Genomic DNA, 144,179 nt, shown 5'->3' with positions numbered 1-144,179 from the left:
TTTCTGCAAATAGGTCCTTTATTTCTTTGGTTAAGATTATTTTTAGGTACCTTAAATTTTTTCCCGCGATGGTAAATGGGATTGTTTTTTTAATTTCTCTTTCTGTGAGTTCATCATTGGTGTATAAGAACGTAATTGATTTCTTGATGTTAATTTTGTATACTGCTACTTTGCCAAATTTATTTATTACTTCTAGTAAATTGTTGATGGAGTCTTTGAGGTTTTCTACATATAGATCATATCATTTGTGAATAATGACAGTTTCACTTTCTCCCTTCCAATTTTGATCCCTTATATTTTTCTTCCTATCTGATTAATGTGACTAAGATTTCCAGTACTATATTAAACAAGAGTGGCGAAAGTGGGCATCCTCATTTTCTTGTTTTTGTTAAGGGAAATGCTTTTAGTTTTTGCCCATTGAGTATGATGTTGGCTGTAGGTCTTTCATATATGGCCTTTATTATATCTAGATATGATCCCTCTATTCCCAGATTGCTGAGCGTTTTTATCAGAAATGGGTGTTGTATTGTGTCGAATGCTTTTTCAGTGTCTATTGATATGATCATATAATTTTTGTCTTTCATTTTGTTTATGTGGTGTATCACATTTATTCATTTGTGAATACTGTACCATTATTGCATTTCTGGGATGAATCCCACTTGGTCATGGTGAATAATATTTTTGATGTATTGCTGGATTCTATTTGCTAGTATTTTGTTCAGGATTTTGGCATCTATGTTCATCAGGGATATTGGCCTACAGTTTTCTTTCTTTGTAGTGTCTTTTTCTGGTTCTGGAATTAGAATTATGCTGGCCTCATAAAATGAGTTTGGAAGTCTTCCTTCTTGAACTTTTGGAAATAGTTCAAGGACAATGGGTATTAGTTCTTCTTTAAATGTTCAGTAAAATTCCCCCATAAAGCCATCCGTGTCTGGCTTTTGTTTGGTGGAAGAGTCTTGATTACATCTTCAATTTATTTTGTTGTTATTGGTCTGTTCAAGTTTTCTATCTCTTTCCAGTTCAGTTTTTGGAGATTGTGTGTTTCTAGGAATTTGTTCATTTCACTAAGATTGTTGAATTTTTTTGCCATATAATTGTTCATAATGTTTGTTAACAATCCTTTTTATTTCTGTGGTGTCAGTTATTATTTCTCCTTTTTCATTTCTGATTTTGTGTATTTGGTTCTTTTTCTTTGTTTCTTGGTGAGTCCCCCTAAGGGTCCATCAATCTTGTTTATCTTTTCAAAGAACTGGCTCTTTGTTTCATTGATTCTTTGAATTGTTTTTTGGTCTTCATGTCATTTATTTCTTCTCTGATCTTCACTATTTCCTTTCTTCTACTTGCTCTGGGGTTTTCCTTTTCTTTGCCTTCTAGTTCTTTAAGTTGTGAGGTTAGATAGCCTATTAGAAATTTTTCTTGTTTCTTGAAGTAGGCCTGTAGTGCTATGAACTTCCCTCTCAGAACTGCTTTTGCTGCATCTCATAGATTTTATGTTGTTGGGTGTTCATTTTCTTTGGTTTCTAGGAAGTTTTTAATTCCCTCCTTGATCTCCATGGTAACCGATTTATAGTTCAATAACATGTTATTTAGCCTCCATGTTTTCCAATGTCTTTGCATGTTCTTGTTGCAATTGATTTCTAGTTCATTCTACTGTGATCTGAGAATATGCTATATATGATTTTGATCTTTTTGAACTTGCAGAGACAGTTTGTGCCCTAACCTGTGGTCTATCTTTGAGAATGTCCCATGTGCACTTGAGAAGAATGTAAATTCTGTAGTTTTGGGGTGTAATTCTCTGTAGATATCTATTAAATCCATTTGATCTAACTGTTCATTTAGAGTCTGTGTTTCTTTGTTAATTATTTGCCTAGAAGATCTATCCAGTGATGTGTGCGGGGTATTGAAATTCCCTACTATGATTGTATTGCTGTTGATTTCTCCTTTGAAGTCCTCCAAAAGATTTTTAATATATGTTGGTGCTCCTATATTGGGTGCATATATGATTACCAAGGTTATATCTTCCTGTTGGATAGATCCTTTCAATATTATGTAATGGCCTTCTTTGGCTCTAGTTATGTCCTTAATTTTGAAATCTACTCTATCAGATATGAGTATTGTTACCACAGTTTTGTGGGGTTTTTTGTTTTCCATTTGCTTGAAAGATTTTTTTCCATCCCTTCACTTTCAACCTATGTGAGTCTTTTGTTGTGAGGTGGTTCTTTTGTAAACAACATATATGTGAGTTATGCTTTCTTACCCAGTCAGCTACTCTTTGTCTTTTTATCAGAGCATTCAAACCATTCTCATTAAGGTGATAATTGATATGTACTTCTTTATTGCCATTTTTGTTTAATGTGGTTCTATTTTTCCTTCCTATTTCTTTTACTAATTACAGCAATTCTTTTACCATATCTTGCAGCGCTGGATTGATGTTAATATATTCCCTTAGCTTTTTTTTTTTTTTTTTTTTTTTTTGGTCTGGGAAGCTCTTTATTTGACCTTCTATTTTGAATGACAGCTTTGCTGGGTAGAGTAGTCTTGGATTGAGATCCTTGTTTTTTCATCACCTTGATTACCTCATGCCATTCCCTGCTGGCCTCTAGTGTTTCTGTTGAGAAGTCAGCTGAGAGCCTTATGGGGTTTCCTTTGTAGGTAACCTGTTGTTTATCTCTTGCTGCCTTTAGGATTCTCTCTTTGTCTTTAAATTTTGTCATTGTAATTACTATGTGTTTTGGTGTGAACCTGTTTGGGTTCTTCTTACGTGGGGCTCTCTGTACTTCTTGAACCTGAATTCCTTCTTCCTTTACCAAGTTATGAAAGTTTTCTGTCACTAGTTCTTCAAATATATTCTCTAACCTTTGGCAATTTTCTTCTTCTTAGGAGACTCCTATGATGTGAATGTTATTTCCAGTTGTCCCACAGTTCTCTTAAGCTGTCTTTCTGATTTTTAATTGTTTTTTCCTTTTTGTTTGCTGATTGGTTAATTTTTTTCTACCCTGTCTTCTAATTCACTGATCCTGTCCTCAGCTTCCTCTGTTCTGCTGATTAGTCCTTCCAATGTGTTCTTAATTTCTGCTATATCATTCTTTATTTTCATTTGGTTTGTTTTTAATGTTTCTATATCTTTACTCGGTGCTAATATCCTTATTCATGCTGTTAAGCTTCCTCAAGATCATGGTTCTGAACTCTACCTCTGATAATTTGCTTAGCTGTATTTTATTGATCTCATCTTTGTTAGAGTTATCTTGTTCTTTCATTTGGGATTTGTTTTATGTTTCACCATTTTGGCTAACTCAGTGGGTTTTGGAGCCTGTCAAATTTTCTCTGTGGGTATTGATGTTCTGCTGTTTGTGGCTCCTTCTACTTGATTTGGATGAGCCTGGTTGGGCCCACATTAAACACCACTGTCAGGTCTTACTTTCCTGGGTAGGTTTTCAAGCCCAGAAAATGTTCACTTATCTTCTAGCTTTTTCCTGGTGGCTAATAGTCTCAGTTACTCACTGCCTTGGAATGTAGCCCTGGTGTTCTGCATAGGAGGATTTCCAGAAGGTGGGATAGATACTGGTTGTTAATGAGCCTTAATTTGAATTTTTTTGCCTCGCCTTGTGAAGGCTGAATCTCCGAGGGGGTTTTCTGCTTTTACCCACAGCTCGGGGAAGGAACATACTGGCCACCATCCTTTGTGACCACAACTCAGCCAAGATTTTGAGTGCCCTCCATCTCCCCACTAAGTTACATCCCAGTCTGCCCTCCCTCTGCCATAGCCTCCAGGTGAGTGGCTGTGTCTATTTTAGTGTTCTGTCCAGGGTCTCTGTGCTGTGCAGAAGGCTTGGTCTTTATTCCCCAAGGGTGCTGCACACAGCTAAGTCTGCTGCTGTTCGTGAGCTACCAGCCCACCACCTTCTCGCACTTCTGCAGATCCTATCAGTGTCCCTGGTTATATGGTCCTATCCTGCTGCTTTTCTGTTGCTTTATTTTGAGGATTTGTCTTTATTTCCGTTGTAATTCTCATTTGGACCTGGGAGATCTTCTGTGTAACTTCTATTCACTCCTCCTTCATTTTCACATCTTCTATGCCTATCTTTTGTGCAGCTGTGTGGCACAGGCCTTTCTGATTCCCCGCACCCTTCAGGTCCCATGGGTAACTGGATCACACAGTCTCCTGGGGACCCGGCTCTATGCCTATGTTATGGGCTGCTGGGTCGCACAGGCCTCTCTGGTGCTTCAGCACTCTGCAGGTCCCGTGGGTAACTAGATTGCACTGTCCCTGCTAGGTCGCACAGGCCTCTCTGGTGCTTCAGCACCCCACAATTCCTGCTGGGTCGCACAGCCCTCTCTGGTGTGTCAGCATCCTAGAGGTCCCAGGGGTGACTAGATCGCACATTCTCTGCTCTGTCACACAGGCCTTTCTGGTGCTTCAGCACCCCACAGGTCCCATGAGTAACTGATTGTACAGTCCCTGCTGGGTTGAACAGGCCTCTGATGCCCCTGCACCCTGCAGTTCCCACAGGTGTGCAGCTGTATGGCACCTGTCTCTCTCGGGCTCCAGTTTCTCACTGCTCTTGTGGGCTACTGGATAGCACAAGCCTCTGTGGAGCCCCAGGTCTCACCACTGGCTCAGATCATGTTTAAAATCACCCTTTACCAAATTCTATAAGTATGGTGTGTCACACCTCTCTTTAGAATATGAAATCTTTTCATTTTGAGCTTTGGTTTCTTATCCAATACTGAAGCTGAAAATGTCCCCTTTTAATATCTGTTGCATAGGACTGCAGGCACTACTACACTATGAGCTTCTTGACACCAGGAAATAAGTTTTATTCATTTTTAATCTTGCGACACCTAGCTTGGTATCTCACACAAGGAAGGTGCTCAAAACTATTTGTTTACACCAGTTCAAGATGTTAGACTAGGTACAAGCATCACACACAATCCTTTCTAGAGTCCATTAAAATAAAAAGTACATCAGTACATAAAAGAATAAATCTTTAACAGGAAAAATAATGAGATGAAGGTGATGGATTGCCAACCACAGACCCCAACACATTTCTGAATGAAGTAAAGTAGATATGAGTGAGTTGGCAGGTGAAACAAATGGATGAAACTACAGTTTAGAATATGTTATGAAGAAGCGACAGAAGAGATAGGAGCCAGCCTGTCTGGCAGAACACTTGAGATACTCTGGGCTCTGAGTCAGCAAGTACAGAAGGGAGCAGGTGTGAGAAATTGGAATTTAAACTAAGGAATTAATTGGCAATTTTTAAAACAGAACAACTACATTAGTTTCCACCACCATATTTGACCCCAAATCCTTTGTCCAGAATACCAGTTAATGGCATTTGCCAACAAGCAAAATAAAAAATAAAACCCAAACTAGAAAGCTTTTCTCTGAAAAATGAAATCTTGTGGAGAAAGTTAAGACTTCTAGTTTGAATATCAGCTGCTCAGAGAAATACCTGTCTCACTGGGCATTTAAAAATTTTTTTAATCCTCACCTAAAGATATTTTTGTTTTTGCATTTATTTTCAGATAGAGTGGGGGGAGGGGGAGTAAGAGAGGGAGAAACATCAATGTGAGAGAGACACATTGACTGGTTGCCACCCACATGACCCCACCCAGGGCCGGGGATAAACTGCAGCCGAGGTATGTGCCCTTAGTGGGGACCGAACCCAGGCCTCTGTGGTCTTCAGGCCAATGCTCTAACCACTGAGAAAAATTGGCCAGGGCCTCACTGGGCATTTAGAGTACTCATAGCCAGATAGACAATTCCCAGCCTACCCACCTTAAACCAATGCTTGCCAAGCAAGCAGCCCTTCCTGCCGTACCTCATAAAGGCCTTTTTTTCAGAATTTCCAGTAAGCCATTAGAGGACAGAACCACCTGGAAAACATACCAGCTTTACCTGGAAAACAGTCCAGTTTTCCAAAACAGCAAAGGGAAAACCCACCTCAGCTACACAGTAACTTTTCCTTAAAAATAAATGAACAGGATATTTCTGGTCAAGAGGGAGGCACAGGTAAATGTGGTATTTGCATCCTCCCACAACCACATCTAAATTACAACTAAACTACAGAATAAGCATCATTCAGATGATCTGAAACCTAGGTGGACAGAAGTCTTATAACTAGAGATATAAAGAAGAAGCCATGTTGAGACTGGTAGGAGAAGTGGAGACGATGAACAGATTGGTGCCACGCCCATGTGTATCAGTTAAAATTTGAGAGGGATAGCTTGGCTTTAGAGGTTCCCCCCTGAAGAGTGAGAGGTCCCAGTCACACAACAGGTCCCCCAGCCCAGGATTCCAGTGCCAACAGAAAAAGTCCCCATAATTTCTGAACACAAAAACCAGCAGGGATTGTGGTTGAGTGAGACAAAGGGCTACTGGAGTCCCAGGTGTTCCTTTTAAAAGACTAACTTACAAATTTACTCATACTCACTCACTCTGAGCTCCAGTGCTGGGTCAGCAGCTTGAAAGGCACCAGAGACTTATGCCGGTATTAGGGAAAGAGCTAGAAGAGCAGCTTTCTTCCAGACAGAAGTGCTGGCAGAAGCCATTGTTTCTATGCTGAGTCCTCCCCACACAGAGCCAGCAGGCTGACATCATATCTGAGTCTCCATGAACCTAGCTAATACTGTTTGCCCTGCCCTGGTGATTCCCTGAGACCCCACCTCACCCAACTTGTAGGCCCATCCAAATCCTTTCCAGTGGCTTTTCCATACAAATAGCCTGTCCTGATTCATGCAGCAGTCTTTCCTAAAATATCTCAAAGGTTCACAAACCCCAAACAATTACCAACTGACCTCAGTGTGCCTTGCACCTTTTGCCAAGTGGCCCCAGCCCTGACATTAGCAGCCACTGGCCTCAGTTTGTAGGTTGGCTTCTCCTGGGCACCTCCAAGCCTATCACAAATATCAGCCATCTTCAGATCTCTTTGTAGCTTGTCCTGGGAGGCCCCAGAGGTAGCACACCTGGTAAACAGCTTCAGACCATGGTGGAACACCACCCAACCATATCCATGTGCAACACATTCAAGAGACAGACTCATCAGACTTACTCAGAGTCTGCCCCACTAAAGTGAGTCCTGCTCTGTGGGGTAAACCCCTACATAGTAGCTCTACAACTATGGTGGCAGCCAGTCCTCATAGCCAATCAGACTGGGGGTAAATCCCTCCCATTGTTGTGCCAACAGCAATCAAGGCTCAACTACAACAGGAGAGTGCACACAGTCCAAGTGTATGGGAGGAAGAAGGGTACACACTTGGATGGCCCAGCTTGGGTGACCAGGGAGGCTGGGTCACTGGGTCATACAGGACACTTACTACATAAGGCCACTCTATCAAGACCAGGAGATGTAGCAGCTCTACCTAATATATAGAAACAAACACAGGGAGGCAGACAAATTGAGGAGACAAAGAAACATATCCCAAATGAAAGAACAGAACAAAACTCCAGAAAAAGAACTAAACAAAATGGAAACCAGCAATCTACCAGATGCAAAGTTCAAAATATCAGTTATAAGAATGCTCAATGAACTTAGGAGAAGAGTAGAGGATCTTTGTGAGAACTTCAACAAAGAGACAGGAAACATAAAAATGAAGATTAAAAAAAACATTTAAAAAAAGCAGTGAGAAATAAAGAATATAATAATTGAAATGAAGAATACATTATAGGGACTCAACAGTGGGTAGATGAAGCAGAGGATCCAATCAGCAATGTGGAAGACAAGGTAGCAGAAAACACCCAATCAGAACAGCAAAAAGAAAAAAAAAACCCAAGTGGAGGCCAAGATGGCATCAGTCAGGATTAGAGTGAGAGTGAGTATGTGAGAGTGTGAGCAAGTGTGTGAGTGGATAAGAGTGTGGACGAGCAACCTTGAGCAGTGCAGAAACTTGGGGCAAAGGGTTCCTGTGCTGTGGATGAGGAGCAGCTGGCTACTGGGGTAAGTGGCTTGTCAGGATGCTTCTCCCTGCACAGCCAGAAGGCCCCACCATTTTGGAAGATCCCTGGTCTTCCCTGGGAGGAGGCAGCTGGGAATGGCTAAGGCTAAGCTACCTGAGCAACCAGAGTACCTTGAACAATCAAACCAGTGGACCTCACTGTGTCAACGTGGACTAGTGCATAGTAGCAGCACTATCAAGGTGCCTGCTGCAGTAGCTAAAACCAGGCAAGAGCTGAGCATGGTCCCCCACAGCAGAAGCCTGATCAGAGCCCAGCACCTTTCCACACAGCAGCAGTGAGAGAGCAGGAGTGAAGCCCCACCCCCAACAGCAGTTGAGGCTTGGGAGCTGAGACACACCCCCAGCAGCAGAGGCTCCAGAGAAGACATCCATACCCAGGCATCAGCAGCACAGATTAGCAGCTAAGACCCATCCCCAGTGGCATCAGCAGAGGCTAATAAGAAGTGGTGCCCAGCCCAAGCAGCAGCAAGACTCGGGCAGCTGGGACCTGCACCTGACATTTGCAACAGCAGATTTGGAGTGGAGCCCTTCCCTCAGCGGCAGCAAAGTCCCAGAAGCTGAGCATTCTCAGCCCCCAACAGCAACAGAAGATTGGGAGCTGAGAGCACTGATTGGCAACAGCAGCAGCAAACCAGGAGCTGACACTCGCCCCCAGCAGTGACTGATCAGGAGCTGAGCCCCACCAGGCAGCAGTTTACCCCAGTATCACACCAGCATGACCCATGCATTCATGGAGCACACCAGCAAGACCCACATACCTCAGCAGAACACTAGCGGGACCCATGCACCCTAGGAGTACACCAATGGGACCCATGTACACCAGTAGTACATCAGCATGACCCATGCACCACAGGAGAACACCAGAGGGACCCACATACCCCAGCAGCACACCAGCAAGACTCACACACTCCAGCAGTACACCAATGGGACCCAAACACCACAGGAGTGCACCAGCTGAACCCATGCACTCTAAGGGTCCCTAACATAACAGACCAATACCAGCCACAACTTGTCAATCCTCCAGGACCCACAGCAGGCAAGAGGTGCCACACACCAAAACAGTCTGGGGGGTACAGCAGCCTTATTTGACACACACCAACCTGCCTACACATTCCAACATCCCTCACTGGGCATAGAAATACCAGACTGCTAAAATGGTGAGACAAAGAAGCAACACCCAAATGAAGGAAAGGGAGGAATCACCACAAAAGGAACTACATGAAATGGAAGAAAGCAATTTGTCAGATAATGAATTCAAAGCAATGATTTTAAGGGTGATCAAACAATTTAGTGAGAACTACAATCAACTTAATAAGAATTATGAAGAGCTCAGTGGGAACTATATCAGCTTAAAAAGTGAGATAGAAATTAAGAGGAAATAAAGAATGGCATAGCTGTTGTGAAAAATACCTTAGAAGGATTCAATAGTAGATTAGAAGCTGAACACCGAAGTAGCAAGTTAGAACACAAAGTAGAAACAAAACACGCACACAGAGCAGCAAATGGGGAAAAAAATTAAAAAGCAGAAAAAGAGTTTAAAGGAGATTTGGGACAAAACGAAATGCAACAACATTCACATCATAAGGGTACTGGAAGGAGAAGAATCAGAGGAAGGGATAAAAAAATATATTTGAAGAAATAATGACAGAAAACTTTCCTAAATTGGTGAAGAAAAAAGTCACACAAGTCCATGAAACACAGAGAGTCCCTCCCAATCAAGATCAACCCAAAGAGACCCACAGCTAGAAACATCATCATAAAAATGGCAAACATTAAAGACAAAAAAAGAATCTTAAAGGAAGCAAGAGAGAGACAGAAAGTTACCTACAACGGAGCTCCCATTAGACTGTCAGCTGATTTCTCAATAGAAACACTGCAGGCCAGAAGGGAGTGGCATGACGTAAAATAAGTACTGAAAGGCAAGTGACTGAATCCAAGACTACTCTATCCAGCAAAGCTATCATTCAAAATTGAAGGAGAAATAAGGAGCTTCACAGACAAAAAAAAAAAAAAAAAGCGAAAGGAATTTGCCACCACCAAACCAGCACTGCAAGAAATGCTGAAGGAACTGTTGTATGAATAAGAAAAAACAAAGAGAGAAAGAGAAACACAGGCATAAAATAAAAATGGCAACTAGTAAGTATCTATCAATAATAACCTTAAATGTAAATGACTTAAATGTTCCAACCAAAAGACATAGGATAGCTGATTGGATAAAAAAAAAAAAAAACATGTCCCATATATATGCTGTCTGTAAGAGACCCACCTCACAACAAAAGACTCACACAGGATCAAAGTGAAAAAAATGAAAAAAAATTTTCCAAGCAAATAGAAGTGAAGGGGGAAAAAAAAAAAAGCTGGGGTAGCAATATTTACATCTGATAAGATAGACTTCAAAACGAGGGCCATAATAAGAGACAAAAAAGGTCAATGCATAACATTAAAGGGATCAATCCAACAAGAGGTTATAACACTGATAAACATATATGCATCGAATACAGGAGCACCAAAAAATTTATTTAAATTTCTGGAGGACTTGGAGGGAGACATCAATAGCAATACAATCATAGTGGGTGACTTTAACACCCCACTAACACCATTGGAAAGATCTTCTAGACAAAAAATTAACAAGGACACAGATTCCTTAAATGACAAACCAGATCAGTTGAATTTAATTGATATTTACAGAACCTTTCACCCTAAAGCTGCAGAATATACATTCTTGTCAAGTGCACATGGGACATTCTCGAACATAGAGCACATGTTAGGACACAAAGTAAGTCTCTACAAATTCAAGAAGATTAATATCATATCAAGCATCTTCTCAGGTCACGATGGCATGAAACTAGAAATCAATTACAACAAAAACACACAAAACATTCAGACACATGGAAACAAATAGCATGTTATTAAACAACAAATGGGTTACCAAAGAGATTAGGGAAGAAATTTACAAATTCCTGGAAACTTCCCAGCCAGTGTGGCTCAGTGTTTGAGCAATGATTCATGCACCAAGAGGTCACCAGTTCGATTCCTGGTCAGGGCACATGCCCAGGACAAGGGCCTGATCCACAGGGGGGTGCATGCAGAAGGCGGCCAATCCACGTTCTCTCTCTTCGATGTTTCTATCGCTCTCTCCCTTTCCCTTCCTGACACTCTAAAATAAATACAGAAAAATATTTTTAAAAAATTCCTGGAAACCAATGAAAATGAATATACAACAACACAAAGTCTATGGGATGCAGCAAAAGCAGTCCAGAAAGGGAAGTTCATAGCACTACAGGCCTATATCAAGAACCAAGAAAAATTCTTAATTGAATTTCTAACCCCACAACTTAAAGAACTAGACAGTAAACAAAAAGAAAAACCCAGAACAAGTAGAAGATAGGAAACAGTAAAGGTCAAAGCAGAAATAAACGACTTAGAAACTAAAACAAACAAACAAAAAATGTAAAAGATCAATGAAACCAAGAGTTGATTCTTTGAAAAGATAAACAAGATTGATGGACCCTTAGCCAGACTTACCAAGAAACCAAAAGAGAGGACACAGATAAACAAAATCAGAAACAAAAGAGAAGTAACAACTGACATCACAGAAATACAAAGGATTATTAAAACATATTATGAACAATTATACACCAACAAATTGAACAATCTAGGTGAAATGGACAAATTTCTATTATAACACAGTCTTCCAAAACTGAACCAGGAAGAGATAGAAAACTTGAACAGACCAATAACAACAAAGAAAATTGAAGATGTAATCAAGAAACTCCCTGAAAACAAAAGCCCAGGCCCGGATGACTTCATGGGGGAGTTTTACCAACCATTCAGAGAAGACCAGTCTCCTCAAACTATTCCAAAAAAATCTAAGAATATGGAAAACTCCCGAACTCATTTTATGAGGCCAGCATAATCCTAATTCCAAAATTGGATAAAGACACTACAAAGAAAGAAAACTACAGGTCAATATCCCTGATGAACAAAGAGGCCAAAATCCTTAACAAACTATGACCAAATCGGATTCAGCAATACATCAAAAACATTATTCATGATCAACTGGAATTCATCCCAGGGATGCAAGGATGGTACAATATTCTCAAATCAATAAATGTGATACACCACATAAACAAAATGAAAAGTAAAACCATATGATCTTACCAATAGACGCTGAAAAAGCATTCAACAAAAATCGAGCACCAAATTCTGATAAAAATGCTCAGCCATGTGGAAACAGAGGACTCATATTTTGAAGTAATAAAGGCCACATATGAAAAACCTACAGCCAATATCATGCTCAATGAGCAAAAACTAAAAGCATTTCCCTTAAGAATGGAACAAGACAGGGATGCCCACTTTCGCCACTCTTTTTTAACACACTACTGGAAGCCTCAGCCACAGCAGTTAGAAATGAAGAAAGAATAAAAGGGATCTAAATTGGAAAGGAAGAAGTGAAACTGTCATTATTTGCAGATGATATGATATTGTACATAGAAAAACCTAAAGACTCTATCTAAATCTACTACATTTCATAAATGAGCCTGTTGGGGAAGGGCTCACCAAAGGAACAAGGGCCTCTGCCAGCAAGTCTGACTGGGAGAAAGCTGCCTCTCCAACTCTCACACCAATGCCAAACAACACAGCTTTTGTTGTTGTTTTTTTTTTACTGATTTCACTGGTGCCTTTCAAGCCCATAAGGAATGAGTCCGAAGAATCTCTTGTTGTCAACCTAATGAAGCATTCAAAGAAGATATATGACTCTTTTCAGGGTGAACTTGAAGATTATATCAAAATGCAGAAAGCCAGAGGCTTAGAACCAAAGACATGTTCTAGACAGATGAGAGAAGACTATTTGGAAACCTGTAGGTATAAAGAAGAGGTTGATTTCAGACCCAGGTATAGAATGTTTGATCAAAGAATCCCATCTGAAAGCATCCGGATCCATCCAAGGTCATGCGGTATTTCACAAACAGTGGAAAACCAGTTACTACCGGCTACCGGCTCATGACAGCAGGCTGAGACTAGACATCCTGAGCTACTGTCAATTCACCAGGGACTGTTTCTCAGAAAAACCAGTACCTGTGAACCTTAGTCAGCAGGAGTATAATTATATCCCAAACAGTGTAGAATCTAGAGTTTACAAGCACCTCTTAGAAAACAGTACCAGTGCCCATAAAGCCGGTCATAAACATATACATCAAAAGAGAAAAAGGCACCCAGAATAAGGCAGAGGAAAATCAGAGGAGAAGCAGCCCAACCATAAGAGGAAAAAAAGGTTGTAAGGAAATAGATGTAGACAAGAGCATCCAAAAGAAAACAGAGGTAGAAACAGTCGGGATCAGCATAGAGAAGCTTAAGAATCAATGAGAGAAAAAGAGCCGAGATGTAACCTCTAATAAAGAGGATCATAAGCATAAAAAAGAGAAAAATGAACAAGGCAAAGAAAGGACAGGAGGAAATCCTTGGATTTTGAAGCTTTGAGGTTAAACTGAAAAATCACTGGGGAGATTGGTTTTATGATGTTTATGTTCATAGCACTTTTCTCATGTAAACAAGTACTTTAACTTCTAACAAAGGCCAAATGAACAGAAAGTATTTAGGCCCTGGCTGGGTAGCTTAGTTGGTTGGAACGTCATCCCAATATGCCAAGCTTTCAGGTTCAATCCCCATTCAGGGCACATATAAGAAGCAATCAATGAGTGCAGAAATAAATGAAACAACAAATTGATGTTTTTCTCTCTCTTTCTCTTTCCCTCCTGCTTCCTCTCTCTAAAATCAATCAATAAGAAAAATTTTGAAAAAGTATTTAATATGCTTGATCTCCAACATGAAAATTACTTCTCTTCATTTTTCTAAAAGCATTATTACATTTTTCTTATATATAATGTAATTTCCGTAATGAGAGTAGCTTTGCTTTTATTCATCAAATTGCTATAATGATGGAAGTATTTTTCCCTTGGGAATTAATTTATTTTAAATTGGAGGATTAATAGGCTTTGTAGAATCTATTTCTTGATTGGGTTTGTTTTTGTTTGGGATGGGATATTTTTATATTCAATAGTTCCCTCGAAGTAATTTAGATTTTTTTTCCTCTGTCAGATATATGTTTTGGTTTTTTTGAAGCACTGTATTTTCTAAATTGAAAAGTAGAGAATAAAATACATTAAAATAATAAGCTTAGGTCACATGTAGTTTTAAAAGTTTCAAAGGGTCTTGATACAAACTCAGTTTATAACAAATGTTTATAATAAAGTGTTTTATTTCTATAAAAAATTAATGAATTTGCCAAAGAAGCAGCATACAAAATTAATGTCAAGAAATTGATGCATTCTTATACACCAAGAATAAACTCACAAAAAGAGTAACTAAAAAAAAATTCCATTTACCATTGTGACAAAAAAAAAATTAAGATACATAGGAATAAACTTAACCAAAGAAGTAAAGGACCTCTTCACAGAAAACTACAGGCCATGAAAAAAGAAATACAGGAAGATATAAAAAGTGGAAGCATATACCTTGTTCATGGAATGGAACAATTAACATCATTAAAATGTCCATACATCCCAAAGCAATCTATAGATTCAATGCAATCCCCATCAAAATACCAATGACATATTTCACAGAACTAGAACAAATATTGCAAAAGTTTCTATTGAACCAAAAAAAGATCCCAAATAGAAAGAGAAACCTTGAAAAAATAATAAAAAAAGAACAAAGTAGGAGGGATCACAATACAAGAGATCAGATTTTACTACAAAGCTATTGTAATCAAAACAGCCTGGTACTGGCACAAGAACAGGCATATAGCTCAATGGAACAAAACAAATACATAGAAATTGACCCAAGACATGCTCAATTAATATTTGACAAAGGTGGCAAGAGCATACAATGGAGTAAAGACAGCCTCTTTAGTAAATGGTGTTGGGAAAATTAAACAGCTACATGCAAAAAAAAAAAAAAAATGAAGCTAGACCACCAACTTATACCATACACAAGAATAAACTCAAAATGGATAAAAGAATTAAATGTGACTCGTGAATCCATAAAAATTCTAGAAGAAAATGTAGGCAACAACATTTCAGACATCACATGCAGCAGAATTTTTACTGATACAATGCCTAAGGCAAAAGAAACAAAGGAAAAAATAAATACATGGGAATACATCAAACTAAAAATCTTCTGCACAGTGAAAGAAACAAGCATCAAAATTGAAAAAGAACCCACTAAATGGGAGAGTATAATTGCCAATGATACATCAAATAAGGAGTTAATTTCCAAAATATACAGAGTACTCATGCAGCTCAACAAAAGGAAGACAAGGAATCCAATTAACAAATGGGCAGAGGAGCTGAATAGACACCTCCCCAAACAGGACATACAAATGGCCAAGAGACATATGAAAAAAAATACTCAATGTCACTAATCATCAGAGAGATACAAATTGAACTGACTGAGATATCACTCCTCACCTGCCAGAATGGCTGCCATCAGCAAATCATCAAACAACAAGTGCTGTCAAGAGTGTGAAGAAAAAGGGACTCTAGTACATTGTTGGTGGGAATGCAGATTGGCGTTGCCACTATGGAAAACAATATGGTGTTTCTTCAAGAAATTAAAAATTGTTCTCTCATTTGACTCAGTGATCCCACTTCTAGGAATATATCCTAAGAAGTCTGAAACACCAGTCAGAGAGATACATGTACTCCTATTACATAACAGTACTATGTACAATTGCTAAGATCTGGGAACAGCTCTCGTGTCCATCAATAAATAAATGAGTGAAAAAGCTGTGGTACCTATACACAATGGAATACTATGCAGCTGTAAGAAAGAAAGATTTCTTATCATTTGAGAGGACCTGGAGGGACCTGGAGAGTATTACGCTAAGTTAAATAAGCCAGTCCGTGAAAGACAAATATCACCTGATCTCACTTATTTGTGGAATATGATGAACAAAATAGACCCAGACATATAGAAGTAAGGTACAGAGTAACAAACCTCAGAAGAGGGGGGTATGGGGGAGCAAAGAAATAAACCAAAGAACTTATATACATGTATGTCTAACCAATGGACATAGACAACAATGCCAGAGTGGTGGGCGGGCGGGATTGGGAGGAGGGTATCAATGGGTGAAAAAGGAGTAACATCGGTAACAAAAATAAATCAATTAAAAAAAGAATAAAAATAATGGATTAAATGTTCCAATCAAAAAGACATAAGGTGGCTGAATGAATAACAGAATATGACCTTTATATGTGCTGTCTACGAGAGTCTCACTTCAGATAGGAAGACACACACACTGAAAGTAAAGAAATGGAAAATATATTTCATAAAAATGGAGACAAAAAAAAAAAATCTGGGGCAGCAATGCATATACCAGACAAAATAGACTTTACTATTGTTATAAAAGACTTTAATATATATATATAAGAATTCTTTGTATTACTGTTACACTATTTAAGTCAGAAATTATTTCAAAAAATTAGTTTAAAATGTTTAATTAAATAATAAGCAAACAAAAATCCACAATATCAAGGAACTAAGATGTTTTTCATCTTGTTGATTGATCTTCCCCAGGGTGTTTATGTCATATGCATGTTCCACGCTGATGCATCAATTATGTACATCTATATTCCAGGCAACAGGATGGAAAGGGTAAGGATAGCAGAAGGAAGAAAGGATAAAAAGAGACCTTCTAAAAATTCCAGATGTCACTTTCTATGGCCAGAACTTAGTTTCTGTCACAGCTTCCTGCAAGGGGGGCCAAGAAATATCTTTATTTGCCTTACTAAAATTAAAGGAGTTATTATTTTTTTAGAAGAGAGCAATGGAAATTGAAGGGCAACAAGCAGTCTTAGTCATAACCTGATCCAGAAAACAGTGAATTTATGTCAGAAGAGCTAGAGAGAGAAAGTCGAGTATTCCAGCTGCGTAGCAGGCCTCAAGAACAACCGGTCCAGATCAGAGCAGGAAATAAGCTCCATAAGAAAAAACATGGCCTCAATGAGATATAGTATAACAAAAAATTGGAGAAAAATTCAGATATTACAAAGTTAAATAGAATTAAAAGAAAATGCCAATGCTAACTGGTATAATTGAAGGTGACTTTCATGTAAAAATAACTTTAAAAGACTACTATTACATGGATTTCTTTCATATGAATTTATTAAAGTTAGAAAATTTAAAACAAGTTTTCCCTGAACTTTTCATTTTAGTTTATAAATGTGAGTTTATTAATCGGCCCTATGTATAGCAACTAAATTTCCTTAAAAATTTTATACTGCATTGCAAATATATTTATTTTTTTAAAAAAATACTTTATTTTATTTTTAAAAATTTTTTATTTATTTTTTTGCTACAGATATTTCACCTTTTTTACCCCATTGGCAACCCCATCCTAACCCCACCCCCGCCCCATCCCTGCCCCATCCCCGGCTTAGTTGTCCATGTCCATTGGTCATGCATACATGCATATAAGTGCTGTGGTTTCTCTCTTCCACCTCCCCACCCCCTCTTCTGAGGGATGTCAGTCTGTGCCCTACTTCCATGTTTCTGAGTCTACCATATTCCTCAGAATGTTATGTCCATTATATTTCGTATATAAGTGAGATCATGTGGTATTTGTCTTTTTCTGCTTGGCTTCTTTCACTTAGGATAATACTTTCCAGGTCCCTCCACATCGTCTCAAAGGATAAGAGGTCTTTCTTTCTTTCCGCTGCATAGTACTCCATTGTGTATATGTACAACAGCTTTTTTCTCCATTCGTCTACTGATGGACACTTGGGCTGTTTCCAGATCTTAGCTATTGTAAATAGTGCTGCTATGAACATGGGGGTACATATATTCTTTCTAATTGGTGTTTCAGGCTTCTTAGGGTATATTCCTAGAAGCGGGATCACTGGGACAAATGGAAGTTCAATTTTTAATTTTTTGAGGTAACACCATATTGTTTTCCATAGCGGCTGCACCAGTCTGCATTCCCACCAGCAGTGTATTAGAGTCCCCTTTTCTCCACACCCTCGCCAACACATGTTGTTTGATGATTTCTTGATGGCGGCCATTCTGACAGGTATGAGGTGATACCTCATTGTGGTTTTAATTTGCATCTCTCTGATGATTAGTGATGTTGAGCATTTCCTCATATGTCTCTTGGCCATTTGTATGTCCTGTTTGGACAGGTGTCTATACAGCTCCTCGGCCCATTTTTTAATTGGGTTCTTTGTCTTCCTTCTGTTGAGTTGTATGAGCACTCTATATATATTGGAAATTGACCCCTTATCTGATACATCATTGGCAATGATGTTCTCCCATACAGAGGGTTGCCTTTCAATTTTGATGATTGTTTCTCTTGCTGTGCAGAAGCTTTTGAGTTTGATGTAGTCTCATGTGTTCATTTTTTTTTTCCTTTGTTTCTGTTGCCTTAGGTGAGGTATCAGTGAAAATTCTGGTCTGTATGATGTACAAAATTTTGTTGCCTACATTTTCTTCTAGAATTTTTATGGATTCATGGATCACATTTAAGTCTTTTATCCATTTTGAGTTTATTTTTGTGATGGTGTAAGTTGATGGTCTAGTTTCATTTTTCTGCAAGTAGCTGTCCAATTTTCCCAACACCATTTATTAAAGAGGCTGTCTTTACTACACTGTATGCTCTTGCCAACTTTGTCAAATATTAATTGAGCGTATTGCCTTGGGTCCATTTCTGGGTTTTCAGTTCTGTTTCACTGGTCTATATGCCTGTTCTTGTGCCAGTACCAGGCTGTTTTGGTTACAGTTGCTTTGTAGTATAACCTGATATCTGGTATTGTGATCCCACCTACTTTGTTCTTTTTTTTCAAGATTGCTGTGGCTATTCGGGGTCTTTTTTGGTTCCATATGAACTTTTGAAGTATTTGTTCTAGTTCTATGAAATATGTCGTTGGTATTTTGATGGGGATTGCATTGAATCTATAGATTGCTTTGGGTAGTATGGACATTTTAATTATGTTAATTCTTCCAATCCATGAACAGGGTATGTGCTTCCACTTTTTTATATCTTCCTCTATTTCTTTTTTCAATGACCTGTAGTTTTCTGGAAATAGGTCCTTTACTTCTTTGGTTCAGATTATTCCTAGGTATCTTAATTTTTTTGGCATGATAGTAAATGGGATTATTTTTTCAGTTTCTCTTTCTGTGAGTTCATCATTGGTGTACAAGAATGCCGTCGATTTCTTGACGTTAATTTTGTATCCTGCTACTTTGCCAAATTCTTTTATTAAGTCTAGTAGATTTTTCATGGAGTCTTTAGGGTTTTCTATGTATAATATCATGTCATCTGCAAAAATGACAGTTTCACTTCCTCCTTTCCAATTTGGATCCCTTTTATTTTTTCTTCATGTCTGATTGCTGTGGCTAAGACTTCCAGTACAATGTTAAATAAGAGTGGCGAAAGTGGACACACCTGTCTTGTTTCTGTTCTTAATGGAAATGTTTTTAGTTTCTGTCCATTGAGTATGATGTTGGCTGTAGGTCTTTCATATATGGCCTTTATTATATCGAGATATTATCCCTCTATTCCCACATTGCTGAGCGTTTTTGTCAGAAATGGATGCTGGATTTTGTGAAAGGCTTTTTCAGCATCTATTGATATGATCATGTGGTTTTTATTCTTCATCTTATTTATGTGGTGTATCACATTTATTGATTTGTGAATAATGTACCAGCCTTGCATCCCTGGAATGAACTCCACTTGGTCATGGTTGATAATTTTTTTGATGTATTTCTGGATCCGATTTGCTAATATTTTGTTCAGGATTTTGGCGTCTATGTTCATCAGGGATATTGGCCTGCAGTTTTCTTTCTTCGTAGTGTTTTTTCTGGTTTTGGAATTAGAATTATGCTGGTCTCATAGAACGTGTTTGGAAGTCTTCCTTCTTCTTGAATTTTTTGAAATAGTTTGAGGAGAATGGGTGTTAGTTCTTTTTTGAATGTTCCGTAAAACTCCCCCGTGAAGCCATCTGGGCCTGGGCTTTTGTTTGCTGGGAGAATATTGATTACCTCTTCAATTTCCTTAGTTGTTATTGGTCTGTTCAGGTTTCTATCTCTTCCTGATCCAGTTCTGGGAGACTGTGTGTTTCTAAAAATTTGTCCATTTCGCTTAGATTGTCAAATTTGTTTCCATATGGTTGTTCATAGTAGTTGTTAACAATCTTTTGTATTACCGTGGTGTTAGTTGTTACTTCTCTTTCATTTCTGATTTTGTGTATTTGGGTTCTCCCTCTTTGTTTCTTGGTGAGTCTAGCTAAGGGTACATCGATCTTGTTTATTTTTTCAAAAAACCAGTTCTTTGTTTCATTGATCCTTTAAATTGTTTTTTTGGTCTCTATGTCATTTATTTCTGCTCTGATCTTTACTATTTTCTTCCTTCTACTTGCTCTGGGGTTTTCTTTTTGTTTGCTTTCTAATTCTTTAAGTTGTGAGGTTAGACAGTCAATTAGAAATTTTTCTTGTTTCTTGAGGTAGGCCTGTAGTGCTATGAACTTCCCTCTCAGAACTGCTTTTCCTGCATCCCATAGATTTTGTGTTGTTGTGTGTTCATTTTCATTGGTTTCCAGGAAGTTTTTAATTTCTTCTTGATCTCCTCGGTGACCCATTCATTATTTAATAACATGCTATTTAGCCTCCATGTGTTCAAATGTCTTTGCATGTCCGTGTTGCAATTGATTTCTAGTTTCATGCCTTTGTGATCTGAGAAGATGCTTGATATGATTTCAGTCTTCTTGTCTTGTAGAGATGTAGTTTGTGTCCGATCATGTGGTCTATCTTTGAGAATGTCCATGCGCTCCTGAGAAGAATGCGAATTCTGTAGTTTTGGGGTGTAATTCTCTGTAGATATCTATTAAATCCATTTAGTCTAGTGCTTCATTTAGAGTCTCTGTTTCTTTGCTAATTTTTTGCCTAGAGGATCTATCCAGTGCTGTCAAGGGGGTGTTGAAGTCCCCTGCTATGATTGTATTGTTGTCGATTTCTCCTTGGAAGTCCTCCAGAAGATTTTTAATATATTTGGTGCTCCTATATTGGGTGCATATATGTTTATCAAGGTTATATCTTCCTGTTGGATAGAGCCTTTCAATACTATGCAGTGGCCGTCTTTGTCTCTAGTTATGGTCTTCATTTTGATATCTATTTTATCAGATATGAGAAATGCTACTCCAGCTTTTTTTTTGCTTTCCATTTACTTGGAAAATTTGTTTCCATCCCTTCACTTTCAACCTATGTGAGACTTTTGTTGTGTGGTGGATCTCTTGTAAACCACATATAGATGAGTCATGCTTTCTTATCCAATCAGCTGCTCTGTGTCTTTTTATGGGAGCATTCAATCCATTTACATTTAAGGTGATTATTGATATTTACTTATTTATTGCCATTTTTGTTTAGTGTGGTTCTATTTTTCTTCCCATTTCTACTGCTAATTACAGCAGTCCTTTTAACATTTCTTGCAGTGCTGGTTTGGTGCTAATGTATTCCTTTAGCCTTTTTTTTTTTTTTTTTTTTCTGTCTGGGAAGCTCTGTATTTGACCTTCTATTTTGAATGATAGCTTTGCTGGGTAGAGTAGTCTTGGATTCAGATTCTTGTTTTTCATGACTTTGATTACTTCATGCCATTCCCTTCTTGTCTGTAGTGTTTCTTGTGAGAAGTCAGCTGATAGCCTTATGGGGTTTCCTTTGTAGGTAACCTGTTGCTTATCTCTGCTGCTTTTAGGATTCTCTCTTTGTCTTTAATTTGTGGTATTTTAATTACTATGTGTCTTGGTGAGGGCCTGCTTGGGTTCTTCTTACTTGGGACTCTCTGTGCTTCTTGAACTTGAATGCCTTCTTCCTTCACGAAATTAGGGAAGTTTTCTGTCACTATTTTTTTGAATATATTCTCTATCCCTTGCTCATTTTCTTCTTCTTCGGGGACTCCTATGATGCGAATATTATTACCTTTCCAGTTGTCCCACAGTTCTCTTAAGCTGTCTTCCTGTTTTTTAATCGTTTTTTCCTTTTGTTTTTCTGATTGGTTGATTTTTTCTACCCTGTCTTCTAATTCACTGATCCGATCCTCAGCTTCCTCTACTCTGCTTTTTAAACCTTCCAATGTGTTTTTCATTTCTGATATGTCATTTTTTATCTCTTCTTGATGGTTTTTAATTTCTAATTGCCTTATTTTCAGTGTCTCTATGTCCTTACTCATGCTGTTCAGCTTCCTCAAGATCATGGCTCTGAATTCTAGCTTTGTTAACATGCCTAATTGCTCCACATTGATCTCATCTTTGGTGGAGGTCTCTTGCTCTTTCATTTGGCTTCTGTTTCTGTGTTTTACCATTTTGGCTATCACTGTGGGCTTTGGAGCCTATCAAGTTTTCCCTTGGGTGTTGGTGTTCTGCTGTTTGTGGCTCCCTCTCCTGTGTTTATATGAGAGCAGGAGGACCCACATTAAACACAACTGTCGCCCTGGCCAGTTTGGCTCAGCGGTTAGAGCATCGGCCTGCGGTCCGGAGAGACCGGGGTTCGGTTCCCGCTAAGGGCATGTACCTCGGTTGCAGTTTGTCCCCGGCCCTGGTTGGTCGTGCGGGTGGCAGCCACTCGATGTGTCTCTTCACGTCGATGTTTCTCTTCACGTCGATGTTTCTCACTCTCTCTCCCTTCCTCTCTCTCCCTCCCATTCTATCTGTACAAAAAATGGAAAAATATCCTCGGGTGAAGATAAAAAAAATAAAAATAAAATAAATAAATAAATAAATAAATAAATAAATAAAAAATAAACACAACTGTCAAGTCTTACTTTCCGGGTTAAAGTTGCTAGCCCAGGAAAGGTACTGTTATCCTCTAGCTTTTTGCCTGGAGGCTAGCAGTCGATGTTAGTTGATGAGTTTTGGGTTGTCAGTTAATTGAAAAACTCCCTCAGGTGCTCAGCACAAGGAGATTTCACAAGGGTGGGGCAGATGCTGGTTGTTAATGAGCCTGAATTAGCACTTCAATGGCCCACAGGTTGGGGTTGGATCTCCATGGGAGGGGCTGCTGCCTCTTCCCAGAGCCCTGGGAAGGAGCAATATGGCCACCATCCTGCGTTGCTGCACTTAGCAAAAGCTCTGAGCGCCCTCCAAATCCCAAGTGTCCCAACACAGTTCCAGTCCAGTCTGCCCTCCCTCTGCCGGAGCCCAATGTGAGTGGCTGTGGCTTTTTTAGCCTCTGTCCTGGCTCTGTGCTCTGGAGCCACTTGGGAGTGTAACCCGAGGGCACTGCTCCCAGCTGAGGCCCTTGCCGAGCTGCCGACCATGGGCTCCCAGCCCCCATCTCGCCTTCGCAAGCCTACCAGGATCGAGTCAGTGTCCCTCGTTATATGGTCCTCGCAAGCTGCTTTTCTGTTGCTTTTGCCTGTCAATTTGTCTGTGTTATAGTTGTAATTTCAGTTTGGTTCTGGGAGACGGTCTGTGTAGCTTCCGTTTATTCCGCCGCCATTTTTCTCCCTCCTAAAAAATACTTTAAATGCCTCTAGCAAGCACTAAATAAACAATTAAACAAGTACTTAATTCTAGTAAATGCAGTGAATAAAATATATAAATATGGGTGAATTTTAAGTCTGAATATACATTCTAATACAGTTTAAAAATAATAGAATTTAGAACTTCAAGCCAAAATCATAAGGCTAAAATAAATTACTTAATTGAAATCATACAGCTAATTTGATTAATACTTTTACATCAAATTCTCTTAAAACATTACAAATGTCTGAAATACCATATAGACAAATTGCCTCAATGATTATAAAAACGCCACTTTTGAACTTAACATAAAAGAGTTGCTATTACAATTTTCATTTACTTCCGGATTTCTATATTCAATTCCAAACCTACCCAAAGTTAAAAAGATTGCTTCATTATGAGAGTAGATATCCCTTCCTAAAGTTGAAGTCATCATCATAGAGAATTTCAGTTGTATATTGACCAGAGTTTTGGCTAGAACTGGAGATTCTGATACTTTCTGAAACATGAATGGGCAAATTTAGTGCTGTTTCATTATGCCAGTAGAAAACCCTTGCTCAGTATTTTCAAATGTTATGTTCTCATAGGCCAAATACACTGAATTCAATTTATACATTACCTAATTCTTTCTTCTAATTTGAGTCTGCACTACCATATACAGCATCTTTACCACTTGATTGTCTGATTCTATCTTCTCATACGTGTCCTTCCCAAAAATGCTGTAGTGGTTTAGATATTTAACTGATAAAAAAAAAAAACTGGATTTTCAGTATTCTCCAAGACTTCATCTGGTTTTTTGTTCACAATTTTAAAATTATGCTAATGACAAAAAGAGAGGGAGAGAAAAGGAAAGACAAAAATAGAGAGAATGGGAGAAGAGAGAAAGGAGAGGAAGGAGGGAAGAAGAAATAAAGAAAGAAAGTAGAAAGAAAGAAAGAAAGAAAGAAAGAAAGAAAGAAAGAAAGAAAGAAAGAAAGAAAGAAAGAAAGAAAAGGAAGGAGGGAGGGAGGGAGGGAGGGAGGGAAGGAAGGAAGGAAGGAAGGAAGGAAGGAAGGAAGGAAGGAAGGAAGGAAGGAAGGAAGGAGAGAGAGAAAGAGAAAGAAAGAAAGAAAGAAAGAAAGAAAGAAAGAAAGAAAGAAAGAAAGAAAGAAAGAAAGAAAGAAAGAAAGAAAGGAGGGAGGGAGGGAGGGAGGGAGTGAGGGAGGGAGGGAGGGAGGAGAGAGAGAGAGAAAGAGAAAAAGGAAGGAAGGAAGGAAGGAAGGAAGGAAGGAAGGAAGGAAGGAAGGAAGGAAGGAAAGAAGAAAGAAAGGAAGAAAGAAAAAGAAAGAAAAAAAGAAAGAAAGAAAGAAAGAAAGAAAGAAAGAAAGAAAGAAAGAAAGCAAGCAAGCAAGCAAGCGAGCCCGGCCGGTGTGGCTCAGTGGTTGAGCATCGACCCACACACCAAGAGGTCGCCAGTTTGATTTCTGGTCAGGGCACATGCCCAGGTTGTGGGCCCAATCCCCAGTGGGGGCATGCAGGAGGCGGCCAGTCGATGTTTTCTCTCATCATTGTTTCTATCTCTCTCTCCCTCGCCTTTCCTCTCTCTTTAAAGATCAATAAAGAAAAGAAAAAAAAAAGAAAAACACCAGGAAATTTTTTCAAATGTACAGGAAATTCATAATCTAAACATCAAGAAAACTAAAATAGTACAGGTTTTATTCAATGATGAATTGTAAGAAAATACCATAAAAAGCCACACATACAGAAAATACATTTTACCTTGATACTAGGCCCCATAGAGGATGTGATGTAATTATAGCCCACTGACTAGCTTGGCATTTCTTGGCCCAGCATTATGTGACTCAGCATTGAATAGTAATATATAAACATATATTTAAAAGCTGAACCATTATGAGTATTACTAAGTAAGAGATTTATTGTAGGAATACAACGTTACATAATTGTTAAAGAGGCTGGGAAAGTAAGGATCAGAGAGTTAGAAAATCAGAGGAAAGTCACAAAACAGCCAAACATGTTCTGCTGCCAGAGTGGGAATGCTGATTGAGAAGTCTGTGGAAAGTTGTGTGTGTAAGATATATATCATATATAGAGGATGGGGCAAAAGTAAATTTACAGTTTTTTGGTATGGAAAATAATACAATAATTAATAAATAATAATATAAGAATAAACTGTTTCATGTACTCACAACTGTAAACCTACTTTTGCCACACCCTCTATTTATAAAACATATATGTATATAAGTCTGTGGAAAACTGTGTGTGTGCTCTATTTGTAAGGTAGATATCATATTAACATAGGTGTGTGAAACATGTATAGAACATGTATGTGTATATTTAAAATGTGTGTGTAAACATATACACATATACATGTTTTGCATAGATATTTAAAATTTTTTCTTCTTTATGTTTAGAGAAAGAGAAAGGGAGAGGGAGAGAGAGATAGAAATATCAATGAGAGAGAATATTGATTGGCTGCCTCCTGAATGTTCCCCACTGGCAATTTGGCCCACAACTTGGGCATGTGTCCTGACTGGGAATCGAACCGGCAGCCTCTTGGTGCATGGGTCAATGCTCAACCACTGAGCCATACCTGCTGGGACTGCACATATATTTTAAACATATATTTTACATACACACTATATATGTGTGTGTGTGTGTGTGTGTGTGTGTGTGTGTATGGGTGTGTATGTACATACAGGCCATACTTATAGTAAAAAATTATTCCATTGTTTTTCTGAATTCAATTTAACTGGTATCCTGCATTTTACCTGGCAACCTACAACGCTAGCCTAGGATGGCCCTTAGTCCACAAGGCTGGCAGTTGGGAAGATCTAGACTGACTTGGGGAAAGCAAGGACAAACTGGAACCCACAGGCACCTCTGCATCTGGCTCTCATTAGATGTGACAACAGTCTTCAGATCATGATAGTTGCATCATTTCTCGTTTCCAAATCTCATACAAATGTCTCTTTTGGCCAACTCTAAACTGATACCATAGAGGGAAGGGGATTCTGGTAAACATAGTTCCAGTTTAGCCAAGCTGATAAAAATCACAAAGGTTTGAAACCCGTCTAATATGTTTAAATCATAGGGCCTGTACCACTGGGTAACCTAATAGTAGAAGAAGGGAATCACCTCTTATAAAATTATTCTAACTAATGAATTGAAAAGAAACTACAAAATTAAAATATCACCATTTTGCTCTGACAGGTATAGCTCAGTTGGTTGGGTGTTGTTCCAATGACCAAGAGGTTATAGGTTCAATTCCTGGTCAGGGCATATATATGGATTGTGGGTTCCATCCACAGTGGGGGTGCAGACAGGAGGCAACCAATCAATGTTTCTCTCTCCCTTACTTTGTCCCTTCCTCTCTCTCTCTAAAATCAATGAAAGCAAGTCCTCTGATGAGTATTTAAAAACAATAATAATAACCAATGAACTTATATATGAATATGCATTACCCATGAACAGAGACAATAGGGTGGTGAAGGCCTGGGGTGGGGTAGGACTGGGTGGAGGGGCATAATGGGGGAAAATGGAGAACATCTGTAATACTCACAACAATAAAGATTTAAAAAACAAATTTGAAGTAGTAAAAAAATAAAATAATAATAATAAATAAAATGTGACCATTTTAAAGCCTTTATGGTTTACTAGATATAAGCATTAAGTATCAATAGCTGTTACAAAATGAGATATGACCAAACACTATGTGTCCCACAGTCTTGCCAAACACCACCTATAGTTTTGTCAAAGAGATCAAACCTGAATCTGATCCAGTCTCTGGATCCACCTGTCAATCTGCAAGAAACACAGATGACACAGAAAGATGTTGGACTCTGCCATGAGTGTGAAATCAGCAAAAAACAGACTATGGGAAATTCCAGATTTTATTCTGTGTTCATTGAGAGTTAATCTGCAAAAAAAAAAAAAAAAAAGAAAGAAAGGGATGAAGGGTGAACATATAGATTAAAACAAATTTAAAAGATAAATCAAAGTGTGTACATTTTAGTGATAAAACTATTTTTAAACACAAGAAAATGATTACTCTAAAAGTCAGGATAGTGGTTTCTCAGGACAGGAATAAGGAAATTGTGGTTGGGATGAGTGACACAAAAGGACTTTTGGAATGGCTGGCAAAGTTCTGTTCCTTAAACTGTGACCAATGAGATATCAGTGGACTATATCCTTTGAAAAAGAAACTGGCTGTTCTCCACTCCTCATTCCTTCTTCTCTTGCTGGAATGAAGAAGTCATAGTCATTATCCAGCTCAAACCATGTAGACATGGGCTACACAGAAGGTAAGAGTCAGCACACCTTTTCTGTAAAGGACAATATAATAAATATTTTAGGCTTGAATAATTATGTGAGCAACATATTCTGCATCCCAACTACTCAGTGCTGCTGTTATAGCTTGAACGCAGCCATGAACAATACAGAAACAAATGGACATGACTGTGCTCTGAAAAAACTATTTTAAAGAATACTGAAATTTTAATTTCATCATTTTCACATGTCACAAAATATTCTGTTTTTTGTTATTTTAAAATTTTGTTTTTCTAAGTTTTCAATCATTTAAAAATATAAAGATCACTCAGTCCATAGCATTTTTAAGAAAGCAGTGGAATTCCATAATGACAGCAGAGTGAATGGAACCTACACAGACCATGTACCAGGACCAAACTGGAATTACAACTAAAATAAAGACAAATCATCAGGAAAAAGCAACAGAAAAATAGCTTGCGAGGACCATATAACCAGGGACACTGAATTGCTCCTGGTAGGATTGCGGAGGCATGAGAAGGGGGGTGGAAGCATACGGTCAGCAGAAGTCTTAGCTGTGAGCAGTGCCCTCGGGGTTAAATTCCCAAGCAGCTCCACAGTGCAGAGCCAGGACAGAGTGCTAAAACAACCACAGCCACTCACCTTGGGCTCTGACAGAGGGAGGGAAGACTGAACTGGAACTGTGTGGGGACATTCAGAAATTAAGAGTGCTCAGAGTTTTTGCTGAGTTGCGGCCATGCAGAACTGTGGTCATCTTACACTTTCCCAGGGCTCTGGGCACAGGCAGGGGTCCCTAACTCAAAGATTCAATCTCACACTGTGGGCCATTGAAATGCAAATTGAGGCTCATTAACAACCAGCATCTGCCCCACCCTCAGGAAATATCCTTATGCTGAACACCTGAGGGAGTTTTTCATTCAACTCAGAAACCAAAGGTCTTCAGGTGACCGTGACTAATAGCCTCTAGGCAAAAAGCTAGAGAATAACTGAACCATTCCTGGGATTGCAACTCTATCCAAGAAAGTAAGACTTGACAGTGGTGTTTAATGTGGGTCCTCCCATGGTCATCCAAATGCAGTAGAAGGAGCAACAAACAGCAGAACACCAACACCCACACGGAAAATTTGGCAGGCTCCAAAGCACACTGAGATAGCCAAAATGATGAAACAAAAAAACAAATGCCAAATGAAAGAACAAGAGACCTCTACCAAAGATGAGATAAATGAGGTGCAGTTAAGCAAATTAAAAGACCTAGAATTCAGAGCCATGATCTTGAGGAAGCTCAACAACATGAGTAAGGATATCAACACCATGAGTAAAGACAAAGAAACGTTGAAAATCAACAAATTGAAAATTATAAACAACAAAGAAGTAATCAAGAATGACATAGCAAAAATAAAGAACACATTGGAAGGTCTGAAGAGCACAGTAGAGGAAGCTGAGAATGAGATCAGTGAATTAGAAGACATGGTAGAAAAACTCAACCAATCAGAAAACTAAAAGCAAAAAAAATTTTAAAAACAGGAAGACAGCTTAAGAGAATGGTGGGAAAACTTGAAACATAATAATATTTGCATCATAGGAGTCCCCGAAGAGGAAGAAAATAGGCAAGGGTTAGAGAATATATTTGAAGAAATAGTGACAGAAAACTTTCCTAACTTGGTGAAGGAAGAAGGCATTCAAGTTCAAGAAGCACAGAGAGCCCCAAGTAAGATGAACCCAAACAGGCTCACACCAAGATACATAGTAATTACAATACCAAAAATTAAAGACAAAGAGAGAAGCCTAAAGGCAGCAAGAGATAAGCAACAAGTTACCTTCAAAGAAAACCCCATAAGGCTCTCAGGAGACTTCTCAACAGAAACACCACAGACCAGAAGAGAGAGGGAGGAAGTAATCAAGGTCATGAAAAAGAAGAATCTGAATCCAAGACGACTCTATCCAGCAAGGTTATCATTCAAAATAGAAGGTCAAATAAAGAGCTTTCCAGACCCCCCCCCCCCAAAAAAAAAGGCTAAGGGAATATATTACCACCAAACAAGCACTGTAAGATATGCTAAAAGGCTGCTGTAATTAGTAGAAGAAATAGAAACAAAAATAGAACAACCCTAAGTAAAAATGGCAATGCATAAGTACATATCAATTATCACTTTAAAGGTGAATAATTTGAATGCCCCAATAAAAAGACACAGAGTAGCTGACTGGATAAAAAAAGCAAGACTCATATATATGCTGACTACAAGAGACCCACCTCACAACAAAAGACTCATATAGGTTGAACATAAAGGGATGGAAAAAAATATTTCTGGAAAACAGATAGCAAAAAAAAGCTAGGTAGCAAAACTCATATCTGATAAAGTAGATTTCAAAATGAAGACCATAACTAGAAACAAAGAAGGCTACTACATAATAATGAAAGAATCTATCCAACAGAAAGATGTAACCTGGGTAAACAAATATGCACCCAATATAGGAGAACCAACATATATTAAAAATCTTTTGGAGGACTTCAAAGGAGAAATTGACAGCAATAAAATCATAGCAGGTGACTTCAACACACAGCTGACTTCACTGGATAAATCTTCTTGAAAAAAAATTAACAAGAAAAAACAGACTCTAAATGAAGCACTACATGAAAGGGATTTAACAGATATCTACAGAGAATTACACCCCAAAACAGCAGAATTATCATTTTTCTCAAGTGCACATGGGATATGCTTAAAGACATACCACATGTTAGGACACAAACTAAGTCTCTACATTATCAAGAAGATTGAAATCATATCAGCATCTCCTCGGATCACAATGGCATGCAACTAGAAATCAACTGCAACAAGAACATGCAAAGACAATTGAAAACATAGAGGTTAAATAGTATGTTATTGAACAATAAATGGGTTACCATGGAGATCAAGGAAGAAATTAAAATCTTACTGGAAACCAATCAAAATTAACACACAAAACACAAAATCTATGGGATGCACCAAAACCAGTTCTGAGAGGGAAATTCATAGCACTACAGGCTTACCTCAAGAACCAAGAAAAATTTCTAACAGAATATCGAACCTCAAAACTTAAAGAACTAGAAAGCAAACCTAAAGGAAATCCCAGAGCAAGTAGAAGGAAGGAAATAGTAAATATCAGAGCACAAATAAATGATATGGAGACCAAATAAACAATTTAAAGGATCAATGAAACAAAGACTTGGCTTTTCGAAAAGATAAACAAGATTGATGGACCCTTAGCTAGACTCACCAGGAAACAAAGAGAGAGAACCCAAATACACAAAATCAGAAAAGAAAGAGGAGAAATAATAACTGACACCACAGAAATACAAAAAATTGTGAACAAATATTATCAACAATTATACAGCAACAAATTCGACAATCTAAGTAAAATGGACCTATTTTTAAAAACACGTAGTCACAGAAAACTGAACCAAAAAGAGATAGAAAACTTAAACAGACCAATAACAATAGAAGAAATTGAAGATGTAATCACGACTCTCCCAGGAAACATAAGCCCGGGCCCCGAAGGCTTCTTGGGGGAATTTCACCAAACATTCAAAGAACCACTAATACTCATTCTCCTCAAACTATTTCAAAAAAATTAAGAAGGAAGACTTCCAAACTAATTTTATGAGGCCAGCATAATTCTAATTACAAAAGCAGAAAAAGACACTACAAAGAAAAAAAAACTACATACCAATATCCCTAATGAACACAGATGCCAAAATCCTGAACAAAACACTAGCAAATCTAATCCAGCAATACATCAACAAAATTATTTACCATGGCCAAGTGGGATTCATCCCAGTGATGCAAGGCTGTTACAATATTTGCAAATAAATAAATGTGATATACCACATAAACAAAATGAAAGATAAAAATCATATGATCATATCAATAGATGCTAAAAAAGGATTCGACAAAATCTAGCAGCCATTTCTGATAAAAATGCTCAGCAATCTGAGAATAGAGGGATCGTATCTAGATATAATAAAGGCCATATATAAAAGACCGACAGCCAACATCATACTCAATGGGCAAAAATTAAAAGCATTTCCCTTAAGAACAGGAACAAGACAAGGATGCCCACTTTCATCACTCTTATTTAATATAGTATTGGAAGTGTTAGCTACAGCAATCAGACAAGAGGAAAAAATAAAAGGGATTCAAATGGGAAAGGAGGAAGTAAAACTGTCATGATTTGCAAATGACATAATACTATATGTAGAAAACCCAAAGACTCCATCAAAAATTTACTGGACTTAATAAATGAATTTGGCAAAGTAGCAGTATACAAAATTAAGGTCAAGAAATCAATAGCATTCATATACAACAATGATGAACTCACAGAAAGAGTAACTAAAAAAAAAAAAAAAAAAAAAAAAAAAAAAAACCATTTACCATTGTGGCAAGAAAATTAAGATACCTAGGAATAAACTTAACCAAAGAAATAAAGGACCTATTTGCATAAAAATATAGGTCATTAAAAAAAGAAATCGAGAAAGATATAAAAACATGGAAGCACATAACTTATTAATGGATTGGAAGAATAAACATGATTAAAATGTCCATACTACCCAAAGTAACCTATAAATTTAATGCAATCCCCATCAAAATTCCAATCACATACTTCACAGAGTTATAACAAATACTTCAAAAGTTCATATGAAACAAACAAAAAAAAACCTCGAATAGCCACAGCAATCTTGTGGTTAACATTACCAGATTTCAGGTTATACTACAAAACCACTGTAATCAAAACAGACTGGTACTGGAACAAAAACAGTCATATAGACCAGTGGAACAGAACCGAGATCCTGGAAATGGACCCAACGCAATATGCTCAATTAATATTTGACAAAAAGGGTAAGAGCATACAGTGGATCAAGGACAGCCTCTTTAATAAATGGTGTTGAGAAAATTGGACAGCTACATGCAAAATAATAAAACTAACCCATTAACTTACATTATACAAAAAAATAAACTCGAAATGGATAAAAGACTTAAATGTGACTCATGAATCCATAAAAATCTTAGAAGAAAATTTAGGCAACAAAATTTCAGACATCATACGCAGCAGAATTTTCACTGATATATCACCTAAGGCAACAGAAACAAAGGAGAAAATGAACACATGGGACTACATCAAACTAAAAAGCTTCTTCACAGCAAAAGACATCATCATCAAAATTGAAAAGCAACCCATTGTATGGGACAGCATAATTGTCAATGACATATCAAATAAGGGGTTAATTTCCAATATATATAGAGTGCTCATACAACTCAACAAAAGGAAGACAAAGAACCCAATTAAAAAATGGGCAGAGGAACTAAACAGACACCTCTCCAAACAGGACATACAAATGGCCAAAAGACATATGAAGAAATGCTCAACATCACTAATCATCAGAAAGATGCAAATTAAAACAACAATGAGGTATCACCTCACACCTGTCAGAATGGCTGCCATCAACAAATCATCAAACAACAAGTGTTGGCGAGGGTGTGGAGAAAAGGGGACTCTAATACACTGCTGGTGGGAATGCAGACTGGTGCAGCCACTATGGAAAACAATATGGTGCTACCTCAAAAAATTAAAAATTGAACTTCCATTTGACCCAGTGATCCCACTGCTGGGAATATACCCTAAGAAGCCTGAAACACCAATCAGGAAGAATATATGTATCCCCAAGTTCATAGCAGCACTATTTATAATAGCTAAGATCTGGAAACAGCCCAAGTGTCCACCAGTAGACGAATGGATAAAAAAGCTGTTGTACATATACACAATGGAGTACTATGCAGCGGTAAGAAAGAAAGATATCTTATCCTTTGAGACGACATGGAGGGACCTGGAAAGTATTATCCTAAGTGAAAGAAGCCAAGCAGAAAAAGACAAATACCACATGATCTCACTTATATACGGAATATAATGAACATAACAGTCTGAGGAATACAGTAGACCCAGAAACATGGAAGTAGGGCACAGACTGACATCCCTCAGAAGAGGGGGTGGGGAGTGGGGGGGTGGGAAGAGATAAACCACAGAACTTATATGCATGTATGCATGAACAATGGACATGGACAGCTAAGCCGGGGACGGGGCGGAGGTGGGGTGGGGTGAGGGGTGCCAATGGGGCAAAAAGGTAAAATATCTGTAACAAAAAAGTAAATAAATAATTCATAATAAAATAAAATAAAATAAAATGCATATTCCTGGGTAACACCTACTACCAGTTAAAAAAAAAAATGTCTATACTACCCAAAGCAATCTATAGATTTGATGCAATCCCCATCAAAATACTAACGGCATACTTCACAGAATTAGAACAAATACTTCAAAAGTTCATATGAAACAAAAAAAAAAAACCCTCAAATAGCCACAGCAATGTTGAAAAAAAAGAACAAAGTTGGAGGGATCACATTACCAGATTTCAGGTTATACTACAAAGCCACTGTAATCAAAACAGCCTGGAACTGGCACAAGAACAGGCATATAGACCAGTGGAACAGAACAGAGAACCCAGAAATGGTCCCAAGGCAATATGCTCAATTAATATTTGACAAAGGTGGCAAGAGTATACAGTGGAGTAAGGACAGCCTCTTTAATAAATGGTGTTGGGAAAATTGGACAGCTACATGCAAAAAAAATGAATCTAGACCATCAACTTACACCCTACACAAGAATAAACTCAAGATGGATAAAAGACTTAAATATGACTCATGAATCCATAAAAATCCTAAAAGAAACTGTAGGCAACAAAATTTCAGACATCATTCGCTGCATAATTTTTACTGATACATCACCTAAGGCAATAGAAACAAAGAAGAAAATGAATACATGGAACTACATCAAACTCAAAAGCTTCTGCACAGCGAAAGATACAGTCTTCAAAATGGAAAGGCTACCCAATGTATGGAAGAGCATACTTGCCAATGATATATCAGATAAGGGGTTAATTTCCAATATATATAGAGTGCTCATACAGCTCCACAAATGGAAGACAGAGAATCCAATTAAAAAATGGTCAGAAGAATTGAATAGACAGACACCTCTCCAAACAGGACATACAAATGGCCAAGAGACATATGAAAAACTGCTCAATGTCACTAATCATCAGAGAGATGCAAATTAAAACAACAATGAGTTATCACCTCACACCTGTCAGAATGGCTGCCATCAACACATCTCCAAACAACAATTTTTGGTGAGGGTGTGGAGAAAAGGGGACTCTAGTACACTACTGGTGGGAATGCAGAATGGTGCAGCCACCATGGAAAACAATATTGTGTTACCTCAAAAAATTAAAAACTGAACTTCCATTTGACCCAGTGATCCCACTTCTAGGAATATACCCTAATAATCCTGAAACACCAATCAGAAAGAATATATGTACCCCCATGTTCACAGTAGCACTATTTACAATAGCTAAGATCTGGAAACAGCCCAAGTGTTCATAAGTAGATGAGTGGAAAAAAAGCTGTTGTACATATTCCCAATGGAATACTATGATGCTGTAAGAAAGAATGATCTCTTATCCTTTGAGACAATACGAAGGGGCCTGGAGAGTATTATCCTATGTGAAACAAGCCAATCATAGAAAGACAAATATCACATGATCTCACTTATTTGTGGAATATAATGAACAAAATAAACTGATGAACAAAATAGACCCAGAGACATAGAAGTAGGGTACAGACTTGAAAACCTCAGAAGAGGGGGTGGGGTGGGAGGAAATAGATAAACCACAGAACTTATATGCATGTATACATAACCAAGGGACATAGAAAACAAAGCTGGGGGACAGGCAGGGGGAGATGGGGAGGAGGGTGTCAATAGGGGTAAAAGGAGAAACATCTGTAACAAAAATTTAATAAAAATAATTTTAATAAAAGATATTGTCCAAATGATATAGCAATTGGTTTTATGATGCATCCGTGTAGTGATACATACTGCGACAGACAGTGTGTCAACAAAACATCAGGCTTTGTGAGAGACACTTGGGAACTATTGAACCCATTCTGTTCAGTTTTGGGGGTTTTTTTCTAATGTTTTTTCCCATTGTAAAAGTTTGCTATTTCTCCTTTTTATTTATCCTTACCCAAGGACATTTTTTTCCATTTTTTGCACAGATAGAGTGGGAGGGAGAGAGAGGAAGAGAGAGAGAGAGAGAAACATCGATGTGAAAGGGACACATCGAGTGGTTGCCACCCGCACGACCAACCAGGGCCAGGGACAAACTGCAACCGAGGCACATGCCCTTAGCGGGAACCGAACCCGGGTCTCTCCGAACCGCAGGTCGACGCTCTAACCGCTGAGCCAAACTGGCCAGGGCAAAGTTTGCTATTTCTGAAGGTTCTTCCTGGTTCTTAAAATGATGTCAAATGCAGAGAAGAAGATGCTTGACTTACTATGTGTTTATTAAATATATTCGACAGTTAGCAAGTTATTTAAATGTGAGGTACAGAGAAGGGCACTTAGGACATAGTCTTGCTTTACACTGTTTCTATTCATAATTTAAATTGTTAGATATTTTTACCCACTCTGATTCTTACAGAATTGTCTCTTTTTTACAATAAATTTTAAATGTAAAACTTCAGGGGATAATATGACAACGACATTTATTTTCATCATACAGGTCTGAGGATTGCTAATATTACCATCAATGCTTCAAGTTTTTACACACACACACGCATGTGCACACACACACACATACAGAATGTTTCAGTTTGGCCAGCTCAAACTTATTCTTGAGAGCTGTTTGTTACATTTTGGGGCATTTTGAGAGCTGGTTACTAAACTTTTAGTAGCTTGAAAATTGGCCAAGGTGGGAGTAGTACACCACAGAAATCCACAAATGCCATAAATCAGAGGTGGTGGTGTTGTTTTGTTTGTTTTTTTTTCCTGGAGAGACAGTTGTTAAACATTTATCAGCACACTACTGCTCACGTGTAAAAGAAAAAAAAAACTTTCAGGTAAATTTAGGTCATCTTGGATCTACACTCCCAATCCTATTATCCTTCTCCCTCTTTAGAGGCAATCACTATAATAAATTTAGTGTGCATTATCCAGAACATCTTCTATACTTTATTTATTTATTTATTTGACATTTTGTTCAGATAGAGTGGGAGGGAGAGAGAGAGAGAAACATCGATGTGAAAGGGACACATCGAGTGGTTGCCACCCACACGACCCAACCAGGGCCGGGGACAATCTGCAACCGAGATACATGCCCTTAGCGGGAACCGAACCTGGGTCTCTCCAGACCGCAGGCCAATGCTCTAACCACTGAGTCAAACTGGCCAGGGCAAGAACATCTTCTATACTTTATATGCATTTACATAGCACAGCCTGTGTGGCTCAGTGGATTAAGTGTTGTCTCATGGACTCACAGGTCCCAATTCAATTTCTGGTCAGGGCACATGCCCGGGTTGCTGGCTCTATCCCATTAGGGGATGTGCAGGAGGCAGCCGATTGATGCATCTCTCTCATATTGATATTTCTATCTCTCTCTCCCTTCCTCTTTCTCTAAAACATCAATAAAAACATATTTTAAAAAATAAATGCATTTACATTTATGAACATATACTGCAACTTGCCTTTTTCACCCAACATTTTGTTACAAATAGACCTAGATCATTCCTTTCATCTACTATTTAGAAGTATTTCAGATGAATATACCTTATTTTATCTATCCATGCTTCTATTAATGAACACCTAGCTTGTTTCCAATTTTTCACCATTAGAAACAATGTTAAAATGAATGGTCTTTGGCCATATGTACACAAGTTCATCTAGGTACATACCTAGAAATATAATTGCTGGGTTGTATGCATGTTGTTAAGTTTACTAGATATTGTCAAATTCCTCTGTCAAATATACAAAAACAATTTACACTCCTACTGAAAAGAGAATGAGAATTCTTTGTTCCTCTTTCTAGCTAATATTTGATAGTTAGACTTTTAATTTTTGTCAGTCTGATGGATATAAAATGACATCTCATTGTGGTTAATTTTCATTTCTTTGATCACTAGTGATGTTAAATATTTTTTCTCATATTCATTGGCCATTCATGTTTTCTATTCTATGAATTCCCTTCTCTGTGCCCATTTTCCTATTGAGTTGATTGCCTTTTTCTTCCTGACTGATAGTTCTTAACCCACTCTATATTCTAATACTTGGCTTTTCACTTTGTTTATGGTACTTGGGGGGGTGGGTATTGTTGAACCAGGTGAGTATCTGTGGGCTCTTTGAGGACATGGTCTGTGGGCCTAGTGGTCAAAGGATTTGTCTCACTTGCCCAGGGTGATAGCCAACCTAAAAGACATAATTTTCAAGGCCACAATTTCTGGCTGGAGGTAGATCTAGAAACTACAGACTTATTATCTGCTCCAGCTAAACTAAAATTTTTAACACTTTCTCCATATTGTTGTCCCTTTGGCCTCTGCCCGGAACATTCTTCAGTCTCCTGTCTTTGCCCTAAGAGCACCTTTTACTTTCCCTCTTTTAGCACTTAACACACTGTACTGCAGTAACCTGTCAATTTGTCTGTCTGCTCCACTAGACACTGAGCTCTATGAGAGAAGATAATGTGGTATTTTTCCTGCTGTTGTAACTCTAGCATCTAGCAGAAGACTTAACAGTCATTACTAAAAAAAAATTTTAAAATTAAAAAAGTTGAATGAATGAGTGAACATAGTAAGACGAAGGGCATCTATATTGAGAATCAAGTAATATTTCATTCATTCATCCAACAACAAACCTCTAGCCCTTGCCAGGCACCTGCTAGTGATATGAACCTTCCTTCACAAAGTTTATAACTGGATGGGAAAGACAGACTTATATTCCATAAGCACAGTACACTAACATCAGTGTCTTGATGGAAAGAAGACAAGAGTAGTGAGAACATGCAGAAGTGGGACACCTATTCCAGCCAGGGATAAAAAGAAATTTGGAAAAACATCTCCTTAAAGATGGAGATAAGCCAGGGAGAGATGATTATCAAATAATCAGCCTCTTAATTAAAAGTGTAAATAAGCCCTGGCCAGTTTGGCTCAGCGGTTAGAGCATCAGCCTGCGGTCCCGAGAGACCGGGGTTCGGTTCCCGCTAAGGGCATGTACCTTGGTTGCAGTTTGTCCCCGGCCCTGGTCGGTCGTGCGGGTGGCAGCCACTCGATGTGTCCCTTTCACATCGATGTTTCTCTCTCTCTCTCTTCCTCTCTCTCCCTCCCACTCTACCTGAACAAAAAATGTCCTCGGGTGAGGATTAAAAAAAAAAAAAAAAGTGTAAATAAAATTCTCCCTGGTGAACCAAGGGGCTGCTATTTGGCTTCCTTATATTATGACAATAAATAAGTTTGACCAGAGCTTTTTCTCCTTGGTTCAGGTTATAGCAAAACATATCAGTGAATTCCCAGTCCTAGCACCCAGCCATGGACCTCTGCTCTGCTTCTTGTACAACAAATGAAACCAAAGGGTCACTCACTGCTTCTCCCCCTGCTCACTCTATTCTACATCCACTCATTCTAGTCATCAAATGCCTCCTATCCCCCCTTTATCTTCATCCTCACCCCCAAACCTGGCCTCTCCACCAACCCTCTGCAGCCCCTTCCTGCCACCAGGCCAAAATAAATACAGTCACACCCGGGTCAGGTGGCTCAGTTGTTTGGAGCATCATCCCATGCACCAAGAGGTTGTGTGTTTCTATTCCTGGTCAGGGCACATACCTAGGTTGTGGTTTCAATCCCCGGTCGGGACGCATACAGAAGGCAACTGACCAATGTTTTTCTCTCACATCAATGTTTGTCTGTCTGTCTCTCTCTTTCTCTCTCCCCCCTTCTTCTCTCTCTAAAAATCAATATAAAAAACATATCCTAGGGTAAGTATTTAAAAATAATAATAATAATAATGTAAATAAGTAAATAAACACAGTCACCCCACTATAATCTGTTCCCATTCAGTATTTCCTTAGTGCCAAGTATGTACTGGGCACTAGCTAGTCCCTAAGAACTGAAGAATAAGTAGGAGCCAGCCATCAAGGATCTCAGGGAAAAGCTTTCCAAGCAGAAAAACGAGCTATGGCCAAATCCTTGCGATGAGATTAAAACCTGTAGTATTTTAGAAACTGATAAACAGCCAGGGAGACAAGAGCACAATAAGTGGGGGTAGAGTAGTATAAGATGAAGCTGTACAGATGGAAAAGAAAAAAACACTGAAAGGCTTAAAGCAAGGAAATGATAGGTTTTTCTACTACTTTTCCCCTCCATGGCATCTGCCAGTTCTCACCATAAAGTTGGGGATTAATAAAGTGTGTAGTACAGCCCTGAGGGAGGATCTGTGTACAGTCATGAATTTTCAGGAGACATCTAGAGATAAGAAAAGTTCTGGGGTTTTATCAAAAGGAGATTTAAATCTAAGGAAGTACTATAAGAAAGCATAATACTGAAAGAGCTAGCAACATGTTGCTCAAGTTCTATCACTACCCCTCTCCAGCCCTGGTTTGAAGCACATTGCAAAGTTTTCCAATCCCTATCCCCAGAGTAATCAGTATCCAGGCATTAAGGCCCAGACAGGGCCAAGCTGATACAGATTGGAGCAAGCACAAGTTTATTTGTGACTTGATGTCTGAAACTCAGGTGCATGCAACTGTATGGGAACAGTCCTCACACCTAGGGCAAGGGACAGCCTGCACATCTGTAGTTAGGAGTCATTTCGATTGAGCATTACATCATTTATACAGCATAACAGCTTCCTGGGTCTCTTTGTTATTTTTAAAACAACTGCTTCCTCCCTCTACCCCTTGCCTCCCTCTGGGGTCCAGTAGCTCTCTTTGCACATGGCTCCCTTCCAAAAAGATCAGTCATTCTTATTTATTTTCCTTGAGCTGGATAAGAGTTGGAAGATCTGGCCTTCTCCCTTTCAGTCTGCCTCTCAACTATTAAGGCCTCTGATACAACAAAGGTGTAGGAAACCAGGGGGCTTCTCTTCTCTCAGGGACAAGAAACCTTGTCAGAACTTTGCTTATGCTTCTACTGTGCTCACAATGCCTGCTGTCTGTTTGAACACAAGGTTCCTTGCCCAGGGCCTGGTTTATTGATCTCTGGTATGTGTAGAGGTGTACAGCAGCAGATGTCTCTGGTGGCTATGTTCTGCAGCCAGTTGAAGGCTCTACTAAACCAGTCTGCAGAAACGTGGAGCACCCTAGGTTGTCCAGCCAAAAAGAACCAACCCTCCTTTCAAAAGGAGCCAATGGTTTGCTGTAGAAAATGTGCCAGAAACTTCTCTGAGACCTCCTTCTCAGAATTTAAAAAAGGCAAAACCAATCATTGGGACTTTATCCCTGACACCTATCACCGGAATGAGAAAGCTCACACTATTTACCAATGAAATATAATGTTCAAATCAAACAATAAAAGATATTTATCTAAAACCAAAGAACTTATTTGCATGTATGCATTACTAATGGACATAGACAACAATGCTGGGGGGAGGAGGGCAAGATCGGAAGGAGGGTGTCTAGGGGGAAAAGAAGAAACATATGTAACAAAAATAAATTAATAAAAATTGCAAAAAATATGTTTATCTATATTCAAGTTTAGAGCTAACATAGAAAGAATTGCATTTTCATCAAGTGATTTTTATTTTTTAATTTGTTCACAGCTCCCTCCAACTCTTTCTGGATCAGATATGAAGCCAATATTTTTCAATCTACTGGGGAAAAAAAGAAAGAGGAAGCCGGAGGGGCAGCAATGGATCACATATGCATTTGTTTGTGATTTTATGTATCTAAAATTTTACCTCATCTCTCTCTCTAATTCCTGAATCCTCTAGGAAGATGGCATCAGGAGAAAAATATAATCCCATCTCCAAAACATAAAGCACCCATTTGCCTTTCTCTCTCTTATTTATATAAAGTAACTTAATCTAATGCTAATGGAGAGTGTATACCCCAAAGCCTTCCCCCACCCCACAGAGCTGAAAGAGCCACCTAAACTCCCAGCCTGAGAATTTGAGATCACTCAAAATACATTTTATTTCAAAACCTCTTCAACAATGTTTTTCTCTTCACAAGTATGTTTTTTCATGTCCCTCTACAACCACACATCCCCATAGACCCTGCTAAGAAATGTATCATGAAAGAGAAAAGTTATCAAGCTTGTATTTTTTTTCAGCTTTGAGGTATAATTTTCAAAGAAAATTGTAAAATACAGTAGTCCTCCCTTATTCATGGTTTCACTTTTTACGGTTTCATTTACCTGTGGTCTGAAAATATTAAGTGGAATATTCCAGAAATAAACAATGCTTAAGTTTTAAGTTGTGCACTGTTCTGTGTAGCATGATGAAATTTCACGAGTCCCACTCCATCCCACACAGGATGTGTACCATCCCTTTGTCCAGAGTCTCCACACTGTATATGATCCCACCTATTAGTTACTTAGAAGCTGTCTCAATTATCAGATAGATCATCATGGTATCCCAGCACTTGTGTTTAAATAACAAATATTTTACTTAATAATGGCCCCAAAGTGCAAGAGTAGTGATGCTGGCAATTCAGATATGCCAAAGAGAAGCCGTAAAATGTGTGCATGTATAGGAAAAACATAGTATATATAAGGTTTGGTACTATCTGATATTTCAGGCATCCACTAGGGGTCTTGGAATGTATCCCAGACAGATAAGGGGGGCTACTGTATTTAAAGTGTACATTGTGTACGTACAACCAAAATTGCTCTATCCTGCAAAGCTATCATTTAGAATCAATGGACATATCAAGATTTTCCCAGACAAGAAAAAGCTAAAGGAGTTCATCACCACCAAAGCAGTATTATATGAAATGTTGAAGGGTCTTCTTGAAGGAGAAGAAGAACAAAAATATGAACAATAAAATGGCAATTAATACATATCTATCAACAATTGAATCTACAAAATAAATGAGCAAGCAGAACAGAAACAGACTCATAGCTACAGAGAACTTTTTGTTGCTCTCCAGATGAGCAGGGGTTGGGGGATGAATGAAAAAGATGAAGGAATTAAGAAGTACAAATTGGTTGTTAGACTGATGAACCTCAAAGGGAAGGGGAAAGGGATGGCGGGATGAGATAAACCAAAGAACTTCTATGCATATATGCATAACCAATGGACACCGACAGTAGTGTGGGGAAGGCGGGAGGGGGGCAGGATTTGAGAGGAGGGGATCAATGGGGAAAAAACGGGGGACATCTCTAATACATTCAACAATAAAGATGAGTTAAAATAAATAATTAATTAATTAAATAAAGTGTACACTGTGATGAGTTGATATACGTATACATTGTAAAAGAATTCCTCCCATTTAATTAACATATTCATCATTCTATATATTTATATTTACATATACAAACATGAAAGTTATACCCTCTTAGTAAATTTTAATTATATAAAAGAGTTCTTAACTATAGTAACCATGTTTTACATTAGATCCTCAGACCTAATTCATCTCATAGCTGAAAGTTTGTATCCTTTAACCAACCTCTCTCTATTTCCTCCACTTTCCCACTTTTCTATTTTGTTTCTGAGTCTGACCTTCTTTTTAGATTCCACATATAAGTGATAACATGCAGTATTTGTCATTGGTCCCTCTAAGAAATGTGTCATAACAGAGAAAAGTTATCAAGATTGTACTTTTAAAGGAGTGGAGAGGGAATAATAAATTTTAACCCTGTACTATTTGGGTTTTTCATTCGCTTCCATGTCTGTTCCAAATCCTCACTAAAAAAAAAAAAAAAAAAAACTAATTTCTTTGAACACTTCTCCCAGGTCTGGGGTCACTGAAGCACTTCTTCATTTGACTAGTCATTTCCTTGTGCCAGCTAGTCCCATATGATTGCAACACTGGGTGTCATGACTCAGGTCTGACCTTCAGCTGACCTTGAAGGTGAACATTCTTTGTGCACCATATTCAGAGACAAAATAGCGTTTTATATAAACCTAACAACTAGAAAAATAGATTTTAACTTACCTAGTGAAAGGAGAGGAGCATTATTGGTCAAGAGCCTAAATTAGGCTCAGAGGTGGAAAATTGAAGAGGAAAGGAAGATGCCTGTCTGTGAAAACATGAAATAATAATTGCCACCATTCATTGAACATTTTCTACATATTAGCAACTTTGAAAACATATCTCATTGGATATTTAGAACAATCCTATGAAGGAAATTGTGCTTTTAGTCCCCCATTTTACAGATGAGGCGACTGAGGAACCAAAACATTAAGTAATTTGCTCAGGTCACACACAGTTCAGTGAGTTAAGAACTACAATTTCTCAGTCTTTGAGCACTGTTGCCCAGCAGTAAGAGCCCCAAAAGTTTCCATTGATCACTATGTATATTTGATTCATACAGGAAAGGATGAGAGACTGAGTCCCCATCTGCTTTTCACCTTCCCCCATGGCCCCAGTGAAGTTCCTCAGAACTCTCAGCACTCAGTGAAACACTGTTTAAATTAAACTGACCAATTCTACTCCCCCCTAGTCTGCTCCTTTCTCCCTTAGTTGGGCCTTTTTTGGGCCTGTTTGGCCTCTCTTCTTTTTTTTTGTTAATGTGTTGAGTGAAAATTCATATAATATAAAATTAACCATTTCAAAGTGAACAACTCAGTGGTATTTAGTACATTTGTAATGTTGCACAACCACTTTCTCTATGTAGTTACAAAACATTTCCATCACTCTCAAAGAAGACCTCATACCCCTTAAGCAGTTCTCCCCACCTCCCCCATCCCCAGCTCTTGCAAACACCAAGCTGCTTTCTGTCTTTATAGATTTATCTATTCTGGATATTTCATATAAATGGAATCATATAATATGTGACCCTGTATCTGGCTTCTTTCACTTAATATAATGTTTATAAGATATTCATCCATATTGTAGCATGTATCACTACTTCATTCCTTTTTAGGGATGAATACTATTCCATTGTATAAATGTATCACATTTTGTTTATCCATTCATCCATTAATGGACATTTATTTAGTCTGGCCTCTCTTCTTGAGCCTCCTCCTCTTGCCGTCATGAAAGTCTTTGGATCTTGTCTTTCAAAGCAAGTATGGCAGACCTGTGTAGTCTGTAAAGAACTGGAATCGACTTATGGGAACTCTGAACCTCTTCCTACTCAGTGGTTCTCAAGTAGGGTAATTTCAAACTGCCTCCCCTGGGGACAATTGACAATGTCTGGAAATACTTCTGGTTGTCACAACTGGAAGTGTGCTACTAGTATTTAGTGGGTGGACGCCAGAATTGCTATTAAATATTTTATAATACAAAGGAGAGAACCCACAAAAAAGAATTATCTGGCCCAAAATGGCAATAGTGCCAAGGTTGAGAAACCTTATCAATTTAATCTAAGAGAGCAGCTGAGTTGACAGAGCTCTTGAGTTGATTATCTTGAAACTTATAAAAGTTGTATATAAGACATTCATAGATTCAACACACATGTACTGAGCATCTATTTAGGGGAGAGACACTGGTCTGACTCAAAATATTCACAACCTAAGCTTCATATAAAATCATTTACTTATGTAATATACATATTATATATGAGATACAATTGTCCCTCGCCACTTCACGCTTTGACTTTCGCAGCTTCACTCTATCGCAGTTTTTCAAATACTGTACTATACTATACCGCGATAGAGTGAGGCTGCGAAAGTCGAAGTGTGAAGTGGCGAGGGATGACTGTATATTAAATAAAGAATCCTACTTTGTGGAAATTCATTTATTATGGTAGAGTCTGGAACTGATTAACCGTGATAGATGAGGGACGACTGTACTATAAAGCTGCGAAATTTGCTTACTAGGGGTGTCAACCTTTAGACACTAAATTTTTAAATTGTGGAAACACTGAGAAACTAATTGCTACATCTCCAATATATTGTGTGTTAATATCATTTCAACACATTAAACCATCGTATTTAATTTGGCATCTCTCAATTTATCCATTCCTCTCCCGTGGCTAGTGCCCTAGGCCTCAGCTAATTGTGTAAAAGATTTCACAGTGGACTCTCTAAAATTCAAATCCCATCTTTTTAGACTGAGTGATTTCTTCACTGCTGTGATTTTTTTTTTTTTTTTTGCCTTTCCTTATTCCTGTTGCAGACGTTGTTTTGTATATTTTGAGTTTCTTGGTGTATGTTTGTTTAATGGCAAAAGAGAGAGATTGAGTGGCAAGGAACAACAAGGCATAATATGAAAACCAAAACTGTGAACACAGGACATGTTAAAACTGCCTCTCCACCCACTGTGAAAGACAATTACATAAATGGGTCCCCAGGAAATGTAAAATGTCAGCATCTGCCTCCCTTTCTTTGCCCAGCCCATGCCACCTTGGTTTATAATTAAGAGGAAATCTTGACTGTCTATGCCATACCCTAAGTGTTATTGCAAAGTAGACAGTTGGTTCTGTTGAGAATCATTTATTTTAGTGCTGTCATGGGAGATTAAAAATTAAATCATAATTTTAAATATTTTCATAAAGGTTAGATAGACATGTTTGATTTCTTTGTAGCTCTGTTGAATGTTAGAAGCCAGAGCACTCACGGAGGATGGACAGTGAAGAACTATGTTATTCATGAAACAAATGTCATTAAGTTTACCTTTGAAGAAGATGCAGTCTTGACTTTACCTAGAAAATTACATACGAATAACATTAATTTCTATGATAAACTAGTTTTTTCCACACTAAAATTGTTATACCCTACTTTTATTTATTTTTTATTAATTTATTTATTTTTGTTACAGATGTTTCTCCTTTTTCTCCCACTGATTCCCCTCTCTCCCTCCCTCCCCACCCTGTTCCCAGCTTTGTTGTCCATGGCCTTTGTTCATGCATACATGCATATATGTTCTGTGGTTTATCTCTCCCCCAACCCCGCCCCCCTCTTCTGGGGATTGTCAGTATGTATCCCACTTCCACGTCTCTGGGACTACCCCATTCCTCAGACTGTTATGTTCATTATATTCCACAAATAAGTGAGATCATATGATACTAGTCTCTCTCTGTTTGGCTTGTTTTGCTTAAGATAATACTTTCCAGGTCCCTCCATGTCATCTCAAAGGATAAGAGATCTTTCTTTCTTACAGCTGCATAGTACTCCATTGTGTATATGTACCAAAGCTTTTTTATCCATTCGTCAACTCGTGGACATTTGGGCTGTTTCCAGATCTTAGCTATTGTAAATATGCTGCTACGAACAAGGGGGTACATATATTCTTTCTGATTGATGTTTCAGGCTTCTTAGGGTATATTCCTAGAACTGGGATCACTGGGTCAAATGGAAGTTCATTTTTTAATTTTTTGAGGTAACACCATATTGTTTTCCATAGTGGCTGCACCCGTCTACATTCCCACCAGCAGTGTACTAGAGTCCCCTTTTCTCCACACCCTCGCCAACACTTGTTTGATGATTTGTTAATGGCAGCCATTCTGACAGGTGTGAGGTGATATCTCATTGTTGTTTTAATTTGCATCTCTCTGATGATTAGGGATGTTGAGCATTTCTTCATATGTCTCTTAGCTGTTTGTATATCCTCTTTGGAGAGTGTCTATTTAGTTCCTCCGCCATTTTTTAATTGGGTTCTTTGTCTTCTTTTTGTTGAGTTTTGTAAGCACTCTATATATTTTGAAAACTAACCCCTTATCTGATATATCATTGGCAATTATGCTATCCCATACAGTGGGTTGCCTTTCCATTTTGATGATTCTAAATTTTGCTGTGCAGAAGCTTTTTAGTTTGATGTAATCCCATGTGTTCATTTTCTCCCTTGTTTCTGTTGCCTTAGGTGAGGTATCAGTGAAAATTCTGCTGCGTATGATGTCTGAAAGTTTGTTGCCTACATTTTCTTTTAGTATTTTTATGGATTCATGAGTCACATTTAAGTCTTTTATCCATTTTCAGTTTATTCATGTGTATGGTGTAAGTTGATGGTCTAGTTTCATTTTTTTTGCATGTAGCTGTCCAATTTTCTCAACACCATTTATTAAAGAGGATGTCTTGATTCCACTGTATGCTCTTGTCCTCCTGTCAAATATTAATTGAGCATATTGCCTTGGGTCCATTTCTGGGTTCTCTGTTCTGTTCCACTTGTCTATATGCCTTGTTATACTCTACTTTTAAAACCATGACAACAGAATATATCTGAAACAATGAAGAAGGTCCATCACAGGGCTTCATCTAAGCTGGGCACTTATGTAGTCAGGACCACAAAACCTCAGAAAGCTCCTGAAAAGCTCTGGCTTGCACATGCAGCTGAGGATGGCAGTGAGGCCCTCAGCAAGACTGTGCAATTTTTCTTCAGGGCCCAAATCTCAGCTTTCTGCATTCTTTGACCACAGAGGGAAAGATGAAGGCTAGCCAATACAGAATTCTGTTCAATAATAGAGCCAGGCTGGTCACCTGAGGTAAGAATGGGAATCCAAAGGAAAGATAATTCAGCTAGAGAGTTTAAAACCTCAAAATGGAAGAAAATCTGGGGGATATTATGTATATGCATGTCTTTCCTCTATGACTTCTCAACACCTTTACTATCCTAATATGCATTGTGGTTTTCTAAGAAAGGGGACAGGTTATTCTACAAACACTACTTGAGCATTTATCAACATATATTCACCTGTTATGGGACCCTGTGGTTTCATGGAATATGGTTTGGGAAATGTGGCCACAGGTACATTATCTCTAGAAGTCAGAAAACCATCTGATAAAGTTCTTATAAAATCCTTGTGAATGATACAGAGTAATGAGAAGTGGATGAAATCACTCTTGTAGGGTTGCCAGATAAAATGCACAGCAAAAATTGCCTGGGGTATACTTTTATTAATACATTATTCATTGTTTATCTAAAATTTGAAATTCAAACTTAACTAGGCATTCCGGGGTTTTGTCTGTTTGTTTTTGTTCAATCTGGCAACCCTCTACTTCTGATGAGATTTGTGAGTTTTCTGACAAACATATTTTTGTCTGTCTTCATAAATTAAATTTCATCCTTAACTAACAACCCATTGTTCTACTACCATGAGGCACAGTCCAGAAAATTAGATCCTTTACAACACTATGAATATGGTCAACTGTTAATTTCCTGTGTCTTCCATTCTTTGCCAAAGTCATCCCTTTCATCCTGTGAAAGAAATAAAAATGCAATCTATATTCTCAAAGCTGTTCAAGTTTCACATCCAAATTTAGAATCACTAAAGAGCCAATTGTATCCACATAAATCAGAAGATGTGGGTAGAGGTCAGTGAATTTGACAAATCTTGGTGAATCTCTGTTGTGTTGTGTACATTCTAGGAAGAAGGAACACTGTAAAAGCCCTGCATTACCCTTATGGTCCTCTGTCCTCTTACTTATTCATTGAGCAAATAGTTCCCAATCACCTACAATGCACCAGACTAAGTATTGGGTATTTACAACAGCTGAAAAACAAACAAACAAACAAACAAAAAAACATGGTCCCTACCTGAACAGAGATTACATTCTAGAAGGGAAGAGAGGGGAAAATAAACAATTAAATGCACCAGATTATTTCAGATTGTGGTAAATTGCTATGAAAAAAATTAGAAGAATATGATACAGAGAGTGAATAGGCTGGGGGAATGCTGACTACCTTAGATGGAATGGTCAGGGTAGGCCTCTTGGAAGAAGCAACATATAAGCTGAGGAATAAAGAAACAGGAGTTCAACATGACAAGAGCCAGGGGAAGAGCAATGTAGGCAGAACGCAGACCACAGTGCTTCTTCCTAGGGTTAATAACAGGAACAATGCTGAGATGGCCTAGTAAATGCATCCTGTAATCCTCACCCCTTGCTTGCTTTCACAGTCTTTCCACACAAATATAGTAACTTAAAAGGTTGAAGTGAAAGAAATAATACACAAATTAGGTCGTGAAGGAACAGAGAGCAAATGGCAATTCACTTCCATTGCCATTTAATACAAGAGAGAAAATAGGAGAATATTGGAGAACAGCATAATTTTTAAATCACATATAGCCTTTATTTTCAAGGATAGTCTGGAAGTTCTCACCTATAACCTACTGTGATCTTTCAGATTCAATCTCCCTGGCTTGTTCCTTGGGGAAAATATGCAGTAGTGGGTGTTTTTGGACTCAGCACACAAACCAGATGATTTGGCTCTGAAAAATGAAATGAAAATGATTCTCAAATAATTTGGGGAGCTTTCTCTCCCTAGGCTGGGTAGCAAAAACAGCAATAGTAATTAGTCCTCAAGTTGCTCAAGCCCACACTGGTCTTGAGTTTTTTATATTTATTTTAATAATGACTCTCAAATTACCTGCTTTCTTCAGTGACAGAATGATCAACTGTTTTCTCAGGGTTTGGTGTGGTTTACTATGAAGATGCTAAAAGTGAAGAAGGTGGCCAACTGAAAATTTCAGTGTCAAATACCGCAAGTAAGAGATTCAGACTGACTAATGTAGGTTGTTACAGAGTGGTATTTACAAAATATTACACAGTGAATGTAGGCCAGATATGGAAAAGAAGATAAACTGCCAAAGATACTTTTAAGGAAGTTTCAAATAGTAAAAGACAGATTGGGGCTTTTTCAGGAGTCTGGTTGGGTGTTTTTCAAGAACCCTGTGGGGTAACAGCAACCTTACAAATTTACCATTGTTTCACTTTCAGGCTTATGATCCCAAGAACCTTACTTTGTGATCATATCCAGTGTAAACTCAATATCCCAGAAGCCTTACCTTTTATTCATTCAACAGTGATCATTAAGAAACTTTCAAATGCCAAACTCTGTGTTCTAGGCACTAAGATGTAATGGCGAGCAACATAGATATTAACAAATACCTTTTGATCTGTGTTCTAGTCACTAAGATGTAATAGTGAACAACACAGATATTAACAAATCCTTTTTGATGAGTGCATTCTTTCTTTAGTTTAGAATACTTACAACCTAAATATCTCTGATTTCACTCTTCTGTGAAGTCACACCACATTTTAATGACCAAATCTGAGCATTCGTCCTACTTAACTGCAGAAAATCTAGTCTTTTAGCAAATTCGTCTCCCAAGGAATTTTTGACAGTCCCTAAAACATACACATTCCTTAGATACATCGTAGTTATCCAGCAAGCAAGTATTCAGTAAATTATTATTATATGCATGAATGAATTCTGAAAATCCCTTATAGTTAGGTTTACAAAGCACTTTCATCTTAATTAATCACTTACTATGTGCTCTGTAGAATACATGGCATTATGGGTGGGTAACTCTCTCTGCCTTCAGGTGGGTCAGATCTCATTTGTGGAAGACAAATACATACATATGACACTTAGCTAAGAATCCAAATGAACACTATATCTAGTGAGCATCATAGAATAACTAAATGGGACATTTAATAGCTAGGTAAATTCTCACATTTGGGAATGAGAGATCCTAACCTAACAAAAAGAAAAAGCTAAGAGGTTGAGTTGTATATAGTGCTTAGGCCCAATGATAAGATCCACCTGGCTAAAGCAGGTGGCAGAGTAGAAAACAGATTTTGATAGGTCAGATGAGGTCAAGTCAAACGCCAAACCTTCAGTGCCAGGTTCAGAAGTTTGGGCTTCAATGGCAGAGAGGAAGGAGTCATTTCTGAATAGTGTTTATACAGAAAGAAGCATAACTGTATTGCTAGCATTGTGCTGTTAGGGTTAAAGAAGAGGACAGAGTCAAACTTCACTGATAAAGAAAAAAGTAATAACCACAGATGAACATGGAAATATTTTTATTTATCTTCTAAAGGTATGAAACATATAAATATACCAAAAAAAGTTGCAACAGATTTGAAGTAAGAAAAATTCAGAATGCCTTTCCAAAGTAAGTTATTTTTAGCAGGGAGAGGGAAGTAAATTGGTTGAAAGTCCCTAATCTCAGGTTGTACTAGACTCCTATATCAGCCTTGTCTTGATATGTCTTCCCCACTAATTCTATTCAGTTCAACAGGTACTGAGTACCTAGTATATGTTTAGCTCTGTGTTAGGCACTGTGGATATAAGAAGGAAGCATAGAGCATCTAGCATGGTCCCAACCATCAGAAGGTAACAATCTAGTGGATAATGTTATTGTTATTGAGTGACCTTCTATATGCCAGATTTCTTGCTAAATGCTTTCTATGTATTTACATGATTTTAATCCTCCCAACCACCCTGAGAGGTATGTATTAGTATCTTAATTTTGTGGTTGAAAAAAATTAGATTTTAACAATAAAAAATTGGTTAAATTATTTGCCCTAGGTCACAGTGTCAGCAAGCAACCATTGGAACCAAGATTCAAAGTAAGGTCTGTCTGATGTTCTTGCTTTTAACCACTACCTCATTATTCAGGGCTTACATGCATAAAGCAATTAAGGAACAATATTACATCATACGACTCAGCACTTCTCATTCTCCTTTGAGGTGTCATGTGCTTTGTGTGACTGAAGTCAGGTTCATAAGGGGAATGAAATGTGTTGTAGAGTATTATCTTAAGATGACTTTTCTAAGGACTACTGGTGGGTCAAGCTGGAAATGGAGAGTGTACAAAATATTAATCCCTCCAAAATATTTCATTCCTCCCTTTCTGGTTATTGACCTGCACTCATTCTCTAATAGCTCTCCAGCTCTACTCTTTCACCTTGACCCATCTTTAAACCTCCTAGATATGTAGCCCTTCTAACTTGAGCTAAGGGTAGAACACACAACACTCATAGAAGTGGGGGGTAGGGCACGTCCTTTATCTAAATATCAGTTCTTTCAACCAGGCTCTTTTTTCTTGTTGTTGATCCTCACCCAAGAATATTTTTACATTTATTTCAAATAGAGTGGAAGGGAGGGGGAGAGAGAAAGAGAGACAGACAGACAGACAGACAGACATTGACATAAGAAAGACACATCGACCAGTTGCCTCCCACACGACCCCGACCAGGGCTGGGGATCAAACCTGCAACCAAGGTACAAGCCCTTGAATGGGAATCAAACCTATGATCCTTAGGTCTTCAGGCCAACACTCTAACCACTGAGCAAAACCAGCCAGGGCTCAGCCAGGCTATTTTTAAGAGCTGGGGCACACAATTCCAGGTTATGTTCACTATCAAATGTCTAGAGCAAGCAGGTAGTTTAGTTCAGCAGCCTCCAAATTTTTAATGCAATCAATTTTAAAAAGCACATATTCCAAGTAAAAGTAAATATAAATTTATATATACATACTATAACTATACTAATATATTACATACATTATGACAAAACAAAAAATATGAATTTTTAAAGGATGAGAAAAGATAAAATCAGCAGTATTTAAAATAAGTCTTTTTTTAATGGTACAAAATAAATTTTGTTCTCACTAAAATGTATGATTCAACATAATTTATTAAATGACAGCAATATGACAACATGATTCCTTAATTTTTTAAATCTTGATACATCCATTTGAAAGACTAGTTCTAAATTTAGGTTATTTTTATACCAGGTCTTCAGATATCTTGGTTGAAAGAGAGAGGTGACAAAGATATACAGATCCAAACAAAAGTATATCATTATGGCCCTGGCCAGTGTGGCTCAGTTGGTTGGCTGTCATCCTGTGCACTGAAAAGTTGCCAGTTGCCAGTTGCCAGTGCGATTCCCAGTCAGGGCATATGCCTGAGTTACAGGATTGATCCCCAGTAGGGGGCGTGCAGCAGGCATCGGATAGATGTTTCTCTTTCTCTCTCTCCCTCTTCCTTCCTTTTTCTCTAAAAATTCAATATATAAAAAAAATCTTTTCAAAAAAAGTATATCTTTATACTTAATACATCATCATGATGCATTTTTTTTTTCTTTTTTTTTTTTTTTTTATTGATTAATTTTTGTTACAAATGATTCTCCTTTTTTCCCCCAGTGGTTCCCCCCTCCCCCTTCCCTCCCCGCCCCTTCCCCCGATTGTTGTCCATGTCCACTGTTCATGCCTATATGCATATAAATTCTGTTGTTCATCCCTCTCTCAGCTCCCCACTCCTTAGGGGATTGTCCTCAAACTGTTATGTTCATTATATTCCAGAAATCAGTGAGATCATATGAAATTTGTCTTTCTCTGCTTGGCTTGTTTCACTCAGGATGAGAGCATAATTGCCAATGATATATCAGATAAGGGGTTAATTTCCAATACATATAGAGTGCTCACACAACTCCACAAAAGGAAGACAAAGAATCCAATTAAAAAATGGGCAGAGGAACTAAATAGACACCTCTCCAAACAGGACATACAAATGGCTAAGAGACATATGAAGAAATGTTCATCATCACTAATCATCAGAGAGATGCAAATCAAAACAACAATGAGGTATCACCTCACACCGGTCAGAATGGCCGCCATCAACAAATCATCAAACAACAAGTGTTGGCGAGGGTGTGGAGAAAAGGGGACTTTATTACACTGTTGGTGGGAATGCAGACTGGTGCAGCCACTATGGAAAACAATATGGTGTCACCTCAAAAAATTAAAAATTGAACTCCCATTTGACCCAGTGATCCCACTTCTAGGAATATACCCTAAGAAGCCTGAAACACCAATCAGAAAGAATATATGTACCCCCATCTTTGTAGCAGCACTATTTACAATCGCTAAGATCTGGAAACAGCCCAAGTGCCCATCAGTAGACGAATGGATTAAAAAGCTGTGGTACATATACACAATGGAGTACTACGCAGCGGTAAGAAAGAAAGATCTCTTGTCATGATGCATTTTTTAAACTTCATACTCCAGCCCTGGCCAATTTGGCTCAGCAGTTGAAACATCACCCTGTGCACCAGAGAGTCCTGGGATATGTTCCCGCTACGGGCACATACCAAAAAATATAATAATAAATAAAATAATAAAATAAAATAAAATAAAAAAATAAACTTTATACTCCAATTATTCAAAGGTTTTGTTGTAATTTGTCTAGTAAATTTCTATATTTCATAATATCAATTAGGTATGCCTGCAAACTAATCAGCAGGCATGGTATCTTAATATTTTGAACAAACGGGTTCAAATTTTACTAAATTTTTTTATTTGGAAGAGTTTTAAAGGGGTTAGAAATATTCTTTCCTATTTTAAAAAATTATGCAGATACCAGGGGTTTTTCTTAGGTGACAAAGTAACAAAACCACATAAAAAATAGAAACATTTTCCAGTATCTGTTTTTAAAATACATTTTTTAAGTAACTACTTTTCACTCATTAAAATTCATCTTGAAAGATAAAGTCTTTTTTTTTGCAATATCTTCTGGGTATCATAGTATTGCCAACTATTTAGCAAGTGAAAGTCAGCAAATCTGGAATACCCATCTTTGTTTAAAAGAAAAGAGTATACATTTTCTCTAAGTTCAACAACTCTTAAAATCTTTTTCCTCAAGGTAAGTAGTGAACCCTCTGCATGGTATAAAAAATTTGTCATGGTCATTCTCCTTACAAAGTATTCAAAAGATTATATTATTTAAGCGTATATAAGCCTTAACCTTCTTCCTGCACAGGTAAACCACAGAATATTGCAAAATATCGAAAGCAAAAACAAGCAAGGCCATTGCTGAGAACAACTTTGAACTGTGAAACACTCGTTCTGCCTTCAGGGTGTTGATGACATACATGACACATCAAACCCAGAGATCCAAGTGAGTGGGCAGTGTCAATCCAAAGATTATATGTTGATAAGGTTTATTTATTTCTTTTTGATAAAAAATGAATATAAATTTTAATGATTTCCCCATACCAAAATAGATCATCTTCCACACCTTCTGGGGGTCCATACATCCACTAATTTGGCCTAGGTTACTAATTAAGTGCAAGCCATAAACTTGGAAGCCAAATGAGTAGGTGGTTGGTAGGGGAGCATTTAATTAAGAGAGTGGAGAAGCTCACATCATATCCTCAATGAGGGGAAGGCCATCCTAAGTCTGCTCAGAAGTGGGTTGAAAGAGTACTTAAGACAAAATAGGATCAGTGGCTAAACTTAATACTATCAGATGCTAAACAATATTTTCAATTTCATACTGTGAGACATATTTGGGAAAGTAATAGACATTTCTGAGGAAGAAAAGCTAATAAACAAAGAAATTTTGTATAGAATACAACACGTCTAAAATATAATTATTAGTAATTATTAACATTTCTAATGCTCTCTATAGACTCAAAGCATTCGCCCATTTACTAACTTGTTTAACCAGCACAAGTTTATGAGGTATATAGAGTCTTATTTCCACTTTGTAAGTGAGAAAACTGAGGCTCAGAGGGGAGACTTAACTTGCTCAAATTTGCACATCTGCAAAGTGGCAAAGCCAAGCTTAGGATCCAAGAGTCACTGCTTTTCCTTCTACCCCAGTCTAATATGGCACACAGTAGTGCCAATCTGGGACCAGCAGCTCAATTCTAATACAGAACAAATTAATTCCACTTCATAACTCCTCAAATTCTCCTCAGGTCCTTGCCTTCAAATTCTAAAGCAAATGCCTTAATTTATACTAGTTCCCTGGCGTCCCAGACAGAATTAAATTCCCTGAAAGCATACTTTGCTGTCTGCATTCCTCAGTTCCCCAAGGACCAAAAGCAACTCTGGAAATGTACTTAGAGCACAAATACCAAGTGCAGCCTGGTATGTTTTCACCTGCAATATAGGCATATGCTTATTCCTTCTACCAGACCATAAAAATCTGCAAAGTGGCCTATGATCCATTCAAAGGAGACAGGCAGTGGTTCCTCTTAGTTACCACCTGACAGCCCCTAGGACTGGGAGGCAATGCACAGACTAGGAACTACTGTAAAATTTTATCAACTATGACACATGTGGATAGAATAAAAGTGAAAATATTAAAATTCCTTTGGTTTTGATACATTGAAACTTAATGTAGCATCCTTCAAAGAACTAACTGTTTGTTCAAGGCAGCTTATTAATGGAAATGAGAAATGGACTAATTTTAGTACAGATGAAGGCCAGCTACTCTTTCCTTTAAAAAGTTTTCATACCTCAGGATTGCACAAAGTGGCATAGTACACATTTAGGAAATGTACCCTCAATCATATATATATATATATATATATATATATATATATATATATATACACACACACACACACACACATACATATATAAATATACATATATTTATATGTATACACACTATATATATACACACATTCATATAAATGTATGTATGCATTTACATATAAATATATATTTGAAAAATAAACATACAAGAAAACCAGAGTAGTCTTAATAATTAGAGAAACTATAGAGCATCATAGAAAGATATGGATTAAACAGTGCGAACCTGGGCAAATCAACTCTCAGTTTCAGTTTACTAATCTTTTTTTTTCTAATCCTCACCTATTTTTTTATTTATCTTTAGATATAGTGGGAGGGAGAGAGGGAGATGGAGAGAGAGAGAGAGATGTAAGAGAGACACATCGACTGGATGCCTCCCGCACAACCCTGACCAGGGCCAGGGACCGAACCACAACCAAGGTATGTGCCGTTGACCAGAATCAAACCCACAATCCTTTGGTCTGCAGGCTGATGCTCTAACTGCTGAGCCAAACCATCCAGGGCCAGTTTACTAATCTTTAAGGTAACAAAATAATTTCTACCCCTGTTGAATTATTGGAAGGATAAGATAAAGTAGTAATACATGTAAAACCCTTAGTATACTGCCTGGCAATTAGTAAACACTTAAGAAATCTTAGCTTTTAAAAAAAATGAATATTAACTATCATTATTGTTATAAAATCAGGAAGCCTAAAGACTCATTTCTTCTGGAATGAATTAAGAAAAGCCTATGCTGTCACTACAGAAAATTATTTAGCCTGGAGAAGACCTGAGGAGTATGGTCCAATAGTCTGTGAAGGGATTTAATGACGGCATTGCTGAAAAGTTATTATCAATGTAAATGAAAAACACTGACCAAGGATACATGGGCAAAATTCATGTAGAAGAGACATGATTAGAAACAGTTTCTTGACTTCTCTGAAAATGCAAAAGGCTACTAAGAAAGCTGGTGGGGTCCCAATCTCTAGACACCACCCAAGAGTTACCAATATCCATTCTTATGGCAGAAGGAAGGTCTCAGATCCCAAGAACTCTATTTACAAATCTCCAATACATCTAATGTTCACAAGTTGTAATGGGAAATTTCCATTATCAATCTACAAGAAAACCATACCAGAACCCAAGCTTCTGCCTTTGACAAAGAAAATTCACAGGACTACAGCATTAGCTTTCTTCTCAGTATCATAAAGATCCCCAGGTACAGCTTCCCAGCACTATTATCACTTTCGCTTTTAAATGTCGTCATCTGAAGAAATTAATGGGCACATTAAAATTTCCACCTTCAAATGAGCAAATCCAATTTTTCAGATGACTCAAGCTGAGAAGTAATCTGAATTTTCCATCCAGCACTGAACTCAGAAAAGCCAACACCACACCCACATGGGGTTTTGATTTTATTTACCCCAAACCAATCTGAAAAGTACATTTCTTTCTGAATACAAACAGTTCAGTTGTAGAATTACCACAGCAAGATGGGACTGTGAGATGATAAATTAACCATTTTATGTCAAAGAGGTGTCAATGAATATGCCATTAGGTTTGGCCCTAGATTTTTAAGTTCCATAAAGCTTCCTCTTTGTAGGCCTAATATTCCTTCCATATTCCAAGGGTTTGACAGCCTCTGGACTGATTTTACTTGTACATTTCACACAGTTGAGTCCAACATTTAATGACATTCTGCCCATCTTCATAGCTTCTTAGTGTACATTTCCTTCCAGTACAAAAGAAAAAGGAGCTTTATGTGTTTTCCCAGCTTAGTGAGGTTGCACTGATTGATAAAAATAGCTTGGAAAGAGGACCCTAGAGGCAATTTTGTTTGAGGTAGTAAGGTCAGTTTTCAGGATTTGAAGCAGGACCGTGCCTATAGTGCAAGGTACAGAGGATACAATCAGAAAGTTTTGCTTTCCATGTCACTTCAATTGCTTAGGAAGGACAGGGCTTCTGGCACTCATCCCACACACCAGACCGTCCTGCTTCTAAGGTAAATATTAAGTTATTTCTAGAGAAGTGATAATTTATTAACAACTAATCTCTCCATTCTCGTCATGGGCTTCACACTCCTGACTTTGTTTCCACTTTTCGTGGGGGCTGGCTGGAGGGTGTTTAAGAAAGCTCTTTGAGATATCCAGGCCAAGATGCCACACAGGGCCATCTTCCCGACAAATTCTTAGCAAATCTCTGTGGTTAAGCTGTACACCTACTGATACTAGAGATTCCTGATACCTTGGAGAGTAAACCGTTGCAGACACAAAACATATAGCTAATGAGCTGAGATATGTACATGTGGACTAAATTCTATCCTTCTAACCTGTATGGGGCCAGCTTTTTGCAAACACGCTGACTCCCAGAATGCGCGTGCACACACACACACACACACACACACACACACACAGATCTACCCTATCCCATGGGTCACACTCTCCTCCCCACCCTGTTCTGCTAAGCTAATTAGATAAGCTGCCCTACAGCAAATCTCTGATAACTCTTTCCAGTTTTATGTGTTGGTGTCTCCCCCCCACCCATCTCCCTATATTTTTAAGAGGGGCTCCAGAACATACAATATTTTGTTTCTTTCTCTAATGGAAAGTTCAGGCCTTGGGGCCTGACTATAGGGGAAGAATTTGGCAAAGGAACATCATTTTCCCACACTCTACAAATCACAAGGCTTGGGTAACTGCCTATTCCCTTGACATAAAGCTGGCTCCAAGTCTAAACACACACATATGGTGTCCAGCTGTCCCTCACTTAGAGTTGGAGATTTGGCCTTCCTCGTCTTCCCCAACCTACATTCCATCACCTCCTCATACATCACTGATGGGAGCCATATGTTCAGAATTTACATGCACTGTATTCATAATGGAAAATTCTAGTCAGACTTCTGCAATAGATATATGGATGTCAGCTTTGTTCAATTTCTCTGCACACAGAGCAAAGCCATTTGGCAGTCAGATGTTTCTCTACATCTTATAAAAGTAAAATAACAATTTTTTGTACTTAGGTAGACTTCCTTGATAGTAGATCCTAAGGACTTTTGTAAATATTCTCACAAGTATGTGATTCCTTTCATCTGTTCAGACTAATATATCACTTTCAGGGGTGAAACTTAAGTCTGCATTTCTAAATACATTCTAATCTGTCCTCACACAGAAAGATATAGACATATACAAGTTGTGTGTTATTCAGTTGCTGAAGCCTATCGTATAGCCTAGATAAATGCTGATCTGTGCCAATTGAGCACTTGCTTGTACAGTGTCTTATGTGGTCCTCTAATTTCTTCCGATGTATTAAGTTGATCTTGCCAACTATACTGTAACATCCTTAAAGCCCTGGTCTACACATGATACTCCTTATACAGTCTGCAGAACCTACCACAGTGGTGAGTATACAGTAGGAACTCTAAAGTGAAAAGTTCAATTAAATCAATCTTCTTAATCTATTCTCTTAAAATATTGGGTAGGACATTTACGTAAAATCAAGGCACATGGATGGGAGGAAACTGTGACTATAAAAGGAAGCATGGGGAAGTTTACTGGGGAGATGGTTAAATTCATAGAACTGTACACTTCCCAAAAAGTAAATTTTACTGTATGATAATTTTAAAAATTAAAAAAAGTAAACCAAAGCAAATAAGTGAGTAAATTTACTTTCAGTATTGTTTCTCTCAGTAATTTCAAAACTTACTCTAATCCTTGTTTCCTATCCAGAATTAGGTAAAATTTTTCTTTCAAATCACCTTGAATCTCTTAGTCAAGTTCCCAATCATTACACAGGTTTCAGATACCTCTGCTCTTTAATAAAGGTTATCTTCTGAATCATGCCAGAGGTTGCAATATCCAAGCTGATCAAAGGAAACTGAAGTTCTAAGAAGTCTGTTAAAATGACAAAGCTGGATTAGAAGTTATTTCAAACGCAATTCTTTTTCACTGTACCACAGAGGTCAAATAACATAGGATTATTCTTTATTTGTTTGTATCCTTCCTCATACCACAAAGGGATTGAGGCAACTAACAATAATACAATCAACACATTACATATAAAAAATGATATTAACTAAAAATCTAGACCAAGAAGTGAAAAAAACAACAAAGTCAGAGGAAAGTAGGACATAGATATTGAAGCCATGAAGTACTACATGGTTAATAATGTTGAGCTGCAAATTTGGCTCTGAACATTCTGGCAGCCAAAGATAAATGATCATGTTTCCAAATGATCATTTACTAGATTTGTATTTTCTATCAGGAATAAAAGCATACCTGTTCCTCAGGATAAACACATTTTTCCTGGCACTGAGTTCTAAAATTTCTCATGTGAGGGTGTCGTATAGAAGATACTGAATAATAAAATGGATGAAGTCTTCAATAATATGCCTATAACATATTTAACTAGTTCTGAGGGATTCTAAAGATATCTGTAAAAAAATGCTCTGAGGTTTTTATCTAAGAATCAGATGGGTGGGTGTTGGGTTGTGGGGAAATAACACTCTACTCTACAAAAAAAAAAAAGGAAAAAAGATGGTTTATGGAAAAAGATCTCTTCACCAAGAAGCTAAATGTAGGAATTACCAAAGGAAGCAAGTTTTTGGCATGACAGAGACAACTGGTGGGAGTTGGGGAGAATATTAATTTGGAATCTACAGTGATACCTCGGTTCTCGAACGCCTCTGATTTCGACCAAATCGGTATTCGACCAGGAGATTCGAGAAACTTTTGTCTTGGAATCCGAACAAATATTTGGAACTCGAACTTCCGAGATGAGCCGAGTTGAGCCGAATGGCGTTCATTCGGCCCAGCGCGCCTTGCTTGCGTCATCAGTGTGAGTGCAGAGAGAGAGTCACGCTTTGTGGAGAGAGTCACGCTTTGTGGAGAGAGACATTTTACACTGAATTTAACCCTTAGACATACTGTACACTTTTATTTCTTGTTGAGAATTATGTTTTTCTACATATTATATACAAATTAGGCCAGTAAATAGGCATTTTCTGGGGCTTGGAACGAATTAATCCAGTTTCCATTATTTCCTATTGGGTTTCATTGCTTCGGTTCTCGAACAATTTGGTTCTCGACCGTCCTCCTGGAACGAATTATGTTCGAGAACCGAGGTATCACTGTATATCTGTTGAGTCTTAGTATATTTCAAATAACTTTCAAAATAAAATCCTACTTTGGCAGAGCCAAAACAAATAATAAACATCATGGTACAGGCATAAAAGCAGACATATAGCCCTGGCCAGTGTGGCTCACTTGGTTGGACATTGTCTTGTGTATCAAAAGGTTGCTTTTCAAAAAAATTAAGATACCTAGGAATAAACTTAACCAAAGAAATAAAGGACCTATTCGCAGAAAACTACAGGTCTTTGAAAAAAGAAATAGAGCAAGATATAAAAAAGTGGAAGCACATACCCTGTTCATGGGTTGGGAGAATTAACATCATTAAAATGTCCATATTACCAAAGCAATATATAGATTCAACGCAATCCCCATCAAAATACCAATGACATACTTCACAGATTTAGAACAATTACTTCAAAAGTTCATATGGAACCAAAAAAGGCCTCGAATAGCCACAGCAATCTTGAAAAGGAAGAACAAAGTTGGAGGGATCACAATACCAGATTTCAGGTTATACTACAAAGCCACTGTAATCAAAACAGCTTGGTACTGGCACAAGAACATATAGACCAGTGGAACAGAATAGAGAACCCAGAAATGGACCCAAGGCAATATGCTCAATTAATATTTGACAAAGGTGGCAAAAGCATACAGTGGAGTAAGGACAGCCTCTTTAATAAATGGTGCTGGGAAAATTGGACAGCTACTTGCAGAAAAATGAAAATAGACCATCAGCTTACACCCTACACTAGAATAAACTCAAAATGGATAAGACTTAAATGTGACTTATGAATCCATAAAAATCCTAGAAGAGACTGTGGGAACAAAATTTCAGACATCATACGCAGCAGAATTTTTACTGACACATCACCTAAGGCAATAGAAACAAAGGAGAAAATGAACACATGGGACTACATCAAACTCAAAAGCTTCTGCACAGCAAAAGATACAATCATCAAAACGGAAAGGCTACCCACTGTATGGGAGAGCATAATTGCCGATGATATATCAGATAAGGGGTTAATTTCCAATACATATAGAGTGCTCATACAACTCCACAAAAGGAAGACAAAGAATCCAATTAAAAAATGGGCAGAGGAAATAAATAGACACCTCTCCAAACAGGACATAAAAATGGCTAAGAAACATATGAAGAAATGCTCATCATCACTAATGATCAGAGAGATGCAAATCAAAACAAAAATGCAGTATCACCTCACACCTGTCAGAATGGCCTCCATCAACAAATCATCAAACAACAAGTGTTGGCGAGGGTGTGGAGAAAAGGGGACTCTAGTGCACTGCTGGTGGGAATGCAGACGGGTGCAGCCACTATGGAAAACAATATGGTGTCACCTCAAAAAATTAAAAATTGATCTTCCATTTGACCCAGTGATCCCACTTCTAGGAATATACCATAAGAAGCCTAAAACACCAATCAGAAAGAATATATGTACCCCCATCTTTGTAGCAGCACTATTTACAATTGCTAAGATCTGGAAACAGCCCAAGTGTCCATCAGTAGACGAATGGATCAAAAAGTTGTGGTACATATACACAATGGAGTACTACGCAGCGGTAAGAAAGAAAGATCTCTTATCCTTTGAGACTACATGGAGGGACCTTGAAAGTATCATCCTAAGTGAAACAAGCCAAACAGAGAAAGACAAGTTTCATATGATCTCACTTATTTGTGGAATATAATGAACATAACAGTTTGAGGAATGGGGTAGTCCCAGAGACGCGGAAGCGGGGTATAGACTGACAATCCCCTAAGGAGTGGGGAGGTGTGGGAGGGATGAACCACAGAACTTATACGCATGTATGCATGAACAGTAGACATGGACAACAATTTGGGGAAGGTGCAGGGAGGGAGGGGGAGGAGGGAATCAGTGGGGGGAAAAGGAGAAACATCTGTAACAAAAATTAATCAATAAAAAATAAATAAAAGAAAAAAAAAGTTGCTTTTCCAAGTCAGGGCACTTGCCTGGGTTGTGGGCTTGATCCTCAGTAGGGAGCATGCAGGACACAGCTGATTGATGTTGTGCTCGCACATCAATGTTTTTCTTTCTCTCACTCCCTTACTCTTTCTCTAAAAAATCAATAAAAACATTTTTTTTTAAAAGCGGACATATAGATAATGTAACAGAATAGAGAGCCCAAAAATAAACCCATCCCTATATGGTTAATTAACCTATGAAAAAGAAGGCTAGAGCATACAATGGGGTAAAGATAGTCTATTTCATGAATGGTGTTGGGGAAATTGGACAGATACATGCAAAAAATGAAACTAGACCACCTTGTTACACCTTATATAAGAATAAAATCAAAAGGGATTAAAGATAATATAAGACTCAAGACCATAAAACTCTCAGAAGAAAAGATAGGCAGTATAATATCTAACATTTCTTTTAGCAATATTTTTTTCTGACATGTCTCCTTGGGCAAGGGAAACAAAAGAAAAAAATAAACAAACAGGACTACATCAAACTGAAAGGCTTTTGAACAGCATAGAAAACACTCAACAAAACAAAAAGACAATCCACTAAATAGGTGAACATATTTGCCAATGATACATTCAATAAGGGGTTAATATCCAAAATTTATAAAGAACTCATACAACTCAACACTCAAAATATAAACAGTCCATTTAAAACATGGGCAGAGGACCAAAGAGGACATAGAAATGGTCAACAGACATATGAAAAGATGCTCAGCTTCTTTAATCATCACAAAATGCAAATTTAAACCCCAATGAGATATCACCTCACACCTGGCAGAATGGCTACTATCAATAAACAAGACAGAGAAAAATGGTGGCAGAGTGAATGGAAGCTACACAGACCATCACCCAGGACAAAACTGGTATTACAACTCAAATAAAGACAAGTCATTGGGAAAAACCAACTGAAGAGCAGCTGGAGAGAACATTTATAATGAGGGATGTAAAGAAGACCCCAAAATGAGATTGGTAGGAGCTTCAGAAGAGCAAGAGGGCTGACCAGGGCACCACAGGTAACAGCTGAGAGCTGTCTTAGCTGTGAGCAGTTACCTCTGACAAGTTGAGAATTAAAACCCAAACCAGCTCCCCAGCACAGAGTGGCACAACAGGGAAAGGCACCCACAAAACACCTGGATGAGAAAATCACTAGAGCAGGGATTTTTTCCAGCAGGGAGAGGCACAGGGAATACCAGCATGTCCCTGAAGGTCCAGTGCACTAAATTATAACTATAGCCACTCACCTTGGACTCCAGCAGAGGGAAGGAAGACTGGAGTGGAACTGTGTGAAGAGAGTCACAGATTAGAGGCATTGCAGAGAGAGCTGGGAGGGATGACATCAGGAGTTTTATGTTGAATCACTCCCTCATACCACAGTAGCCATGTAACACAAAGAGGCCCTTACCAGAGCCCCAGGGAAAAGCAACTGCCCCTCCCTCAAAAATTTAAACCACCCAGCCAGAAAAGTGCAATGTGAGGCTCATTAACAGCTAGAGACTACCAGCCAGCAAGAAGGCAGAAAAACACCTCTGAATGCTTTGAGCTTTGGACCTGGCTCTGAGTGTTGGGGGTCATGGCTCTGAGGACTGAGCTGTGAAAGCTGAACCCTGAGTAACTATGTTGAGACCCTCTGCAATGACTTCAGGAGCCATCTCTCTCAAGTAGCCCATCAGAGCAATTTTAGCCTTGAGGAGAAGAATTGAACCTCCCTCTGGAATTTAACACCACCCTGTGGCTCTGGGGACTGAGCTGTAAAGGCAGAGGCCTGAAACCCTGTGCTGAGACAATAATCCATACTGCAGAAATCACTTTCTTATCAAAGCAAGTTTAACCCAGGGAAAAGCAATTGCCCCACCTGCTGGAAATCCTCTTACCCTGTCCACCTGAAGAATTTTTTATTCAGCTGAGGGCTACAAACTAATGTTCATTACGTAACTGAGACTAATAACCTGCAGGCAAAAGCTCTACCAAAATTGAATCTTTGCTTGGCATGAGACTCTACACAGGAAAGTAACACTAGACATTGGTGTTAATGTGCTTTTTTCCATACACATACAAACTCAGTAGAGGGAGCTAAAATTCATGGAAAAACAACACCCACAGGGAAAACGTTAAACTCTACAAAGCCGACTGAGAAAGCCAAAATGGTGAAACAAAGAAACAAATTCAAAAAGAAAGAACAAGAGATTTCTGCAGATGAAGGTATAAATGAACTGAAATTAAGCAAGTTATCAGAGGTACACTTCAGTGTATTGGTTATGAAGAAGTTCAACAACATGAGCAAAGAAATAGAAACAATAAAAATCAACCAACTAGATTCCAAAATGGCGGCTGAGTGAACGGAAGCTACACAGACTGTCTCCAGGACTAAGCTGGAATTACAACTATAACACAGACAAATCGACAGAAAAAAGCAATAGAAAAGCAGCTTTTGAGGACAATATAACCAGGAACACTGACTCGATCCTGATAGGATTGCAAAGGCTTGAGAGAAAGGCAGGGAGTGCACAGACAGCAGCGGCCTTAGCTGTGAGCAGCACCCTCGGGTTAAACTCCCAAGAGGCTCCACAGCACAGAGCCAGGACAGAGGATAAAATAGCCACAGCCACTCACCATGGGCTCCAGCAGAGGGAGGGCAGACTGGACTAGAACTGTGTGGGGACACTTGGGATCTGGAGGGCACTCAGAGCTTTTGCTGAGTTGCAGCCATGCAAATTAGTGGCCATCTTGCTCCATCCTAGGACTCTGGTGAAAGGCTGCAGCCCCTGCCTCAGAGATCCAACCTCATGCTGTGGGCTATTGAAATGTTAATTGAGGCTCTTTAACAACCAGCATGAGCCCCACCATCTGGAAATTCCCTTATGCTGAGCATCTGAGGGAGTTTTTCAATCAACTGACAACCCAAAACTCTTCAAGTAACCTCAACTGATAGCCTCCAGGCAAAAAGATAGAGTATAACAGTATCTTTCCTAAGCGAACAACTTTAACCAGAAAAGTAGACTTGACAGTGGTGTTTAACGTGGGTTCTCCCTCGCTCATTTAAACCCAGGAGATGGAGCCACAAACAGCAGAACACCAACAACCACAGGGAAAACTTGACAAACTCCAAAGCCCACTGTGATAGTCAAAATGGGGAAACACAGAAACAAAAGCCAAATGAAAGAACAAGAGACCTCCTCCAAAGAAGAGATCAATGTGAAGCAGTTAGGCAAGTTAACAGAGCTAGAACTCAGAGCCATGTTCTTGAGGAACCTCAACAGCATGAGTAAGGACATAGAGATGTTGAAAATAAACCAACAGGAAAATAAAAACCACGGAAAAGAGATCAAAAATGACATGTCAGAAATGAAGAACACATTGGAAGGTGTAAAAAGCAGAATAGAGGAAGCTAAGGACCAGATGAGTGAATTAGAAGACAGGGTACAAAAAATCAGCCAATCAGAAAACCGAAAGAAAAAAACGATTAAAAACCAGGAAGACAGCTTAAAAGATCTGTGGGACAACTGGAAATGTAATTATTTTCGCACCATAGGAGTCCCTGAAAAAGAAGAAAATGAGCAAAGATTAGTGAATATATTCAAAAAAATTAGTGACAGAAAGTTTTCCCTAATTTGGTGTATGAAGAAGGCATTCAAGTTCAAGAAGCACAGAGAGCCCAAGTAAGAAGAACCCAAAGAGGCCCACACCAAGACACATAGTAATCAAACTGCCAAAAATTAAAGACAAAGAGAGAGTCCTAAAAGCAGCAAGAGATAAGCAATAGGTTAACTACAAAGAAAACCCCATAAGGCTCTCCGCTGACTTCTCACAAGAAACACTACAGGCCAGAGGGGAATGGCATGAAGTAATCAAGGTCATGAAAAACAAGGATCTGAATCCAAGACTACTCTATCCAGCAAGGCTGTCATTCAAAATAGAAGGTCAAATAAAGAGCTTCCCAGACAAAAGAAGGATAAGAGAATATATTAGCACCAAACCAGCCCCGCAAGAAATGTTAAAAGGACTGCTGTAATTAGTAGAAGAAATAGGAAGAAAAATATAACCAAACTAAACAAAAATGGCAATAAATAAGTACATATCAATAATCACCTTAAATGTAAATAGATTGAATACTCCCATTAAAAGACACAGAGTAGCTGATTGGATGAGAAAGCATGACTCACCTATATGTTGACTACAAGAGACCCAGCTCACAACAAAATACTTACATGGGTTGAAAGTGAAGGGATGGAAAAAAATTTTCCAAGCAAATGGAAACCAAAAAAACAAAACAAAACAAAACAAAATCTGGGGAAGCAATACTCATATCTGATAAAATAGATTTCAAAATGAAGTCCATAACTAGGGACAAAGAAGGCCATTACATAATATTGAAAGGATCTATCCAACAACAAGATACAACCTTGATAAACATATGTGCACCCAATATAGGAGCAGCATACTATATTAAAATTTTTCTGGAGGACTTCAAAGGAGAAATCGACAGCAATACATTCATAGCAAGGGGTTTCAACACCCCGTTGACACCACTGGATAGATCCTCTATACAAAAAATCAACAAAGAAACACAGACTCTAACTGAAGCACTAGACCAAACGGATTTAATAGATATCTACAGAGAATTACACACCAAAACTACAAAATTCACATTCTTCTAAAGTGCACATGGGAAATTCTCAAATTTAGACCACATGGTAGGACACAAAATAAATCCCTACAACTTCAAGAAGACTGAAATCATATCAAGCAATTTCTCAGATCACAATAGCATGAAACTAGAAATCAATTGCAACAAGAACATGCAAAGACATTTGAACAAATGGTGGCTAAATAGCATGTTATTAAACAATGAATTGGTTACCAAGGAGATCAAGGAAGAAATTAAAAACGTCCTGGAAAACAATGAAAATGAAGACACAACAACACAAAATATATGGAATGCAATGAAAGAAGTTCTGAGAGGGAAGTTCATAGCACTACAGGCCTACCTCAAAAAACAAGAAAAATTTCTAATGAAATTTGTAACCTCACAACTTAAAGAATTAGAAACCAAACAAAAAGAAAACCCCAGAGCAAGTAGAAGAAAGCATATAGTAAAGATCAGAGCATAAATAAATGACATAGAGTTAAGAAAAAAATTCAAAGGATTAATGAAAAAAAGAGCTGGTTTTTCCAAAAGATAAACAAGACTGACGGATGCTTAGCTGCACTCACCAAGAAATAAAGAGAGAGAACCCAAATACACAAAATCAGAAATGAAAGCGGGGAAGTAACAACCGACACCACAGAAATACAAAAGATCCTTGACAACTACTATGGCAATAAATTCGACAATATAAGCGAAATGGACAAATTTTTAGAAACACACAGTCTCCCAAAACTGGATCAGGAAGAGACAGAAACTTGAACAGACCAAAAACAACAAAAGAAATTGAAGATGTAATCAAGACTCTCCCAGCAAACAAAAGCCCAGGCCTGGATGGCTTTCCTGGGGAGTTTTACCAAAAATTCAAAGAAGAAGTAATACCCATTCTCCTCAAACTATTTCAAAATATTCAAGAAGAATGAAGACTTCCAAACTCATTTTATGAAGCCAGCATAATTCTAATTCCAAAACCAGAAAAAGACAACAAAGAAAGAAAACTAGAGGCCAATATCCCTGATGAACATAGATGCCAAAATCCTGAACAAAAAAATAGCAAATCAGATCCAGCAATACACCAAAAAATTATCCACCGTGACCAAGTGGGATTTATTCCAGGGATGCAAGGCTGGTACAATATTCGCAAATCAAAAAACATGATGCGGGAGAAGAAAAATGGCGGCAGAGTGAACGGAAGCTACACAGACCAACTCCCAGAACCAATCTGGAATTACAACTATAAAACAGACAAATTGAAGGGAAAAAGCAACAGAAAAGAGGCTTGCGAGGACCATATAACGAGGGACACTGACTCGACACTGACTCTATCCTGATAGGCTTGCGAAGGCGCGAGACGGGGGCTGGGAGCCCACGGTCGGCAGATCGGCAGCAGCCTCAGCTGGGAGCGGCGCCCTCGGATTAACTCCCAAGCAGCTCCACAGCGCAGAGCCGGGACAGAGGCTAAAAAAGCCACAGCCACTCACCTTGGGCACCAGCAGAGGGAGGGCAGACTGGACTGGAGCTGTGTGGGGACACTCGGGATTTGTAGAGCGCTTAGAGATTTTGCTGAGTTGCTGCCATGCAAAACTGTGGCCATATTGCTCCTTCCCAGGGCTCTGAGGAGAGGCAGCAGACCCTCCCTGGGAGATCCAAGCCCACCCTGGGGGCCATTGAAGTGCTAATTGAGGCTCATTAACAACCAGCATCTACCACACCCTTGTGAAATCTCCTTGTGCTGAGCACCGGAGGGAGTTTTTCAATCAACTGACAACCCAAAACACATCAACTAACGTGAACTGCTAGCCTCCAGGCAAAAACCTAGAGGATAACAGTACCTTTCCTGGGCTAGCAATTTGAAACAGGAAAGTAAGACTTGACAGTGGTGTTTAAGTGGGTCCTCCCTCGCTCATCTAAACACAGGAGAGGGAGCCACAAACAACACAACACCAACACCCAAGGGAAAACTTGACAGGCTCCAGAGCCCACAGTGATAGCCAAAATAGTGAAACACAGAAACAGAAGCCAAATGAAAAAGCAAGAGAACTCCACTGAAGATGAGATAAATGTGGAGCAATTAGGCATGTTAACAGAGCTAGAATTCAGAACCATGATCTTGAGGAAGCTGAACAGCATGAGTAAGGACATAGAGACACTCAAAATAAGTCAATTGGAAATTAAAAACCATCAAGAGAGATAAAAAATGACATATCAGAAATGAAAAACACATTGGAAGGTTTAAAAAGCAGAGTAGAGGAAGCTGAGGATCGGATCAGTGAATTGGAAGACAGGGTAGAAAAAATCAAACAATCAGAAAAACAAAAGAAAAAAACTATTAAAAAACAGGAAGACAGCTTAAGAGAACTGTGGGACAACTGGAAATGGAATAATATTCGCATCATAGGAGTCCCCGAAGAAGAATAAAGTGAGCAAGGGATAGAAAATATATTGAAAAAAATAGTAACAAAAAACTTCCCTAATTTGGTGAAGGAAGAAGGCATTCAAGTTCAAGAAGCACAGAGAGTCCCAAGTAAGAAGGACTCAAACAGGCCCACACCAAGACACATACTAATCAAACTGCCAAAAATTAAAGACAAAGAGAGAATCCTAAAAGCAGCAAGAGATAAGCAACAGGTTACCTACAAAGGAAAACCCATATGGCTCTCTGCTGACTTCTCACAAGAAACACTACAGGCCAGAAGAGAATGGCATGAAGTAATCAAAGTCATGAAAAACAAGAATCTGAATCCAAGACTATTCTACTCAGCAAGGCTATCATTCAAAATAGAAGGTCAAATAAAGAGCTTCCCCGACAAAAAAAGTTTAAGGAAAACATTAGCACCAAACCAGCACTGCAAGAAATATTAAAAGGACTGTTGTAATTAGCAGTAGAAATGGGAAGAAAAATAGAACCACACTAAACAAAAATGGCAATAAATAAGTAAATATCAATAATCACCTTAAATGTAAATGGATTGAATGCTCCCATAAAAACACAGAGTAGCTGATTGGATAAGAAAGCATGATTCATCTATATGTTGTTTACAAGAGACCCACCTCACAACAAAAGACTCACATAGGTTGAAAGTGAAGGGATGGAAAAAAATTTCCCAAGCAAATGGAAAGCAAAAAAAAAGCTGGGGTACCAATTCTCATATCTCATAAAATAGATTTCAAAATGAAGACCAAAGCTAGACACAAAGATGGCCACTACATAATATTGAAAGGATCTATCCAACAAGAAGATATAACCTTGATAAACATATATGCACCCAATACAGGAGAACCAAAATATATTAAAAATCTTCTGGAGGACTTCCAAGGAGAAATCGACAACAATACAATCATAGCAGGGGACTTCAACACCCCCTTGACAGCACTGGATAGATCCTCTAGGCAAAAAATTAGCAAGGGAACAGAGACTCTAAATGAAGCACTAGACCAAATGAATTTAATAGATATCTACAGAGAATTACACCCCAAAACTACAGAATACACATTCTCCTCAAGTGCACATGGGACATTCTCAAAGATAGACCACATGATAGGACACAAACTAAATCTCTATAAGATCAAGAAGGTTGAAATCAAATCAAGCATCTTCTCAGATCACAATGGCATGAAACTAAAAATCAATTGCAACAAGAACATGCAAAGACATTTCAACACATGGAGGCTAAATAGCATGTTATTAAACAATGAATGGATCACCGAGGAGATCAAGAAAAAATTTAAAACTTCCTGGAAACCAATGAAAATGAACACACAACAACACAAAATCTATGGGATGCAGTGAAAGCAGTTCTGAGAGGGAAGTTCATAGCACTACAGGCCTACTTCAAGAAACAAGAAAAATTTCTACTTGACTGTCTAACCTCACAACTTATAGAATTAGAAAGCAAACAAAAATAAAACCCCAGAGCAAGTAGAAGAAAAGAAATAGTAAAGATCAGAGCAGAAATAAATGACATAGAGACAAAAAAAAAAAAAAAAAAAAAAAAAACAATTTAAAGGATCAATGAAACAAAGAGCTGGTTTTTCGAAAAGATAAACAAGATTGATGGACCCTTAGCTAGACTCACCAAGAAACAAAGAGAGAGAACCCAAATACACAAAATCAGAAATGAAAGAGGAGAAGTAACAACCAACACCACGGAAATACAAAAGATCGTTAACAACTACTATGAACAACTATATGGCAACAAATTTGACAATCTAAGCGAAATGGACAAATTTCTAGATACACACAGTCTCCCAAAACAGGACCGGGAAGAGGTAGGAAACTTGAAAAGACCAATTACAACTAAGGAAATTGAAGAGGTAGTCAATACTCTCCCAGCAAACAAAAGCCCAGGCCCAGATGGCTTCACGGGGGAGTTTAACGGAACATTCAAAAAAGAACTAACACCCATCCTCCTCAAACTATTTCAAAAAATTCAAGAAGAAGGAAGACTTCCAAACACGTTCTATGAGGCCAGCATAATTCTAATTCCAAAACCAGAAAAAGACACTACGAAGAAAGAAAACTACAGGCCAATATCCCTGATGAACATAGACGCCAAAATCCTGAACAAAATATTAGCAAATCGGATCCAGAAATACATCAAAAAAATTATTCACCATGACCAAGTGGGATTCATTCCAGGGATGCAAGGCTGGTACAATATTCGCAAATCAATAAATGTGATACACCACATAAATAAGATGAAGAATAAAAACCACATGATCATATCAATAGATGCTGAAAAAGCATTTGACAAAATCCAGCATCCATTTCTGATAAAAATGCTCAGCAATGTGGGAATAGAGGGATCATATCTCGACATAATAAAGGCCGTATATGAAAGACCTACAGCCAACATCATACTCAGTGGACAGAAACTAAAAAACATTTCCATTAAGAACAGGAACAAGGCAAGGATGCCCACTTTCGCCACTCTTATTTAACATTGTACTGGAAGTCTTAGCCACAGCAATCAGACAGGAAGAAAAAATAAAAGGGATCCAAATTGGAAAGGAGGAAGTGAAACTGTCATTATTTGCAGATGACATGATACTATACATAGAAAACCCTAAATACTCCATCAAAAATCTACTAGACTTAATAAAAGAATTTGGCAAAGTAGCAGGATACAAAATTAACGTCAAGAAATCGACGGCATTCTTGTACACCAATGATGAACTCACAGAAAGAGAAACTGAAAAAAAAATCCCATTTACCATTGCGCCAAAAAAATTAAGATACCTGGGAATAAACTTAACCAAAGAAGTAAATGACCTATTTGCAGAAAACTACAGGTCATTGTAAAAAGAAACAGAGCAAGATATAAAAAAGTGGAAGCACATAACCTGTTCATGGATTGGAAGAATTAACATCATTAAAATGTCCATACTACCCAAAGCAATCTATAGATTCAATGCAATCCCCATCAAAATACCAACGACATATTTCATAGAACTAGAACAAATACTTCAAAAGTTCATATGGAACCAAAAAAGACCCCGAATAGCCACAGCAATCTTGAAAAAGAGGAACAAAGTAGGTGGGATCACAATACCACATATCAGGTTATACTACAAAGTGACTGTAACCAAACAGCCTGGTACTGGCACAAGAACAGGCATTTAGACCAATGGAACAGAACTGAAAACCCAGAAATGGACCCAAGGCAATATACTCAATTAATATTTGACAAAGGTGGCAAGAGCATACAGTGGAGTAAAGTCAGCCTCTTTAATAAATGGTGCTGGGAAAATTGGACAGCTACATGCAAAAAAATGAAACTAGACCATCAACTTACACCATACACAAAAATAAACTCAAAATGGATAAAAGGCTTAAATGTGACCTGTGATTTCATAAAAATTCTAGAAGAAAATGTAGGTAACAAAATTTCGGACATCATACGAAGCAGAATTTTCACTGATACATCACCTAAGGCAACAGAAACAAAGGAAAAAATGAACACATGGGACTACATCAAACTCAAAAGCTTCTGCACAGCAAAAGAAACAATCAACAAAATGGAAAGGCAACCCACTGTATGGGAGAACATCATTGCCAATGATATATCAGATAAGGGGTTAATTTCCAATATATATACAGTGCTCATACAACTCAACAAAAGGAAGACAAAGAACACAATTAAAAATGGGCAGAGGAGCTGAATAGACACCTCTCCAAACAGGTCATACAAATGGCCAAGAGACATATGAAGAAATGCTCAACATCACTAATCATCAGAGAGATGCAAATTAAAACAACCATGAGGTATCACCTCACACCTGTCAGAATGGCCGCCGTCAACAAATCATCAAACAACAAGTGTTGGCGAGGGTGTGGAGAAAAGGGGACTCTAGTGCACTGCTGGTAGGAATGCAGATGGGTGCAGCCACTATGGATAACAATATGGTGCTACCTCAAAAAATTAAAAATTGAACTTCCATTTGACCCAGTGATCCCACTGCTGGGAATATACCCTAAGAAGCCTAAAACACCAATCAGGAAAAAATATATGTACCCCCATGTTCATAGCAGCACTATTTACAATAGCTAAGATCTGGAAACAGCCCAAGTGTCCATCAGTAAACGAATGGATAAAAAGTGGTGTACATATGCACAATGGAGTACTATGCAGGTGTAAGAAAGAACGATCCTTTATCCTTTGAGACGACATGGAGGGACCTGTAAAGTATTATCCTAAGTGAAACAAGCCAAGCAGAAAAAGACAAATACCACATGATCTCACTTATATAGGGAATATAATGAACATAACAGTCTGAGGAATACAGTAGACCCAGAAACATGGAAGTAGGGCACAGACTGACATCCCTCAGAAGAGGGGGTGGGGGTTGGAAAGAGATAAACCACAGAACTTATATGCATGTATGCATGACCAACGGACATGGACAACAAAGCCGGGGACGGGCGGGGGTGGAGTAGGGAGGGGGGTGCCAATGGGTAAAAAACGTGAAATATCTGCAACAAAAAAATAAATAAAAAATTAAAAATAAATAAATAAATAAATAAATAGATAAAAATGAGAAAAAGAAAATACAATAATAGTGGTATTTCACCAGAGGCCAATAAGGCCAGTGGACACAACCCTGCTCCCTTGAGGGGTTGGATGGGTGCCAGGGGTTTATGTTAGGAGAGAAAGCAGATTCTTGGAGAAGACAAGGTAAAGAATGAGAATGGTTGATGTAGAGAGAAGGAGTAAAGGTTAAAGTAGCATGGAGTTTAGATAGAATGTCCCACCCTAACAAGGGAGTGGGGCAGGCTGGTAACACTAAAGGTGAGTGGAGAAAGACATAAGGGCCTAAAGAACAAGTGAGTGTCTGGGTTTCTCTGGGTTGCAATATTTGGCCATCAATTCCCACAACTGAAATCCCAGAGTGTCAAAAAAGTCCCCTGAACTCAGGGAGGTCAGAGTAGGTTGCCCTGGTATAAATTAAAAATGAAATTGGCCTACCTGCTACCATCCGAGGTACCTGAGGTTTGGAGTTCAAGATGACAGTCAGGGCATCTATTCCTGGGCACCTTTAGTCTTCAGCCACAAGGCCAATCAGATCAAGGCCTTTATTGCCCATTCTGCCAGCCAGAGGAAGGAATAAGGACTAACTCTGTGCAGTCTGTCTGCAGTCCAACTTCCAGTGGGGTCCTCTACATTGAGGACATTGGTTAGGTGGTGGTCGAGGATTGGGACACTGCTTTACCCAATGGCAGTCTGATTGCACCTACAGCAGGAACCTAGGGGTTCACTCTGCCGATTTTGGTGGGTGCCCTTCTTCTGTCCCCTGAAGGGGGTTTGCTGACCCCTTTGATTAGTAGGAGCTCTGATGGCAGAGGCAAGCATTTGGAATTCTGCTATTCTTTGCTGTTTAGCCTCTTTATTGTGATTATTGAATGCCTTAAAGGCTAGATTTAGCAGTTCTCTTGAGGGGTTTGAGGGCCATCTTCCAGTTTTTATAACTTTCTCCCAGTGTCTGGAGCTGACTAAAGATAAATCTCAGGCTTAAAATGACAGTTCCTTCTAGGCTAGTGGAATCTAAGTCAGTATATCTTCTCATAGCCTGTGTGGGGCAGGAGAGAAAGGTTGCAGGGTTTTCATTTCTATCCTGGATTACTTCAGAGTAAAGAGTCCTAGTCTTTTATTTATTTGGGACAAATGTGAGAGAGAGAGAGAGAAGGGAACATGAACTCTGACAATCCCTTCAACTCCCACTGATTTGCAGATTCCCTCAGTGGGCATTCTAAAATGGGGGCCGAGGTAGAGGATGAATAGGGACTAGAGATGGTTCCCGATCAATCCTGTGTATGAGGGAGTTGTTTGTGGGGGTAGAAGAGTGGGAGCTTAAGTAGGACATTCGGGGTAGTGTGGAAGGCCCACAGAAGAGGCTGGAGGAGGAAGTGGTAGAGTGAGATCAGCTGGGTCAAAGGAAGAAACAGTAGAAGTTAGTGCGATATCTTCAGAGGGAGGTTTGAGAAGATTAAAGTGGAGTAGAAAGATTTGACAGGGAGAGCAAGAATTGCATAAAGAGGGGTGTGATCTGAGTGCTAAGGGGCCTGAATGTAAGTAACCTCAGACCATTTTTCTTGCCTTTGACAGAAATTATCTAGGTTGGTAGAATGTTGAAAGTGCCGTTTTCAGGCTATTGTGACTCATTGTCTAATTTGTACTGAGGCCACACAATGTTGCAGTCAAAAAAATAACTTGGGACGTAAGTCCTGAGCAAGCCCTAGGGTCTGTAGATTTTTTAGGAGGCATCCTAGGGGTGTTGTACCATGTTGCGGTGTGAGATGTCATGACCTAGTGGTATGACAGATAAACTAGTGAAAGAAGAAAGAATCCCCATTTCTCTCCTATAGTAGAGAGATGTGCAACTCATGTATATCAGACATTCCTAGATATATAGTGAGCTGAGGGAACCTGGGAAGCATGTCCTGACCAGCGCTGTATTATGGAGGGACAGTAACACAGGAGTGACCAAGAGCCTTGTCCAGAGAATCAGATGGAAAGGCAAGATAAAACACTCACCAGTGAATTAGTTTCCAGTGTTGATGCTGAATCGGCAGGAAAGGTTGGAGGTCTGGTATCCTGCTGACGAAGTGATCAATTCTGGTCTGACAGGAGGCCCAGAAGACTCCGGGTGCCCGTAGTTGCCCCCTATGTAGGATTCTCACAGACCTCCCAGGTTTTGGCACAAAATAAAAGGTCTGAATTGGCAGGAGATCATATCCACAATGCAAGGCCAATGTAGAGCAAAATGGCTTTATTGTATACACCTGGGTGCAGGTAGGCTGAATCAAGAAGGGTTCAGCCTCGTATTAAGGTTGGGGTGTTGGTGATATGCCCTTTTTTTTATCATCTGGTAGTTCCTGCTGATGTACTTTATTTGGCCCATTGTCCACCTTTCAGTAGGGCTGGTCTGGTATCTCGTCAGGCATCTGTTGGGTTATCCATTGCCTTGTGGACAATCCAGATAAACCTTATCCATACTCAACAAAAGGCTCAGCCAACGTCATGCAAGCAACACAATTTCCAGTTTCCATCTTTTGCAAACTTTTACCTTTACCCTTTAAAACATTGCTAACCCTTTCAGAAAGAAGAAAGTGAAACTATCATTATTTGCAGATCACATGATATTGTACACAGAAAACCCTAAAGACTCCATCGAAAATCTACTACATTTAATACATGAATTTGGCACGGTAGCAGGATTCAAAATTAACATCAAGAAATCAATGGCATTCTTATACACCAATAATGAACTCACAAAAAGAGAAACTAAAAATACAATTCTATTTACCAATGTGGCAAAAAATTTGACACCTAGGAATAAACTTAACCAAAGAAGTAAAAAACATATTTGCAGAAAACTACAGGACATTGAAAAAAGAAATAGAGGAAGATATAAAAAAGTGGAAGTCTATATCTTATTCATGGATTGGAAAAATTAACATCATTAAAATGTCCATATTACCCAAAGCAATCTTAAGATTCAATGCAACCCCCATTAAAATACCAATGACATATTTCACAGAACTAGAACAAATACTTCAAAAGTTTATGTAGAACCAAAAAAAGACCCCAAAAAGCAACAGTAGTCTTGAAATAGAAGGACAAAGTAGGAGTGATCATGATACCAGATATCAGGTTGTACTACAAAGCCACTGTAATCAAAAGAGCCTGGTATTGGCATAAGAGCAGGCATATAGATCAATGGAACAAAACAGAGAATATACCCAAGGCATTATGCTCAACTAATATTTGACAAAGATGTCAAGAGCATACAATGGAGTAAAGATAGCCTCTTTAATAAGCGGTGTTGGAAATCATCAAACAACAAGTGTTGGCGAGGGTGTGGAGAAAAGGGGACTCTAGTGCACTGCTGGTGGGAATGCAGACGGGTGCAGCCACTATGGAAAACAATATGGTGTTACCTCAAAAAATTAAAAATTGAATTTCCATTTGACCCAGTGATCCCACTACTAGGAATATACCCTAAGAAGCCTAAAACAACAATCAGAAAGGATATATGTACCCCCATGTTTGTATCAGCACTATTTACAATAGCTAAGATCTGGAAACAGCCCAAGTGTCCATCAGTAGACGAATGGATAAAAAAGCTGTGGTATATATACACAGTGGAGTATTACGCAGCTGTAAGAAAGAAAGCTCTCTTATCCTTTGAGACTACATGGAGGGACCTGGAATATATCATCCTAAGTGAAACAAGCCAAACAGAGAAAGACAAGTTTCACATGATCTCACTTATTTGTGGAATATAATGAACATAACAATCTGAGGAATGGGGTAGTCCCAGAGATGAAGAACTGGGGTACAGACTGACAATCCCCTAAAGAGAGGGGTGGTGGGGGAGAGATAAACCACAAAACTTATATACATGTATGCATGAATAGTGGACATGGACAACAAACTGGGGAAAGGGCAGGGAGGGAGGGGGGGATCAGTGGGGGAAAAAGGAGAAACATCTGTAACAAAAATTAATAAATAAATAAATAAATAAATAAATAAATAAATAAAAATCTAAAATAAAAAAAATAAGTGGTGTTGGAAAAACTGAACAGCCAGATGCAAAATAATAAAGCTTGACCACCAACTTACACCATACACAAGAATAAACCCAAAATAAAAAATAGACTTAAATGTCACTTGTGAGTCTATAAAAACCCTAGAAAAAAATGTAGGCAACAAATTTCAGACATCACACACAGCAGAATTTTACTGATATAACACCTAAAGCAAGAGAAACAAAGGGAAAAAATGAATACATGAGACTGTATTAAACTAAAAAGCTTCTGCACAGTAAAAAAACAACCATCAAAATGGAAAAAAAAAAAAAAACACTATATGGGAGAGCATAATGCCAACAATACATCAGATAAGGGGTTAATTTCCAAACTATATAGAGTACTCATGCAATTCAACAATAGAAAGACAAAGAATCCAATTAAAAAATGGGCACAGGACCTAAATAGACACCTCTTTAAAAAGAACATACAAATGGCCAAGAGGCATATGAAAAAAAGCTCAGTGTCACTAATCATCTGAAAGATGCAAATTAAAATGACTGTGAGGTATCACCTCAACCCTGCCAGAATGGCTGTCATCAACAAATCATCAAACAAGTGCTGGTGAGAGTGTGAAGAAAAGAGGACTCGAGTACTCTGCTGCTGGGAATGCAGACTGGTGCAGCCTCTATGGGAAACAATATGATGTTTCTTCAAAAATTAAAAATTAAACTGCCATATGACCCAGTGATCCCACTTCTAGGAATATATCCCAAAAAACCTGAAACACCAATCAGAAAGAACATATGTACCCCTATGTTCATAGCAGCACTATTTACAATTGCTAAGATCTGGAAACATCCCAAGTGTCCATCAATACATGAGTGGATAAAAAAGCTGGGGTTGCTCTGGCCTGTTTGGCTCAGCGGTTGGAGCATCGGTCTGCGGTACGGAGAGACCCGGGTTCGGTTCCCGCTAAGGGCACGTACCTTGGTTGCAGTTTGTCCCAGCCCTGGTTGGTCATGCGGGTGGCAGCCACTCGATGCGTCCCTTCAAATCGATGTTTCTCTCTCTCTCTCTCTCTCTCTCTCTCTCTCTCTACTCTCTCTCTCTCCCTCTCCCGCTCTATCTGAACAAAAAATGGAAAAATGTCCTCGGGAGAGGATAAAAAAAAAAGCTGGGGTACGTAATATACACAATGGAACATTATGCAGCTGTAAGAAAGAAAGACCTCGTATCTTTTGAGATGACCTGGAGGGACCTGGAGAGTATTATGCTAAGCAAAATAAACCAATCAGAAAAAGACAAATACCACATGATCTCACTCATTTGTGAACTCTAATAAACAAAAGAAGCTGATGAACAAAAAAGACCCGGAGAGATAGAAAATAGTATGGTTCAGACTGACAAAGCTTAGAGGAGAGGGTGAGAGGGGAGGGATGAGATAAACCAAAGAACTGATATGCATGTATGCATAACCAATGGACATAAACATCAATGTTTGGTGGAGGGCAGGATAGGGAGGAGGGTGTCTTTGGGAAAATAGGAGAAACATCTGGAAAAAAATTAATAATTTAAAAAAAGGTTTATATGAAATCGAAAAAGACCACAAAAAGCCACAGAAATTTTGAAAAAGAAGAATTAAGTGGGGAGTGATCATAATACCAGGTATCAGGTTATACTACAAAACCATTGTAATCAAAGCAGCCTGGTACTAGCACAAGACCTGGCAGATAAATCAATGGAACACAACACAGAACCCAGAAATTGACTCAAGACATTATGCTCAATTAATATTTGACAAAAGTACCAAGAGCATACAGTGGAGTAAAGACAGCCTCTTTAATAAATGGTGTTTGAAAAATTGGACAGCTGCATGCAAAAAAATGAAACTAGACCACCAACTTACATCATACACAAGAATAAACTCAAAATCGATAAAAGACTTAAATGTGACTCATTAATCTCTAAAAATCCTAGAAGAAAATGTAGGCAACAAAATTTCAGTCATCACACATAGCAGAATTTTCACTAATGCAACACTTAAACAAGAGAAACAAACAAAAAAATATATATAACTTTTTTTAAAATTTTTATTGATTTTAGAGAGGGAGAGAGAGAGAGAAACATTGATAGAGAATATCAATTGGCCGCCTTCTGCATGTCCCCCACTGGGGACCTGTGCCACAACCTGGGCATGTGCCCTGACCAGGAATCAAATAGGTGACCTCTTGGTGCATGGGTTGATGCTCAACCACTGAGCCACACCAGCCGGGCCAAAGTAAAAAATTAATACATGAAACTACATCAAACTAAAATGTTTCTGCACACCAAAAGAAGCATCAAAATGAAAAGGTTACCCACTATATGTGAGAGCACAATTGCCAATGATACTTCAGATAAAAGGTTAGTTTCCAAAATATAGAGTAGTCATACAACTCAACAGAAGGAAGACAAAGAACCCAATTAAAAAATGGGCAGAGGACCTAAATAAACACCTCTCCAAACAGAACATACAAATGGCCAAGACACATATAAAAAAGTGCTCCACATCACTAATCACCAGAGAGATGCAAATTAAAATGACTATGATACCTCTCACCTGCCAGAATGGTTGTAATCAACAAATCCTCAAACAACAAGTGCTGGCCAGGGTGTGGAGAAAAGGGGACTATAGTACACTGGGGGTGGGAATGCAGATTGGTGCAGCCACTATGAAAAACAATATGGTGTTTCTTCAAAAAAATGAAAATGGAATTGCCATTTGATCCAGTGATCCCACTTATGAGAATATATCCTAAGCATCCTAAAACACCAATCGAAAAAAATATATATGTACCCTTTTGTTCATAGCAGCACTGTTTACAATTGCTAAGATCTGGAAACAGCCCAAGTGTTCATCAATACATGAGTGGATAAAAAAGCTGTGATACATATACACAATGGAACACTATGCAGCTGTAACAAAGAGAGATCTCTTATTCTTTGAGACAACATGGAGGGATCTGGAGAGCACTATGCTCAGTAAAATAAGCCAATGAGAGAAAGATAAATACCACATGATCTCACTATTTATGGAATATAATGAATAAAATGAGTTTATGAACAAAATAGACCCAGAGACATAGAAAGGGGTATGGTTCAGACTGACAAACCTCAGAGGAGGGGGTCAGGCGGGAGAAATGAGATAAAACAAAGAACTTATATGCAGGTATGTGTAACCAATGGACATACACAGCTATGCTGGGGGCTGAGGGAGCAGGATTGGGAGGAGGGTGTCTAGGGGGGAAAAGATGAAACCTCTGTAACAAAAAGAAATTAATAAAAATTGCAAAAAAAAAATGTTTGATGAATGGATAAAAGAAACCCCACAGTTAGGACAAAGAAGAAAAAAGAAGGAACCAGAAAGTGAAAGAGGTGTGCTCAAGGGGATAGAAGAAAAACTAACATAGTACTGGGTCATGGAAGCCAAATATTTTTCAAAATTAGTATGTTAGGGTAGTCAGTGTCAGAGGGTATGACACAAACATGGGAGTAAAGAAATAGCTATTGAGGTGTTCTTGGGGTTTGTGTGACATTCAGCCAGCCATTCAAAGCCACAGATTTTTTTATCCTAGAAACATGGCCCAATTTGTCTATAACCTTGTGTAGAATGCTCACACACTGGTAAATGCTTCTGTGACTTACTCGAAGCCTTCATGGGCCATATTTTGGCATTGTGTCAAGTTTTAGCTGCTTCCCTGCTGAAATCTCACAGGTATTTAGAGCTTGAAAACAAAAGCCAACAATGGTCAAACTGGTATTTTTAAACAGCTCACAGTTAAGGAAGCTCTGCTGAATGGTTTGGTGGCCACTGAGATGTGGATGTGGTTTAATGTTGGAAGATCATAGGTAAGTGTGGCATCATTGATTATAATGTTTGAAGACTAATCTGTTTCTTTTGGGTTATTATTTCAATGTTCTTGGATCATGAGTGATCAGAGTGGTATTTAAATAAAAAGATATGTCAAAAAAAAATTTTTTTAAAAAGAAAGATAAGGCCCTGGCCAGTTTAGCTCAGTGGTTAGAGCACTAGCCTGCAGTCCAGAGAGACCAGGGATCGGTTCCCACTAAGGGCACATACCTCAGTTGCAGTTTGTCTCTGGCCCTGGTTGGGTCATGCGGGTGGCAGCCACTTGATGTGTCCCTTTCACGTCGATGTTTCTCTCTCTCTCTTTCTTCCTCTCTCTCCCTCCCGCTCTGTCTGAACAAAAATAATGAGAAAATGTCCTCGGGCAAGGATAAAAAAATAAATAAAAGAAAAAGGTTATTAAATATTTGATGAGAAAGAAATGCCTGGGAACCACTGGTATGTATTTTTTTTTTAAATAATTTTCACCCGGGGATATTTTTCCATTTTTCTTAAGATAGAGTGGGAGAGAGGAAGAGAGAGAAAGAAAACATGAACATGAGAGAGACACATCAACTGGTTGCCTCCTGCATGACCCCGACAAGGCTGAAGACAAAACACAACCAAGGTACTGGAATTGAACCAGTGACTCATTGGTCCATGGGCTGATGCTCTAACTACTGAGCCAAACTGGTCACGGCTAGTATGTATTTTCAACAAGCAGACCCAAAATTTCATGAGCAATTTTTTTCAACAATCTAAGTTACTTTTTCTCTCTAATTAAATCATCAGCATAATTGGTGCTTAGGCTGAAATTACTATTCCTAATCAATGCAGAACCATTTAATGAAATCTCAGTAACGCCATCTTCAGCCCTGGCTGGGTAGCTAAGATGGTTAGAATATTATCCTAATATGCCAAGTTTGCAGGTTCAATCCCCAGTCAGGGCACATACAAGAATTGACCAATGAGCCCTGGCTGGTTTACCCAGCAGTTAGAACATCAGCCCATGGACCGGAGAGTCCCGGGTTTGGTTCCTGCTAAGGACACGTACCTCTGTTGCAGTTTGTCCCTGGCCCCGGTTGGGGTCGCGTGGGTGGCAGCCATTTGATGTGTCTCTCTCACATTGATATTTCTCTCTCTCTCTCTCTTACTTTCTCTCTCCCTCCCATTCTATCTGAAGATAAATGCAAAACTGTCCTCGCGTGAGAATAAAAAAAGAATCAACCAATGAATGCATAAATAAGTGAAACAACAAATCATTTTTTTTCTTCCTTTCTCTCTCTTCCTTCCTCCCTCTCTGTAAAAATCAATCAATAATTTTTTAAAAAATAACTCCATTTTCAGTTTGGTTTCTGGTCACATCATTAGCTTTGGGGACCACATACCTAACAGAAACTAGATTAAAGTTAAGAGCTAATACCATCATTATGAAATACAGTAAAATATTCTTAGAGAAAGAAAGAAGATATCAAATTTTTTCCACAGAAAAGTGAAAAATTTGGGGTGTCAATATCTTCAAACACAGCACAGCACCTGTCACAAATACATCAGTTAGCATGAAAAGGTCATCTGCTTGCAGACTTACTTTCTTGCTCACAAGTCAAAGGGGGTTTTTCAGGGTTGTAAAACTCTCATTTAAGACATTAGGAGCTCTAATTTTCATTTCCAATCATGGGTTATCTCCACTTTCATTTAAACAAGTAACTTTAACCCACTGTCATGGAATTCTTTTGTATAACTTTGGTCTCTGAAAATGCTGTGTTTCTGGGAAGGAATCTTGGGGAAAGTCCCCTTCTTTTGTGCATAAGCTCTTCCTCTTTCTCCATCCAGGAGCTTTGCCACTACCCCACAAGTAGAGAGCACTAGATTTTATAGGTAATTAGTACTCTCTGAGAATTCTGTGAGATTTGTAGTAGACCATTCTAAACTCTAAACAGCTGAGAAATATCAAGAACTCTCCAAATTTAATTGTTTGACCTGGACATAGTCTTACAAGAGTAAGATTGTATTAGCATGTTTAATAACATAGTCCAGTGTTTCTTATTGTTCCCTATTGGTAGGTAAAATAATGACCCCCTACCCAAAGATGCTCACATCCTAACCCCCAAAACCTATGAACATGTTATCTTACATGGCAAAAAACTTTGCAGTGTGATTAAGTGAAATATTTTGAGATGAAGAGATTACTCTGGATGATCCAGGTGGGTCCAATGTAATCACAGGAGTTCTTATAAGAATGAGTCAGAAAAAGATGTGATGACAGAGTAGAGGAGAGAAGGAGAAGGGGAAAGGTTTAAAGATGCTATGCTTTGAAAATGGAGAGGAATGTGGGTGGCCTCTAAAAGCTGAAAAAAGCAAGGAAACTGATTTTCCCCTAGAACCTCCAGAAGAAACACAATCTTGATGACACCTTGATTTTAAGACTGCTGAACTACAGTAACTGAGCAGTGGATAGAGCATCAGCCCATGGACCAGAGTCCCAGGTTTGATTCCAGCCAAGGGCATGTACATCGGTTGTGGTCTGTCCTTGGCCCCGATTGGGGTCATGTGGGTGGCAACCAATCGATATGTCTCTCTGACATCAATGTTTCTCTCTTTCTCTCTTTATTCTCTCTCTCTCTCTCTCTCTCTCTCTCTCTCCCTCCCACTCTGTGTGAAGATAAATAAAAAAAATATCCTTGGGTGAATATTTAAATAAAAAAAGACTCCTGAACTACAGAACTGTAAGATAATATATTTGTGCTGGTTTAAGCCACTAAGTATGCCAATTTATTATAGCAACAATAGGAAACTAATACACTTGCTGTCGTGACTTCTTTTGAAAAATACAACTAAACAATCAAATACATTTGCAGTTTCTAGCCTTCTTTTGATAATTCACGGAGCACACTGGTCCACTGAATGCTCTGAGAAGTCCTATGGAAAATAAATCCATTTAAGTTTACCTCATTGTTGACCATGGAAAAAACTGTTAGCTGCAACAATTATCATCCCACAGAACAATATTCCTTTCTTGGAACACTAATTTGAGGTAATGTTGCTAATAACTTATTGTATGTTAACTTAACTGAAGCTGAAGATAGACTTGTTAACCAAAGGAGAGGTTAGTGTAGACATCTAGAAATTGGTGGGTCTAAAAACAGGAAAATTTCAATGTTCTTCTCAATTGTCCAGGAAAGCTCATTCTGACATACAAATACATGAGTGTTTAGTTCCTGCTTTCTTATCTATCCCCAGGTGGATGGTAGATGCCATTAAGAAAACCCAAGGGGCTCTGGCCAGTTTGGCTCAACAGTTAGAGCATCAGCCTGTGGACCAGAAACCCAGGTTCAGTTCCTGCTAAGGGCATGTACCTCGGCTGCAGTTTGTCCCTGGCCCCGGTTAGGGTCACGTGGGTGGCAGCCAGTCGATGTGTCTCTATCACATTGATGTTTCTCTCTCTCTCTTCCTCCCTCTCTCCCTCCAGCTCTATCTGAATATAAATGCAAAAATGTTCTCAGGTGAGGATAAAAAAATAAATTTAAGGAAAAGATAACCCAAGGAGGTCCTCTAGTTCTCATTTCATGTACCCCAAAGAACCCTCTGCTATTATTAAGCTACCCTTTTCAGTATGGCCTGACTGACTGACATGCCAATTCCAGTCTGAAAATAAATAAATTAAAATTCTGACTTGGTATTTCTATCCTTTGTGATTTAGACTTAGTTAACATGACTCCATCTCCAGGAGATCAATGACCTCTAAGTATCTTTAACAAAATTTAGTTTCTAAGCCTAACTAATACCTTATAAGGTTCTGCCTAAATTGCCAGAGAGATTAACTTTCCTAATAACACCTCCATCCTGCCTCACTTCTCTAATTGCCACAATTTCTCTTAGGGGCATTTTTTTTCCATAGCAACTCTGTCACTATGTCTAGGAAAAGCTCATTGAAAGTGCATTCAGTTGACTGAGTTCACCTGCAGGGCAAGGTTGAGCAGCAATAGATATAAGCAGAAAAGGGCTTACAGGGGCAGAGAACAGGGGACAACTTGAAACAGATATGGAGATCCTCCCTCTGGAACAATTCAATAAGTGTAAATAGGGCTACCATGTCCATTTTCTGTACTGGTAGGGGAGGAGATCAGAGCAGAGATGACAAGTAGTACTGTGTACCAATTCTGATCACTTCCTCAAAGTCAGGTGGAATGTTAAGTTAAAATATTGTAGATAGTTAGTGCTTTCCCAATACTTCATTTCAAGAAATTTTTCTTTCCCTTTCTTTATCCACATGGTATCAGTCAGAGCTGCCTGTTCCTACAATGTGATGTGCAGCACTATGTTCATAGTTTTGTAAATTTCTCTTTTATGAGTTACATTTGGATAGCAAATCTTGGTCCCCAAGAGACTGAGTCCAGGGCTGGACACCTAGATAAAACTGAGTTAATAAACTCCTTCTGAAGGAATCTTTTAATCAAGAGAGATCAGGTACTCTTTCTAGATGGTCAGAGTCATAACATGTATGTGGTATTAGCTACCGTATGTTCCTTCATACAAGGTGCAGAAGCAAGTGGTAAAAAGAAAAACAAGATAGCATTTATCCCATGTTTCCAATTTATCTCTGAAGATAACTTATATTCAGCAACTTTTGTTCTGTGAGACACTTCCAAATTCATACTAAATATATATATATATATTGGGATAACTCTAACTTCTATGGCTGATTTCAAAAAAATGTAAATTTAGATGCAAAAAAAAGATGGTGGCGGTCAGGACCAGAGGGAGGGTGTGTGCATAAGAGAGTGAGCTAGTGTGTGAGAGAGTGAGAGTGGATGTTAAGGTGGATGACCACTCTCATGCAGTGCAGGGATGCAGAGCAGAAGGTTTCTGTGCCATAAACGGGGAAAAGCCAGCTACCACGGTAAGCGGCTCTTCAGGGCACTTCTCCCTGTGCCGTGCGGAGGTCCCACCATTTTGGAAGAATCCAGATCTTCCCTGGGAGGAGGTAGTGGGGGTGGGTAGGGCCCAGAAACCTGAGCCCACCAGTGCATCTGGCACCATTGGACCAGTGGATCCCACTGTGTCAAGACAGACAAGTGTACAGTAACAGAGGTGCTGGTTGTGGAAACCTCAAATGGCTGGGAGCCTAGCACAATCCCCTAGAGTAGCAGCCCAATCAGAGTCAAGATATAACCCCAGTAAGAAAGGCTGGAGAGCAGACATCCATCCTCAGGTAACAGAAACACAGATTAGCAGCAGAGAATTATCCCCAAAAACTATAGCAAAAGCTGAGCCCCACTGGGAAGCAGCACTCCCCAGCCACCAGCAGCAGGACCTGGGGCTCTATTGGGGCCTGTGCAACAATGCTCCACACAAGAGCAGTGGGGAGCCAAAGATCTAAATGGACCTGTGCAACCCAGTGGCCCACAAGAGCAATGCAGAGCTGGGGATCCAGAGAGACCTGTGTGACCCAGTGGCCCACAAGAGTGGTGTGGAACTGAGCATCCAGAGGGACCTGTTTGACCCAGCTGCTCAAGGTGCAGGCAGGGAGTGCTGCTCCAGCAGGGCCTGAGCAATATATCTACAGGTGGTACCAGCAACCATGTGGAACACAGCTTCAGAGGGGCCCACGCAATCTAGCAGCAGTATCTACCAAGACACACCAATATCAACTCCTAGTAGTCAATCATACAAGATCCACAGCAGGTAAGAAACAACACACAACAGTCTGGGAGGCACAGTAGCCTTATTTGATATACAGTGAGATGCCTACACATCCAAACATCCCTTACTGGGTATAAAGCTACCAGACAGCTAAAATGGGGAGACAAAGAAACAACACCAAAGGAAAGAAAAAAAAGGAATCACTGAAAAAGAAACTATAGGAAATGAAAGAAAGTACCATTTCAGATAAAGAATCCAAAGCAATGATATTAAAGGTGCTCAAACAATTTGATGAGAACTACAAGCAACTTAATAAGAATTGTGATGAGCTCACTGGGAACTACTTCAGCTTAAAAAAAAGAGGTAGAAGCTGCACACAAAAAGATAGAAAATTTGCATAAAAATCAAGAGGAAATAAAGAATGACATCGCTGTTATGGAAAATATCTTAGAAGGGTTCAATAGTAGATTAGAAGAAGCTGAAAACCAAATGAGCAACTAAGAAAACATGGTAGAGAAAAACACTCAAATAGAGCAGCAAATGGAAAAGAAGTTTAAAATGTAGGAGGAGAATTTAAGGGAGCGGTGGGACAATACAAAATGTAACAACATTTGCATTATAAGGATACTGGAAGAAGAAGAATCTGAGAAAGGAATAGAGAACCTGTTTGAAGAAATGACAGAAAATTTTCTTAAACCTGTAAAGAAAAAAGTCACACAAGTCCAGGAAACACAGAGAGTTTCAAGCAAGATGATCGCCAGAAGACCCACAGATAGACACATCATAATAAAAATGGCAAATATTAAAGACAAAAAAAGAATCTTGAAAGAAGCAAGGGAGAGACAAAGAGTTACCTACAAGGGAGCTCCCATTAGACTGTCTGCTGATTTCTCAATAAAAATTCTGCAGGCCAGAAGGGAGTGGCATGAAGTGTACAAAGTAATGCAAGGCAAGAATCTGAATTCAAGACTACTCTATCCAGCAAGGTTGTCATTCAAAATAGAAAGAAAAATAAAGAGCTTCACAAATAAAAAAAAATAAAAAAAGCTAAAGGAATTTACCATGACCAAACCAGCACTGCAAAAAATGCTGAAGGGACTGTTGTAAGAAAAAGAAGAGAGGGAGAGAGAGAGAGAGAGAGAGAGAGAGAGAAACACACGCATAAAATTAAAATTGCAATTAATATCTATCAATAGTTACTTTAAATGTAAATAGCATAAATGCTCCAATCAAAAGACATATGGTAGCTGATTAAATAAAAACATTACCCATATATATGCTATCTACAAGAGACCCACCACACAACAAAAGACTCACACAGGATGAAAGTAAAGGGATGGAAAAAATTTTTCAAGCAAATAAAAATGAAAAAAGCTTGTGTAACAATATTATATCTGACAAGATAGACTTCAAAACAAAGGCCATAATAAAAGACAGAGAAGGTCACTACATAATATTAAAAGGATCAATTCAACAAGAGGATATAACCCTGCTGAACATAGACGCACCAAATACAGGAGCACCAAAATATATTTAAAAACTTCTCAAGGACTTTAAGGGAGAGATCAATAGCAATATGATCATAGTGGGGGACTTTAACACGCCACTGGTCTTCTAGACTAAAATTAACAAGGACATAGAGTCCTTACAGGATGATCTAGATCAGTTGGACTTCACTGATATTTACAGAACATTTTACATCAAAGCTGCAGAATATACATTCTTCTCAAGTGCACATGAAACATTCTTAAAGATAGACCACATATTAGGACATAAAGCAGGTCTCTACATAGCCAAGAAAATTGAAATCATATCAAGCATCTTCTCAGATCACAGTGGCATGAAACTAGAACTTGATTACAATAAAAACACACAAAAACATTCCAACACTTAGAGGCTAAATGTTATTAAACAACAAATGGGTTACTAACAAGATCAAGGCAGAAATTAAAAACTTCCTGGAAACCAATGAAAATAAACATAAAACAACAAAAAATCTATGGGACACAGTGAAAGCAGTCCTTAGAAGGAAGTTTATAGCACTACAGGCCTACCTCAAGAAACAAAAAAAAATTCTAATTGACTTTCTAACCCTATAACTTAAAGAATTAGAAACTAAACAAACAAACAAAAAAATCCCAGAGCTAGTAGGAGAAAAAAAAATAGTAAAGGTCAGAGCAGAAATAAACAACTTACAGACCAAACAACAACAACAACAAAAATTCAAAAGATAAATGAAACAAAAAGCTGGTTCTTTAAAAAAATAAACAAGATCAATGGACCTTAAGCCAGACTCACCAAGAAACAAAAAAAGACAAATCAAATAAACAAAATCAGAAACGAAAAAGAAGTAACAACTAACACCACAGAAATACAAAGAATCATCAAAACATACTATTAACAATTATAGGCCAACAAGTTGGACAATCAAGGAGAAATGGACAACTGAACCAGGAAGAAAGAGAAAACTTGAACACACCAATAACAACAAAGAAAATTAAAGATGTAATTAAGAAACTCCCAGCAAACAAAAGCCCAGGCCTGGATGGCTTCACAGGGCAGTTTTACCGAATATTCAAAGAAGATCTAATACCCATTCTCCTCAAACTACTCCAAAAAATCCAAAAAGACAGAACACTTCCAAACTATTTTTATGAGGCCAGCATAATTCTAATTCCAAAACTGAATAAAGACACTACAAAGAAAAATAATATAAGCCAATATCCCTGAAAAACACAAATGACAAAATCCTTAACAAAATATTAGCAAATTGAATCCAGCAATAGATCAAAACAATTATTCATCATGACCAAGTGGGATTCATCTCAGGGATACAAAAATGATACAATATTCCCAATTCAATAAATGTGATACACCACCTAAACAAAATGAAAAGTAAAAACCATATGATCATATCAATAAATGCTGAAAAAGCATTTGACATAATCCAGCACCCATTTCTGATTAAAATGTTCAGCAATGTGGGAATAAAGGAATCATATCTCAACATAATAAAAGCCATATATAAAAAAACTAAAGCCAACATCATACCCAAAGGGCAAAAACTAAGGGCATTCCCCTTAAGAATGGGAACAAGCCCTGGCCTGTTTAGCTCAGCGGTTAGAGCGTCGGCCTGCGGTCCACAGAGACCTGAGTTCAGTTTCAGCACATACCTCTGTTGAAGTTTGCCCCTGGCCATGGTTGGGTCATGCAAGTGGCAACCACTTGATGTGTCTCTTTTGTATTGATGTTTGTCTCTCTGTCTCTCTCTCCCTACCATCCTATCTGAACAAAAGATGGAAAAATGTCCTTGGGTGAGGATAAAAAAACAAAACCAAAAAAAAAAAAAAAGACTTACTTAAATTAAAAAAAAAAAAACAAAAAACGAGAACAAGACAAGGATGGCCATTTTAGCCACTCCTCTTTTTTTAATTAATTATTTTTGTTACAGATGTTTCTCCTTTTCCCCCCACTAATTCCCCCCACTCCCTGCCCAGTGCCCAGCTTTGTTGTCCATGCCCATTGTTCATGCACACATGCATATAAGTACTGTGGTTTATCTCTTTCCCACAAACCCTCTTCTGGGAATTGTCAGTCTGTACCCCATTTCCATGTCTCTGGGACTACCCCATTCCTCAGACTGTTGTGTTCATTATATTCTACAAATAAGAGAGATCATATGACACTTGTCTTTCTCTGTTTGGCTTGTTTCGCTTAGAATAATACTGCCCAGGTCCCTCCATGTCGATTCAAATGATAAGAGATCTTTCTTTATTACAGCTGCATAGTAATCCATTGTGTATATGTACCATGGCGTTTTTATAATTTTGTCCACTGATGGACATTTGGGCTGTTTCCAGATCTTAGCTATTGTAAATAGTGCTGCTATGAACATGGTGGTACATATATTCTTTCTGATTGGTGTTTCAGGTTTCATAAGATATATTCCTAGAAATGGGATCACTGGGTCAAATGGAAGTTCAATTTTTAATTTTTTGAAGTAACACCATATTTGAGGCTGCACCAGTCTTCATTCCCACCAGCAGTGTACTAGAGTCCCCTTTTCTCCACACCCTCGCCAACACTTGTTGTTTGATGATTTCTTGATGGTAGCCATTCTGAAAGGTGTGAGGTGATACCTCATTGTTGTTTTAATTTGCATTTCTCTGATGACCAGTGATTTTGAGCATTTCTTCATATGCTTCTTAGCCATTTGTATGTCCTGTTTGGAGAGGTGTCGATTTAGTTGCTCTGCCCGTTTTTTAATTGGGTTGTCTTACTTTTGTTGAGTTGTATGAGCACTCTATATATATTGGAAATTAACCCCTTATCTGATGTATCATTGGCAATGATGTTCTCTTATACAATGCGTTGCCTTTCTATTTTGATGATTGTATCTTTTGCTGTGCAGAAGCTTTTGAGTTTGATGTAGTCCAATGTGTTCATTTTCTCCTTTCTTTCTGTTGTCTCAGGTGATGTATCAGTGAAAATTCTGCTGCATATGATGCATGACATTTTGTTGCATACATTTTTATCCAGGAATTTTATGGATTCATGAGTCACATTTAAGTCTTTTATCTATTTTGAGTTTACTCTTGTGTATGGAGTAAGTTGATGGTCATTTTATTTTTTTGCATGTAGCTGTCCACTTTTCCCAACATCATTTATTAAAGAGGCTGTCTCTACTCCACTGTATGCTCTTGTCCCCTTTGTCAAATATTAATTGAGCATATTGCCTTGGGTCCATTTCTGGGTTCTCTGTTCTGTTCCACTGGTCCATATGCCTGTTCTTGTGCCAGTACCAGGCTGTTTTGATTACAGTGGCTTTGTAGTATAACCTGAAATCTGGTAATGTGATCCCTCCTTCTTTGTTCTTTTTCAAGATTGCTGTGGCTATTCGAGGTCTTTTTGGTAACATATGAACATTTGAAGCATTTGCTTTAGTTCTGTGAAGTATGTCGTTAGTATTTTGATGGGTATTGCATTGAATCTATAGATTACTTTGGGTAGTATGGACATTTTAATGATGTTGATTCTTCCAATCCATGAACAAGGTATGTGCTTCCAATTTTTTATATTTTCCTCTATTTTATTTTTCAATGACCTGTAGTTTTCTGTGAATAGGTCCTTTATTTCCTTGGTTAAGCTTATTCCTAGATATCTTAATTTTTTTGTCACGATAGTGAATGCGATTGTTTTCTCAGTTTCTCTTTCTGTGAATTCATCATTGGTGTATAAGAACGCCATCGATTTCTTGACTTTAATTTTGTATCCTGCTACTTTGCCAAATTCATTTATTAAGTCTAAAAATTTTTTGATAGAGTCTTTGGGGTTTTCTACGTATAATATCATGTCATCTGCGAATAACGACAGTTTCAATTTCTCCTTTTCAATTTGGATCTTTTTTATTTTTTTCTTCCTGTCTGATTGCTGTGGCTAAGACTTCCAGTACTATGTCAAATGAGAGTGACAAAAGTGGGCATCCTTGTCTTGTTCCTGTTTTTAAGAAAAATACTTTTAATTTTTGCCCATTGAGTATGATGTTGGCTGTAGGCTTTTTCCATATGGCCTTCATTATGTCAAGATATGATCCCTTTATTCCCCCATTGCTGAACGGTTTTATCAGAAATGAATGCTGGATTTTCGGCATCTATTGATATGATCATGTGGTTTTTATGCTTCATTTTATTCATATGGTGTATCACATTTATTGATTTGCAAATATTGTACCAGCCTTGATTCCCTGGGGTGAATCTCACTTGGTCATGGTGAATAATTTTTTTGATGTATTGCTGGATCCGATTTGCTAGTGTTTTGTTCAGGAGTTTGGCGTTTACGTTCATCAGGGATATTGGCCTGTAGTATTCTTTCTTTGTAATGGCTTTTTCTGGTTTTGGAATTAGAATTATGCTGGTTTCATAAAATGAGTTTGGAAGTCTTTTTTCTTCTTGGACTTTTTGAAATAGTTTGAGAAGAATAGGTGTTAGTTCTTTTTTGGATGTTCATGAAAACTCCCAATGAAGCCATCCAGGCCTGGGCTTTAGTTTGCTGGGAGAGTCTTGATTACATCTTCAATTTTCCTAGTTGTTATTGGTCTGTTCAACTTTTCTCTCTCTTCCCGGTCAAGTTTTGAGAGTCTATGTGTTTCTAGAAATTTGTCCATTTTACTTAGGTTGTTTAAATTGTTGCCATATAATTGTTCACTGTAGTTGTTAAGGATCTTTTGTATTTCAGTGGTGTCAGTTGTTACTTCTCCTCTTTCATTTCTGATTTTGTGTATTTGGGTTCCCTGTCTTTGTTTCTTGGTGAGTCTAGCTAGTGGTCCATCAACTTGTTTATCTTTTAAAAAATCAGCTTTTTGTTTCATTGATCCTTTGAATTATTTTTTCGTCTCTATGTCATTTATTTCTGCTCTGATCTTTACTATTTCCTTCCTTCTACTTGCTCTGAGTTTTTTTCTTTGTTTGTTTGTTTGCTTTCTAGTTCTTTAACTTGTCAGTTTAGATCATTTATTAGACATTTTTCTTGTTTCTTGAGGTAGGCTTGTAGTGCTATGAACTTCCCTCTCATAACTGCATTCGCTGCATCCCATAGATTTGTGTTGTCATATGTTCATTTTCATTGGTTTCCAGGAACTTTTTAATTTATTTCTTGATCTCCCTGGTAACACATGTGTTGTTTAGTAACATGCTATTTGGCCTCCAAGTGTTCAAATGTCTTTGCATGTCATGCGTTCAAATGTCTTTGCATGTTCTTGTTGCAATTGATTTCTAGTTGCATGCCATTTTGATCTGAGAAGATGCTTGATATAATTTCAATCTTCTTGAACTTGTAGAGACTTAGTTTGTGTCCTATCATGTGGTCTATCTTTGAGAATGTCCCATGTGCACTTGAGAAGAATGTGTATTCTGTAGTTTTGGGGTGTAATTCTCTGTAGATATCTATTAAATTCATTTGGTCTAGTGCTTCATTTAGAGTCTCTGTTTTCTTGCTAATTTTTTGTCTAGAGGATCTATCCAGTAATGTCATCAGGGTGTTGAAGTCCCCTGCTATGATTGTAATGCTATTGATTTCTCCTTTGAAGTCTTCCAGAAGATTTTTAATATATTTTGGTGCTCCTATATTGGGTGCATATATGTTTCATATATGTTTATCAAGGTTATATCATCCTGTTAGATAGATCCTTTTAATATTATGTAGTGGTATTTTTTGTCTCTAGTTATGGCCTTCATTTTGAAATCTATTTTATCAGATATGAATATTGCTACCCCAGCTTTTTTTTTTTTTTTTTCAGTTCTAGATTTTTTTCCTTCCCTTCATTTTCAACCTATGTGAATCTTTTGTTGTGAGGTGGGTCTCTTGTAAACAACATATACATGAGTCATGCTATCTTATCCAATCAACTACTGTGTCTTTTTATTGGAGCATTCAATTCATTTACATTCAAAATGATTATTGATATGTACTTTTTTATTGCCATTTTTGTTTAGTGTGGTTCTGCTTTTCTTACTTTTTTTCTTGCTAATTCTAGCAGCCCTTTTAACATTTCTTACAGTGCTTGTTTGGTGCTAATGTATTCACTTAGCCTTTTTCTTTTTCTTTTTGGTCTGTGAAGCTCCTAATTTGACCTTCTACTTTGAATGATAGCTTTGCTGGGTAGAGTAGTCTTGGATTCAGATCCTTGCTTTTTATGACCTTGATTACCTCATGCCATTTCCTTCTGGCATGTAGTGTTTCTGTTAGAAGTCCGCTGAGAGCCTTATGAGGGTTCCTTTGTAGTTAACCTGTTACTTATCTCTTTCAGCTTTCAGGATTCTCTCTTTGTCTTTAATTTTTGTCATTTTAATTACTATGTGTCTTGGTGTGGGCCTGTTTGGGTTTTTCTTACTTGGGGCTCTCTGTACTTCTTGATCTTAAATGCCTTCTTTCTTCACCAAATTAGGGAAATTTTCTGTCACTATTTCTTCAAATAAGTTTTCTAACCCTTGCAAATTTTCTTCTACTTTGGGGACTCCTATGATGCAAATTTTATTACGTGTCCAGTTGTCCCACAGTTCTCTTAAACTGTCTTCTGGTTTTTTTATTGTTTTCTCCTTTTAGTTTACTGATTGGTTCATTTTTACTACATTGTCTTCTCATTCACTGATCCAGTCCTCTGCTTCCTCTACTCTGCTATTTAGACCTTCCAATATGTTTTTTATTTGTGGTATGTCATTCTTTATTTCTTCTTGGTGGTTTTTAATTTCCAACTGGTTGATTTCCAACATTTCTATGTCTTTATTCATGGTGCTCTGTTGAGCTTCCTCAAGATCATGGCTCTGAATTCTAGTTCTGTTAACTTGCTTAACTGCACCTGTTTTATCTCATCTTCAATAGAGGTCTCTTGTTCTTTCATTTAGCATTTGTTTTTTGTTTCACCATTTTGGCTATCTCAGTGGGCTTTGGAGCCTGCCAAATTTTCACTGTGGGTGTTGGTGTTCTGCTGTTCATGGCACCCTCCACTGGGTTTAGATGAGTGTGGGAGGATGTCCGTTAAACACCACTGTTAATCTTACCTTCTTGGGCAGAGTTGCAAGCCCTGTAATGGTCTATTTATTCTCTATCTTTTTGCCTGGAGGCTATTATTGGCAGTTACTTGAAGAGCCTTGGCTTCTCAGTTGAATGAAAAATTTCCTTAGGTGTTCAGTGTAAAAGAATTTTCTGAGGGTGTGGCAGATGCTGGTTGTTAATGAGCCTCAATTTGCATTTCAATGGCTACTGGGTAGGGTTGAATTTCCAAGGGATGTGCCGCCTCCTCTCCCCAGAGCCCTGGGAAGGAGTAAGATGACCACTGTCCTGCGTGGTCGCAACTCAGCAAAAACTCTGAGCACCGTCCAAACTCTGAGTGTCCCCACAGAATTCTAGTCCAGTCCATCTTCCCTCTGCTGGAACCCAAGGTGAGTAGCTGTGGCTATTTTAGTGTCTGTCCTGGCTCTGCACTCTGGAGCCACTTGGGAGTTCAACCCGAGGGTGCTGCTCACAGCTAAGAGCGCTGCTGTCCATGGTCTTCCAGCCCCTCTCTTGCGCCTCCACAATTCTACCAGGATCCAGTCAGTGTCTCTCATAAAATCTCATTTATGGTCCTCCAAGATGCTTTCCTGTTGCTTTTTCCTGGTGATTTGTCTTTCTTTTCATAGTAATTCTAGTTTGGTCCTGGGAAGTGGTCTGTGTAGCTTCCATTTACTCTGCCGCCATTTTGGAATCTGTCTCACCACTCTTATTCAACATAGTACTGGAAGTCTTAGCCACAGCAATTAGACATGAAGAAAAAATAAGAGATCCGAATTGGAAAGGAGGAAGTGAAACTGTCATTATTTGCAGATGACATGCTATTGTACATAGAAAACCCCAAAGACTCCATCAAAAATCTCCTAGAGTTAATAAATAAATTTGACAAAGTAGAATACAAAATTTAAAATCAAGAAATTGATGGCATTCTTATTGATCAATGATGAAATCACAGAAAGAAAAACTAAAACAAAAAAATCTCATTTCCCATCACTGCAAAAAATAAAATACCTGGGAATAAACTTAACCAAAGAAGTAAAGAACCTCTTTACAGAAACCTCCAGGTCATTAAAAAGAAAAATATAAAAATGTGGAAGTATATACTCTGTTCATGGATTGGAAAAATTAACATCATTAAAATGTCCATAGTGCGCAAAGCAAGCTAAAGATTCAATGCAATCCCGATAAAAATACTAATGACATATTTTACAGCACCAGAACAAACACTCCAAAAGTTTATATGGAACAAAAAAAGACCCCAAATAGCCACAGCAATCTTGAAAAAAAAAGAACAAAGTAGGAGGGAACACATTATCAGATATCAGATTATACTACAAAGTCATTGTAATCAATACAGCCTGGTACTGGCACAATATCAGGCAGATTGATCAACGGAACAGTACACAGATCTCAGACATTGACCCAAGACAATATGCCCAATTAATATTTGACAAAGGTGGAAAAAGCATATAGTGGAGTCAAGACAGTCTTCTCAATAAATGTTCAGAAAATTGGACAGCTACTTTTAAGAAAATGAAGCTAGACCACCAACTTACACCATACACAAGAATAAACTCAAAGTGGATAAATGACTTAAATGTAACTAATGAATCCATAAAAATCCTAGAAGAAACTGTAGGCAACAAAATTTAAGAAATCATACACAGCATAATTTTCACTGATACCACACCTAAGGCAAGAGAAACAAAGGAAAAAATGAACACACAAGACTATAACAAACTAAAAATCTTCTGCACAGCAAAAGAAACAGTCATTAAAATGGAAAGGGAACCCACCATATGGAAGACCATAATTGCCAATAATGCATCAAATAAGGAATTAATTTCCAAAAATATATAGAGTACTCGTACAACTAAACAAATGGATGACAAAGAACCCAATTAAAAAATGGTCAGAGGAGGTGAATGGACACCTCTCCAAATAGGACATACAAATAGCCAAAAGACATATGAAGAAATGCTCAACACCACCAATCATCACAGAGATGCAAATTAAAACAACTATGAGGTATTACATCACACCTTTCAGAATGGCCACCATCAAAAAATCATCAAACAACAAGTGTTGGTTAGGGTGTTAAGAAAAGGGGACTCTAGTACACTGCTGTTGGGAATGCAGACTGGTGCAGCCACTATAGAAAACACTATGGTGTTACCTCAAAAAGTTAAGAATTGAGCTGCCATTTGACCCAGTGATCCCACTTCTAAGAATATACCCTAAGAAGCCTGAAACACCAATCAGAAAGAATATATGTACTCCTATGTTCATAGCAGCTGTATTTAGAATAGCTAAGATCTGGAAACAACCCAAGTGTCCATCAGCAGATAAGTGGACAAAAGTCTGTGGTACATGTACACAATAGAATACTATACAGCTTCAAGAAAAAAAAGATCTCTTATCATTTGAGATGACGTGGACGGACCTGGAGAGTATTATGCTAAGCGAAAGAAGCCAGGCAGAAAAAGACAAATACCTTTTTAACATTTCTTTTGATGTTCTAATTTTTATAACTAAATTTTTATATGCCCATATTGACAGAAAATTTAGCCTCTATCTTACGATCCCTTAGAACATAGGGTATCAGATACAATCTTTGAGACCACTACACATCCTTGGGTGCTGGGCTGGATTATGTTTCACAAGGACGATGGGACATGTTTTCCCCAGAGAAATGTTTCAAGATCAGGTAGCCTAGGGTTCTTTCAACTCTTTCATACACACGGATCTTTGCTTATTGTTTGCGTCCCCCCCCCGGGGGGGGGGCTATTTTGAGGCAGATTCTGATATCAGCAGTTTCAAAGACTTGGCAGAAATGGCTCTCAATCCCCCATGTATGACAGAACCCCCAGTGCAGAGACCTGCCACCTACTCCTGTCTCCTTCCATCCTCAAAACGCTTATAGCTCAGGAGCTTTGTTGCCCTTTCCTGACCCCTGAGATGAGCCTGGACCAACCTAGTCCATCCCAACATGTTACAATAACTTTGGACCTCAAGTGAAAAGGGACAAGATCTCGGTCAGAATTCAGTAACTCAGCAGCGTCCGTTTAGTTGTTAGATCAGATGCTTCCAATTCATTAATTGCTTAATAAAGCCAGTTATATATATATATATATATATATTTTTTTTTTTTAAGTAATTCAGTATCTCAATCTGTCTCAAATAGAAGTTCTGGTACTTTTTATGCAAACTGCCCCTATTCCCTCCTGACAACTATCAATGTACTACATCAATGGGCATGTAATAATTTACATTTTTTTAACTAAAGGGTGATTCTGATGACTTGCTCAGAAGGAAGGAAGAAAGTTTCAAATGGAATCAATGTCTTTACTATAAACTGCCAGTAACTTCTAAATGGCAGTTCTCCTGCTTAGGAAATAAATGGAGTCCCTTTTCACTGGGACCCCTAATGTGCTGGTTTGCAATCCCTGGGTTATAAAATGGAAAGACACTGGCATCTAGAGGAAGGGTGGGAAGTAGAAAAGTTTGCATTGATAGAGGTAGAAACAAGACTGGAACCAACAAATCTAAACCAAAATTGTGCTTATTACCAAATTAGCAGTACAATGTGATTATGCAGAAAGGTAGCTGAGGGTGACATAGGTGAATACACACTTGAAGGAGCCCACAGATCCTGATGCAAGAGGTCTGTGAAACTTTCTGCTTGCTTATTACCAATTTAAAAAGACCTTTTTTTTCCCATTGGATCTATTTATTGAGGTCGTGCTAGAGCAGTAGCTCCCAAAGTGTGTGTCCCAGACCAGCATCAGCAGCATCTGAAAACTTGTTGGAAATGCAAATTGTGGGGTATGTCCCAGACTTGCTGAATCAGAAATTCTGGGTGTGGGAACCAGCAGACTGTGTCTTAATCACCTCCAGGTGATTCTGATGCATGCTCAAATGTGATAACCACTGGCCTAGATCTATTTTAATCAACAAGCACTGTGCTTTGTGATGGGGTGGAGATAGGAGTGGGGTTGCCAGATAAAACACAGAACAAGTTAAATTTGAATTTCAGATAAATAACACTAATTATAGCATATGTCTAAAATCTTGCATAAAATATATTTATCTTTTATTTTATTGTATTTATGAAAACATTTGTTGTATATCTGGAATTCAAACTAAATTAAATTATTTGCCAAATCTGGCAACCCTAGGTGGGGGGACACCAGACAAGGGAAGCAGGATTGCCATCCTCAAATATACGTTTTTGGTATAAAGATTATTTTTGGCTAAGAAATAGCAGACACTGAGAAGGCAAGCCTTCTGCAGAAAACCCCCTTAGGCAGTGCAGAGACCGTGTTCCTGGTTTTTGTAAGCCCCTTACATCTGCCAACCACCTAAACTACAGCAGAACTAGAAAGCCCCCAAATACCTGGAAGCTTATCATGTACAAAAGGTGGCAGGAATCTGGGCTCGGGGCTCAGCCTTTGGAGGTGACTTTGCTGAAGCAGCACCGGTGTACATTAAACAGCCATTTTCTAATTCTCCTAGTGCGTGCAGTCTGTCTTTTCCCACCGACCAAATTTCTGCCACAACATTTTGGTGCATTGGCCAAAAAGTCGACAGCTGAGGTGGCCCCTTGAGCCACCATTGTCAGAAGCCAGCGAGAAGGAGCAATTAATTTTGGGCCCCCACAACAGAAATAAATGTGCACCACTGGTGATTTTACTGGACCCCGACCCTCACCTGGGCCAACTGTAGTTAGTCAGCCACTGCTGCGCTTGAATGAACTCTAAGGAAGATAGAAAAGTTGGTCAGGACATTGGACCAGTATGTGTCCCTGGGGACTGAGGAATGAGAGTTCAGGCCCACCTTTAAGGCAGAAGAAGAACTTGATCACCTCCCAGGTGGCATAGATATCACACAAGATAGGAAATTCCTGGGTGGAATCTTTAAATTCTGTGTAATTGTGTGTGTGAGTGACCATGTTCCACAACATCTATTACAGAGCCTGTGTGAGTCCCAACCTGTGAGTTCATGGTGATCTCATATGGCTAAGGGTAGTATCAAGTTCTTGGGGATATTGTCTCCAGCAGCAGAGCTAATCCAAGTCAGGGGCTTATACTGACCTGCCAATGCCAAGAAGTGCCTAAGTGTTCATGAGATGAGTGGCCAGGCAGATGAAATGAGTTTTTGGACTTCTGGTCAAGATGGCGGTGTAGGTAAACGCAGTATCGCGTCCTCCCACAACCACATCAAAGTTACAACTAAACTACACAGCAACCATCATTCAAAACCGCCTGAAGCCCTGGCCGGTTTGGTTCAGCGGTTGGAGCGTCGGCCTGCGGTACAGAGAAAACCGCCTGAAATCAAGCTGAATGGAAGTCCTACAACTACAGAATTAAAGAAGCAGCCCCATCAAGACTGGTAGGAGGGGCAGAGGCGGACGAGCTGGTCCCAAACCCACGTGTGGCAGATAAAAATCAGGAGGATACCTCAACTGGGAAGGTCCTCCCTGAGGACTGAGGGGTCCCTGTCCCACACCAGGTGCCCTGCTCAGGGCTCCAGTGCCAGGAAGAGAAGTCCCCATAACTTCTGGCTAGAAAAAACAGCGGGAACTGAGGCTCAGGGAAGCTGCTGTGGCTTCAGCCCCAGGCAACTCCTTAAAGGGCCTGTGCTCAAACTTATTGGACTTCTTCCCTCTAAGCTTGGAGCGGAGGCAGCTAGAGGGGCACCAAAGACATACAGGGAAGAACTGAGCTGTTTGTCACTGGAGCTAGGGCAGAAGAGGGGGCTTTCTCTGGGACAAACGTGCTGTAAGAGGCCTTTGTTCCTTTGGTGAGCCCTTCCCTGGGGCAGCAGACAGTCCCCATATCTGTGACTCCAGCAACCTGGCTCACATTTGTAGCCCCACCCTGGTGGTTTCCTGAGGCCCTGCCCCACCCAACTTTCAGGCCCACCCAAGTTGTTGCCAATTGCTTAACCATAGGATTGGCCTGTCTTGGATCCTGCTTCAGGTTTTCCAAATTCTTTCAAACAAGCAGCATCTGGTCTCAGCGAGCCCCATACCTCTCATTAAGTAATACACAGAAACAAACAAAGGGAGGCAACCAAAATGAGGAGACAAAGAAACTGGTCCCAAATGAAAGAACAGAACAAAACTCCAAGAAAAGAACTAAGCGAAATGGAGATAAGCAACCTAACAGATGCTGAATTCAAAATACTGCTTATAAAGATGCTCAATGAACTTAGTGAGGGCCTCAAGAGCATAAAAAAGAACCAGTCAGAAATGATGATGCACTGTCAGAAATGAAGGAGGCATTAACTGAAATAAAGAATAATTTACACAGATTCAATAGTAGAGTACTTAAATCCAAGAAGCAAACCATTGATTTGGAATATAAGGAAGCAAAAAACACCCAATCAGAACAGCAAAAAGAAAAAAGAATCCAAAAAAATGAGGATAGTGTAAGGAGCCTCTGGGACAACTTCAAGCATGCCAACATTCGCATCTTGGGGGTGCCAGAAGGAGAAGAGCGAGAACAAGAAATTGAAAACCGATTTGAAACAATAATGGCAGAAAATTTCCCTAACTTGGTGAAGGAAACAGACATACAAGTTCAGGAAGCACAGAGAGTCCCAAACAAGATGAACGCCTAGAGGCCCACACCAAGACACATCATCATCAAAATGCAAAAGGTTCAAGACAAAGAGAGATTCTTAAAAGCAGCAACAGAAAAGCAGTTAGTTACTTACAAGGGAGTTCCCATAAGGCTGTCAGCAGTTTTCTCAAAAGAAACTTTGCAGGCCAGAAGGGAGTGGCAAGAAATATTCAGAGTGATGAAAAGCAAGAACCTACAACCAAGATTACTCTATCCTGCAAAGCTGTCATTTAGAATCAATGGCCATATAAAAAGTTTCCCAGACAAGAAAAAGTTAAAGGAGTTCATTACCACCAAACCATTATTATATGAAATGATGAAAGGTCTTTTTGAAGAAAAATATAAAATATATGAACAAATAACATGGCAATGAATACATATCTATCAACAATGGAATCTACAAACAAAATGAACAGGCAGAACAGAAACATTCTCATAGATACAGAAAACATTTTGTTGGTTGCCAGATGGGAGGGGGGTTGGGAGAACTGGTGAAAAAGGTGAAGGAGATTAAGAAGTACAAATGTATTGCTAGACTGACAAACCTCAAAGGGAAAGGGGTTGGGGGGTGGGAAGAAATAAACCAAAGAACTTATATGTATAACCAATGGACACAGACAATAGTGTGGGAAAGGGTTGGAGTGGGGCAGGAGTGAGGAAGAAGGGGTCAATGGGGGGAAAATGAGGAACATCTGTAATATATTCAACAATAAAGATTTAAAAAAAAGAAAGAAAAAATATTAGAGTTTTCTCCTGCTTGTCTCGTAACACCGTTCACTAGGAGGTTTGCTTAACCACCTTAGATATCATGGCGGGGGTGGGGGGAGTTTCTCTAAATCTACTGTTCAGGAATGTATGATAAAAATATTTAAAAGGGGTTCTCAGGAGATTATGGGGTCAAATTGATCCCCCAGAAAATTATGTACCCTCTGTGAATTAGAATGGCCCAACTTTGGTGTTGGATGGCCCTCTGAAGGCACCCTTGATGTCCCCACACTCTAAGCCATGTATAGGGTAGTCACCGGAGACTCTGGCCATTCAGACCAATTTTCCTATATAGACAAGTGGTAGGAAATAGCTCAAATTAGGCCTTCTTGGGTCCAATTCTGTGTTACTAGTCAGAGACAATGTAAGGTTATTGTGGCACAAGGTGAAAAAAAGACTTCATGATGATTAAGCAGCCTCCTATATTACAAGAGGATTTGGAAAAAGCCCCACCACTGCTACCACCATACACCCCACTACCTGAGCATAGGAGACCTCACCTGCCCAACAGCCCACCTCTATCTATCTCACCCCCACAACTGGCCAATGCACTGCTGGATCCAGGGTCACTGGAGCCAGTGTCACCAGATCCAGTGGGAAGATGTCTAAGGTCAGTGACCAAGGGACCAAAACTTCCAGTGGCAATGTAATTCCCACTGTGGGACACAAGGGGTCCACAGAGAATGGGCCTTGACGGAACCCTGAAAGAGGTGGCATTAATCTTCCAGACTCATCACCCCAACTGGGTTGATTATAAACAACTCATACTCACCCCATTCAACACAGAAGAATGCTGGCAGATTGTCACAGAAGCCAGAAAGTGGCTCCAGACCTAGATGCCAGCTGGACATCTAGACATAGAAGCCTGAGCACAAAAGGCCTTACCTTATGAGAAACCCTCAGGGAGAGCCACAGACACAGAGACACAGGAGAGGGCAGAAAAGAGACAGACAAAGGTACAGAGGCAAAGCCAGAGTTCGGGGCAGACAGAGAGAGGCCATAGAAACTTTGGGAGACAGAGGCAGGAAAAGACAAAGACTCAGTGGAGGGTTTGCAGGAGCCGGGCCACTAGGCACTTCTCCCAAGCCAAGGGGCACATTTTCTCCATCTCATCTGAAGGTCCCCAGCCCCTCTGAAACTCTGCCTCTGACCCTGGTGCTAGTCTGAGCCCCAGGCTGCAGAGAGATTTCCACAAAGCCAGGGTGCGAAGGACACAGTGCCCAGATGGCTGCAGTTTCTCCTAGCTTCAGCCCAGGAGGGGCTGGATAGGCAGCTGGCTGTGGGGAGCCCAACACCATCTGCTGCTCCCCACTGTGACCTTCCCTGGGCTAGTGTGGCTGCTCCTCCTGCTGCTGGCCTCCCTTGTGCCCTCAGCCAGGCTGGCCAAACCCCTCCCCTGGGAGCAGGAGATTGTGTTTCCAAGAAATCCAATGGCAGTGTTTTGTCTGGTTTGGGCATCCCTGCTAGGCTATGGTACTGTTTGCCTGCTTTTCGGGAGACACTGCTGCTAAAGCTGTAGGAAGACCTGGGCATGTGGGTCAAGGGGCTGACAGTGTAGTACCTGGGCCAGATGCCTGAGCTGCTGGTTGGGTGGAACCAGGCACCTACCTCACTGGCACCATCAACGGAGATCCAGAGTCAATGGCATCTCTGCACTGGAACGAGGGAGCCCTGTTAGGGGTGCTGCAGTATCAGGGGACTGAACTCCACATCCAAACCCTGGAGGTTGGCACCCCTAACTCTGAAAAGGGGCTTGGGGCTCACATCCTACACCAGAAGAGTCCCACCAGCAGCCAGGGCCCCATGTGCAATGTCAAGACTCCTCTTGGGAACCCCAGGTACAGCCCCTGAAGAGCCAAGTGCTTTACTTCCCTGATTTGTAGAGACCCTGGTGGTAGCAGATGACAAGATGGTAGCATTTTACAGTGCAGGGCTGAAGCACTACCTTCTCATAGTCATGGTGGCCACAGCTGAGGCCTTCAATAATCTGAGCATCTGCAACCCTGTCAGCTTGGTAATGACTTGGCTAGTGGTTCTAGGGCCAGGAGAGGAAGAGCCCCAGGTGGGACCCAGGACTTCCCAGACCCTGCACAGCTTCTGTGCCTGGCAGTGAGGACTTAATACCCCAGAGGACTCAGACCCATATCACTTTGCTGTTTATCCCTCAGAACCTGTGTGTGGTCTCTACCTGTGACACCCTGGGCATGGCTGACATGAGTACTGTGGGTGACCCAGCTCAGAGCTGTGCTATTGTGTAGGACAGTGGTTCTCAACCTTCCTAATGCCATGACCCTTTAATACAGTTCCTCATGTTGTATGTGGGTGTAGCTGCATGTGAGCGGACCCGCCTAGAAATGGATGGGGGAGTGGTGTTCCCTAAGACCATCGGAAATATGTTTTCTGATGGTCTTAGGTGACCCTTGTGAAAGTGTTGTTTGACCCCCAAAAGGGTCGCGACCCACAGGTTGAGAACCGCTGGTGTAGGATCATAGGTTCTAGTCAGTCTTCACTGCTGCTCACAAACTGGGCTACATCTTCAACATTCTCCATGAAAACTTAAAACTGGTGTCAGTCTGAATGGGCCTGGGATTGCCTCTCATCATGTCATGGCTCCAGTGATCACACGTGGATCCTGAGGAGCCCTGGTACAAGCCAGAAACTCCACTGCATCTGCCTGTGACTTTCTCTGACAAAGACTATGATGCAGACCACCAATGCCAGCTGATCTTTGAACCTGACTCACACCACTGTTTGTAGCTGCCACCACCCTGTACTGCCCTCTGGTGCTCTGGGCATTCCAATGGTCATGCTATGTGCCAGACCAAGCATTCACCATGTGTGGATGGCACCCCATGTGGGCCCTTACAGGTCCCCATAGGTGGCCACTGCCTCCATGTGGACCAGATCCAGGACTTTAAGATCCTACTGGTTGGTGGCTGGGGTCCTTGGGAATCCTGGGTGACTGCTCTCAGTGCTGTGGGGGTGGTGTCCAGTTCTCCTCCAAGGACTGCACACAGCAAAACAGAAAAAAGAAAATGAAATGAAGAATGGAGGGTGGATACTCCCAGACCACAAAATGTACATGCCAGGACAATTAGCCCATTGGTTTGTCCTCCAACAATGTGAACTCACCCATCTGGGAAAAAACACCCTAGAAGCATTATTAAGCCAGTGCTACCTTATTACTTAACTTCCATTTCTTTGTGCCTCGGTCTCTCAACCCTGTCTCCTCTGTGCTCAAAACAATGCTGGACAAGGCCTCAATGGGCCCACCGGGATCCAGCACTGTGGCCAAGCACCCTTTGAAGATCTAGAGGTAGACTTATCAAAAATAGAACCCAGTAGAGGAAATAAATATCTCCTGGTTTGCATTTGTACTTTCTCGGGCTGGGTTGAAGCTTACCCTTATGTACAGAATAGGCAAGAGAAGTAACCAAAGCTCTACTGAGAGACATCATCCCAAGATATGAAATGCCATTGACTATAGAATCAGACAATGGCCCAGCCTTCATAGCAGAAATAGTACAGCAGGTAGCTAAAACTTCAGGCATCCAATGGAATTTGTACATGGTCTGTTGGCCCCAGAGCTCAGGGAAAGTAGAACACAGGAATTGGACCCTTAAGCAAACCATGGTAAAACTATGTCAAGAAACCAACCCCCCTAGACTGATATATTGCCCCTAGCTCTCCTGTGAATACACTGTACCCCTTTGGCAAAGATAGGGAAACCTCCCCCACTGATCAAATTCAAAGGGGATATATAAAAACTGGAAAATTTGGAAATTTAAAAACAACTACAAGGACGAGGAAAACCCATTCTTGAGTTACATAAGTGATTAGCTGATAGAATACCCATTTCCCTGGAAATAACTGTACACCCCCACAGACCAGGGGACCAAGTCTGGGTAAAAGACTGGAAAAGAGAATCCATCAAACCAACCTGGAAAGAGCCCCATTTAGTTAAACTAACCACTGTTATTGCTCTCAAGGTTGCAGGTCTGAAAACCTGGATCCACCACTCATGGATGAAGGCAGCTCACCTGTCACATGACAACCAACCTGCCTGAGGAGTGACCACCAACCAGAATAATCTTCTGCAGGTCATCCTTAAGAGGACAGCAAAACCTGCTGATAGGTCTATGAAAAGCACCTGAAGACTTTGTCAGTAGAATCGATGGTCATCACCTGTTGGACTGATCCCAGCACTGGACTCTGTATCCTTAGTAGCCTTACAGGATTAGGTAAACTTCTTAGCAGCAATGGCATTACAAAATAGAAGGGGGTTAGACCTACTGATTGCTGAAAAAAGGAGAAATATGCCTATTCTTAAGCGAGGAATGTTAGTCAGAAATAGTTAGAGATATGGCCCAGGAGTTAAAGAAACAAATACTGGACATCTTGGGTACTCCCATTAGCTGTTCCTTTATTAATACTTTTTTTTTATTGACTTTAGAGAGAGAAGAAGGAAGAGGGAGAGATAGATAGAAACATTGATGAGAGAGAACATCAATTGGCTGCCTCCTGCATGCCCCCCACTGGGGCTTGGGCCCACAACCTGGGCTTGTGCCCTGACCAGGTATCGAACTGGTGACCTCTTAGTGCATGGGTCAAAGCTCAACCACTGAGCCACACTGGCCAGGCTCTTAATGCTTTTTATAGTGCTCCTGTTTGGCCCTTGTATACTCAACATGCTAACCTGTTTCATTTTTTCTCACTTAGAAATAATAAAGCTCCAAATGATGCTTCAAATAAAGACCCCTAACTATTCTCCTCTGGATGGTGAAGAACTCTAGTTGCATTCTTCCTCTTCAATGCCCCTATTCAACAGGAAGCAGTTAGAGAAATCATTGCCCCTCTTCTTCATGGGGCACTAAGGGAACTCCCTGTCCAAGATGTTCTCTAAGTCTGCTAGGAGTAGCTTAAGAATCAATAGGGGGGAATGAGAAGGCAAGACTTCTGCAGACAACCTCCTTAGGCAATGCAGAGACCCTGCCCCTGGCTTTTGTAATCTCCTTACATCCACCAACCACCTAAACTACACTGGAATTAGAAAGCCCCCAAATACCTGAAAGTTTATCATGTGTAAAAGGCTGCTGGAACCCGGATAAGGGCTCAGCCTTTGGAGGTGACTCTGCTGGGCCAGCACCAATGCACATTAAAGTCATTTTTTAATCCTCTGAGTGAGTGTAGTGTGTCTCTTCCCGCAGACCAATTTTCTTCCACAATGACACAAGGAAAGCTCTGAAAACAGAGCAAAAGTTTGTAAGAGATGTTTACATTTATAAAGGAAATCTCTATTTGTAAATGTGTTGTCCTTCCTGTACTAGGAAAAGGAGAATTTTCAAATCACTAGAGACTTATCAATGGAGAAGACAGCACCCTAAATCTGCCAAACAACCTTACCTTTGTTTATTGTGCTTTTGTTGACAGCCTCCAATAACCACCCCCCCATCTACTTTTGTCTTTAGCTGGAGATGATATTTATTTATAGTGATGGCTTGAGCCATTTCAGAATTAGTTCTTCTAGGTATCCCCATGTATACAGGAGGTGTACATGTCATTAAACTTCTGTTTTTCTCCTGTTGATCTATGTTTTTATTATGGAGTGGAATAGTGGGGTCTCAACCAAGAACCTAAAGGATGAGTACAGAAAAAATTATTTTTCCTATCTTACACTCTCAAGGGTCCTCCAAATCAGTTGGGTGTGCAAAGCTTTGACTTAAATCAGAGAAAAATTACAAAGAGTGCATACTTGAGAGTGTAAAACTTAAATGTCAAGGAAGTCTAAGCAAGCATAGAGTGTATGGGGGGTGGAGGGTAGTGTAGGATAAACCAGAAAAGAATTTAAAATTAAATTTGAGTTCACAGCTTAGATCCCAGGAGTCTCAGCTGCTGTTGTTTCTGGCAATAAAATCTGTATTTCTCTCTCTCTGTCTCTGTCTCTGTCTCTGTCTCTGTCTCTCTCTCTCTCTCTCTCTCTCTCACCAAAATCTTGCCTGTATCCACAAGGCACCTTTTGAATTAGAAAAAGGCACCCTTTTTTGTGTCACTTGGGTACATAGCTTGGAGCATGGATCCTGGGCTAGAGTTGAGCCACCACTGTGCAACACTTTGTGGCAGCTTTGAACCTGCTGCCCTTTGTGACAGACAGGTCCACCTATTTGCCAGCTAACTTTGACCCCTTCCAATTTCTTACTCTTTTTGCTTTGTTTCAGGGTCCTGGCCATCAGTGGGGAGCCCTGCTCTCTACTACTCAAGGCTTAATTTTCTAAAGCCATGTTTGTCAAAACCATCTATGTGCAAATTCCTTTGTTCATAATGGTGACATTCAAGTTGAATTGCGCATAAAATTGTCTTGCTAAGAAAAGCAGCTTTCTCTATGTAAAAAGGAGCAAGAGAAATTGAAGGATCTGATTAGTTCATAAGAATTCTAAGTAGTGAAATTTCAAATTAGCATAAAACAATTTCTTGTTCAGAGCATGTGCAGCACCAGAGTCAAAAAATCCTTTTCTTCTTTTTTTGTTAAAGCGTTTTGTTCTAAAATAGTATAATCACAATAAGACATTCCAATGTGTGAATTGTATTATATTAAGTCATGACTAATTGCATTGATTTGCATTCAGGGTTTTTTAACGTCTGTGTGGTAATTATCTTAATCCAATTTGTTATGCAGAATACAATCAATGTTATCTATGTTAGTGTTGAGGGCCCCCACACAATTTTCTGTAATAAAATAGAATGAAATACAAAGGTAGCTCAGCTGCAAAGACAGGCTCTTTTATAGATACCAAGCTCCCTTTCCAGATCTCCGAAATTAGCTGGGGGTCAGGGTCAGTGGAGATCAGCAAATTTAATTAGTATTTTTAAAAGAAGGACAAAGAAGAGAGAGAAAATTCTGAGCTCTTGCGAAGGAGCAAGAATAAGCTGTATTAAACCCTCAAGAAGACTTTTTTTTAAACAGGCTGTGGCTTTCAGAAGCTGCCAGAAATAATGTCTGACCTCACTTGATAATGAGCCAATGACACCATGTTCTACTGACACAGTACTATTTCAGTAAAGGTTGGATCTTATCTAAGACTCAGGGTTTAGCTTTAAGCTTTTTGTTTTTCTGTCCTTTTAAGAAAAAGAACTCTGCCTAGTATCTCCCAGAAAATCCTAGGAATCTGGGGCACAAAGTATCTAAGCAGACTTTAGGCACAGGCAAAGAAAGCAGCTATGTCTGTGTAATGTGTAAGGATACTAATGAGCCTTTTCCCCACCACCTCCAGACACAGGCATGAGTGCAAACTTTGCTGCCCCCTCTAAGATGTCTGAATTTTCTACTTTGAAACATCTAGTCCTTTAGCTTTTGAATTTGTCCCTTTTTTAAAAATGCCAATCTGCTTTATTAAAAATATAAACCATATTAAGTGGTACTTAACCAGAATCTTTCCAAAAGAAGAGAGAAGGTGAGCATACTGTGGCTGAAAAAGTGGCCACATACTAAACCTGACAAGCTCAGGGGAGGCCTGCCTGGTGGCCTTACAATCGTAGAGACCTAAAGTAACCACATAGGGATTCTGGTAGGCAGTTAAAGGGTTATGAGCAGAGCAAGAACAATGGGCTAGACACTAAAGGTCACCAGCATGGAAAGCCCCAGGTGCCTAGCAAAAGATTACCCTCATCCCCAGGGTAACCTTTTCTTCCCTAGTATATCACTGGTCATGCAGTTTGGATGCTCCCACACACACCTTTTATATTGTTGACCATGACCCCCTGACCTTTCTTCTCTAGAGATAACATCTAGGCCTCAGCTGTATTTCAGCTTTAGGCCCAGAAAAGCAGCAAAACCAGACAAGCAATGCCATGGCTGACCTCAGAACCAGCTGCATTGAATAATAACCCCTGCCCTGGCACTGGCCAATCAATCAGTGGAGACCACAACCTCTGAAAAGACACACCAGGAAAACTGCTGAATGTTACATTGAAATCTTCCCCTGGGACCTCCCCTAAAAACTCCATGCTTAAAATTCTAATGACTAAGGACTTACCCTGATCTCCCTCTTGGGTGCACACTAAGGCCTTTCCCTTTCTTTTCCCCCTCCCTATCCCCCCAGGCATGTCACTTTTACCTTTCTAACTTCTAAATTCCAAGGGCCCTTCCTTTGCCTCTATAACTTTTTTCCTGAGCCCATTTCTTCTACAACTGGCTTCTTCTACCTCAGTGATTTTCCAAATAAATGTTCTCTTATATTTTGTCTTAGCTCTGAATTCTTTTCTACCCTAAACTCAAGTACCAAGTGTAAGGCTGGCGAGCTCCGAGGAGTCACATAATCAGAAAGTTTTATGACCCAAAAATGTGGCTGAGGCTACACTCCTTGTCACGTCCCACCACCCTTCCCAGCCAATCAACATACACCATGTTTGAATCTCCCCAGCAGCTAGCCAGTCACCTGATGCCACACCTAATCACCCCACCCAGGTCCCTAACATTCCTATAAAACTTCCTCGGGGGCGGGGGGGAAGTAGCAGCACGACTTCCCTGGCCCTGCCAAATGGATCAGTGAACGTTGCCTGGGAATGCTTCAATAAAACTTTTGCCCGCCTTTGTGGCTCTCTTTCTCTTTCTTCCTTGGCGAGATACCTTACATCTGGTGCCGAAACCTGGGGGGAGCTTGAGCCCACCTGGGCCGCTCCTCTACCTCCCTCCTGAGGAAGACCAGGGACCATCAACCTTCCACCCAGTTAGGCGCATGGTGTGGTAAGTCCCCCTGCCTCTGGCCACTCCTCAGTTTCCTCCACCTCCAGGGCTCCCTGTCCATAATCACAGCTGCGTCAGGGACCTCCTATTCATTCCAAGTGCGTGGGGTTCTGCAGAGACATCTCGGACACCCCCCACTCTATCTGTCCATCCGGTGACCAGAGATTGAGTTGCGGGACACCAATTCTTATCTCTGATCACTCCAGGGCTGGGGCTGAACATGGGCAATAAGGAATCTCGACCGGATCCAAAAAACACCTCTGGGGTGTCTCATTTTAAATCTCTCAAAAATAGATCCTTCTCTAAAGAAGAAACTGTTCTTCTCCACTGTGGCCTGGCCACCATACCCACTGGACAACCAGTCCAGATGGCCTCCTGAAGGGACTTTTGATTTTACCATACTCACCGACTTAGGAAACTTTTGCAAAAGAAATGGGAAATGGTTAGAAATTACATATATTCAGGCTTTTTGGTATTTGTGATCCTGTCCTAACCTCAGTGCTTCCTGTTCCACAGCACAGGTCCTCCTAGCAAAAGACACCCCCTCCAGAACCTCTGCTCCTGACCACTCCTTGTTTGCCAACCCCCCAGTGGAACTGTCCTTACCTCCCATTCAGCCTGATCCCTCTCTTAACTTTCCTCCACCTTATCCTCACCCATCTGCCTCTAACCCTCCTCTGCCATCCATCTCAACTCCCACTCTCCCCTTCCCTGTTAGTGCCCACATGCAGTCACATCATGACCCAAGGGAAGCAGCTGACCTCTTCTGCTCTCTCCATGAGGTAGCAGGAGCAGAGGGACTTGTACGGGTCCATGTCCCCTTCTCTCTCTCCGATTTATCCACTATTGAAAAGCATTTAGGATCTTATTCTACCAATCCCACAGCCTTTATCAAAGAGTTTAGATATCTCACTCAGACTTATGACCTTACCTGACATGATCTCTATGTCATTATGTTCTCTACCCTCACCCCTGATGAACGCGATCAGATCCGAACAGCGACACAAGTTCATGCTGACCAGGTGAATCTTATAGATGATCAGATGCCCACTGGGACTCAGGCAGTCTTCGAGGCAGAACCCAATTGGACTTATCAAGCAGGGCAGGAAGGTAGATAGAGGCAAGACCAGGTGGTCCAATGCCTCTTGGCAGGCATGCAGAATGCAGCCCAACATGTAGTGAACTATGACAGACTAAGAGAAGTCACTCAGGAACCTGATGAGAACCCAGCTCTATTTCTAAACCGCCTGACTGAGACTATGGTTCTCCACACTCGACTGGACCCTGCCTCAGTAGTGGGGGCCACAGTCTTAGCTACTCATTTTATCTCCCAGTCAGCTCCAGATATTAGAAAGAAACTTAAATAGGCAGAAGAGGGCCCTCAGACCCCTATCCGAGACCTGTTGAACATGGCATTTAAAGTCTTTAATGCCCGGGAGGACAAGGCTGAGGCCACTCATCAGGCCCAAATGCAGCAGAAGGTAAACCTCCAAACCCAAGCTCTAATGGCAGCCCTGAGGCCAGCAGGCCAGCACGGGCAGGGTATAGGGGGCACCCGACCTAAGGGACTTAATGTCTCTGGGCCACCAGGGGCCTGCTTCAAATGTGGCAGTGAAGGCCACTGGACCCATCAATGCCTATGTCCACGGCCACCTACAAAACCATGCCCAAACTATAAATAGCCTGGTCAGTGGTGGAGCAATTGCCCTTTCCGGGAGACAGGCTCATCTTCTGTGCCTCCGTGTGGAGGACAGGCCGGCCAAACGGACCCATTGCTTGAACTCCTTGACCTCAAGAATGACTGACACAACCCGGACTCGAGGACCCCAATCACCCTTGCCGAGCCCAGGGTAAAGCTGCAGGTACCAGGTAAGTCCATCTCATTCCTAGTGGACACAGGGGGCTACCTTCTCTGTTCTGCCATCTCACTCCAGGCCTCTAGTTCCTTCTCAGGTCTCAGTTATGGAAATTGATGGGCCACATTCCTTTTCCCTTTGTTCACAGCCTCTGTCATGCAGTCTAGATGTATACCCCTTTTCGCACTCCTTCCTAGTTATGCCTTCTTGCCCCATGCCCCTTCTGGGCTAAGACATATTACAAAGTCTTGGGGCTACTATCCAAATGACATCACTCCAAATGGATTCCTCTCATCTTCTCTTACCCCTCCTCACCAAAGACTCTCCCACCATCACCGACCACCCTTCTTCTCTCAAACTCCCTATCTCCCCAGACATTGTCAACCCTCGAGTCTGGGACACCACTACCCTGATAATAGCCACCCACCACACTCCCATTCAAATTCGACTGAAGGACCCTTCACAATACCCATCAAGGCCCCAGTTCCCCATTTCGAGGACTCACTGCCAGGGCCTCAAAACTATAATTACCCATCTCTTAAGTCAGGGTCTGCTGATCCCCACTGTCTCACCTTGCAACACCCCTATCCTTCCTGTTCAAAAACACTCAGGGGCTTACCACCTTGTCCAGGACCTACATTTGATAAATAAGGCAATCATCTCCCTCCATCCAGTAGTCCCCAACACTTACACCTTACTTTCACACATCCCCCCTGGTACCACCCACTTTACTTTTCTCGACTTTAAAGATGCTTTCTTTACTGTTCCTTTTCACTCAGACTCTTACTTCCTGTTTGCCTGGACCTGGATCAACCCGGACACCAACATAGCTCAGCAACTCACCTGGACTGTCTTGCCACAGGAATTTTGAGACAGCCCACACCTATTTGGACAGGTTCTGGCACAGAATCTTGCTTCCTGTTCACTCAAGCCCAGTACCCTCCTTCAGTACATAGATGACCTCTTCCTTTGCAGCCCTTCGCTGTCTGCCTCAAGACAGCATACTGCTATTCTCCTTAACTTCCTCAGCTCCAGGGAATACCGTGTCTCCTCTGCTAAAGCCCAACTTTACACCAAGTCTGTCATGTACCTAGGTGTTTCTCTAACCCCTACCACCAGAGGCCTTACTCTAGACTGGACCCAAGCCCTCTGCAACCTCCAGCCACCTGAGCCTGCAGAACAGATCTCCTCCTTTCTTGGCTTGATTGGTTTATTTAGGAACCGGATACCTAATTTTGCCCTCCTAGCCAAACTCCTCTATGCAGCAGCTAGAGAGGCCCCTACAAAACCTCTCACTTCACCCAGCGCTATGAAAAGGGCCTTCTCCACCCTCCAGGACACTTTAATCTCTTTCCCTCCTCTTGCTCTGCCTGATCCCAGATGCCCTTTTCACCTTTTCACAGATGAGAAACACGGGAATGCGGTAGGAATCCTGGCCCAACCTATAGGGCCTACCTACCGCTTAGTGGCATACCTCTCCAAACAGCTGGACACCACTGTCCAGGAATGGCAGCCCTGCCTTTGAGTGTTAGGTGCTGCAGCTGAACTTGCAAAAGAAGCAACTAAACTAATCCTATGCCAACCTATATCTGTTTTCTCATAACATAGACTCACTGACCTTCTCTCACATAAACCTCCTTCCCTACTAGGCCCCTCCCGGATACAGGAATTTCATCTATTTATAGAAAACCGTTCCATCACTCTTTCACCTTCTCTCTGGCTCAACCCAGACACTTTACTTCCCATTCCAGCCATGTTACCAGAACCTTCTCACTCCTGTATGGAACTAATAGACTTTCTCAGCAGGCCTGGCAAGGGACTGTCAGATTCCCCTCTAGAAAACCAAGACCTTGACCTCTTTGTGGATGGGAGTTCAACACTGGGCCCAAAGGACTGCGGCAGGTGGCCTATGCGATGGTCATCATCTCCTCCACACTAGAGGCCCAATGCCTACCAGATGGCACCACTTCCCAAAAGGCAGAACTCATTGTCCTTACAAGGGCACTCACTCTACCCCAAGGGAAATAGGTAACCATTTACACTGACTCTAAATATGCCCTTCTTATTGCCCATAGACACTCTGCACTCTGGAAAGAATGGGGATTTCTCACAACCAAGGGCTCCCCCATAATAAATGCTACCCTTATCTCTAAGCTCCCGGAGGCTCTCCTGTTACCTACTGAGGTAGCTGTGGTACATTGCAGGGGACATCAACCTCACAAGACCCTGTTGTCCTAGGGAATGCTCGGGCAGATGCCATGGCTTGGGGCCTCACTGCGGGCACTTCTCCTGTTCCTATCATGTTTCTCTCCACCCCCATCAAGCCCTTATATACTCCACAGGAAGAGGAAACCCTCCTTCAGAAAGGAGGAAAAATATCCAATCAAGGATGGAATTTCTTGGAGACAAATTGCTCTGCCGGGAAAACAGGCTATAGCCCTTCTCTCTGACATCCACTGTTCCCTACATGTGGGGCCTAAAACCCTTTACCGGTTTGTGCAACCACTATTTTTCTTTCCAGGCCTCCAACAGACAATTGAAAAGATACACACAGCCTGTGCCATCTGTTCCAAAACCTCCCCTCAAGGGGGTCTCTGCCCTCATTTTCCCACCCACCAAATGAAAGGACATCAGCCACGCCAAGATTGGCAGATTGACTTCATCCCCAGGAAACAGCCAACACCGTCGCCTCTATCCTCATCAAACAGGTTATTCCACGATTTGCGCTACCTACCACGATCCAATCAGACAATGGGCCAGTTTTCACTGCCCAGGTGGTTCAGCAGGTGGAGAACTCCCTCAACATCACCTGAAAACTCCACATACCATACCATCCCTAATCATCTGGTAAAGTTGAACGGGCTCATGGTATCCTAAAAAAACACTTAACCAAACTCTCTATCAAGGCCAGACTCTTCTGGCCAGTCCTTCTTCCCTTAGCCATCACCAGGATTAGGGCTACCCAATGGGGCCCCACCGGACTCAGCCCCTTTGAACTGGTGTAAGCAGACTATTTGTTATTAACCACAATTTACCTGTTAACCCCTCACCTCTTGCCACCTATCTACCCTTCCTATCATTGCTCTGACATCTCTTAAGGGAACACACTGACCGGACCCTTCTGCCTGTGGGGAGCCCTGACAACACTCAGCCCACAGTTCCCCCTCCAACCAGGAGACATTGTCTTCCTATGGGAACTCCAGCCTGGCTCTTTACAACCCAGGTGGACAGGACCTCATACAGTAATATTAACCACCCCCACAGCAGCCAAACTTCTGGGGCAGGCACCCTGGTACCATGTTTTCCACCTCAAACTGGCTCCACACCAGGATCACTGACAGTCTGAGCCCTTGGGCCCCACCTACCTCCAGATTACCCGGAACCTGGGCCCTATGGATCCTCCTCCTCCTGACTCTCTCTCAGGGAAACCTCACCACAACTAACCAGATCAATGTCTATGTCTGGCAGTTCTATATGCAAGAAAGCTGGACACTATATTGGGTAATTTTCAGTCATTATAGCCACGAGGGACTGCCAGCCCAGTGGCTATTAGGCAGCAGTAACTATCACAGCTCCACATTCTAAAATAAAAAGTATACCTGACGTGGTTAGTTCCGCTGTCTGCTTCATCCACAATCAGACTCAAGACTACTGCCGATGGTGGCCTGAGACATATGGAGGTTGTCTCTACCGCTCATGTAAAAGAAATTACTTTTGGCCAAGTGATTTCAACTCATTATCAAGGACCCCTGGGATGAGAGATGGGTAAAGGGGGTAGAGGGAAAAGTCTATAAATGGCACTCAGATGCTTACCCATCAGGCACCCTGAAAATTTTTTGAACCTATACCTGCATCATCTCAGAGGCCATGGAACAACTGGGCCAGGTGTCCAGCGCCATCCTCTGCAATGAGGCTGTTCTGGACAGCCACCTACAGCCCTGGCAGGATGTGCACTCTAATCCATTCTCCTGGTTGGCCCTGATACACCAAGGGACTGAAATCCTAAACCACACTAGACTGGATTTTTGCAGAACTGCGTCCGTGATGTTTATCAAGTGGCTGTGAACCAGATGTTGCTTCACCCCTACATGCAACTCCCAACTGAGCCTCTGGCCACTGACCTCCTCGACCAACGATGCCCCTATCCAGAAGGAAGTAGCCAGAGAGAAAGCAGCACCCCTATCTAACACAAAAGGTCAGAATGTAAGGCCAGTGAGCTCCGGGGAGTCCCATGATCGGGAAGTTGAATGACCCGGAAATGGATGGCCAGAGGAGAAATCGAAACCTAACTCGGGAGGCTCCACTTTACCTGAATGTGGCTGAGGCGACCCTCCTTGTCACGTCCCACCACCCTTCCCAGCCAATCAACATATGCCACGTTTAAATCTCCCCAGCAGCTAGCCAGTCACCAACACCACACCTAATCACCCCACCCAGGTCCCTAACGTCCCTATAAATCTTCCCCCAGCGAAAGTAGCAGCACAACTTCCCTGGCCACTGCCACGTGGACCAGTGAACCTCACCCGGGAACGCTTCAATAAAACTTTTGCTCACCTTTGCCACTTCGTTTCTCTTTTTTCCTCAGCGAGATACCTTATATCAAGGTTGCTGGACCAAGGTCCAGTCTGAACCCACAGTTCTAACACCTGGTGCCATTCCTGCTGCCCCTAACAAGATGGCCTAAAATTAAAACTTTCAAATTAAAAGTGAGTGATGGGCCTGGCTGGTGTGGCTCAGTGGTTGAGCATCAACCCATGCACCAAGAGGTCACTGGTTCAATTTCTGGTTAGGCACATGCCCAGGTTGTGGACCCGATCCCCAGGGGTGGTCATGCAGAAAGCAGCCAATCAATATTTCCTCTTATTAATGTTTCTCTCTCTCTGTCTCCCTTCCTCTCTCACTAAAATCAATACAGAAAAAAATTTGAAAAAAGTGAGTCATAGCCAGGCTGGTGTGGCTTACTGGATTGAGCATCATCTCATGGACTTGATTACTGGACGGGGTACATACCCAGGTTGCAGGCTTGATCCCCAGTGGGCAGTGTACAGGAGGCAGCTGATCAATGTTTCTCTCTCACATTGATGTTTCTAGCTCTCTTTCCCTTCCTATCTCTCTAAAAAAATCAATTAAAAAAATATATATATAAATAGTGAGTCATGGAGGGTAGTCATGTCCTAGGCTGGTATTAAGGTCAATCTTTACCTTAAATGAACCTGTCCTTTGTCTTTTTGCCTCTATGTTAACAAACTTTAAGAATGTCAAGATAATTTTCTTTTTCCAGAACCCTCAGGGCACAATCTCCCACCAGAGCAGAGACCACAAAAGCCTCATTGTTATTATCATGTTAATTGTTTAACTGTTAACTATCTTGTACCCATCTATGTAAAAGAAGTGTGTGTCTATTTGTTTTACTTTTCATCTAATCCCAGAGATTTCTGCTGTTTCTCCCACCTCCCTAACCTATTATCAATGGATTTCTGGTAACCTCCTTACTCCTCCTTTGATTTTAATGTATAAAATAAGGTGTAAAACTGCCGTTCCTAGAACATCTTTTTAATCTGTTCAGATTTTGTTTCTCAGCCGTTGTCATCAGTTAGGCTCAAATAGCTTATAAAATAATTACAGATTTGTATGTTTCTTATGTTCATAGTGCCAAATTGTCTGAAGGGCAACAGAGGCCCTAAAGGAGTAGAAGAGAAAAAAAAAAAAAAAACCTGAGAAGCAAAGGTGAGAGATATTGCAAACAATGTTCACTTGATTTGCCATTTTGCTGAATACACAAGTCCTAGCACCCCCCAAGGGTGGAGGGAACTCATGTCTATGAAGAAAGGGAACCAAATAGACATCATACCCCCTCCAGTTTTTCCTATTTCTTGCCTATCCACCCCCTCCCCAACCTCTACTTCTCATTTGTTTTCTGTCACTTTCTTGATTCATAGCAAAAACCCATGTAAACACATGGGGTTCCCGACCTGTCTGATAATGAGAATCAACAGGAAAGCTTGTTAAATGTATAGCTACCTCTATCTGGCTGGTGTGGCAGAGTGGTTGAGTATCAACCCATTCACCAAGAGGTCACTAGTTTGATTCCTAGTTGGGGCACATACCCAGGTCATGGGGCACATACCCAGTGGGGGGCATGCAGAAGACAGCCAATCCATGTTCTCTCACATCCATGTTTCTATCTCTCCCTCTCCCTTTCTCTCTATAAAATCAATGAAGAAAAGAAAAAAAAAATGTGTTTAATGTATAGCTGCCTCAGCCGCTTATTAATTCAGATTTAACAAGTCCCAGATCAGACCAAGACAAAGGTATTTTTTTATCATGTTAACCATTTCATTATTACTTATTTATCTTTATTACTAAAAGTATTACAGATGTTTCCTTTTTCCCCTATTGACACTCTCCACCCCACCCCACCCCCACCTTTACCAAACTGTTGTCTGTGTCCCTTGGTTATGCATATATGCATATAAGTTATTTGATTTATCTCTTTCCAACACCCCTCCCTCTCCCTCTGAAGTTTGTCAGTCTATTTCCTACTTCCATGTCTCTGGACATATTTTAATTGTCAGCTTATTTTATTCCTTATATTCCACAAATAAGTAAGATCATGTGAAATTTGTCTTTCTCTAACTGGCTTATTTCACTTAGCATAATAATCTCCAGGTTCCTCCATGTCATTTCAAAGGGTAAGAGATCTTTCTTTCTTATAGCTGCACAGTATTCCACTGTGTAAATGAACCACAGCTTTTCTCTCCACTAATCTACTAATGGACACTGGGCAGTTTCCAGATCTTAGCTATTGTAAATAGTTGTGCTATGAACATAGGGGTGCATATATTCTTTCTGATTGGTGTTTCAGGCTGCTTAGGATATATTTCAAGAAGTGGGATCACTGGGTCAAATAGTAGTTCCATTTTATATTGTTTGAGGAAACACCATATTGTTTTCCATTGTGGCTGCACCAGTCTGCATTCCCAGTAGCAGTGGACTAGGGTGCTCTTTCTCCACATCCTCATCAGCATATGGTCTTTGATAATTTGTTGATGGCAGCCATTCTGGCAGGTGTGAAGTTATACCTTACAGTCATTTTAATTTGCATCTCTCTGATGTTTAGTAATGTTGAGCACTTTCTCATATGTCTTTTGGCCATTTGTATGTCTTATTTGGGGAGGTGTCTATTCAGGTCCTCTACCCATTTTTTAATTGGATTGTTTGTCTTCCTTTTGTTGAGCTTTGTGAGTACTTTATATATTTTGGAAATTAACTCCTTATCCAATGTGCCATTCGCAAATATGTTCTCCCATACAGTGGGTCCCCTTTTTATTTTGATGCTCATTTCTTTAGCGCTGAAGAAACTTATTAGTTTGATACAGTCTCATTTATTATTTTTTTCTTTATTTCTCTTGCCATGGGTGATGTATCAGTCAAAATTCTGCTATGTGTGATGTCTGAGATTTTTCTGCCTATGTTTTCTTCTAAAATTTTTATGGATCCATGAGTCACATTTAAGTCTTTTATCCACTTTGAGTTTATCCTTGTGAATGGTGTACATTGGTGGTCAAGTTTCATTTTTTTGCATGTAGCTGTCCAATTTCCCCGACACCATTTATTGAAGAGACTGTCTTTACTCTAGCTTATGCTCATGTCTCCTATGTCAAATATTAATTAAGCATACTGTCTTGGGTTGATTTTTGGATTCTCTGTTCTGTTCCATTGATCTATGTGCCAACACAAAGCTGTTTTGATTACATTGGCTTTATAGTATAACCTAATATCTGGAATCGTGATCTCTCGGACTTTGTTCTTATTTTTCAATATTATTGTGGTTATTTGGGGTCTTTTTTGTTCCATATAAACTTTTGGAATATTTATTCTAGATCTGTAAAATATGCCATTGGTATTTTAATAGGGATTGCATTAAATCTATAGATTGCTTTGGGTAATATGGACATCTTAACTATGTTGATTCTTCCAATCCATGCACATGGTATATGCTTCTATTTATTATATCTTTCTCTATTTCTCTTTTCAATGTTCTGTAGTTTTCTGAGAACAGGACTTTTACCTACTTAGTTACATTTATTCTCAGGTATCATAAATTATTTTTGTTGCAATGGTAAATACAATTGTTTTTTGTTTTTTGTTTTTTGTTTTTTTAGTTTTCTTTTCTGAGTGTTCATTATTGGTGTCTGAAAATGCCATTGATTTTTGGATGTTCTTTTTGTATCCTGCTACTTTGCCAAATTCATTTATTAAATCTAGTAGTTTTTTGGTAGAGTCTTTAGGGTTTTCTATATACAATATCACATCATGTGCAAATAATGACACTTTCACTTCTTCCTTTCCAATTTGGTTGCCTTTTATTTTTTTTCTTGTCTGATCCCTATGGCTAACACTTCCAGTACTATGTAGAATAAGAGTGGTAACTAGCAGCCCTGGCCGGTTTTGCTCAGTGGTTAGAGCATTGGCCTGCGGTCCAGAGAGACCCAGGCTCAGTTCCTGCTAAGGGCATGTACCTCAGTTGCAATTTGTTCCGGGCCTTGGTTGGGTTGTGTGAGTGGCAGCCACTCAATGTGTACCTTTCATGTTGATGTTTCTCTCTCTCTCTCTTCCTCTCTCTCCTCCTGCTCTATCTGAACAGAAAAATAAAAAAAATGTCCTCAGGTGAGCATTGGAAAAAAAAAAAAAACTGGTAAAAAGCGAATATCCCTGTCTTGTTTCTGTTAAGGAAAATGATTTTAATTTTTACCCATTGACTATGATTTTTGCTACAGGTTTGTCATATATCGCCTTTATTTTATTGAGGTATAATCCCTCTATGTCGACATTTATGAGTGTTTTAATCAGAAATGGATGCTGAATTTTGTCAAATGCTTTTTTAGAGTCTATTGATTTGATCATATGGGGTTTTTTTTGCTGTTTGTTTGTTTTGTTTTTGCTAGTTTAATGATTTTAATTGTGCCCTATAGGAGCGGGAGATATTAATCATTATATATTTATTTATTTTTGATGTATCATAATTTTTTATTAATTTTTGTTACAGATGTTTCTCCTTTTTCCCTCACTGATTCCCCCCTCCCCCTCCCTCCCACCCCTGTACACTACTTTGTTTTCCATGTCCATTGTTCATGCATACATGCATATAAGTTCTGTGGTTTATCTCTCCCCCAACACTCCCTCTTCTGGGGATTGTCAGTCTGTACCCCACTTCCATGTCTCTAGGAATACTCCATCCTCAGACTGTTATGTTCATTATATTCCACAAATAAGTGAGATCATATGAAACTTGTCTTTCTCTGTTTGCCTTGTTTCACTTAGGATGACACTTTTCAGGACCCTCCATATAGTCTCAAAAAATAAGAGATCTTTCTTACAGCTGCATAGTAGTGCATTGTGTATATATACCATAGCTTTTTTAGCCATTTGTCTACTGATGGACACTTGGGCAGTTTCCAGATCTTAGCTATTGTAAATAGTGCTGCTACAAACATGGGGGTACATATATTCTTTGTGATTGGTGTTTCAGGCTTCTTATGGTATATTCCAAGAAGTGGGATCCCTGGGTCAAACGGAAGTTCAATTTTTAATTTTTTGAGGTAACACCATATTGTTTTCCATAGTGGCTGCACAAGTATGCATTCCCACCAGCAGTGTACTAGAGTCAAATTTTCTCCACACCATCGCAAACACTTGTTGTTTGATGATATGTTGATGGCAGCCATTCTGACAGGTGTGACGTAATACCTTTTTGTTGTTTTAATTTGCATCTCTCTGATGGTTAGTGATGTTGAGCATTTCTTCATATGCCTCTTAGCCATCTGTATGTTCTGTTTGGAGAGGTGTCTATTTAGTTCCTCTCCCCTTTTTTAATTGGGTTCTTTGTCTTCCTTTTGTTGAGTTGTATAAGCTCTCAGTATATATTGAAAATTAACCCTTTATCTGATATATCATTGGCAATTATGCTCTCCCATACAGTGGGTAGCATTTCCGTTTTGATCATTGTATCTTTTGCTGTGCAGAAGCTATTGAGTTTGATGTAGACCCATGTGTTCATTTTGTCCTTTGTTTCTATTGCCTTAGGTGATGTATCAATAAAGATTCTTCTGCGTATGATGTCTGAAATTTTGTTGCCTACAGTTTCTTCTAAATTTTTATGGATTCATGAGTCACATTTAAGTCTTTTATCCATTTTGAGTTTATTCTTGTGTAGGGTGTAATTTGATGGTCTAGTTTCATTTTTTTTGCATGTAGCTGTCCAATTTTCTCAACACCATTTATTAAAGAGCCTGTCCTTACTCCATTGTATGCTCTTGCTACCTTTGTCAAATGTTAATTCAGCATATTGCCTTGGGTCCATTTCTGGGTTCTCTATTCTGTTCCACTGGTCTATCTGCCTGTTCTTGTGCCAGTACCAGGCTGTTTTGATTACAGTGTCTTTGTAGTATAACCTGAAATCTGGTAATGTGATTCCTCCAACATTGTTCTTCTGTTTCAAGATTGCTGTGGCTACTCGAGGTCTTTTTTGTTTCCATATGAACATTTGAAGTACTTGTTCTAATTCTGTGATGTATGCCGTTGGTATTTTAATGGGCATTGCATTGAATCTATAGATTGCTTTGGGTAATATGGACATTTTAACGATGATAATTCTTCCAATCCATGAACAGGGTATGTGTTTCCACTTTTTTCTATCTTCCTCTATTTCTTTTTTCAATGATCTGTAGTTTTCTGTGAATAGGGCCTTTATTTCTTTGTTTAAGGTTATTCCTAGGTATCTTAATTTTTTTGCCACAGTGGTAAATGGCATTGTTTTCTTAGATTCTCTTTCTGTGAGTTCATCATTGGTGTACAAGAAGGCCGTCGATTTCTTGATGTTAATTTTGTGTCCTGCTACTTTTCCAAATTCATTTATTAAGTCTAGTAGATTTTTGATGGAGTCTTTGGGGTTTTCTCTGTATAGTATCATGTCATCTGCAAATAATGATAGTATCACTTCCTCCTTTCCAATTTGGATTCCTTTTATTTTTATTTCCTGTCTGAGTGCTGTGGCTAAGACATACAGTCCTATGTTAAATTAGAGGGGCAAAAGTGGCCATCTTGGCCTTGTTCCTGTTCTTAAGGAAAATGCTTTTAGTTTGTGCCCATTCAGTATGATGTTGGCTGTAGGTCTTTCATATATGGCCTTTATTATGTTGACATATGATCCCTCTATTCCCACATTGCTGAGCGTTTTTATCAGAAATGGATACTGAATTTTGTCAAGGCTTTTTGGGCATCTATTGATATGATCATGTGGTTTTTATTTTTCATTTTATTTATGTGGTGTATCATGTTTATTGATTTGCGAATATTGTACCAGCCTTGCATCCCTGGGATAAATCCCACTTGGTCATGGTGGATAATTTTTTTTGGTGTATTGCTGGATCTGATTTGCTACTATTTTATTCAGGATTTTGGCGTCTATGTTCATCAGGAATATGGGCCTGTAGTTTTATTTTTTCGTAATGTCTTTTTCTGGTTTTGGAATTAGAATTATGCTGGCTTCATAAAAGGAGTTTGGAAGTTATCCATCTTGAATTTTTTGAAATAGTTTGAGGAGAATGGGTGTTAGTTCTTCTTTGAATGTTTGGTAAAACTCTCCATGAAGCCATCCAAGTCTGTGCTTTTGTTTGTTGGGAGAGTCTTGATTACATCTTCAATTTCTTCTGTTGTTATTGGTCAGTTCAAGTTTTCTATATATTCCTGGTCCAGTTTTGGGAGATTATGTGTTTCTAGAAATTTGTCCATTTCGCTTAGATTGTGGATTTTGTTGCGAAATAATTCATAGTAGTTGTTGACGATCTTTTGCATTTCTGTGGTGTTAGTTGTTACTTCCCCGCTTTCATTTCTGATTTTGTGTATTTGGGTTCTCTTTCTTTGTTTCTTGGTGAGTCTAGCTAAGGGTCCATCAATCTTGTTAATCTTTTCAAAAAACTAGCTCTTTGTTTCATTGATCCTTCAAATTGTTTTTTGTTTTTTTGTTTGTTTTTTGGTCTCTATGTCATTTATTTCTGCTCTGATCTTTACTATTTCTTTCCTTTTGCTTGCTCTGGGTTTTCTTTTTGTTTGCTCTCTAGTTCTTTAAGTTGTGAGGTTAGATAGTCTATTAGAGATTTTTCGTGTTTTTTTGAGGTAGGTCTGTAGTGCTATGAACTTCCCTCTGAGCTGCTTTTGCTGCATCCCATAGATTTTGTGTTGTTGTGTCTTCATTTTCATTGGTTTCCAGGAAGTTTTTTATTTCTTCCTTGATATCCTCGGTCACTCATTCATTGTTTAATAACATGCTATTTAGCTTCCATGTGTTCAAATGTCTTTGTATGTTCTTATTGCAATTTATTTCTAGTTTCATGCCATTGTGATCTGAAAAGATGCTTGATATGATTTCAGTCTCCTTGAACTTGTAGAGACTTAGTTTATGTCCTAATATGTGGACTATCTTTGAGAATGTCCCATGTCAACTTGAAAGAATGTGAATTCTGTAGTTTTGGAGTGTAATTCTCTGTAGATATCTATTAAATTCGTTTGGTCTGGTGCTTCATTTAGAGTCTCTTTTCTTGCTAATATTTTGTCTAGAGGATATATCCAGTTATGTGAGCGGGGTGTTGAAGTCCCCTGCTATGATTATATTGCTATCAATTTCTCCTTTGAAGTCCTCCAGAAGATTTTTAATATATTTTGGTGCTCCTATATTGGGTGCATATATGTTTATCAAGGTTATATCTTCCTGTTGGATAGATCCTTTCAGTATTATGTAGTGGTCTTCTTTGTCTCTAGTTATGGCCTTCATTTTGAAATCTATTTTATCAGATATGAGAATTGCTACCCCAGCTTTTTTTTGCTTTCTGTTTGCTTGGAGGATTTTTTTCCATCCCTTCACTTTCAACCTATGTGAGTCTTTTGTTGTGAGGTGGGTCTCTTGTAAACAACATATAGATGAATCATGCTTTCTTATCCAATCAGCTACTCTGTGTCTTTTTATGGGAGCAGTCAATCCATTTACATTTAAGGTGATTATTATTATTTTTTTTTTTTATCCTCACCCGAGGATATTTTTCCATTTTTTGTACAGATAGAGTGGGAGAGAGAGAGGAAGGGAGAGAGAGAGAGAAACATCGACGTGAAGGGACACATTGAGTGGCTGCCACCCGCACAACCAACCAGGGCCGGGGACAAACTGCAACCGAAGTATGTGCCCTTAGCGGGAACCGAACCCGGGTCTCTCTGGACCGCAGGCCGTCGCTCTTACCGCTGAGCCAAACTGTCCAGGGCGACTATTGATATATACTTATTTATTGCCATTTTTGTTTAGTGTGGTTCTATTTTTCTTCCCATTTCTCCTGCTAATTACAGCAGTCCTTTTAACATTTCTTACAGTGCTGGTTTGGTGCTAATGTGTTCCCTTAGCCTTTTTTTGTCTGGGAAGCTCTTTATTTGACCTTCTATTTTGAATGATAGCCTTGCTGGGTAGAGTAGTCTTGGATTCAGACCCTTGTTTTTCATGACCTTGATTACTTCATGCCATTCCCTGTGGCCTATAATGTTTCTTGTGAGAAGTCAGCTGAGAGCCTTATGGGTTTTCCTTTGTAGGTAACCTATTGCTTATCTCTTGCTGCGTTTTGGTTTCTCTCTTTGTCTTTAACTTTTTGCAGTTTGATTACTATGTGTCTTGGTGTGGTCCTGTTTGGGTTCTTCTTACTCAGAGCTCTCTGTGCTTCTTGTACTTGAACGCCTTCTTGCTTCACCAAATTAGGATAGTTTTTTGTCACTATTTTTTTGGATATATTCTCTAACCCTTGCTCATTTTCATCTTCTTCGGGGACTCCTATGATGGGAATATCATTACGTTTCCAGTTGTCCCACATTTCTCTTAAGGTGTCTTCTTGTTTTTTAACATTTTTTTCCTTTTGTTTTTCTGATTGGTTGATTTGGCCTACCCTGTCTTCTAATTCACTGATCCGATCCTCAGCTTCCTCTACTCTGCTTTTTAGACCTTCCAATGTGTTTTTCATTTCTTATATGTTATTCTTCATTTCTTCTTGGTGGTTTTCAATTTCCATCTGGTTAATTTTCAACATTTCTATGTCTTTCCTCATGGTTCTCATGTCCTTACTCATGCTGTTGAACTTCCTCAAGATCATGGCTCTCAATTCTAGTTATGTTAACCTGCTTAATTGCGCCTCATTTATCTCATCTTTGGTAGAGGTCTTTTGTTCTTTGATTTGGCTTTTGTTTCTGTTTTTCACCACTTTGGCTATCACAGTGGGCTATGGAGTCTGCAAAATTTTTCTTGTGGGTGTTGGTATTCTGCTGTTTGTGGCTCCCTCTCCTCGGTATGGATGAGGCAGGGAGGACCCACTTTGAACATCACTGTCAAGTCTTAACTTTCCTGGTTAGAGTTGCAAGCTCAGTAAATGGTAGTTAGCCTCTAGCTTTGTTGCCTGGAGGCTATTAGTCGTGGTCACCTGAAGAACCTTGGTTTCTGAGTTGACTGAAAAACTTTCTCAGGTGCTCAGTGTAAGAGAATTTACCAAGGGTGTGGCAGATGCTGGTTGTTAATGGGTCTCAATGAGCATTTCAATGGCCATAGGGTGGAGTTGAATCTCCAAGGGAGGGCGCTCCAGCCTCTCTCAGGGCCTGGGAAGGAGTAAGATGACCACAGTCCTGTGTGTCTGCACTCAGCACAAGCTCTGCACACCCTCCAAATCCTGAGTGTCCCCACACAGTTCCAGTTCAGTATGCCTTCTCTCTGCCAGAGCCCAAGGTGAGTGGCTGCTGCCAATTTAGCCTCTGTCCGAACTCTGCATTGTGGAGCCAACTGGAACTTTAACCCAAGGGCGCTGCTCCCAGCTAAGGGCTGCCGAGGCTGTGGCACCAGCTGAGGGCGTAGCACCCAGTGGAGGTCCCAGGACCCAGCCGAGGGCGTAGCACCCAGCAGAGGCGGCCGTAGGACCCAGCCAAGGGCACAGGACCTAGCCAAGGAGTCTGCTGGTCTCAGCTGAGGGCATAGCACCTAGCTAAGGTCGCTGGACCCAGCTGAGGCTGCCGGACCCAGCCGAGGGCGCAGCACCCAGCCGAGGTGGCAGGACCCAGCCGAGGGCACAGGTTACAGCTGATTTCCCTGGTCCTGGCTGAGTCTGCTGGTCCCGGCCCTAGCTGCTGTGGACCGTGGGCTCCTGGCCCCCTCTCGCGTCCTCACAAGCCTACCAGAATTGAGTCAGTGTCCCTTGTTATGTGGTCCTCCAAGCTGCCTGTCAGTTGCCCCTTCCTGACTATTTGCCTTTATTTTCATTGTAATTCCAGTTTGGTCCTGGGAGATGGTCTGTGTAGCTTCCATTCACTCCGCCACCAATTTCTTCCCCCTGATTATATGGTTTTTATCTTTCATTTTGTTTATGTGGTGTATCACATTTACTGATTTATGAATATTGTGCCATCCTTGCATCCCAGGGATTAATCCCAGTTGGTCATGATGAATAATTTTTTTAATATATTGTTAGATTTGATTTGCTAATATTTTGTTGAGGATTTTGCATATATGTTCATCGAGATATTGGCCTGCAATTTTCTTTCTTTGTAGTGTCTTTAACTGGCTCTGGAATTAGGGTTAAGTTGGCCTCATAAAATGAGTTTGGAAGTCTTCCTTCCTCTTGAATTTTTTGGAAGAGTTTGAAAAGAACAGGTTTTATTTCTTCTTTGAATATTCAGTAAAACTCCCCTGTCAAGTCATTTGAACCAGGGCTTTTGTTTGCTGGGAGTTCATTGATTACATCTTCAATTTCCTTTGTTGTTATTGGTCTGTTCAGGTTTTCTGACTCTTCCCAGTTTGGTTTTGGAAGACCATATGATTCTAGGCATTTGTCTATTTAACCTAGGTTGTCCAATTTGTTGGCATATAATTGTTCATAGTATTTTCTTTCACTCCTTCGTATTTCTGTGGTGTCAGTTGTTACTTCACCTCTTTTATTTCTGATTTTAATTCTTTGGGTTTTCTCTTTCTTTCTTGGTTAGTCTGGCTAAAGGTTCATCAATCATATTTATCTTTTCAGAAAACCAGCTCTTGGTTTCATTGATCTTTTGTTATTTCTTTGAGTCTCTCTGTCATTTATTTTTGCTCTAATTGTTATTATTTCTTTTCTTCTACTAACTTTGGGTTTTTCTTTTTGACCTCTTTCTAATTATTTGACTTGTGGGGTTAGGTGGTATATTAATAGTTTTTTTGTTTCTTGAAGTAGGCCAGTAGTATTATGAACTTTCCTCTCAGGACTGCTTTCATTGTGTTCCATAGATTTTGTGTTGTTGTGTGTTCATTTTCATTGATTTGTAGGAAGTTTTTTTATTTTTTTCTTGATCTCATTGATAACCTATTCATTGTTTAGTGACATGCTATTAAACCTCCATGCATTTAAAAGTTTTGGAATGTATTTATTGTAATTGATTTCTATTTTCATGCCATTGTGTTCTGACAAGATTATTTCAACCTTCTTGAACTTGTAAAAACTTAGGTTGTATCCTAACAAGCGGTCTATCTTTGAGAATGTCCCATGTGTACTTGAGAGGAATACATATTCTGCAATTTGGGGGTAAAATGCTCTTTAAATATCAATTAAATCCATTCGATCTAGTGTATTGTTTAGGATTCCTGTTTTCTTGTTAATTTTTTTTTCTAGACTATCTATCCAATGACGTCAGTGAAGTGTTAAATTCCCCTACTATGCCTCTATTGCTATGGATATCAATCTTAAAGTCATCAAGAGTTTTTTTTATGTACTTAGGTGCTCCTGTATTGGGTGCATATATGTTAACAAGAGTTACATCCTCTCATTGGACTGAACATTTTCGTATTATATAATGTCCTTCCTTATCTCTTCTAATGACCTTTATTTTGAAGTCCTTCTTGTCAGATATGAGTATTGTTACCCGAACTTTTTTTTAGTTCTATTTGCTCTGAGCATTTTTTAATCTCATTACTTTTGGAGTAACATTTAAGTCTTTTATCCATTTTGAGTTTATTCTTGTGTATGGTGTAAGTTGATGGTCCAGTTTTATTTTTTTTGCATGCAGCTGTTCAATTTTCCCAACACCATTTATTAAAGAGGCTACCTTTACTCTATTGTATGCTCTTGCCACCTTTGTCAAACATTAATTGAGCATATTGTTTTGGGACCATTTCTGGGTTCTCTGTTCTATTCCATTGATCTATATGCCTGTTCTTGTGCGAGTAACAGGCTATTTTGGTTACAGTAGCTTTGTAGTATAACCTGATATCCGGTATTGTGATCCCACCTACTTTGTCCATCTTTTTCAAGATTGCTGCAGCTATTCGAAGTCTTTTTTTGGTTTTATATAAACTTTTGAAGTATTTGTTTTAGTTCTGTGAGGTATGTCATTGATATTTTGATGGGGATTGCATTGAATTTATAGATTGCTTTGGGTAGGATAAACATTTTAATGATGTTAATTCTTCCAATCTATGAACAAGGTATGTGCTTTTACATTTTTACATCTTTCTCTACTTCTTTTTTTAATGTCCTGTAGATTTCTGCAAACAGGTCCTTAATTTTATTGGTTAAGTTTATTCCCAGGTATCTTAATTTTTTTGCTGTGATGGTGAATGGGATTTTTTTAAAATTTCTCTTTCTGTGAGTTCATCATTGGTGTATAAGAATGTCATCAATTTCTTGACGTTAACTTTGTATCTTGCTACTTTGTCAAATTCATTGATTAAGTCTAGTAGATTTCTGATGGAGTCTTTGGGGTTTTCTACGTATAGTATCATGTCATCTGTGAATAATGACAGTTTTACTTGCAACTTTCCAATTTGAATCAATTTTATTTTTTCTTCCTGTCTGATTGCTGTGGCTAAGACTTCTAGTCTACATTGAATAAGAGTGACAAAAGTGGGCATCCTTGTCTTGGTTTGTTTTTTTTTTTTCCTAAGGGAAATGCTTTTATTTTTTTTATCCATTGAGTATGATGTTGACTGTAGGTCATTCATATATGGCCTTTATTATGTTGAAATATGATCCCTCTATTCCCAAATTGCTGAGTGTTTTTATCAGAAATAGGTGCTGAATTTTGTCAAATGCTTTTTTGGCATCTATTGACATGATCATATAATTTTTACCTTTCATTTTTTTTATGTGGTGTATCACATTTATTGATTTGCAAACATTGTACCGGCCTTGCATTTCTGGGATAAATCACATTTTGTCATGGTGAATAATTTTTTTGATGTATTGCTGGATTTGATTTGCTAGGGTTTTGTTCAGGATTTTGGCATCTATGTACATTAGAGATATTGGCCTGAAGTTTTTTTTCTTTATAGTATTTTTTTCTGGTTTTAGACTTACAATTATGCTGGCCTCATAAAACGAGTTTGGAAATCTTTCTTCTTGAATTTTTTGAAATAGTTTGAGAAGAATGGGTATTAGTTCTTCTTTGAATATTTGGTAAATCTTCCCCGTGAGGCCATCTGGGCCTGGGCTTTTTTTCTGGGAGAGTCTTCATTACACCTTCAATTATCCTAGTAGTTTTTGGTCTGTTCAAGTTTTCTATCTCTTCCCAGTTCAGTTTTGAGAGACTATGTGTTTCTAGACATTTGTCCATTTTGCTTAGATTGTCAAATTTGTTGCCATATAATGGTTCAAAATATTTGTTAAGAATTCTTTGTATTTCTGTCGTGTCAGTTATTATTTCTTCTCTTTCATTTCTGCTTTTGTGTATTTGTGTCTCTCTCTTTGTTTCTTGGTGAGTCTAGCTAAGGGTCCATCAATCTTGTTTATGTTTTCAAAGAACCAGATATTTATTTCATCGATATTTTGAACTATATTTTTGGTCTCCATGTCATTTATTTCTGAAGTTATCTTGACTATTTTCTTCCCTCTATTTGCTCTGAGGTTTTGTTTTGTTTTATGTCCTAGTTCTTTAAGTTGTAAAGGTAGATAGTACATTAGAAATTTTTTTGTTTCTTGAGGTAAGCCTGCAGTGCTATGAACTTCCCCCTCAGAACTGCTTTCACTGCATTCTAGATTTTGTGTTGTTGTGTGTTCATTCTCATTGGTTTCCAGGAAGTTTTTAATTTCTTCCTTCATCTCCATGGTAACCCATTCATTGTTCAATAACATGCTATTTAGCCTCCATGTTTTCAAAAGTATTTGAATATTCTTGTTGCAATTGATTTCTAGTTGCATGCCATTGTGATCTAAGAAGATGCTTGATATGATTTTGATCTTCTTGAACTTGTAGAGACTTGGTTTGTGCCCTAACATTGTCTATTTTTGAGACTGTCCCATGTGCATTTGAGAAGAATGTGAATTCTGTACTTTTGGGGTTTAATTTTCTGTAGATATCTATTAAATCCATTTGATATAGTGCTTTATTTAGAGTCTGTGTTTCTTTGTTAAATTTTGCCTAGATGATCTATCCAGTGCTGTCAGCAGAGTGTTGAATCCCCTGCTATGATTGTATTGCTGTCAATTTCTCATTTGAATTCCTCCAGAAAACTTTTAATATGTGTTGGTGTTCCTATATTGGGTGCATATATATTTATCTAGGTTATATCTTTCTATTAGATAGATCCTTTCAAAATTATGTAAGAACCTTCTTTGTGTCTAGTTTTGGCCTTCAATTTAAAATCTATTTTATCAGATATGAGTATTGCTACCCCAGCTTTTTTTTTTCCCATTTGCTTAAAAGATATTTTTCATCCTTTCACTTTCAACGTCTGTGTTTTGTTGTGAGGTGGGTCTCTTGTAAACAACACATATGTGAGTTATGTTTTCTTTTTTTATTCTCACTTGAAGACATTTTTTTATTTGTTATTCAGATAGAGTGGGAGAGAGCGAGAGGAAGGCAGAGAGAGAAACATCGACATGAAAAAGACATATTGAGTTGTTGTTACTTGCAAGACCCAAATGGGGTTAGGGACAAACTGCAACCGAGTTACATGACCTTACTGGGAACTTAACTTGGGTCTCTTTGGACCACAGACTGACACTTTAACTGCTGAGTCAAACTGACCGGGGCGAGTCATGTTTTCTTATTCAATCATCTACTGTGTGTCTTTTTATTGGAGTATTCAAATCATTTACATTTAAGGTGATTATTGATATGTACTTATTTATTGCCATTTTTTTTAGTGTGGTTATATTTTTCTTTCTATTTCTTCTACTTATTATAGCAGTCCTTTTAGCATATCTTGCAGTGCTGATTTGGTGCTAATGCATTCCCTTAGCCTTTTATTGTCTGGGAAGCTCTTTATTTGACCTTCTATTTTGAATGATAGCCTTGATGGGTAAAGTATTCTGGGATTCAGATCCTTGTTATTCATGACCTTGATTACTTCATGCCATTCCCTTCTGGCCTATAGTGTTTCTGTTGAGAAGTCAGGTGAGAGACTTATGGTGGTTTATTTGTAGGTAACCTGTTGCTCATCTCTTGCTGCCTTTAAAATTCTCTCTTTGTCTTTAGTTTCTGGCGTTTTAATTGGGTTGGGCCTGTTTGGGTTCTTTTTACTTGGGGCTCTCTGTGATTCTTGAACTTGAATGCCTTCTTCCTTTACCAAGTTAGAAAAGTTTTCTGTCACTATTTTTTCAAATATATTCTCTAACCCTTGCCCATTTTCTTCCTCTTCTGGGACTCCTACAATGCGAATGTTATTATGTTTCTAGTTTTTCCACAGTTCTCTTAAGCTGTCTTCCTGTTTTTTTAATTGTTTTTTCCTTTTGGTTTTCTGATTGGCTGATTTTTTTCTACACTGTCTTCTAATTCTCTAATCTGGTCCTCAGTTTTCTGTACTCTGCTGCTTTGTCCTTCAAATGTGCTATGTCATTCTTCATTTCCACTTGGTTGGTTTTCAATATTTTTATATCTTTACTCCTGGTGCTGATGTCCTTTACTCATGCTGTTGAGCTTCCTCAAGATCATGGTTCTGAACTCTACCTCTGATAATTTGCTTAACTACATTTCCTTTATCTCATTTTCAATAGAGTTCTCTTTTTCTTTCATTTGGGATTTGTTTCTTTGTTTCACCATTTTGGCTATCTCAGTGGATTTTGAAGCCTGCAAATTTTTCTTGTGGGTGTTGTTGTTCTGTTGTTTGTGGCTCCCTCTAGTGGGTTTGGATGAACCTGGGTGCGCTCACATTAAACACCACTGTCAAGTCTTAATTTCCTGGTTAGATTTGAAAGCCCGGAAAGGTTCAGTTATCTTTTAGCTTTTCCCTTGGAGGCTAGTAGTCTCAGTTACTCAAGGCCTTGGAATGTAGCCCTGGTGTTCTGTATAAGAGGATTTCTAGAGGGTGGGACAGTAGCTGGTTGTTAATGGGCCTCAATTTGCATTTTTTGCCTCACCTGGAAAAGGCTAAATTTCTGAGGGAGGAGCTGCTGCTTTTCTCCACAGCTCTGGGAATGAGCACATTGGTCACTGTTTTTTGTGGCGTCAACTCAGCAAAAACTCTGAGTGCCCTCCAAATCTAGATGTCCCCACAGAGTTCCAGTCCAGTCTGTCACACTTTGCCAAAGCCCCAAGTGAATGACTATTGCCAAAGCAGTGCTCTGTTCTGGTCTTCTGCGCTGTGGAGCAAGCTTAGTATATTATCCCTGAGGGCACTGCTCACAGCTAAGATTGCTGCCGTTTGTGGGCTCCCGGCCCACCACCCTCTCGTGCCTGCACAGATTCTACCAGTGTCCCTGGTTGTATGTTCCTGTCCTGTTGCGTTTTTCTGAAGATTTGTCTTTATTTTAGTTGTAATTGTTTAGTGATAGGAAATCATCTGTGGCTTCCTTTTTACATATTTTTCCTTTATAACTATGTTCCTCTCTTTCTTGATTTCTTCTTCTTCTTAAAGTACTCCTTTTAACATTTTCTGCAATGGTGGTTTGGTGGTTATGGACTCCTTTAGTTTTGTTTGTTTTTGTTTTTAATTTGGGAAGCTCTTTATTTTACCTTCAGTTTTAAATGATGGCCTTGCTGAATAGAATAGTCTTGGGTTTATTTGAGCCAATCTGCTGACAGTTGTCTGGAAGCAAAATGTCAATAGATTTGCTCCAGGCAATAATGCTCCAGAGAATGGCACGTTAGCACCTTAATTTATACATAACAATAAAAAAGAATAAATAATTACCTTAAATAAAATCTATTGGTGATAGATTAAGAAGGTGGAAGAAAGCAAAGCAGGAAACCTCTAGGACTGAACAAAAAGTGAATAATAAACACATGCATCTTTTACATAGGTGGGTACAGAATAGTTAACAGTTAACAATTAACATGACAAAAATAACAATGAGAAGATTTATAGACTCCACACTGGTGTATTGCTTGTGCCCTGAGGGGTCGGGAAAAAAAGGAGTTACCCTAACTTTCAATAGAAATGTTATTGTAGATGCAAAACAAAATAGACAGGTTTTGTTCAAGTAAATACTGACATTTGTCAAGGAAAATGCATGATACCTGACATAAACTGCTTTTATTTTTGTTTTATATTTTTAATATGTAATGTTATTGTTAATTTTTTAATTTATTTATTTTTGTTACAGATGTTTCTTATTCCCTCCCACCCCCGGTTCGCCTATCCCCCTCCGTCCTCGCCCTATTCCCAGCTTTACTGAACATGTCTATTGTTCATGCATACATGCATATAAGTTCTGTGGTTTATCTCTTCAGCACCAGCCCCTATTCTGAGGATTGTGAGTCTGTACCCCACTTCCACATATCTGGGAATACCCCACTCCTCAAACTGTTATGTTCATTATATTCCACAAATAAGTGAGATCATATGATACTTGTCTTTCTCTGTTTGACTTGTTTTGCTTAGGATGATACTTTCCAGGTCCCTCCATGTTGTCTCAAAGGATAAGAGACCTTTCTTTCTTACAGCAGCATAGTACTCCATTGTGCATATGTACCACTGCTTTTTTATCCATTCGTCTACTGATGGGCATTTGGGCTATTTCCAAATCTTAACTATTGTAAATAGTGTTGCTACAAACATGGGGGTACATATATTCTTTCTGATTGGTGTTTCAGTCTTCTTAGGGTATATTCCCAGAAGTGGAATCACTGGGTCAAAGGCAATTCAATTTTTAATTTTTTGAGGTAACACCATATTGTTTTCCATAGTTGCTGCACCAGTCTGCATTCGACCAGCAGTGTACTAGAGCCCCTTTCTCCACACCCTCGCCAACACTTGTTGTTTGATGATATGTTGATGGCGGCCATTCTGACAGGTGTGAGGTGATACCTCATTGTTGTTTTAATTTGCATCTCTCTGATGATTAGTGATGTTGAGCATTTCTTCATATGTCTCTTGGCCATTTGTATGTTCTGTTTGGAGAGGTGTCTATTTAGTTCCTCTGCCCATTTTTTAATTGGGTTATTTGTGTTCCTTTTATTGATTTCTATGAGCACTCTATATATATTTGAAATTTACTCCTTATCTGATATATCATTGGCAATGATGTTCTCCCATACAGTGGGTTGCCTTTCCATTTTGATGATAGTTTCTTTTGCTGTGCAGAAGCTTTTTAGTTTGATGTTGTCCCATGTGTTCATTTTTTCCTTTGTTTCTGTTGCCTTAGGTGATGTATCAGTGAAAATTCTGCCCTGTATGATGTCCAAAATTTTGTTGCCTATATTTTCTTCTAGAATTTTTATGGATTCATGAGTCACATTTAAGTCTTTTATCTATTTTGAGTTTATTTTTGTGTATGGAGTAAGTTGGTGGTCTAGTTTCTTTTTTTTTTTTTTTTGCATGTATCTGTCCAATTATCCCAACACCATTTATTAAAGAGGCTGTCTTTACTCCACTATATGCTCTTGCCACCTTTGTCAAATATTAATTGAGTGTATTGCCTTGGGTCCATTTCTGAGTTTTCAGTTCTGTTCCACTGGTCTATATATCTGTTCTTGTGCCAGTACCAGGCTGTTTTGTTTACAGTCACTTTGTAGTATAACCTAATATGTGGTATTGTGATCCCACCTACTTTACCTTCTTTTTCAAAATTGCTGTGGCTATTTGAGGTCTTTTATGGTTCCATATGAACTTTTGAAGTATTTGTTCTAGTTCTGTGAAATATGTCGTTGGTATTTCGATGGGGATTGCATTGAATCTATGGATTGCTTTGGGTAGTATAGACATTTTAATGATGTTAATTCTTCCAATCCATGAACCAGGTATGTGCTTCCACATTTTTATATCTTCCTCTATTTCTTTTGTCAATGTCCTGTAGTTTTCTGCAAATAGGTCCTTTACTTCTTTGTTTAAGTTTATTCCTAGGTATCTTAATTTTTTTGCCACAGTGGTAAATGGGAATGTTTTTTCAGTTTCTCTTTCTGTGAATTCATCATTGGTGTACAAGAATGCCGTCGATTTCTTGATGTTAATTTTGTGTCCTGCTACTTTTCCAAATTCATTTATTAAGTCTACTAGATTTTTGATGGAGTCTTTGGGGTTTTCTATGTATAATATCATGTCATCTGTAAATAATGACAGTTTTACTTCCTCCTTTCCAATTTGGATTCGTTGTATTTTTTTTTTCATGTCTGATTGCTGTGGCTAAGACATCCAGTACTATGTTAAATAAGAGTGGTGAAAGTGGACATCCCTGTTTTGTTCCTGTTCATAATGGAAATGTTTTTAGTTTCTGCCCATTGAGTATGATGTTGGCTGTAGGTCTTTAATATATGGTCTTTATTATGTCGACGTATGATCCCTCTATTCCCACATTGCTGAGCGATTTTATCAGAAATGGATGCTGGATTTTGTCGACTGCTTTTTCAGCATCTATTGATATGATCATGTGGTTTTTATTGTTCATTTTGTTTATGTGGGTGTATCACATTTATTGATTTGCAAATATTGTACCAGCCTTGCATCCCTGGGATGAATCCCACCTGGTCTTGGTGAATAATTTTTTTGATGTATTGCTGGATCCGATTTGCTAGTATTTTGTTCAGGATTTTGGCATCTACATTCATCAGGGATATTGGCCTGTAGTTTTCTTTCTTTGTAGTGTCTTTTTCTGGTTTTGGAATTAGATTTATGCTGGCCTCATAGAATGAGTTTAGAAGTCTTCCTTCCTGAATTTTTTTAAATAGTTTGAGGAGAATGGGTGTTATTTCTTTCTTGTATGTTCAGTAAAACTCCCCCGTGAAGCCATCTGGGCCTGGGCTTTTGTTTGCTGGGAGAGTCTTTATTACTTCTTCAATTTCCATAGTTGTTATTGGGGTGCTCAAGTTTTTTATTTCTTCCTGGTCTAGTTTTGGGGGACTGTGTGTTTCCAGAAATTTGTTCATTTTGCTTAGATTGTCGAATTTGTTGCCATGTAATTGTTCATAGTAGCTGTTAATGATCTTTTGTATTTCTGTGGTGTCGGTTGTTACTTTTCCTCTTTTATTTCTGATTTTGTGTATTTGGGTTCCGTCTCTTAGTTTTTTGCTGAGTCTAGCTAAGGGTCCATCAACCTTATTTATCTTTACAAAAAACCACCTCTTTGTTTCATTAATTCTTTGAATTGTTTTTTGGTCTCTATGTCATTTATTTCTGCTCTGATCTTTACTATTTCCTTCCTTCTACTTGCTCTGGGGTTTTCTTTTTGTTTGCTCTCTAGTTGTTTAAGTTCCGAGGTTAGATAGTCTATTATAGATTTTTCTTGCTTCTTGAGGTAGGCCTGTAGTGCTATGAACTTCCCTCTCAGAACTGCTTTCGCTGTGTCCCATAGGTTTTGTGTTATTGTGTGTTCATTTTCATTGGATTCCAGGAAGTTTCTAATTTCCTTCTTGATCTCCTCGATAACCCATTTGTTGTTTAATGACATGCTATTTAACCTCCATGTGTTCCAATGTCTTTGCATGTTCTCATTGCAATTCATTTCTAGTTTCTTGCCATTGTAATCAGAGAAGATGCCTGATATAATTTCAATCTTCTTGAACTTGTAGAGACTTAATTTGTGTCCTAACATTTGGTCTATCTTTGAGAATGTCCCATGAGCACTTGAGAAACATGTGAATTATGTAGTTCTGGGGTGTAATTCTCTGTGGATATCTAGTAAATACATCTGGTCTAGTGCTTCATTTAGAGTCTCTTTTCTTGCTAATATTTTGTCTAGAGGAACTATCTAGTGATGTCAGCGGTGTGTTGAAGTCCCCTGCTATGATTTTATTGCTATCAATTTCTCCTTTGAAGTCTTCCAGAAGATTTTTAATATTTTTTGGTGCTCCTATATTGAGTTTATATATGTTTATCAAGGTTTTATCTTCCTGTTGGATAGATCCTTTCAATATTATGTAGTGGCCTTCTTTGTCTCTAGTTATGGCCTTCATTTTGAAATCTCCTTTATCAGATATGAGTATTGCTACCCCATCTTTTTTTCCCTTTCCATTTGCTTGGAAAAATTTTTTCCATCCCTTCACTTTCAACCTATGTGAGTCTTTTGTTGTGAGGTGGGTCTCTTGTAAAGAACATATAAATGAGTCATGCTTCTTTATCCAATCGGCTACTCTGTGCCTTTTTATTGGAGCATTCAATCCATTTACATTTAAGGTGATTATTGATATGTGCTTATTTATTGCCATTTTTGTTTAGTGTGGTTGTATTTTTTTTCCTATTTTCCTGCTAATTACAGCAGTCCTTTTAACCTTTCTTGCAGTGCTGGTTTGGTGCTAATGTATTCCCTTAGCCTTTATTTTGTCTGTGAAACTCATTATTTCACCTTCTATTTTGAAGGATAGCCTTTCTGGGTAGAGTAGTCTTGGATTCAGATCCTTGCTTTTCACAACCTTGATTACTTCATGCCATTCCCTTCTGGCTTATAGTGTTTCTGTTGAGAAGTGAGCTCAGCGCCTTATGGGGCTTCCTTTGTAGGTAACCTGTTGCTTATCTCTTATCTCTCTCTGTCTTTCATTTTTGGCATTTTGATTACTATGTGTCTTGGTGTGGGCCTGTTTGAGTTCTTCTTACTTGGGGCTCTCTGTGTTTCTTGAACTCGAATGCCTTCTTTCTTTACCGAATTAGGGAAGTTTACTCTCACTATTTCTTCAAATATATTCTTTAATATTTCCTCATTTTCTTCTTCTTTGGGGACTCCTATGACGCAAATATTATTACGTTTCCAGGTGTCCCACAGTTCTCTTAAACTGTCTTCCTGTTGTTTCATTGTTTTTGCCTTTTGGTTTTCTGATTGTTTTTTGTTGTTTTTTTTTCTACCCTTTCTTCTAATTCACTGATCCGGTCCTCTGCTTTCTCTACTCTGCTGTTTAGACCTTGCAATCTGTTCTTTATTTCTGATATGTCATTCTTCATTTCTTCTTCATGGTTTTTAATTTTCAACTGGTTGATTTTTCAACATTTCTATGTCTTTATTCATGGTGCTCATGTTCTTACACATGCTGTTGAGCTTCCTCAAGATCATGGCTCTGAATTCTAGTTTTGTTAACTTGCTTAACTGTACCTCATTCATCTCGTCTTCGGTAGATATCTCTTGTTCTTTTATTTTGCTTTTGTTTCTCTGTTTCACCATTTTGGCTATCACAGTGGGTTTTTGAGCCCGCCAAATTTTCACTGTGGGTGTTGGTGTTCTGCTGTTTGTGGCTCCCTCTCCTGGGTTTTGATGAGCCAGGGAGGACCCAAGTTAAACACCAATGTCAAGTCTTATTTTCCTGGTTAGAGTTGCTAGCCCAGGAATGGTACAGTTATCCTCTAGCTTATTGCCTGGAGGCTATCAGTAACAGTTACTTGAAGAGCTTTGGTGTTTTTTGTTGAGTGAAAAAGTCACTCAGGTATTAAGCATAAGGAGATTTCCGAAGTGTGAGGCAGATGCTAGTTGTTAATGGGCCTCAATTTGCATTTCAATGGCCACCAGGTTAGGTTGAATCTCTGAGGGAGGGGCCACCACCTCTCCCCAGAGGCCTGGGAAGGAGTAAGAAGACCACAGTCCTGTGTGGCTGCAACTCAGCAAAGGCTCTGAGCGCCCTCCAAATCCCGAGTGTCCCCCAACACAGTTCCAGTCCAGTCCGCCCTCCCTGTGCAGGAGCCCTAGGTGGGTGACTGTGGCTATTTTAGCCTCTGTCTGTGGAGCCGCTTGGGAGTTTAACCCAAGGGCACTCACAGCTAAGGTCGCTGCTGTCTGTGGGCTCCCAGCCCCCCTCTCACACCTCTGCAAGCCTACCAGGATCAATCGTTGTCCTTGGTTATATGGTCCTCGCAAACTGCTTTTCTGTTGCTTTTTCCTGACTATTTGTCTTTATTTTTGTTGTAATTCCAGTTTGGTTCTTGGAGATGGTCTGTGTAGCTTCCATTCACTCTGCCACCTTTTTCCTCTTATAAACTGTTTTTTGTTAAAAAGTTGTTAATTTCAGCACTGACCTGTTTGACCAGTGATTAGAGTGTCAGCTAGCAGACCAAGCAGTTGCGGATTTGATTCCAGTGAGGGTCACGTACCTTGGTTGCATTTATATCCCCAGCCCTGGTTGGGGTCATG

At 39.3% G+C, this 144,179-nt stretch overlaps 2 pseudogenes; both read left to right on the top strand.

Annotated features, from left to right (window-relative positions):
- The first annotated feature begins 12,691 nt into the window (after positions 1-12,691).
- LOC118635308 lies at positions 12,692-13,440 on the top strand (annotated as a pseudogene).
- A 14,310-nt stretch (positions 13,441-27,750) lies between these two features.
- LOC118635306 lies at positions 27,751-108,107 on the top strand (annotated as a pseudogene).
- Positions 108,108-144,179: the final 36,072 nt, after the last annotated feature.

Source organism: Molossus molossus, unplaced genomic scaffold (assembly GCF_014108415.1).
Source record: "Molossus molossus isolate mMolMol1 unplaced genomic scaffold, mMolMol1.p scaffold_m16_p_2, whole genome shotgun sequence".
Classification (NCBI taxonomy): domain Eukaryota; kingdom Metazoa; phylum Chordata; class Mammalia; order Chiroptera; family Molossidae; genus Molossus; species Molossus molossus.
The sequence above is the reverse complement of the archived record's forward strand: the minus strand, read 5'-3'. Positions and strand labels throughout refer to the sequence as shown.